The 144,179-nt window shown below is 37.9% G+C and overlaps 1 pseudogene; it reads left to right on the forward strand.

The window, feature by feature from the left end:
- Positions 1–41,014: 41,014 nt before the first annotated feature.
- Positions 41,015–94,207, forward strand: LOC123793558 (FACT complex subunit SSRP1-like; annotated as a pseudogene).
- The last annotated feature ends 49,972 nt before the right edge of the window (positions 94,208–144,179 follow it).

Genomic DNA, 144,179 nt, shown 5'->3' on the forward strand with positions numbered 1-144,179 from the left:
TCCCTCTAAAAGCTAAATGGTAACACATTTTTCATAGTTACTGTGTGCATTAAAATGGAACCTGGCATGAGGTGGTCCTCATTTTCTAGTAACAGTATATCTTGAGTTTAAACATATAGATCTTCTATATTGTCTTTTGGGGAAATTTTAGTTCAACTAAAAATAAATGTCAAATCTAACAATTTTTAAATTTGTAGTGAAATCAAGGCAGCAAGCAGATAAGAATTGAGATAGAATTTGACATTGTAAAGTAAAAAAAAATTTAAATGTATTTAAGCCATGATTTTATTTTTTTAAAGATTTTATTTATTTATTTGAGAGCAAGAGCGTGTACATGGTTGGAGGGGGAAGGAAGGAGAGGGACAGAGGGAGAGGGAGAAACAGATTCTCTGCTGAGCAGGGAGCCTAATGAGGGGCTCAATCCCAGGACACGGAGATCCTAACGTGAGTGGAAGCCAAACACTTAACCGACTGAGTCACCCAGGAGCCCGTAAGCCATGATTTCATTCATTTTTCACATAGAGGTCAATCCAAATGAGCACCTATTTATTTTTTTTAGAGTTTATTTTTTCCAATATTTATAAAATTATGAAATACTTATTTGCAAGAACCACTTCAGGAATTTTTTTTCAACCTTAGGAAACATAAAATCAACAGATCATTTTAATTTCCTAAGTGAAGTGAAGCCAAAAAGTTATCAAGTATTACTTATTTCCTTGATGTCACCTAAAAGGTCTATGAAAGCCGAGTATAATGAAGCCTAATACTTACTCCAAAGTTCATTCTTTGACATGAAACCCCTATATATGCTATCCCATCTCATTTTTTTTTTAATCTAAGACTTTCATGGACATATATGAATGGCAGAGCTTTGGACACATGCCAGCTCCCTAGCAGCATGGCAGGCTGGTTAAAATAGTTCCTGGTTTCCACTTTGGTGTCTCAGATCCATAAATTAGAAAGCACTCTAACAGAGAGTGTTAAAATTACAGATTATGACACTACACGCTATAGCTGGTAATCAAATCATGCCGTCACATGCCAAAAGGAATCTTTTGTAAGGGTAAAAAATACAAATGTGAATATCTCAACTCTTTATTTTAAATATAATCAGACTTAGCACAGTGAATTATCTAAAAATAGAAATCAACAGAAGGAACCTCAGTGCATTAATCATTGAAGGTTATTTCCCCTGTTTCATCTTTAAAACCCCTATATGTGATAACCATGTCACATCTAGTTTTTATAAATTGAGTGACTCTCAAAAATCCATTTTAGTGGGTATATTTCACGTAGTGAGCATTTTGATAGCCATTAACCGCTTTTAGGTCTTTCAGAGATTTTTAATTATGACAGGATGGGTAGGCATGCAATGTAACACCAAAAACCAGCCATAGATTACCTAGATGACATTGTACTTAAGAAGCTGAGGAGTTTGGAGCTGAGCACTTTAGCTGATAAAGCACTCATTTTTCACCTCTCAGACCTCGGTTCCAGTTGTCTCTGATTCTTTAAGCAAAATTAATTTTGTTATGTCAACCGTGCTACCATTAGTTGGTAATCCAAGAGGCAATAGATGACATGCATATTTCATCCTTCGTTAGATTCATGGTGTTTCTGAACATGGGCTGAACACAAAAAGCAAACACTTCAGACATGCTTAGAGACCCGCTGACTTTAGCTTTAGCTCAGAAATTGTAAAAGTTTGGTAAATTGTTAACAGTTCTGAGCAGAACCAGTGAGACACTTGAGGTGATGATCCCAATTTCTATAAAGGAAAAAGTATTGACAGATTTTACTAGTGTGCCATGTTTACTGGATTCAGAATTAATTTGTGTTTCTATTATTAACTTTGTGAGGATATGAATTACTTTTGGAGTTCTTGTATTCTCTGTTTGCCTCCCCTTCAGGCCTGTGGAGTCCCTTGGGTTAAAGATGAAATGCCTAGGGCAGTGCTTAGCGTAGAATGTATGCTTAAAACACAGGGTGGGGGAGAGCCATCCAGCTGAACCCACTAGGAACATTATCACAGAAATGTTTAGGAATTAATGATCACACTCCAAGATACAGGAATTAAAACCCTGGAAAGATGACAGAAGAAGGCTTCAAGGAGTACCTGAGATAGACAAGCAACTCATGCAGACATAAGAATTAAGCAGACGTCGGAGCTTCGTCCTAGGCTACCAATTCAGTTGAAGGGAGAGAGTGTACTACACTTTTAGGTGAGTGCTTTTAGGTCCTATTCAAATATCCTCCAACTCATCCTTGGGAAAACTTATTGCAAGTTCTTTGAGGGGGAGGAACCAGGAAACTAAAGGAATAAGATCACCCTTCCCGGAGTCTTGAAGAACTAGTCGTACCATAATCAGGGAGGGAGAACTCAGCTGTGAAGCACGTTCGCACTTCAATAACAAACCATAAGAGCAGAAGAAAGCCCATGATCCGCCATAGTTACATACTTTACACGGCCAGCCTTGAGGGATGAGATGGCATTCCCAACCACAGGCCCCACACTTGGGCTTGATAGGGAGACCGTGTCACTCACCAAGAGGGTCTAGACTGGTTGATTGGTAACCTTAGCAATCATCATGGCCAACAAGTGGTGAACGAAGAGAAGCTCCCTGGGCGGCAGGATAAAGGAGTTAATTACCTCCACAGAGAATGTGTGAGCCACTAGGATTGCATCTGGGAATGGGATGGCCTTTGGGGGCACAGTCCAATGAAGCTTCTGGCTTCACACCTGAAGACTGGCTATTTTACTATCATAGAAGATTTGTTAACACTACAATTTTACACAAATTTACTCACACTACGGTTTAGACATACAGAAAAAAAATGTAGTTAATTTATTTTGTCTGTAACTAGTCTCTCGGGGGTCCTTAATGAGAATTGAGATACAGAGAAAAGTTATTTTTTTCCTATTTCCCTTTCAAATTTCTGAAGAAAGATTGCTCTTTAGACTGCCCTGAGCTGCTCTGAAACATGACCACGTCAAAATAGATCTGGTGGCTCCCCGTAGACAGGCAGAGGGAAGCCTGGATGTTCAGCTTCCTTGGGCTGCTCTAGATTCTACCTAAGAAATGGCCTGGATGGCACTCAGAAGTTTCTACAGGTTCCCAAGTGGACGACCTGTCAATCAAGGGTCTGTTCTTGAACCCGCTTGAAGAAAAGGTGACATGACTCCACAGAAAAAGTCAGGAGTGAAGAAGTCCGTAGCGGAGCGCCTAGCCAAGAGCTCGGAGGGGACTGTGGAATGCATCTGGCTCTTGAATATGCTTGAATATTTTCTTGGCCACACCTTTCTTGTCATGGAAGGAACTGGCTGCTGTCATGTTGCCACCATACCCCAGTCTTAGACCTCATTAGAAAAGAGAGAGAATTGTCCTTCAGTGTTTTCTGGCAACATTTAAACAATTATATTATGATGATACATAATGAACATAAGTGTTATCTCTGAGGAGCCCCCCAAATAACCTACCTGTTCAATAATTAAAATTTTGAAATAAAAAAAATTGCATCGCACTGGAGCCAAACATGTTCTTTTTATCTTCTCTGCATCCACAAGAAGTCTCAACCTACTAGTAATGCAAGCATTTGCATTATGAAAGTTGCTTTTCAAACATGATTCAAGGTGTGAAGAGCCATGGTCAGAATGTGATGTGAGCTGTTTCATCTAAACTAATTTCCATAAAAATCTCGTGGGATAAGCTCTGTTCAAATGTTAAAGTCAATTTTTATCATCGTATCTGATTGAAAGGGGGAAGGCATCCTTAGGGACAATGCGATACAATAGTGTTTTAGAATTTAAAAACCTCATAGTATTAGTAATTCTCATCACTTTGTGTCTTAAAATAGGTATAGTATTACACGTGGGGACATAATTAGCATCTGGTCATAAGCAGAGCGGGGAATAACATGAACTTGGCCCTAGCCCTGCTTACCAAGAGGTTAGGTAAATAAGACAAATGAGGAAGGGCCTCATCTCTTCTAAACTTTTCGGATAACTGTTGTCAAATCTAGTTAACTGAAAAATATGAAGTCGGGAGATAAAGGTTTTGGAGAGAAGAGTGGTGTGTCCCAAATACAGAACATTATGTGTTGGATTGATTCTAAGTGGTAACTTTTGGAAAGTCAAAAAGAAGAAATGAAAAAAAGATGTTTAATTCTTGAAAATTTTCTCTGTCATATTTGAGACCATGGGTATTTTCTTACCAAAAGAAAAGAGGAAACTAGTAAAAGCCACTCTGCTGAAGAGTATAATTCCTCTAAATCATAGCATCTGTATTTTGAACTCTTTTTAGTATGCTGTTCACAAAATAATTAATAACCTAGAACTGTAACAGGTTGTGGACTCTGGCAGCAGAAAAGCCCTACAATGACTTTTTGAGCATTTCTCGATTGTTTACATTATGTTTTCCTATCTATCGTGTTCCCCTGTTGGCTCAAATTAGGTGACAGAGGATATTTGATTGTTAGATTTCTGCCCTAAGGTTAATGAGTAATGTTTGTGATCTGAAACAGGTATATTACATTGACAGTGTCAGGAATGCCGCCCGCTGTGCAAAAAAAGGTGTCAAAATGCCAATAACCAAGTGTGTGGTGAAGGTCATAGGGACTATATCTGGCCACTTGGTGGGCAGATCATAAACTCTTAATAAGTGGCACTTGGGCTGGGAAAGCCTCATAATTTGTCCACACATGTCTTTTCTTCTGTACTACCACACCCCATCAATTCACAGCCCACAGCTTTAAACATTTTCACAAGCAAATCTCAAGTATGTCTTTCTAACTCCACTGTAACTAGGTTGTAGAGAGACATCTCCTTTGCTTTCAAAAGTCTGTCTTAGACCTCCAATGCAGCTCATCCATTTTCATCTTTAAAAAAAAATAAATTATACATATGAATTGCATATCTCTAAAATGACATGCCCTTTCGATCATCTAAATCATGTGGTCATATATAAATCTTCTGATTGCCACAGCGTAAACCTCTGAATCATGACGGCATTCAGAACCAGTTCATAGAATTTCTAAACCAGCTATCCTGTTAGCAGCTAGAAAGATTAACCCATTTGTCTAGTTATGGAATGGATTTTAAATTTTGGATTTTTTTTCCAAGTTAATATTTATGATTATTTATAAGAGTATCTCTTTCTCGGGCACCTGGGTGGCTCAGTTGGTCAAGCATCTAATTCTTGATTTCAGCTCACGTCATGCTCTCAGGATTTGAGATCCAGTCCCGAGCCAGGCTCTGTGCTCTGTGTGCAACCTTCTTAAGATTCTCTCTCTGCATCTCCCCCCATTCCCCCCCCCATTCCCTCTCTAAGAAAATAAAATAAAATAAAGTGCAAAGGAGAGCTTAAAAAAAGGACATTTCTTTCTCTCATTCAGTTTTCATTGTTTACTATGTGCTAGACAGAATTCTAGGATTGGACGTATTAGTAAAGAAAACAGACATATGTGGGAACTTTGTTTTTGCATAATTCACTAATAGATCTTGGTTAATTTCGTATGTGGATGATTTCCATATCAGTACAATTCAGTGCAGTCAGGAGCATTTACAGTTAGACACTGTGATCTTTGTGTGAGAGGACAGCCATAGCAATTCATTGCATTATTCTTTTTTTAAAATTATTATTTTTTTTTTTTTAAAGATTTTATTTATTCATTCGACAGAGAGAGAGACAGCCAGTGAGAGAGGGAACACAAGCAGGGCGAGTGGGAGAGGAAGAAGCAGGCTCATAGCGGAGGAGCCTGATGTGGGGCTCGATCCCATAACGCCGGGATCACGCCCTGAGCTGAAGGCAGACGCTTAACCGCTGTGCCACCCAGGCGCCCCTTAAAATTATTTTTTATTTAAATTCCAGTTAGACAAACTGATTTTTACCAGAGGGGAGGTGGGCAGGGGGTGGGTTAAATGGCTGTTGGGGGTTAAAGAGGGCACTTGTTGTGATGAGCACTGGGTGTTGTATGTTCCCTGGTTTCTGATGTAAAGTTCGATGATTCATTAGTTGCGTATAACACCCAGTGCACCATGCAATACGTGCCCTCCTTACTACCCATCACCAGTCTATCGCATTCCCCCACCCCCTTCCCCTCTGAAGCCCTCAGTTTGTTTCTCAGAGTCTACAGTCTCTCATGGTTCATTCCCCCTTCTGATTACCCCTCTTTCTTTATCCCTTTCTTCCCCTACCGATCTTCCTAGTTCTTATGTTCCATAGATGAGAGAAATCATATGATAATTGTCTTTCTCTGCTTGACATTTCACTTAGCATTATCTCCTCCAGTGCCGTCCATGTTGCTGCAAATGTTGAGAACTCGTTCTTTCTGATAGCTGAGTAATATTCCATTGTATTTATGGACCACATCTTCTTAATCCGGTCATCTGTTGAAGGGCATCTCGGCTCCTTCCACGATTTAGCTATTGTGGACAATGCTGCTATGAACATTGGGGTGCATATGGCCCTTCTCTTCACTACGTCTGTATCTTTGGGGTAAATACCCAGGAGTGTCACTGCACCATTCTTATACAGCAGTTTGCATAGTGTTTCTTTACTCAGAAGTCAAAGAGAATAGTCCTTCCTTCTTTTCTCCACTCTATCACCTACTAGTCAAATACTTAATCTGCCCACCACATCTTAGATAGCTATGATTCAGAACATCTGTGATCCATATCTGGGACAATGTTAGGGGAAAAAGTCATGACATATCCTTGTAAACTCCCAATGTTCTACTTTTTCTGACTCTGGCTTTCATTTTACTTCCATCAATGCTGTCATTAGCTTTATTTTTAATTCCCAGGGAGAAAAATAAAAGAGATGGGGAAAGGACCCATATGTGTTGTGGTACTTGCATTTTTAGATGGAGCTTTTTCCAGTTGTCCCATTGAGCTCATGTTATGGATGGCTCCTACTGGTAGCAGAATACAGCCATGGAAAATGTAAGGTTTCCATGTTGGATGCTTTGCAGTCTTATAATATTCCTCATTGTTGGAATTATGTTTGTGTCATAATACATGAAAGAGTAGAATCAGAGGTTAGAAGGCATTTATACTCAAGTCTTCTCCCTCTATGATGGAAGAACTTTTTTTTACTTTAAGACTCATAAACTTTGATGAATGTTCTTTGCTGATAATGTGCTTTCCCCAGAAATACGATGCTATATCTTGGATGTAAATTCTCACGCATATTGTACAAAAGAGTTTGAATCATATTCCTCCCCTCTCCCTTCAGAGATTTTCTTTGCTGTTGGTTATGTGGGATGTCGAGGGAGTTGTTAATCTTTTCATGCAAATCTATGGGAATGTGGTTTCTTTAAAGACAACCACGTTGTAAGAAATGTAGTTCTACTTTTTTACAGAAAATTTAATTAGTTCAGTCTTTAAATAATAATTATTCATCTTTGTAGAAAAAAGTTTATTTTTTCTTCAAAACAAAGATCATGTATGATACAAGCTAACACATATTGATTAGGGGAATACACTCTAAATAAATGACTTAACTATCACCTCTTTGCATAGTTTTGGTAAAGCATACTAGAAATAAAATAATTTCAAGCTAGGTCATGAAATTGCCTAAAGAACTAGAAGAAAGCCTGGGAAAGCATAATGCTCTTATTATTGTGTGTGTGACTTAGAATCCAATAACAACAGTTACTAAAACCACATAATCAAAGAGATGTGTTTGATGAGTGAATATCTTATTTTGGACTTCCTAGAGCTAAATCAAATAGATTTAGGACCTTTAATAGCTTTTGCATATGAATATAAATCTAATATAAACAGGTTTAAAATATTCTCAGATGGTGCTCATGGAAGTAATTGCCACGGTTTGCCTTATTTTCTATTGCTGGTTTTTGCTCTTCAGTTTTCACCTTGACTACAATTTTAAATTAGCTATCTCAGTGAAAATGAAATCCCCTATCGACTGAAATCTGTGAATTTGCAGCATAGGAAACTGAGATACTAATGTAGTAAAAATGGATGATGACATTTTTTAAAATTGTGGCACATAATTTATTTCCCCATTACAGTTTCTGTCTCTTAAAGGAATGATGACTCAAAGAGTGGTTTAGTTAACTAAAACAGATTACTAAGTTAGTATAAACTCAATCAGTGGGAAATCTGGCAGCCAGCACAGTTATTTATGATGTGCCAGATGCAAAATCATGTTCCTACTTTGAAGTTTTGGTAACAAGGCATATTGGAAATTCCAGAAAGAAAAAAAGAAGCTCTTCTAAAGTATTTGAACGTGCATATAGCTTTACAATTGTTTCTGTAAAAAGGTTTCATGGTTTGATATATATACTTATACAGGATTGCTTGGAAAGCAATTTATAAAATTAAATAATTATACATTTTAACTTAAGTGCAAAGCGACTGAGAAAGGGCAATCATTGCATTGTAAGAAACAGATTTTTAAATATTATTTTAAGGCATATCAAAATGAATAGATTCTTATCTAACTTTTTTGACTCATCTATAGGTATCTTAAAATTGTCTTCTTTTTCTCTTTTACACTTTGTGCTTATTCCAACTATTTTTTTCATCACTGAATTGTGGAAATATTTCTATGACGCTACCAAATTACTGAGACCACCAGTTTTCTGTGTAAAGGCCAATTGTGAAAGTCAACTTTTTTGATTTGATAATAATGTGAAAAAGTGGAAAATATAAATTCATGTTATCTTTGGGTGCACTTATAGTAGGAGATAAACGCTGTTAACATGTTTGTGTAGTCCTTAAAAATTTTATCATACTTCATTGTTCTGTTCAGGTGGTATCTGTGCCTGAGTTTCATTATTATATGGATAACATTTATTTCCAATGAAGCAGAAACTGATTTTAACTGTTATAACTGGGTATTTAAATTTCTAAATTAGAAACACTTTAAAATGGTTCTACGAATATAATGTCTACTCTAGAGGTACTACTGCAGAGGCACTACAGCTGGGTATAAAAGAAGTAGCAAACAAAAACTATACATTCAATTCTATTCAACAGGTACTTACTAAGTCTCTATCATTCATCAAAAACTATTCTAAATGGAGAATGCAAAAAAAAAAAAAAAGGCAAGTGGTACCTGTTATCAAAGACCTTACAATTTGTTAAATAATGTATGCTCCCATGAATAATGTTTATGACAATTCAATGTTGAATGCAGTTGAGAGGATGGTGTATTAAAACTTCAGAAAAGAGAATTAGTATTCAGTACCATTTGGGAAAGTCTTCATGGTCAAGGAGGGACTTAACCTGCACAGAGTAAGAACATTTCAGTTAGCAAAATGAACAAAGACACTATGACCAGGCCAGGAAGAACCTGTTTAGTAAGTTGATGTGAAGAGCTCCTTGCTTGACTAAGAAAGAAGTCTAGGGAAATCATGGGAAATGGGCACAAAAGGGAAATCAAGTTTTGATCAGATTTGGAGGACTTTAAATACTTTTATAATATGATAATTTCTATATTCTAGACCTAAGTGGTTGGTTTCTGTCCCATAAGCCTTGGGAGGCAGAAAAAGACCAGAGGAATGCAATGTTTTCAAAGAGTAATTGAACAGTTAACATTTAGGATATTATTAGGATGTTAGGGGAAAAGATAATAGAGGCAGAAAGACTAACATAATGCAAACATGTAGTTACTACCAGGACATAGGGGGAAAATGGTAGAAGTGGCGAATAAAAAGATGGATATTAAAGAGGTGTTCAAGGAATATTTATCCTCCAATTCAGTAAAATGATTTTTTTCTAGTCTTCAACTATTTTTTTTTAATTTTCTGAAGTTGTCCTAGATTAAAGATGGTTGCACATTTTTTCCTATACCTCTTATTGAGAAGTGGAGTTTAATTCCGCTACTTCTGATTTGGGCTGAGCTTGGTGAGACTTGCTTGAACAATAGAATGCAACACAGGTGAGACCTCTGGGACTATAGGTCATAAAGGACTTATAACTTCTGCTCAGGCCTCTTGGAACATTTGCCCTAGGAACCTGGCTAATGTAGGAGTGGCCAACATGAAGAGGTGCTGAGGTCCCAGACAATAGCCCCAACTGGGCTTTCAACCATCAGCCAGAACCAGTTGACTAGCCATAGAAGTGAACAGTTTGAAAGTGGATTCCCCAGCCCTGTTGAGCTGTCTCAGTCCCATGAGGAACAAAGATGAGCTACACACAAAATTGTGAACAAAATAGAACTGTTTTAAGTGCCCAAGTTTGGTGTCATTTGTTATGAAGTAATAGGTAATCAGGATAGGAGTAAATAAAAGTATTTGAGTTCAACATAGAATCAACCAATCAAGATCAAATTACAGGCGATATTTTATTTCCAGTTATTATTCTTAAAGAAATACTAAATCCTTTCTGAGTAAGGGGATCAGATGAAATACAAATAATGGAAAAAGTCCTTACTGCCTTATAAAGGCCTTGAAGGAGGAAGAACCCTTTAATATCAGATTCCATAAACATGAAATAAAAATATATTCAAAATTCCATGACACTGAAATCCATGAGTGTTCTTTCTTCTTTCTTTTCTCAATAAAATTGATTAAATGATTATAATTTGTCATTCTCTATTGATACTATTTAAGAGCTATTTTTTCCTTTGATATACAGCATGAGATATGTAAAATTTAAATTTGTTCAGTTTACCTAATGACATCAAACCATTTTGAAACTCACATTTAAAAAACTTGCTTTAAGTTGCTGCCTTATTAGAAACATAAATTAATTACTAAATCTGTGAGTTTAAGTTTTTCCAGAAACTTCTTGTAGATTATCAGTTTCTTTTTTTTTTTAAAGATTTCATGTATTTATTCGACAGAGATAGAGACAGCCAGCGAGAGAGGGAACACAAGCAGGGGGAGCGGGAGAGGAAGAAGCAGGTTCATAGCGGAGGAGCCTGATGTGGGGCTCGATCCCATAACGCCAGGATCACGCCCTGAGCCAAAGGCAGACGCTTAACCGCTCTGCCACCCAGGCGCCCTAGATTATCAGTTTCTATAAAGTGAAAAGACTTTATTTTATACTTTTATCATATGCCTGATAATCGGGAAGATGAATTCTACTCTCTCAACATGGAAACAAGACAAGGGGTAGCGCTCTTGGGAGAAATCAACCCTTATCTTAATGAACATTCATGGGGAATTCACAAATATTTAGGGGCATTAATAAGGTACTTGTTTCTTCTTATTTATTTTGCTTCTTTGCTTTCATAGAAAATAGGAATGGGAAAATATTTGTGCAGGAAAATGCTGAAAAAGCAAATCAACACTTTCTCTTTTATTTGGTTCAAATACTAATTAGGAAAGTGCCAAAAGAAATACGAATTAAAAATTTTAACTCCAAGAAATGCTTCAAAACATAAAAGCCAAATATAAACATGTTTTCCAGCATTAAGGCAGAGAGGGAAGAAATACAATGTATACATTTATCTCTTTAAGTCATTGGAAAAGAAGGAGACAAATATACACTTTCAGAATTAATAAGAAAAGTACTAGGCACATTTAAACAAATTTTGCTTTCTTTTAAGTTATTCTGTAGTCAAGTATTCATTAACATCACAAAGCTTCTATGTGTGGCTGTTTAGATGGTTTGAAGAATACAGTAGGGTGCTGTTTTAACCTAGAACAAAACTGACTTTAGGACCAATGGTGGACAGAAGCGAAAAGGGCATCAATCAGACTGTTGATGAAAATTATAGGTCCTCAAGGAGAGTCTTAGGGCTTCAAGCAAGGTATTGTGAGGGTGTACAAAAAAGCAAAACATAACTCAAAGTTGGAGAAAAGTGAACCTAGTTTTGTATGTAGTGAGAGAAAGTTTGGCAACACTATTACCTGTGATAATTTGAACAATAGAAAATATACCTAATGAATTTGTAAATCTGTCTAAGAAATTTCCAGGCAGTTTGTTGAAGGCACCACCCAACCTCCCTGCCTGTGATAAAATGTGAGAGGAGAAAGATAAGAAACACAAAAGACTATTTCTAAAATTAGAGTAGGAAAAACTGGTCTCATAATGGAACTATTACCCCATGTGAAATGGTTTCCACACTGAGCTATACTCCCATAACCTTATTTTAAACAGATTTATCCAGGAAGTTCAATATCACAGGCATCCAATAAGAGAATTGTTCTAAAATATTTTCAAATAGTGGGGCACCTGGGTGGTTAAGCATTTGCCTTCGGCTCAGGTCATGATCTCCGGGTCCTGGGATTGAGCCCCACATCGAGCTCCCTGCTCACTGGGGAGCCTGCTTCTCTCTCTCTCTCCCTCCCTCTGCCCCTCCCCACTGCTGTGTTTTCTCTTTCTCTCAAATAAATAAATAAAATCTTAAAAAAAAAGATTTTCAGAAAGCAACCCATTTTTCCAAGTGCACTATCGTGATGTATAAGGGTGTATGTCTGTGATGAAGGTCCGTAAGTCTGTGAATAATCAGTCAGAGGGGCTTGGGCCCCAAATAAAAGGGAACGTCTCTTTTTGGATGATCACAGTGGCATTAGGAACTCTGGCTGGTCATTCAGAAGTTGGGACAGCTCTAGGTTCTTTACCTGTGTTGTCATCTACAATTGCTTTAAGCAGTATATTGAAGGAAATGTTTATATGTAATAATTCTGTTATTTTTCCTTTTCAATAGTTGGCATCTTTAGGAAATAAAACATTTAAGCTTTAGAAATACCATTTATCATGACACAAATATTTCAGGTAATCGATATTGAACAAAAACAAAACATTTGCTACCATGATTTTACATTCTGACCACATGTTTAATTATTAAATAAAACAAGAAGGAAAAGATAGCCCATATATACTGAGCTTGAAATGCTCATGCAGCATGCTTCCACGAGCAGTGGAAGTTAGGGGAAATGCTTGCTGTGATGTAGGAATGAAAGCAATGACTCAAAAGTGGAGTCTTTGAAAACCTGGATGCTGTTATTTTGTTCCCATGTCCAAGCTGACCATAAAGATAGCCCTGCTCCTGCCCCCCAGTCCTATGCCATGGAACCAAGTCTAGGGAGAGGGAAGCCATCCTGAGAGTGTTACAGGGCAGCATGCCCACGTGGAGATTTCTAAGAGCCAGAAGCTGGCAATGTTTCATGTGGAAAAGGATTCTGTCACCTGGAACTGTTCTAGGTAGCAATGGTGAAATGATAAATAAAATTTGACCTGAATATCTGATTTGGTCAGAATCTATAGGTGGTAGTCACTGAGGAAAACAAACTGTGAGTGAGCCTCAGGGTAGACAAGCTTGTGTGTAGCTCACAGGGAAGTTTTGCACGATTCTAAGACCACTCTGTGTGTGACAAGTGTGATATTAAACATATAACGTAAAAATATAAATATGACACGAGAGCATAGAAACATAAACAATTTAACCCGAGAGTGTGTGGTATTTAGAGTATCACAGAAAACTGAGAGGAGAAGGTGATATTTAAGGTGGTTTTGAAAAGCAGGTAGTATTTTTAGGAGAAAAGGTAGGGAAAAGATACTCCAGGCTATGGAACAACATAAGCAAAGAAATGGAGGCATGAAAATACACGACAGATTCAAGGAATTATGAGCATTCTGATATGGCTACAGTGAGAGATGACTGTTGCCTTTGGAAGCGATTAGTAAGTACCCTAAATGCCATGCTACTGAGTTTGGACTTGTACCTCATAGGCAATGAAAAGTCCTAGAAGTATTTTAAGCAAGAATATGGCATAATCAGATCTATGTTTGAGAAAAAACAAACTGCATCTTCCAATGTGGTAGTGACAAGCCACACGCAGAAAGTTAAAGAAAATTAAAAATTCAGTTCCTGAGTTGTCGTAGTCACATTTCAAGTGCTCGGTCACACAGGGACAATGCAGACAGAGAACCTTTCTATTAAGTTTTATTGGACAGTGCTGGGAAAGAGAAGGCATCGAGTGTTGGAATAGACCAATGACATCAAGCATCAGAGGAAGGGAAATCACTTAAAGGGCTATTTTCACAGTCACCCAAGGAGAGAATAGGGACTTGATGTAAGAAGAGTGGCACTGGGAATGCAAATTGAATGGATGCAGGCAAAATCAAGATATGCCTTGAGGGACCTGGGTGGCTCAGTCATTTAAGTGGCTGGCTCTTGATTTCAGCTCAGGTCATGATCTCAAGGTCCTGGGATTGAGCCCTGCATCAGGCTGCTTGATCAGCAAGGAGTCTGCTTGAGGATTCTCTCTCTCCCTCTCCCTCTGCCTCTCCCTGCTCACATGCTGTTTTTCTACAGTAAATAAATAAATCTTAAAAAAAAAAAAAAGATATTCCTAACAGGTGACTGGAAGCTAATTGTGAAATTGAATTCCTATGCCCACGCTTCTGAGAGGAACTATTTAAGAAACAGATACAAGATTTGGTACCAAAATACTAGCTAATTTACTAGAATAGCAGATTGGAGAATGTGACTTGAATCAGAGGCCACATCCAGGTGTCTTAATACTTTAACCCTAAATCTAGATTATGGAGCCTCTATGGAAGAAAGAATTTGCCACTCTAAGGGAGTGTGGTAACCAACCTCCGTGATGGTCCCCTTAGCTTCTGGTATGGAGAGTTGTTCAGTCCCTTCTTCTTTAAATAGAGTCGAGTTGTGTAACCAATAAAATATTATGAAATGACAGGGTAACTTCTAACTTGACATCATGGACATTGAAGCATTCACTTCCCTCTCTATTGGATTAATCATTCTGGAAACCAGCCATACAGCAAGGACGCTTAAATAGCCCTATGGAGTAGCCCACATGGAGAGGAACTGAGGTCTCCACCAACGACAACTACTCACTTGCCAGGCATGTGTAAGCTTCCTTAGAAACAGATGCTCCAGCCCCACTCAAGCCTTCAGATGCTGCAGCCCTAGCTGACGCCTTGACTGCAGCCTCGTGAGAAACCTAGAACAGGACATGAGCCAGACACCTCGCTGATCCGTCCTTGGAATTCTGACCCCACAGAAACTGCATAATATTATAAATGTGTATTATTTTAACCAGCCAAGTTTTTAGGTAATTTTCATGCACCAATAAACATAGGGAGTTGTTCTTTATGAAGTTGATCCTTCATTCAAGGATATAAAGAAACAAGACACACATGTATATGACTCTTGAACATATTCATTCTACACAGTCAAGATATATAAGCAGATGAAAACCACGGTCTTACTACTCACATCTCCTCTCATTAAGGCCCTGGGGGAGGAGTTTTGCAAATATCAATCTAAAAGAAATCCCATTTGGAAGAATGAGACCAGCTTCCCAAACACCAGTGCCTGGTTGTAGAACATAAAGTAGAAGAATGAGGCTAAAATGACTTTGGACATAGCCGACACTTAGCTACAAAATGGGCTTTGCTATAGAATTTCTATGGCTTCTACCTTTTCACGTTCAAGGAAAGACTGTGGAAGAGGTATGGAAGACAATTTAGGAACTTCACAAGCTGACTCTACTTTCACTGGACAGTGATTACTTCTGCTTATGTGTTTGGGTACTAGTATTTTATATTTCGATGCATTGTATCTGCTACAGATATACTATCTTTATTATTTCATTTAAAACATTCTAATTTAGTGTTCTAACTCCTTGAGAAACACTGTCACAACTTTCTTCCTCTTACCAGAACGGATGCTTATTTTAATTAGTTTTCATATAAACTGAATGCCAAAAGTAGGTTGGAAGTCGACATATATCATTAGAATAGAATATAAGTAATAAAAAATGTATGTCCTAAAAATCTCAAGTGGAGTATTGTAAACCAAAAACTTTTAATAGTCACCATTCATTAAACACCTATGTCAGATGTTTTTCCTCAAAGTGGCGTCATTGAGTTGTCTGAAAGAAAATGTGATTTTGTTTTCCTGTTACAATTATAATCTAAAAAATTACTGTAGTATATACTGGATTGTGTATATGACCACGTTATATCTGAGTATGGCCCCTCAAGTTCAGTTCTCATGTTTGTTCATGTGTTAACAATCCCTTTTATAGTTATAGAAAAATTATTTAATAATTGTAATCCTAGAGTAGACAGAAAAATAACAAGTCAAACCCTATCAAATAAACAAAAACCCTATATTGTGACATTAGGTGCCATTTCTAGGCTATGAAGGGACATATTGGGCAGATCCTGTTTGCCCAATTTACAACAATTATTGGAAGTAAGTATAGGGGAAAATGAAGAGTAAAAAATGTTTCTGTCTGGAATCCAGAAATAATTGGTTTAAATATCCACTTACTATTGATTTCAATCGCACTCAATTTTACCCTAACTTCAGGTAAACAATATACTTTTACAGAATTATCAAGAAGTACCTTGTTAATTTTGAGTCTGAATGTTTCACTTTGTGGTTGTTTTTGTAAGCGACAAATAGGATACTATCATTTTAAACATGAAATAATGTGCCTATAGAGCCGGCCTTTTAAACATTAGTGGTAATAATAGGCTCAAACAGTAGGGAAACACAAGAAAACACAATTTCTTTATTTATCAAATCTTATGTAAGTTATTTGCTATATGTAAACTTTCGGGATTAGCAAATTTTAAAAATTTAGTCATTCGACTTTTCCCTAATATTTTCAACTTGCCAATTCTTTCTTTCACTTAAGACTCACATCCTAATGGACTCAATTCTCTAAGCACAGGTTTCAAAAGCATGGGAAACTTGCATATATTACATAATATGTTTGTTCATGACACACTGTGTCACTGCAGTACTATTTTTCCTCTTGCCTGTACCAGTAGTAAAAGATGCAATAGAGTAATCAGCAAATATACGACTTCGTATCAACTAAAAGCACTCTACAGAAGAGGAGAGACTCTAAGGCAACAGACTTCCTACGGCAGTACTTTCCTAAGTGTACTAAGGTAATTAGCCTCAATAGGAGATAATTTTGGTTCACAGGGGTTGCTGTTGTTCTAAGTCTTCCTGGGAAATTTGGATTTTCCATTGATAGCAGTTTTAACATGTCACACTGGAGCCAGAGTGAATTAAAGTGAAGAGCTACACAGTCTAAACAAACATTCCTTCCCATTATCAGAAGCCTGACAACATAATAGCATAAACTATAGTCATGTGGTCACATTCACAAGTAATACAAGAACAATTAAAAATCAAAGAAATGCTACCCTTCCTAAACCAGACTTGAACTGGGGGTAAGCATGTTTAAAATGACCACTTTTCCTCCCCTCCCCCATAAGTTTTATAGTATGTTTTACATTGAAAAAAAAATATGGTGGTCTTTACTCGAATCATTCTCATGATTAGTCTACGTTGACGTTTTATAAAATTAAGGCAGAACATGGTAATATGGCAATACAATTTCAGGTATTTATACCTAGAAAATACTTTAGATTTTTTTAGTAATTTTTTTTTTATTTTACCAGAAGTCCACCATTATGCAAATGAATTTAGAGCTGTAATTCTACTACATTTTCCATTTTCCCCAAGGATGTTACTAAAATTTGGTTTTATTTACTATGAAGACCCTTTAAGCATATAATGGGTAATGTAGTTTACATGTTAAAAATGAAATATTTTTCCATGTAAATTTTCTTGTTTTTCTAAATAAGAGATTAAAAAAAAACAACTCCTAAAAATATATTTCAGTAGTCTCCAAAGAGAAAATATTTTGTCGATAATTTTGGTATTCTAATATTCCTTCACTACTTTTAGATGAGGGTTACACAACTAATACAAGCTTGTCAGAAATAGTTTTGGCCACAGAATGTGTTCTAAAACAAACATATTTTTTCATTGTTGCTTAAGAGGGGTTGTATTCATTATATTAAAAAAAAATCTTTTAGACTTAGACTCTGATGGCAGATGATCTCACCTGCACACGCTTGGAGTTTCACAACCACACAATCCTGCACTTTCCAAGACCCTCATTGTCAAGTACTCTGTTTCCCGAAGTATATCCAGATTTGTCCAACCTCATTATTTTTATTCAGAAAACAAAATCAACTGCCATGATATTAAAACATCTTCAAATGAGGCTTTGTCATTTCTTCTGTAGCTTTTTCCAAGTAGGGGTTTGGCAAACAACTCACTTTATACTCAACTTGCCTTGGAAAAACAACCAAATATTGTTCTGAATTCAGGGATTGACGGTCAAGTGATAAGTGAGCAGGAAATACCAAGAAGCACCAAAATGAATAACGGTAAGAATTCAATTCCACATGTTTTTAAATACCTACTGTTTACTAAAAATTGTGCTAGGTACTGTAGGGGTTATTATAATCAGAAATATGCAGCTCTATCCTCAGCGAACAGACCAGCAGTGGGGAGATAAACTACAGGAAAATAATTATTACATAAGACACATTGTGAAATGTTAGAAGAAAAAGAGAACAAAAAAGATACAAGTTTTGGAAAATATCCCCAGTTCAGTGATTCCCAAGCCAGGCCATACATGAGAAGCACCTAGAAAGATCTAGATTAATACTTTCCTTGACTCAATGAATAAGAATTTCTTGGGGTTGGGGGTGTGGGTGGGGGTTGGGAGAGTAGAAACTAGAAATACATATTTTTAAAAATTTCTCCGAATAATCTTGAAGCACAATCATATTTAGAAACATTAATCCACAGTATCATAGGAACACTGTGGGATTTTACGTAACTCTATCTTTAGCCCTCCTTATTATTTTCTGCTTGGGGCTCATTCACGGGGAACTGACTCTTTCATACTAACTTCCACTTGCAAAATTCAAAACATCCCCCATGTAGTCCCACCCATCTCCAATCTCTTCGTTTACTTAGGAACCTTTCATAATTTCATATAAAATTTGTTGACATGTGCTTCCATTTTTTAATGAATTCTTAGTGATTTGTTCATGATTTTATTTTGAATGGGCTATGATTTAAGGTCATTGTGAAAATTTGTTCTTATAGTTAAATACATACACATATTTATCTATACAAATCTACATATAACACAGATTCATACACACATCTATGTATGTATACTAAGATTATACATACATACATGTTTATACATTTCCCCACATCACATAGTCTTGTACCTTGTAGTGGTGGTAGTGGTAAGTGGCTTAGTGATAGAAAATTTTGGAAAACATTAGCAAAATACTTTTCACAAGCATGAAGTTTATTTTCTTCCATTACAATATTTGTTAAAGTTCAAAGTTTATTTGATTTCTTTTTAATTGTTCAGAATTTAATATTTCTTCTAAGCTGAGAAAACTTGTGTAAGTATTAATAAAGCAAGGAAGCAAAGTTCCCACGAAAGCGTAATTATAAAATATTTTTTCATTAACACATACATATGGCCAAAGCCCAATACCAATTCATGAAAAATGGCATTATTTCAAATCTGTAAGGTCATTTGACAAATAGGTATAAAAGGCTATGAAATGTTTGTGACAGCACTACGGAGTTCAACCAGCCGGATTTGGAGTGAGATAAAGGAACTTTAACCAAGAGCTCCCTGTGGGAAATAATAAATTTCTCTCCTTCTTGGGAGAAAAACAACAACATCAACAACAGAAGTTCCATGAAGCAGATGAATGGGGGAAGGGAAGAACAGACTGAAATTCTGGCACTGTGTTCTTTCCAGTGAGAGCCATTGTGCCAAGGCTATTAAATTCTTCCTGGCTAAAAAGACTCAAGCTTAATCATACCATGCTTCCAGACCATGCAGATTTCTGATCCAAAACAATTTTATTTCCAGCCCATAACACAATGAAAAATACCTCTGGGTCAAGGCAAAAGAAAAAAATAAAGATGCAATGGGTATCACATTCTGTAAAAATTCCCCAGTAGAGGAAGATGTCAGTAGAAAGCTGGGACGTTAAAATAGTCCAAATGGTCCCTTGAGTGTTGCTAAAATCTATAATACAGCTTTCAGTTTCTGATAGTCACCCCTGGAGTAATGACATGAACAACGAAGTAAACAATAGTCTTAGGCTCATCTCATTTTATTTTAGCCATTATTTTAGGTTTTTAACCTAAATATTGTGTATATAGGAAAAATTATGTTACTTTATGCATGGGCTGACTTTATTTATTTATTTATTTATTTCCCCAGAAATTTTCCCAGAAAATGATGGCCAACTCAGGAAAGGTATTTACAGATTTAATAATTATTCAATCCACAAGTATTTACTGAATATGGACTTTAACTAACCTCAAAACAAGGTCTACAGGAGGAAAGGAGCAGGCCTAGGTGGCGGTCTTGGACTTTGAGAGAAGCCTGTTCAGTGAAAGAAGGCAAAGAATGCACCTGAAACAAGATTAATAGACATAGAAGGAGGTGATTCTAAGTGGCCAGAAACATGAGCTGTCCCTGTGTTGCCTCTTGACATCCAGCCTTGACTTTGTTATGAATTGGGTGGAGCCAATTGTAGAGAAGACAAAGATGGGAAACGTAGCAAACAGCACCATCACTTCTTTGGATTAGACTGAAACTATTCCAAATTTTAATCACACACACACACACACACACACATAAAAAACCCTTTATACTCAGTTTTACAAAAGTAAGATCATCTGGTCGTTTGAAATCGGCTTGGGCATAAAAGGAGAGAGGCAGTATGCTATTTGTATATGTTTGACAGATTCTTGTATTTTAAAATCACTACAATCATAAAGGAATTCTAGCAGAATGATTCATATGAAGTGGGCTAAGTAATAAAATCACTGCCATTAGAACTTGAATGAGTTTCTCTCTAGAAATTCCTAATGTGGGGAGTAATTTTAATTTGACACTCTGCCCATTAAATGACTTCCATTAAACTGTGAACTCCTTGAGAAAAAAAGAATATCTCTTCTTAGTTTTGTACAATACTTAATGCACTCAGAGAGTTAGGTGGTTTTTTTTTTTTTTTTTTTGATTGTTTGTTTTTAAGAGAGTTTAGTTTTTAAAAAGTATTAGTTAGGGATACCTGGGTGGCTCAGTCAGTTAGGTGTCTGCCTTCAGCTTAGGTCATGGTCCCAGGGTCTTGGGATCGAGCCCCACATTGGGCTCCCTGCTCAACAGGGAGCCTGCTTCTCCCTCTGCCTGCCCCTCTGTCTACTTGTGCTCTCTCTCTGTTAAATAAATAAATAAAATCTTTTTAAAAATTTTTAAAAATTTTGTTAAAAAATAAAATAAAAAGCATTAGTTAGGCTAATAAAAAATTATTTTTAAAAGGTACGCCTAACAGCCATCTTCAATGCACCATGCCCAAAATTATATTCTTGATCTTGCCCAAACTGTTCTTCCTTCCCATAGTTAGCTACATCTCAGTAAATGGCAATTTCTTCCTATCTGAGCTCGGGCCCAAATCTTTGTAGCTATCCTGGACTCCTTTCCTTCTCCCACATTTGCATCTGATCCATCAGCAAATCCTATCAGCTCCTATTAGGGCAGAGGCTAAGCTGCTCTAATAAGGAGACCACAAAATAGAGGCTTAAGACCTCAGAAGTTAGTTCTTTGTTGGATAAGAACTTCAGAAAGTAGCTCTTCAGGTCTCCAGGGCAGTGGCGGATCTGTCTGCCTCAATGCATTAAGGTGCTCGAGTCATTGTCATGTCCGGAAAGAATGGAGGAAAGAGGAGAAGCAAATGCAAAGCAACCGTCTTTAGGAAGAGAGCTGGGAGCTGACTTATAGCACCTCCACTTAACATCCCACTGATGAGAACCTAGTCCCATGGACACTCTGCTACAAGCTTGGACGTGTAGTTTCTAGCTGGGCATCCTTATGTCCAGGAAGGAGAGAAAAGATGCAGGAGGACGGCCAGTGAGTGTTCTCTGCCACAAATTTGTATTTGCAAAATATATTTGGTCTCCAGTTACTTAACATCTCCACCTCTAAACACGACTGCGCTGCTGGAAGCCCCAAATTCATCACCCGTAACTATTGTTACTGCTTCTGCGCTGGCCTCTCAATCTGTTCACATTCAGTCAATGATGGTGTTAAAACTCACATTGGACCGGGGCATTCTTCTGCTCTCACTCGCAATAACTTCCCACCTCACTCTCAGTAAAAGCACATGGGTTGGTTCTGCTGTTTCTAGAGCTCAGCTCTTACTCATACGGTGGGCCACCTGGCTCCAAACAGAGCCTGCGTGCTCCTGCCTCGGTCCAGCACTTTCTTCCTCCAGCTCTCCCTGAAGGTCACCTCCCATCTTTATGTTGCTTCAAAAGGACCCCATCCTGGCAACGCCTTGCCTGGACACCCTGTTTAAAATTGCATCTCTGCTCCCACCTTAATACCCTTACCACCCTCCTTTCCTGTTTTATCTTTGTTCTCAGCACCTTCTCTCCTTTTTTTTTTAAGTTTTATTATGTTATGTTAGTCACCATAGAGTAATGTCCTCAGAACCTTCTAGCATATTATGTATTTTACTCAATGTTGTTGATTCTCCTGGCTCCTTCCTTTCCTCCCCACCTCCAGAAGGTAAGCTCCAGGACAGTAGGTGTTTTTGTCTGTTTTGTTCTCTGAACCTTGTATAGCGTCTGGACTATAGTAAATGCTCAATAAATACTTTTGAGTGAATTATAGGGAAAAATAAATGTATAACCTCAGGCATCGGACTTCCCCTTTAAAACATCACCTCGTAAATACTTAAAGGATATAAGGAATCAATCTTATAATAATCATGCTGTGAAGCTCTACAACTAGGAGCTAAACATTGAATGAGCTGTGGAAGGAAACAGAGACCTGAAGTTGGGAGATTTTATGTTTATTGCCATTCTGAGACTAACCTATTTGTGAAATTAAACAACTGATTTCCTTCCTATTTGCCCTGGTTTTCTTGGCTCAGTGAAATATGCTTCAGATTTACAGGGATTTAGAAACTTAAATATGTGAAAAATTCAATGCAATATCTCAAAAGTATTTGCATATAATTATCTTTAAGTTTATAACCTTTGTTAAAGTGAAAGAGTACCAAAGAATTTGGTAATTTCAAACAGTATATCTGTAACAGTATGGGTAATTTGTACAGATCAGTCTTTTTCTATTTTGTGTTTATCTCTCGGGTTATAGTGAACCCCAAGGATGCCCTGAATATGTTTAATAAAGTAATCATAGTAATAGTAATTGAGAACTTTGGGATTTGACTTGATTATTTTTACGTGTTATATTAAATCCTTATAGAAGCCCTTTGAGGTAGGTACTTACAGAGACATGCAGGATATGATTATACCTGACCTTAACAATTAAAATAATAATAAAATATGTATAATTTGATAACTTAAAAAATTTCAATTTTGACACTAACGCACAATTAACAAAAAAGTGTAAATATAAAATAAGTATATTTTTGAGATGAGTATTTACTTACATGAGGTACTCCACTTTCCTTCCATAATCTGTTATTTTCTCAAGTTCGACCAATAAAGAATGTCCAAGTAGATGTAAAATGCGAAAAGTAATAGCTGTTAAAATCGTTTCCCCTTTTACACTATGATAAAGATGCAATGTGTGGCAGAGGTCACTAACTCAAAACTAAACAAATTTCCAACTAACTCAAATTGCTCTAGTTTTCTTTCCTAAATTAGAAAGAAAGAAAAAAAAAAGAATATGAGTTTGTCTGCACATTAACTACACAAAACCTCATAAATAAGGTTTTTTTCGTATGTAATTTATAAGAGTGACAGACTTAGAAAAAGCAGCCGATCATGAATTAAATGACAGTGTGTGGAATGATCAAGGAAACAACCCAGATTCCTGCTAATTTAGTTTCAGGAGATGATAATAATGTTTTTTATCTCCAACTTGGCTCAAGTTTGGGGAAAAAAAATTTTCCCCAGGAAATTTTAGCCCAGCTGCAGCAATTGATGTTTACTGACTGTACCCTCATTTCTCAAGTTTCGCTACTTAATACACGTTCTCTCATTCACACGCATTCGAATGGTTGTTCAGAATTGAATCAACAACTTTGATGGAGTTAATATCTCTGCCGGCCTTTCACAAAATGCCCTTGTTACTCCAGAAGATGGACAAGAACCAGAATAGACTTACCCAGTTTCCTAGCTACTGCAATTGAGACAATCAAAAACAGTGTTTGACTCTCCCCTTTTCTTAAGACGCCACAGAGGGAGCACAAATTTCAAAAAGGACACAATACAAGTCTTCAGGAATAGAATTTATCATATTCTAAAAAAAAAAAAAAACCTTTTAAAAATGACATCTCAAACCTCCTATTATTTTATGGACAAGCCTGGACACACTCACAAAACTTTTGATTGCTACAGAATTCTCAACGATGGTGGCCATAATAAAATTCTTGACAGTATTATTCTTAACACAAACAACAGATAACTTCACATTCATTGAAATGAAAATGTAAAAGCTTTCTGGATGTTAAAAAAATAATTTAATGGCTTTTTGCAAGTCTTCTCTGTTAAATTTATATTGATTATGGAAGTTTTAGTATGAACATTACTTTCATTAAGTTTTTTAATGGTAGCTAAGATAAGTATGGCTAAAAAAATTCCAGAGTGTTCTTGGGTTTAAAGGGTCACTTCCTTAATAGATTGGAGTTGTGTCAAATCTACTTTAAAATGAGATGGTACATATAAAAACACTTTGAAAAGTTAAAAGCATCATATAAATGCAAGACCTTTCATAGATTGAGACCTTATTTTGGAAGCACTTAACTATAATTACAAACGCTGATAAATGAAAAAATAAGGCACCAAAATGCTTTCATTGCCTTTTCCCCAGTGCAAGTACATTTGCTAATGAGGAGAAATCCATGTCATACATTAATGTGGCAAGACCATTTAAATACCAAACCTGTAACAAGTATTCAAATCTGAGTTCTCCTTTGAACTGAATCCCGAATGAATGCTCCCCACCACACACACACTTTTGGCCCTGTATCAATAGAAGTTTGTTTCAATAATTTTTTAAAAATTATGGTATTTTAATGAACATAACGATAAAAATTATGTCTTTCAAAAATGATTCACTTTTCCAAAGCGACTTTGAAAACCAATAATCTTCTCCTGACTTACTGTCCTCCTCAAAGGGCAGGGATGGTTCCTTTTACTTCTCTACTTCAACAGCAAAAGTAATGTTCAAAAATGTACCATCCATGGAGTATTAAGAATCAACATCATACCAAAAAATTAGTATGTCCTCAGGTTGTGCCTGTGAAGCTCTGAGATAGCGCTATCTCCCTCTACTGGCTAAATTAGCGTCCAGTTTCTGAGTTCCGGTGACCTAGAGACTGATGCCCCTTCCCCCAAACAAGGAAGAAAACCAAAGAGAGCGGCTCTGGCTGTGTGCTAGGCTTCCAGAAGCAGCCCTGTGCTAAACAAGGCTGGGAATTTTCTTTCCATCTGAAGGAAGGAAAAAGAAAGAGAAAGAAAGAAGAAAGGAAGAAAGGAAGAAAGAAAGAGAGAGAGAGAAAGAAAGAAAGAAAGAAAGAAAGAAAGAAAGAAAAGAAAAGAAAAGAAAAGAAAAGTGATTACCATGAATAAAGACACACTGATTAAAAAAAAAAAAAAAGGAAGTATTTTTCTTAAAATTTTTTTTAAAAAAGTACCAGGACTATTCTTGAAGATTAAATGCAAATGCAGTGTTCTATGGGCACAGTGTGACTTTTCACAGGCTAAATAAAAAAGAAGCCATTTGTAGAATACAGTCACAGCAAATCTCATGGATGAGAACGTGTGGACGTTAGGAATACATATCCGATATTTGCCTTCTTGATAAATGGCTCATTAGGGCACTACTACTAGAAGTCGGGAAAGGCAGGACCTGGCTTTAGGTATTTTAAGTGGCATTTCATGTTTTCTTTCAGTTCAGAGGGTTAAACAGGTAAGTGGTTTCACATGTTGGTCCTTCCTAAAAATTGAGGACAGAAATGATGAGCTGGTCACTTTTTTAAAGGTGGAAAAAAACCGAGGTAGAATCCACGATCTCTGGAGACACAGCCCCGCCGTAAGTGGAACCTTCTGACGACGGGGGCCGCGGGAGTCAGCAGCTGGGTTCTGTCACCCTGACTGGGGCGGCCTTGTTAGTGTAGCGTGACCCCTGGAGCGCTCGCACAGATAATACCGGCACCTCTCTCCACTCTAATCTCCTCCCCGTCTGAGCAATTCAGCAGGAGATAGGGGCAGTAAGGCCATATTATTCCAAACAACATTTAGCTGAATGGTAGCTGAAGATTGTGACAGCAAAAGACAAATTCTCCCAGTCAAATACGTTCCTTCCCAGAAAAGTTTCCTGTTTTCATACTTGTGAGACACAGAAATGTCATTAAAATGGAACCCAAATGGAAATCCCACACCATCCTTAGCTGAACCTAGGAAAGCTGAAAGTTCAGTCAGAATTTTCTGGAAGCCTCTTATGCTACAACAGGCTATTCTAAACACCACCAAATGTCCAGATAGAGACCAGTGCATCCCTTCATGGGTTTGCATGTTTGGTTGGTTGATGCGTACGGATACCCTGTTCGTGCATGGCCTATTTAAATACTTGGTGGCCTGCAGTCATTCTTCCTGGGATGAGACAGTGTTACGAGCACATAACCAGGGTCAAAACTCTAAATGCCAGGGGTTGAGTGCTACTTTTCCTATTAGTGATACAACCTGCCCTACATTGAGACACCAGTGAACGTGTTTCTCACAGTCCGAGTTAGCAAAAGTTAAAAACGTCCTTAAATTCGGAGAGCTCATTCTCAGGGCTGTAGTTGTACCCTAGCCTTCTTTTATATTTCTAAGTGGGAACTGAAACAAATCACTATCTAATGTATGGAAGGCGAATTAGGAGCCCTCCCTGTGGTTGCTTTTTCTCTTTCTGTTGTTTTTCCTTTCAAAATATACAGCAACAGGATTTCGCTCTGATGTTCTAATAATCCAATTTGGGTTTTAAATTCTGGCAATAGGACTTATGGGAAAAAAAAATAAACTATCTCTCCGGTAATCGGCAATGTCTGGTGTTCTGAAATAAGGTCAGATAGTGATCAGAGATGATTCTTTCCTGTGACGGGGCACTGTGTTTTGGGAAAGGCTGATTATTCTTTTAGTTTGGCCTGCGTAAAACATGACCTGACTCGTATGCTAACATTGGTTTGAATGCTACAGCCGGTGTCTCTCACACCTTTGAGGCTCATGATAGCGATTTATTATGAATGATGCTAACCATTTAAAGAATCTCCTTTCAGGAAAGTGTGCATATTACGCACTTCCGAAGAGGTTAATATATCAATAAAGAGCTATTTTCTCTATCATTCTTTTAAACAACATCATTCTTTTGAACAGACTTGTTTAATAATGAGGAGTAGATTTCCCTTACTGAATAGTATGTTATATAGCATTGGAATTCATACTTCATCTGAGAAAACTAGATTTTCCACATGTCAACTGAAATAGGTTTGTGTGACCTTGTTCTGTTGGTCAAAAAAAGTAAGCTCGCTCCTGTGCGTGTGAAAGAGGGGGCAGTAGAGATGGTCATTCACTCTTGCACACTAAAGCGAATCATTTGTTGAATCTGCCCTATAAATCTTAATAGATTATGAAACATGACCAATTAACCCATTCTCATCAGAACGATTTGATCAGTTTATTAACAGCTATATCTTTGTCATTTTTGTCACAGTAACGAAAGGGGGAATTTTATTAATCATAAACACACTCACTCTTTCATCCTAACTAGGAGCATATCATCTTACAACTGGAACTTGGTCTTTTTCAAGTCGATCCCTTTATTTTACCGAGTCAGACACAGAACCAAAGAGGTGAGATAATAATCCTTTGAGTTCACCAAACTGATTATCATGGGAGCTCATGATCCATCCAGGTCTGCTGAATGAGTCTGCCCTTTCTACCTCGATCTGTTATACTTGACGATTTTAAGCTATTTGTGATAAGTCAGCAAATAAATGGATAAATAGAAATACAAACCTCTTTTTATAGTTAAAACACATCCGAATAAAATTATAGAAGGAGTCGGATTTTTAAAAACAGGCAAAAGAGGCAATCTGTGCAGGGCACTGAGCTGTAGAAATTACTGGAATAAATAAGAAATGTGATGCCAGGAAACTAGGGTTTCTGCAGAACGCTTTGTACATAACTGATAAACAGTAACTTGGTCCTGCTCTTGGTGAAAATGAAAACATTCTTTGCCCATACCAACCTATCTGAGTATTTTATTTTGGCTTTGATTCACGAGTTGCCAGGGAGTGCCAGGGACACTTTGCTATAATTCGGAAACAAGTATACAAGGCTCTACTGAAAGCTGATTTATTATATTATTGAAATAATCATTTAAAATTTAAGTTGTTTAATATACTTTCAGAGAAATTGTCTATTTCAGAACATCAAAGATGCAAATTGAAAAACGAAAAATGGAGATGAATAAGAAGATTTTACAGACACCAAAGTCACCAGAAAACAAACAATTATGTTATTTGGAATTAACTGCATAATTATATTTATTCCAATAGTGAGTGATGAAGAAATTTAAATAAAAGATAATTTCCAGAATCTTAAAATGTTATCTTTTTAATGGGGAGGAAAACCCCATGTATGTTATCAATAGCAACAGTAACAAAAACTGCTTAGAATTAAACATAACACGAAATATCCTAATCCTACATAGAGAAAACCATAAAACACTACTGAAGGCAAAATATTCTTGAAGATATGAAAGACATTCCTTGTTCTAGGACTGGATGTCTCAAAATACTGAGATGCCAGTTCTCTATTAGTTAACTTGTAAATTTGATGTGATCCTGATAAAAACACCGATGGCCTTTTGTCTTTTAACAGAGCTAGATAAGTTTGTGTTTAAGTTCATGTGAAACAATAAAAATGGAATGCTAGCTAGAAAAACCAAAAGGAAGAGGGAGGCCTATGAGATAATAGAACATACTACAAAGCACCTGTAATTGAAACAGTACGACACTGGTATATGCCTAGATAGATACCCAATAGAACAGAATAGAAAATCCAGAAATAATCTTCTATACACAGAAACCTGGTATATGATAAATAAGTTGCTCTCTAATCACTGAGGCAAGGGTTGTTTTGTTTTTAATAAATATATTGGAACAACTGGATAGCCATTTTAGGAAAAATAAAACTAGATCCAATTTCTTGCATCATAGATGAGAATAAACCCCAAATCGATCAGAGAACTCCAAGTAAACATGACATACATACAGGCATTAGACAAGAAAGTGGGTAAATTCTTCTCTAACCTGAGTAAAAGGAATTTCTAATTATGAATAAAAGTCCAGATGCAATAAAAGAATGTTAAGTTGTATTACATAAATTAAAAAGTTATATGGCAAAAAACCAAAAACCAAAAAAAAACCCCAGAAACCAACAGAAAAACAGACAAAAAAGCCCCACACAAAATGCAAATATTATAAACAACACTTGAAAGACAAATGATGAATTGGAGAAAATATTTATAAAAACAGTATAGAGAGGGTTAATTTCCCTGATATTCAAAGAAATTATAAAAATTGAAGAATCTTATAGAAAAAAAATCCAACAACATGAACAGACTGGTCACAAAAGACATAAAAATTACCCTTAAACATAGGAAAGATATCCATCCACCTTAAGTTAGAGAAACAACTAAATTACAGAGAAAACCTATTTCCTACCCATCGGGTTTACAAAAGAAAAAAAAATCAAAGCTTGACAATACATTCTTCTGATGATGATATTGAGAAACTGACATTTTCATACAATGCTGGGGGAATGAAAAATGGTATAATCCTTCTAGAATGAAATTTGCCAATAACTAACAAAACTACTCGGTCATTTAATATTGTAGGAGTTTACCAAAAAGATATACTCTAACCATATGAAGAAGAAAAATATATAGACATGCAAGATTATTCACTATGGGGACACCTGGGTGCCTCAGTCAGTTAATCATCTGCCTTTGGCTCAGGTCATGATCCCAGGGTCCTGGGATCAAGCCCTGCACTGGGCTCCCTGCTCGGCAGGGAGCCTGCTTCTGCCTCTCCCTCTGCCATTCCCCCTGCTTATGCTCTCTCACTCTCCATGTCTCTCAAATAATTAATTAATTAATTAATTAAATATTTTTTAAAAAATTAAAGATTATTCACTACAGCAATTGAAATTACAAAAATATTGGAAATTATCTAAATGTCTAAGCATAAGAATGGGTTCAGTTAATCATATCACAAATACTCAATGCAGCACTATGCAGTTGTTTAAAAAATGGATTTAAAAGTAATGATTTCTAGGAGACACTGTGAAGTGAAAAGTGCAAATGCAAAATAACATGTATGTACACTACTTTTTGTGTAAGAATGAGGGGAAAGTAAAAAAACACTCACACACACACACATATGTATATCTTATCTTTACATTAAAGAAAACATGCACACACAGAATGGGTAAACCAGCAAAAAATGAAGTTGATTACCTACAACGTGTGGGGGAAAACAAGAGGGGCCACAGAAAGAAGTGACACTTTTCTGAGTTTTTGTAAATTTTGACTCTCTGAAAGTATGTTAATGTTAGTAATCAAAAAGTAAAATTGAATCATCAAGAATGAGAAGGCAGTTCTTATATTAAAGCAAAAAGAAGTAAATGAACTAGATAGAGTGTATTTCAAACGACTCAATCGTCACACTGAAGGAAGGTAGAGAACTAAGCTAAGGGAGGTCTCCTGCCTCTAGTAGATTACTGAGTATTACCTGGTAAATGTGGAGACAGTAATAGAGCTGGAAAATCATCATTTTGCAGCCAACATATTATAAAGACTGGTTCAGGCAAAAATCACTCAGGGGAGCTCAATCATGAGGGGATTTTGATGAGGAGCGGCACATTTGCATGGACCTGAAAATGTATCCCACAGATTGCTATTACTTAGGGAAAATAGGAATACCTGTACAATGGAGAAACCAGACAACACCCTGAGAGGGTGATCAAAATTAACACCACCAGTGAGAGGGAGATGGACACAGTGTCCTGAGAAGGCGACCGCTTCTTCTGTGTAATATTTCAGTGGAGGCCACGTATATGTAACTTCAGTCTAATCACAAAACACAGTGGACAAATGAACACGGGGGAGCATTCTATTTTTCAAAATGGGGGATTGTTCTTCAAAAATGGCGATGTCATCGAAAGACAAAGAAAAGCTGAGGAGATCTCCCAGATCAAAAGAAGTTTCAGCAATATGATGACTAAATGTCATACTTGATCCCGGAGTGGATCCAGTACGGGAGGAAAAATTATGTTATAGAGGACATTATTAGGTCAATTGATGGATTTGGAATACAGCAGCTCAATGTGTTGAAGTTGATAGAGTACGTGGTTATATAACTAAATATTCTTATTCTTAAGAAATACATCCTAAGGCATTCTGTATGTGATTCTTTTTTTGCAATTCTTCTTCAAGTTTGTTATTATTTACAAATGAAAAGTTCTTTTTTAAATAGCTTGTAGATAACACATATAATAATACCTAATTTGGGTATAAAGATACAAACATTTTAACTCACATAAAATCCATTTATTATCCCCAATATGTAGCAAATGTTAGTTTGAGGGATACCAAATGTTGGCCTGGCTGGCGTTGCCCTAGATATTAGTGGACTTGTGAAGTAAGCTAAGTCTCTCTTGATATTGTTTGTGTCTCCTGAAAATTAGAACTCAAAACCAACCAACAGAAACAAACTTCTGGACTACTTCTGACCCATAAGAAAAACCCACTTGGGTATTGTAAAGAAAACGTTAATATCCCTGAAAAAGCAATAAAGTCATCTTAGAACCCTTAATAGTCAGTGAGTGAAAATATAGAGAGTTAGACCTGATATTCACAGTTTTAGGACAGCACAGTTCAAAAATGTTTAGAGAAAAAAATGTTTGACCCCAAAATGGGAATCCCTGGAAGGGAGTCCAAAATGTTTGAGAAGCTATGATGACCTCATAAAGGCAATCTTCACTGATGAAGAGTAAAAGGAGAGACACAAGTAGGATAAGATTGCAATGTGTAATCATTTATGAACTCAAAAAAATGAAAATAAACATAAAGGGAAAGAAAAATAAAGACAAGTAGCTGCATAAGAAAGAACGAGTGAAATAGGGTGGTGAGGACATGTAAAACTAATGTCAGGAAGACTAATGTCCCTGATGAAGGGAGGCTTGCTCACCCTTCCCCAACAATGGTAAATAAAACAAATTTTTTTCCTGAAGCTATATTGAAGCAAAAAATAAAGGAATAGAGAACACTTATCTTAGCTTGACTGGTCATGAATGAGACATTGCCTGAGCTGAATTTTATAAGAAAAGTTCAAGAAATAAGAATCAAGAGGATTTCTATGTAGAGGGATTGCCACAAGCCATGCCACAAAGGTATGGAGTTGAGAAGGAACCGTAAGGGCTCTGTTGGAAGGTGCAGAGGATGAGGTCAGAAAACTCAGGTAGGAACCAGGTTATGCCTGATGCACCACACCATGGATTTCAGATTTTTGTCCTACAACTGGGAGATGGGGACCATTGCAAGTTTCTATTATTATTAGCATTTACAATTATGGGATTTATCCAAGCATCATTTTAGCCACTTCCCACAAACTTTGATTTGTTACATTTCCATTATCATTTTGCTCAAAACGTTTTTGGATTTACTTTATGATATTTTCATTGACTCATGAATCATTTAGAAGTGTGTCGATTTGTAAAATATTGTGGGTCTTTCTTGATAATGATTTATTATTCCTTTTTAATTGAATTCCTCTGAGGTCAGAGAACATTCTCTGCAAATTTTACCTCTTAAAATCAATTTGAGAATTATTTTGCTGCCCAGGATATGATCTAACTTGGTGAATGTTCCGTGTTCATTTGAAAAAGCTGTGTAGTCCTTTGTTATTAAGGATAGCACTCTGTCATTGTCAGCTTGGTTAAGGTGGTTACAAGGTCATTCTGATCTCCAGCTTCGCTGTTTTTATAGCGTTGTACTATCAACTACTAAGAGATGGATGTCAGAATTTCCCGTTTTAATTGTGGACTTGACTATTTCTCTCTTCATTTCTGTGAGTTTCTGCTTCACGTATTGTGAAACTCTGTTGTATGATTGTACTATCTTTGTAATATATTGACCCTTTAGTCATCCTGAAGTGTGTCCTTTCCTGCTAGCAATCTCCTTGTCTTGAAGTCTGAGAGAAGAGCAAGCTCACAGATTCACCCAGTGCAGTTTGTCCATCTAGCTCGAGTCCTCCCTCATCGCTGCTCTTTCCCAAGCCCCCCTCAGTGATCCCCACACGTGTGCAGTTGCAGCCATCCAGGGATATGGAGAGTTTATGTTTAGATTCTGTGAGCCATCCCTGCTGCAACTTTCTTACTGCTAGGATTTCTCTCCTAAATCTCCAGCTGCTTTGCCAACCTTGAACTCGGTCTTTCTGCCAGCTAGGGACTAGGATATAGCCCACAAGACCATAAGTAAGAACTTAGATATTGTTCTAAATGGGATGGGATGCATTGGAGCTTTTGAACGAGGGGGTGTGAGATGATGTGAATTTTATGTTAATGGTATTACTCTTACTGCTGTAGGGAGAGTATGTCGTAGAGCAGCAAGAAGGAACTTTGAGAGACTGGACAGGGCGTGATTGCAGTAGTCCAGACATGTACGCTAAGCTTCATTGTCTACTGACTATCTGCAGAAATAAACACACACTCTGGGAAATTGAAAGTATCATTTTTCACAAAGAATCAATCTTCATAACTGTCTACATTGCTGGGTGTGTTAGGGCCTGATTCACTATATGTTGGCTTGTGAATAGTAAGCAAATGAATAGTTCTTTTAAGGAAGAAAGAAACAGCTGACATCATCATAATTCACTTAACAAATACTAATTGAGGGACTGCCAAGGGAAGGCAGGCTCTAACTTAAGGCAGGGGACATACTGGCAAAGTCTCTGGCTTCGGAGAGGTGATAGTCTAGAAGGGGAGATGATAATAAAGAAAGAAGCTAACGGACATGGATTTGGGCAGGTAGCAATACATGTTTGAACAGTGACCTACATGAAGGGAAAGAGGGAGCCATGTCCAAATCCAGCAACAGCGATGTCAAGATGGGAGAGCACTTTGGTGTTCTAGAACTGCAAGGAGGTCAGTGTTCTGGGATTTAGAAAGATGACGTCTGAGACACAGCCAGTGCCAGGTACTGTCAGGCCTCATGTGCCATAGTAAGGACCTTGGATTTTATTCTAAGCATGACCTGTAGTTATTGGAGCAGGGAACTGATTTATTTTTTTTTCCAAGTATCACAAACTATTCCAACAATCCTTCTTGATCAATTCCCTTTTGGAGAAACATTTTCATGACAGTCTTGCATTTCAGGACATCTTGCAGGCAGAAATACTGGCTTCTATGGTTATCGATTATCTTTGTAAGGATGTTTGAAGGAACAGCCTTGGATATAGAGATAGTGCCTTCCTCCAGAGCATATATTCCCTAAGCATGGATTCCTCCTTCTGACATAACCCGATGCCTGAATCACCTGGCCCTCTTCGAGTCACCCTGTGAGAATTGGGGCTTGGAAAATAAGACGAAACATTGATTCTCTGGCTACTGCTATTGCTGTGAGTAATAAGTCCTTTGTCTCCTACTCAAGAGAATTGTGTATTTTTCCAGCATCCGTGAAGCTGTGGCAAACTGACTTATTAGCTTGTGAATAGCATAAACTCACATCCTTCACAATTTTCAACAGTTTGCGCAATGAGAATAGAACACTGACAGATATATCACTCTGTAGAAAAGAAAGGATTAGAGCCTCTCAGGCCAATTAATAGGAATGGAGGAGAGTCTGGGAATCAGTAGTGAACTTGACCAAATTGTATAGTGAACTTGGCAATAAACGGTGTCCTCATCATTGCTTGTGAATGAGGAGGAACTGGGGAGGCAGCTGCTGGTCGAGTACAAGGAAGTAGTTTTCCAGACAGAATCCAAGTGGTTCCATGTTTGTTAACTCTCCTTCATCAGGGATGAGGGGAAAGGAAGATGGAGGTCATCCTCTTTGATCTGGCAGTCAGCCAAGGTCTGCCCTAGTGTAAAAACTAGTACTGAGATTCATCTCGGGTAGTATCCACACACCAGCAGACAACAGTTACAGCGATACTCACTCACATTTAGTGTGAGAGGAAGAAAACCCTCAGCCAATATGGGCAGAAGCCAGGCAAATCTTAGAATGTTGGCTGGTTCACCTGGGAGACAAGGGGTGGTGTTAGGTAAATACCCAGGGAAGAATGGCAACGGGCCATCTTACAGCTCGACCCCTTTGGCGTTCTACCATGTCAACCTTACATACCTTCAGAAAGGACAGTAAAAGATCTCAAGGAGTTTTATTTGTTTGTTTGAGTCCTAGCTGCTATAAGAGAGCTTTGGTCCCCTAGGTGAAACTTCCCAGAAAAGCCAAACACCAGTGGGAAGTCATAGACGAGGCATCTGCTAACATTTGGGTTCACTGTGGCTGTGAATTTTTTTTTTTTGTAAGACATCCATGAAACATCTATTGAAGTATAACTTTATGGCAAACCCTTCAAAATGGAGTAGCTGTGAAATATATCTCTAGATAGCTGAATCAGTCTCTAAGTAACAGATTCCTACTAATCGGACCATGAGGCCCCCACCCTTCCTTTTCTCAAAAGCCACGTCTTTGTCAATATCCCATCCGCATTGCCAAAACCAAGACTTTGTGCTAAATCATTTCTTAGAGATCCTAGGAATAGACCAGTTAAATGCTGGGGGGCATCTGACAAAAATTATGATTCTGGTTTTGAAAGACTTCATCCAGAGTCTTTCATAGAGAAATTTGCTAACAGAGCAAAACTTTTTTTGAAGTTAGTCCTAGTTTATTATTATGCAGCCATATTACCTTATATTGTCCAGTACACTATGGTGGGGTAGGAGGAAATCCAGTGTTTATGCTTGATTTCTTCTCCTTTTATTCACCCCCCACCCCCAACTGAGGTAATATATGTATTTGGACAATTCTTAATATAAGAGAAGACGTTTGATCTGATGCTGGAGTCTGGAGCCTTTTGGTTCCTGTGATACAAAACAGGTAAAAGTACTTCAGGTCCACTGCTGCCCACCGTTTCTAGAATGGTCCATGGAGAGGTGGTGGTCTGCCACTTTGGTAAAGCTTGGGGTGAAGACATCTAACCAAATGGATTCCTGAGAAGGTCCAGCTATTTTAAGCAATTCTTATTAAATACTACTTCTGATATCTTGCCCACTTATTTTCCAGAGTCAAGGGAAGAACTTTTTAATGCTAGTGATGCCAACTTCTTCTCTTCCATATTAGCTGAACTGTTGTACTCTTGTAAAATCAGGAAGACAATCATCCTCTAAGATTGAAATTTCCTAAGATTTGCCATAGCCCATCAGCTCCCTCTATGCTGTCCTCTTAGTAAGAAGCAGGTTTATAACTTACATTCTTCCACTTGCTCACTTTCCACTATCAGGCAGCTCTCCAGACAAAGCTAAATGGGTTCAGAAGAAACAAATAACTATGATGTTCCCCATAGGCCTAGTGAGTACCAGTGATAACCAGAAAATGAAAAATAGTAAACATTTCAGAGTAATCCACAGCTTTAAGGATAGAAATGAAGTAGAAATTGCTAGAACAGATAGATACCATTGAAATAGGAAAAAAAAAAACATAGCAGAAATGTAATTACAGAAACAGGAAAGAACTAAAAATAATTCATTGATATCTGAAGAGAAAATTATACAAAAGGAGAAGAGAAGTCGTAGAATAACAAAGATTTTTTTTGTGAGCAAAAATTATGATGTGTTTAATTTAAAAATCCCATAAAGGCAGTGAAAATGGAATAAATACTGATGAAAAAACCCCATTAATAGTATAGTAAATGAACTGGAAATTATTCTAAAATAGAGAGTAAAAAGACAAAGAGTGGTAATTTGGAAATTTAAAAAAAAGTAAACTTTTTTTTTTTAAGATTTTATTTATTTATTTGACAGAGAGAGAGACAGCCAGCGAGAGAGGGAACACAAGCAGGGGGAGTGGAAGAGGAAGAAGCAGGCTCCCAGCGGAGGAGCCTGATGTGGGGCTCGATCCCAAGACCCTGGGATCAGGCCCTGGGCCAAAGGCAGATGCTTAACAACTGAGCCACCCAGGTGTCCCCAAAAAGTAAACTTAATAGAAGATACACCGAGGAGATCAAATGACCCACTAATAAAACTTTCAAAAACAGACAAAGAAACAGATGAAGAAAGAGAAACAAAGAAATAATAAGAAAATGTATCTCTGAGTTGAGTTTTCAGATTAAGGGTCCTGATTATCAGCCCAGGGTAACAACAACGAAAACATTCTCCATAACCTGGAAAATTCTCGGCCCTGAAAGGACAAAGAGCAAATCTCGCAAGCTTCCAAACAGAGAAAAGAGTTTACCAATAATTTATCAGAATAGAAAGAGATTTTTCCTCTGTAACTCAGGAAGCTGCAACAGAGTAAAACCATATTTTTGGTTTTCTAAAGCAAAAAGACTGGGATCCTATAGGCAGCAAGATATAATTCAGGGGTGAGGGAGAGAATTTAAAACTTATCTTGCAGAAATTGAGTAATTAAGTAGACAAAGAACACACAAGCACGTAAAGAATCTAAAGAATATAAATTAATGTATGAACTGGCTACAGAATAAAAACTGAGAATAGTCATGTTTTTCTTATGTCCGTGGAGTACTTTTAAAATCTGCTATGCGCTTCATCACAAAGAAAATCTCTGCAGGTTCCAATAGTGTGTATTTTATGGTAAATCTGAACTAAAGTAAAATAAAGCAAAACATTTGATTTCTTAGTTATTTAGAGATAAGTAAAAATAAGAATATCGCATGTCAAAACCTGTAGGGTCCAGCTGATGGAGCAGAGTCAAGGGAAGATTTCACTTTTAAGTAAGATTTAAAAGATTTCACTATTAAGTAAGAAAGCTTTAAAACAAATGGAATAGCCATTCAATTTAAGAAAGAGGAAAAATACAAGAGCTGGAAATTAATAAAGATGAAAGCAGAAATTACTAATTTAGGAAACAATAGTAATAGTTAACATTTCTAGAGCATTTGCCATATACCAATTACTGAATAAGTGCTTTGTAAGCATTGTCTCATTTAATCTTCATAATAACTCTAAGCGATCATTTTCTTCATGAAAAATAACAGTCGTGGATCTTTATGGGGCAAATAATTACATCAGACTCTATAAAGAAATAACGAATTACAATTGCCATAGATGTCTTTTAAAGAACTCTTCCAGCCTTTGATGAGTTTAGAAAATAAAAGGTCAACACTGCCCGCAAAACCAAACCAAACAAAAAACAAAACACAGAAAATGTGAACAATAAGATGAAGTGGAATACACATATATTTATACTTTTCTTATACAAACATGGAATATGTTTGGAATTAATAAATACAACCCATCTATTCGGACCCCAGTGAAAATGAAACATGAAAAAGCTAAACCTTGTACAGGTCACTATCTAGAAAGCATAGATCAAGGAATAAACACGTATTTCCAAAGAGTAAAATTGGGGGAGTTGAAGATTATATCCTCATCTAAAATTACATATGTTGGGGGTGCTTGGGTGGCTCACTCGGTTAAGTGTCTGCCTTCAGCTCAGGTCATGACCTCAGGGTCCTGGGATCAAGCCCCACTTGGGGCTCTCTGCTCAGTGGGGAGTTTGCTTCTCCCTCTTCCTGTGTGCTCTCTCTCACTCTTGCTCCCTCTCAAGTAAATAAATAAGATCTTATAAAATCTTAAAATAAAATAAAATAAAATAAAATTACATTTGTTAAGAAAATAGCAAATAAGGATCTTTTTTCAAAAAAAGGAGGCCAAATCTATAAATGAAAGCATATTAACAGCCTGAAACATTTTGAATAATCAAACAAGAGAGAATGAAAATAAATAAACTAATTATTCATGTCAAGAAGTTCTAATATGCAAAAACGATGGAAAACTAGCAAGGAAAGACTTTTAGTCTTTAGTAAAACAATTATTTTAAAGTGGGCAAGAGTTGTTAAGGCTTTTTGACGTTACTTTTAATTTCTCTTTTCTATTCTAACTCGTTCTAAGTCGAGTTTTTTTTTTTTTAAGATTTTATTTATTTATTCAACAGAGATAGAGACAGCCAGCGAGAGAGGGAACACAAGCAGGGGGAGTGGGAGAGGAAGAAGCAGGCTCATAGAGGAGGAGCCTGATGTGGGGCTCGATCCCACAATGCCGGGACCACGCCCTGAGCCGAAGGCAGACGTCCAACCGCTATGCCACCCAGGCGCCCCTGTCGAGTTTTTATCATAACAGTATTTATTTCTCAGTGTTGATTCTGCTCTTAACTGCCTCTAAATTTGATGCAGTGATGGAATTTCTTAATGTTCTTTCCCAATCTCATTCAGCTACCTTTCTATGCCTGCCACCCATCTCAGTGTCCTTTCTTATCATCTGCAGTGGATACTGTTGTACCCTGGGCCCAACCTTTCCCATGAATTGCCTACCTCTTCATGAAGTTGCATTAGGACTTTGCGCCAGACCCAAGGTGGGGAAAGTCAGTGCTTTTCGCTTTGTGAACAAGAGAAAGCTAGAGAAGGAAACACAAGTCAGGCTCTCTCTGGCTATGTGGACCTGTAAAATGATGCTTTTGGTAGCTTTCACTGCCACATGACCTGGTCTGTAGGAAGAGAATGAAGGTTGTAGAATGCAGCAGGTGCATGGGGTGGGGCAAAATTAAGAGAGACTAGAAGCCTCTGCAGGGCTTGTTTGGGTCCTGCTGGCTGCTCGTTTTCAGCCCAGCTCTGTGTCAACGAGCTGTCCCAGCATCTCTCGAGCAACTCTGTTCTTGGCTACTTGGATCCGAAAAAGTCCTTATTTCACACATTGCCTTATCTCACCTTGCTTATTTTATATTTCCAGTTATTATTTTCCACTGGCTGTTGAAAATACAGAGTAGATTCTTTAAATGCCTAGTTCTGCTTCCTTTAGTCTATCTTTCCACAAGCATGCTATTCCTGTGCTCTGTGCCTCGAGTACCCTATGCTCCACCTTTATATTAATAATCCCCATAGAGGTGCTTTTTTTTTCTTTTGTAGTAATTCATCCTTGAAGAAACACAAGTCCATCCAGCTGTGGGTGGATTCTCTTGTATTCTTTTTAGCTTTGGTGTTATTTGATGTATGTATCCCTTAAGTCAATTATCTGAAGGTTTATAGCCCTTTCTCCATGTGACTCTGCGCCTGGACATCTTACTGCGAACAGTAGAGTTCATCCCTGGTTATTGTGAAGCAGCCTCACATCTCTCTTGCCAGAATCAGCAAATAAAGACCCGTAATCCCTACATGAGCCACTTTCAGCTCTTTCAAGCTTAGCTTGCTCCTGCAACTGGTTTCATATCTAGGAATGTCAAGTGCCACTCCCTACCCAGCCTGCCTTCTGCTCCAGTGCCTTGCTGGCAATCTTTTATCCTCCTTCAGGCCTGGGGGATAAAGGTTCATGTCAGGCTATGCTTGTTTGCAACACAATGATACACTTTGCCAGAACCACTGCTTCTATGTGTCAGAGACCACAGATGATTAAAAAAAAAAATAGTAGTTCTAAATATAAAGATTGCATAGTCTAGAAAATGTAGAGTGTTAGAAAAGTGTAGAACTTGCATAAAGAGAATAAATGACCCTGCGGAGCATTAATCTGCAGGTCCCTGAGTATGTCAGGGTCCGTATTTTTAAGAGATGTAATCTTAAGAGGGATTAGAAATCGATTGAGGAAACTGGCTAGAAGCTGTAGGGTAAATGATGGTAAAGGCCCCCCTTTGTTTGTGACGCAGGCACTCTCTACTGCTGCCATTCTCTCTACTTATGCTTTTGGTAGGTCATCATAAAATCCAAACAAATCACAAAATTAGAGAAGCAAAATGTAAATGTATTAAGGGATTGTTAACTAAAAGTGAAATAAGAATAGCATAAGACAATATGACACGATTTAACATTGTTTCAAGGAATCATATTAAACATAAGAGAATTTAACTACAATGCAAAACATAAAAAATTTTTAACATTTTTAAGATTAACAGCATGAACCTTGCTCCCATCACTACCTCAGCACCAGATAAATGGCATTCTCAAAGGGTTTCCATTTACAGAGGAGTGGGGAGACTTCGAGAACCAAAAGAACTGGTGAGAAGTGGGAAACCATGAGCATTTCTAGACTCAAAAGCAGCAGGGTGTTTCCAAATGGTTTTGCCAGAGTCAGTGAGGGCCACTGCCAAAAGGAGGGTCCACTTAAGGTACAGGAATTGTGAGGTAAGATAATGAAGGGCCTCTCTCCTCCCACCACCCAATCTTTATCCTGGGCCTCCCAGGGCACAAAACAGGGCTGAGAAGAGCAGAGAATGAATCTGGACAGAAATACCAACCTGAAAGAAAAGGAAGTTAAGGATAGAAAACATAACAAAAATAAAAACGTGAAGGCAAAGGGGGGAAACGTTGATAAATTAAAAATGTTAAAGCCCAGGGTACCTGGGTGGCTCAGACAGTTAAGCGTCTGACTCTTGATTTTGGCTCAGGTCAGGACCTCAGGGTCGTGAGACTGACCCCTGCATGGGCTCCTTGCTTAGGAGGGAATATGCTTGAGATTCTCTCTTCCCTCTGCCTCTCCCTTCCCCTCCACACTCTCTCTCTCCCTCTAAAATAAAAATAAATAAATCTTAAAAGAAAAAGTTAAAGATCATTAAATGAAAACAAAAAGAGTATAGTCCTGGTGAAGTCAGATTAAGCAGAGTTAGGAACTAGAAGTCTGAGTAAAAAATGAAAAATTAGTCGAGTAAGTAAGACACGAGGCAAAATAATTCATTTTATAAAATGAAACAAAGGAAGGAAGTTCAAATGTTAGAAAGAGGTGATGAAATCAGAATGCAACAATAAAAATGAAATCAGCAAAAATAAAAGCAACAATATATGTGAAGAAGTAACCTAGCTATGAACAGTATTAGAATTACTTTTATTATTTTTATTTTATACTTTATGCAATTTCAGAGTTTTGAAATAATAAGTGTGCTTTATTTTTATAATTAAAGGGGAAACTAGATTTAGGAAATAAAAAACACATAAAACCCAGTCCAGTCAGCCAAATATTCAGAGGGCTAGATCAATTAAAAGAATATATTATAGATAGAAAAACTGTTCATAATTAAGTAATTTGCTAAAACCATGTTAAAAGTTAGGGAGGAAATAAATTTCTTCTACTGTGTTGTGCCCTCTCCCTCCTGGCTGTGTTTTATTTTGTTTATTTTTAAAGATTTATTTATTTATTTGAGAGAGAAAGAGAGCACACGCATGCGGGGGGCTGGAGGCAGAGGGAGAGAGGAAATCTTCAAGCACACTCCTCCCTGAGCGCGGAGCCCCGTGCAGGGCTGGATCCCAGGACCCTGAGATCATGACCTGAGCAGAAATCAGGAGTCCGACGCTTAACCTACTGAGCCAACAAGGTGCCCCTTGGCTGCATTTTAAACTCAATCACCACAGATCCCCCTCTCGGGTTTTTGCCACAATTATTTTATTGCTTCCCTTCTCAGGTAGAGAAGAGGCAAAGATCTCTCTATCTTTTATTATATGACTGTTCAAATGATTTGGAGAAGCAGACACAATACATTTGGTATCTAAGCCCCTATATAATATCTTAACTATCAAAAACATATATGAGTGCCATTGTATTGCTTTCCCAAGGCAACCAATTGTGTGATACAAGCATGAAAAGGACAGCGTAAGCCTGAAAGACATCACGCGTATGCTGGCTTCACCACCAGTGAAGCCAGTACCTACAGCAGTGTTTCTAGGCCCCACAGGTGCCCCAGTTCCCACCATCTGGGGATTCTTATCCTTCTCCCCTCACCCTCGTTGTCCACCATGGGAGACATGTCTGTTGAGAATCACTGCATTTTTTTTTTAACCCAAAATGATTTTTTCAAGTCTCACTTTCAAGCTACACACTATAGGTTTGTATTACAAAATCAAGAGCTTTTTTTCTTCCTTCCAATACAATAGACACTGACTCAATATTTTTAGAGACTACACTAGTCCCGCTGCACCAAGGGTACCGAAAATTCTCTGATGGTGTCCTCTCTTCCTAGCTTTTGCCTGCGCAATCACAGCTACTGTTGCCAAGCTGACACTGATCACCCAGAAAGTAGCCAAAAACGCTTATGTGACTCTCAGACTGGTTTGTGTCTTTAAAAAATCTGGAAGAAATTTCTTCTCAGCCCTTATGTTTTCTCCTTTGTATGATAAGGTTGTGTTATCTCCAAGTGTGCTTCTTTGTTTCACGTTCTGGATTTTCAAGGATTTAATCACCAAATGGGTTTGGTCATCATACATCTTGGTGGGTAAGCCCATGTTCAGGAAAACTACTCCATGCTTAAGATGGACACTGTAAGGACAAAAGGAAAGTGCTGCCCATCCCGGGCTCTCCTGTCACTGTCACCTCCACCAAAGTGCCTGGGAGAATCCACACTCACTGTCTTTTTGTGTATGGAAGCAAAGATGACTTCCATTGCCCTGTATTTCTGCTCCTGACATTTGACATTAAGAGAAAGTCCAGACATCAAACAGAGATATAAAGGGAAGCTGAAGCTGAAAATGGATAAATAAAGTAAGCCCTGAATAATGGGAGTTGTTGATGGCACTATAATTGGTCCTTGCAACTTTATAGAACAGATGGGATTCCTAAAAGATCTTAAGAAAAGATAGCTGGAGGGTGGCATATATTATATAACTGTCATATTCTGAACTGAAGGAGAGTTCTGGGGAGAAATAACTAAATTAGGAGCATGTAAAACAAATGTGTTTATTGTTATCTATTATTTATGGCTCTCTGGATAGCGGGTAGTTCATTTGACTATACTTCTGCCTAAACCAATTTAAATTAATCTAGCTGGTAGATTGAATAATGCTGTATCAACTGCTTTGCTGCAATCAAGATATATTGCATATACTCAGCTCTCTTAATCTAGTAACCATATTTGCCAATGTTGATGGATAATTGCCTTTAAGTGCATCCCTGCCCTCTCTGCTTTTAGGTCTGGTTGATAGGACCATTACTGGAAGTGGTATGTTCCCAGAGCCATTTTGAGAATGCAATTTGCCTTAACTCTCCCATCAATAATATCAGGATAATCTGAGGGTTCTAAAGGCTATTAGCTTTCTCTAATGGTCTTTGACTCCCTTAAATAATGATCAAAAAGGGTCCAACAGACAAGAAGAGACAAACTTCAACTTTCAACTCCCTAATATTTTCTCCCCTTCAGCGTGAATGTTCACTGCAGTTCGTAAGCATATAGTTCTGAAGGCAAAGAATACCTCTGTGAGGATTTGTGTGTTGTATCAATGAATACAGCCTAGTCAAACCTGTAATTTGCAAAATTGTAACTGTAGTGAGTTTGTCTGTTTCCATTTATACTTTGATAGGACATTGCTATGGCATATCAGGAAGCTATGAAGAAACAATGTTAGTGAAAGTCTGGCTTTGTAGACCTGTATTAACAACTAAACTAAAAACATTTCAATGATGCATGAAATTTCGTCTTTTTCACCAGCAGGACAGGATCAGAATTCTGAGCTGTTTACACCTTCTTTTTCTTCTCAAACAGTTGGTAGATACTGTAATTGGCTTTAAAAATCTCAGTTTGCATATGCCTCTATTCCGGCCAGGAAATTTTTTCTATTAGCGTTTGTCACAGACTGCTTATTCCTTTAATGTTCAACGTCAGAGGTGTGATTTTCTGAAGTTAGCTTAAATGTCGTCTTCACTTTTTATCATTAGGTTTCTGAAAACTCCTCTGATCATGGTTCTGATAACTGCTATGGTAGACGTGAAGGCAATCACACTCCCCACGAGGGCAAACACTGCAAGGGGCCTTTCAGGTGTGGTTATGACTAACTCTGGGTCACCTGCAGTTCCCTCCTGTGATCAGTGATCCCAAATGTTGCCGTAGCATTTAGTTCTGGGTGTGTTGTTCTAGATAACAGAAGAAAGGCTGCCTGTTTTAGATCACAGAGAAAACCAGGCATTTCCAAGAATTGTAGTTCTTTTCAGCTGAAAAATAATAGAGACCCACAAAACGTTGGGGGGTAAACATTAGGAAGATAATCTCTAAATGATGACACCTCAAACCTCGACTGCCAAGGGAAGGACAAAATGTAAACCCACAAACAAAAAATAATATGCTTCTATATGTTAGAGCTCATCAAACAAGACTTGATTTACGACTCTGTTCTATCTTGAATTGACACCAATGTGTACCTCTGGTTCATCCATACATAATAGAATATATTTATATGTGTTTGGACCAAAATCAAAATGAGATCAGCTATGGGAAAGCACTTCATGCTTTACAATACATTTAAAATATAAGATTTATTATGTACAGATTTAGGTAGACCTAAGAAGCAAGATGTTTCTTCAGCACTATTACATTGAATTATCCATTTCGAAGTACCTTATCTGATTCCTTCCTGACATTTCCAACTAGTCATTTGATCATCTATACTTTCCCAACCCAAATCCTTCCATAAGTGGAAAACTGTAAATCATAAAATATTTAACAGAGAACTTAAGATGACCATCTCAAATCTTCTCTGGTTTTCAGATACATGTGCTAGGCAATATTTCAAAAGGCATCAATATGTATAACTGCTCTATGAAAATCCATGCATACATGCATACACACATATGTATCCATCTATCCCTACACACGCTTATATATAAATTTAAAAGACAAAATTAGGGGCAGGCTTTGTACCGTGGCCAGTTTTTAGATCTTGCCAAAAAAGTTCATTGTTGTTTTAAGAAACAAAGATGTTTTGCATTAACTTCAAAGTGCTTTAACTCACAATCATATTTGAATATATAAACTCGCAATCATATTTTAACATATAAAATACAAATAAATTCAACTGTATGCTCTTTGAGGGTAGGGATTAGGCCTTTTGTTTCTTGAGTAATTTTACCACAGATCTTAGGGTGCTGCTAAGTCCAAAGTGGCTATTTAATAAACATTTATGCTGTATGGTTGGCTGAAAAATATCTTTCAAATATATTCCAAAAATAGGATTCTACGTTTGATTCTATGTTTGGTCTTTACCACTAATGATATTGAGAGATCTATACAGAACACAGGCCCAGAAAAAGCTTGATAAAAGGTCACATCAAGACACAAAACCTGCAGGAACCATCCAACCATCTATAGCACGAAGAAATTGGAATGATGGAGAATTACCGTCTCTTTCTCATGAGAGACTTAGGTTATGAAGTGATACCTGTTTATCAAGGTCATGCTTGTTTTGTGTCAAATGCAGCACGCAGAGAGATTTACTCTTGTCTACTACTGCCAGACCGTGAGTAGTGTATGATGACAAATCAACTACACCAGGGTCTGAAGTAACAAGACACTTTTGTCAAGTAGATCTTATGAGTTTGGAATGTTCCAAATACCGAGCCATGAAATAATCCAGTAAATGCTCTAGTTAGACTCAGGTCAGCAGATTTTTCTAAAGTGACTCTTATGTGCTTAGCATTTTGATAAAGACTCCTGAGAAGATTCCGTCCCTAGGGATTTCCTCTTGCTGGGGAGGACAGAATTAAATATTTTTTTAAAAAGCCAACTGAGATAACAAAACAATCATATAAATAAAATAGATGCTACAGATTATCAGTGCTGGAGGAATACAGATGGTGTAATCGACTGGGTTCACAGACGGGTTTTCGAGGGGAGCTGGTCTTGGGAAGTGAGCAGAACTCGGACTGGTAGGGAGGATGGCAAAGCCTTGAGAGGAGGATGGCTCAGATAGATGTGTAAAGATCAAGCCTCGCATCTAAGGGCAGCACTGCAGAGTGCTTCCTGGTTTCCACTCAGAGTCTGTCCCTGTGTTGCCCATATGGGCTTTTTTTTTTTTTTTTTTAAGATTGTATTTATTTGTCAGAGAGAGAGAGAGTGCACAAGCAGGGGGAGCAGCAGGCAGAGGGAGAAGCAGACTTCCTGCTGAGCAAGGAGCCCGATGTGGGGCTCCATCCCTGAACCCCGGGATCATGACTGGAGCCAAAGGCAGATGCTTACCCAATCGAGCCACCCAGGTGCCCTACCCAAATGTGCTTTATCTCAATTTTCTCATCTGTAAAATGAAGGAAGGAATAGTGTGTGTGTGTGTGTGTGTGTGTGTGTGTGTGTGTGCAATTCGTATATAATTTTATTATCAAATATTATTTTATAATTTTATGGGTTCTGGATCTCTTATCTCTTTAAGAAGTTTAATTAGGTACACTTTTTATTAATACTTTCTTCTTTCTCCTCCATGACATCTGTTTCCTCTAGGCTTCTTTTTATCAGTTTGTGTTTGGTGATTTCTGGCTCTTTCTTTTTCATGTTAGAGATTGTCCTCAAATATCTGGTAAGTCTGGTTGCCTATGTTTAGAATGAACCTTTACTCATGAAGAAGAGCAAAGAGTCTACGCTTCTCTCATAATCCTAATAGATACCAGTGACTAATACATGTTTATAACTAAAAGCATTCCTTTTCCATCCCCTAGCATTACAGTGCGGTCTCCTTGCACAGTATGTTGCTTCTTTCTATACATCATGCAATAAAATCTTTGCAGAGTAACTACAATGTCCAAGACACCCATTTCAGCAACATGTGAAACAGAAACAAGTATTCTATTTTTTTGTCAAGTTCTCATTTAAATTCCAGTTACAGACAGTGTAATATTAGTTGCAGGTGTAGGATTTAGTTATCCATCACTTACATACAACACCCAGTGCTCAGCACAGCAAGCACCTTCCTTAATCCCCATCACCCACTTAACCCATCCCCCGCCCACATCCCTCCAGCAGCCCTCAGTCAGAAACAAATATTTAAAAATGTTAACAATAAACACGACCTCTCTCCTGAAGAGAGGAGGCAACATACTAGTTGGAGAAATGGGACATTAGAAAAATACTTACCAGTAGAGGGGCTCCTGGTGGCTCAGTTGGTTAGGCACCTGACTCTTGATTTCGGCTCAGGTCATGATCTCAGGGTCCTGGGATTGAGCCGTGAAATGGGCTCCATGCTTAGCGGGGGGGGGGGGGGGTCTGCTTGAGGTTCTCTCTCCGTCTCCCTCTGCCCCTCCTCCTACTCACACTCTCTCTCTCCCTCTCTCTCAATAAAATAAATAAAAAATCTTTAAAAAAAGATTTACCAGTAAAGTATGACAGAAATGGAGTGGAAATTATTATAAGGCAGCAAATGAGAGGGGCCACAGGCTGAGCAAACAATAAGGGTGTGGCAATTCTAATCTTTATAGCATGGTAATTAAATCTTCTGTCCACGGAGTCAGAAAGATCTAGATCCTGACTGCTACTTACTAGCTGTGCAGCCTCGCTCCAAGTACCTCCAAGTACCAGGTACCTCCAACTCAAAGAAGCTCCAAGTGCCTCATTCTTAAAATAAGTATCAGTGTATTACCTCATTTGTTCAGTCATATTCAAGTCCTTACTGTATCCCAGACTCTGGGATACAATGATTATGACACTTATAGTCTCCACTGTCATTAAACAAGAAGCAAGGAGTCAAACTATGGCAAGTATTCTAAAAAGGAGATAAGAGAATGCAACAAACAAATGTAAAACAAAAACCTTCCTGAAGAAGCGGTCTTTTTTTTTTTTTTTAATTTTTTTTTATTATATGTTAGTCACCGTACAGTACATCCCTGGTTTCTGATGTAAAGTTCGATGATTCATTAGTTGCGTATAACACCCAGTGCACCATGCAATATGTGCCCTCCTTACTACCCATCACCAGCCTATCCCATTCCCCCACCCCTCTCCCCTCTGAAGCCCTCAGTTTGTTTCTCATAGTCCATAGTCTCTCATGTTTCATTCCCCCTTCTGATTACCCCCCCCTTCTTTATCCCTTTCTTCCCCTACCGATCTTCCTACTTCTTATGTTCCATAGATGAGAGAAATCATATGATAAGCGGTCTTTTAAAGGAAACCTGAAGTGGGTCAGAATAGCTGGAAGGCCTGCAATCAAGGGGGCAGGGGGCGGTCACATCCTCGAGGATGGAACAGAACCGCAAGAGACTATGGACTCTGGGAAACAAACTGAGGGCTTCAGAGGGGAGGGGGGTGGGGGACTGGGATAGGCCAGTGATGGGTATTAAGGAGGCATGTATTGCATGGAGCACTGGGTGTTATACGCAAATAATGAATCATGGAACACCACATCAAAAACTAAGGATGTACTGTATGGTGACTAACGTAACATAATAAAAAATTATTATTAAAAAAAAAAAGAATCCTGATGGCTGGAGCAAAGACAGCCTGGGGTGGGGCAGAAGAGGAGGCCAAGGACTTCGCCAGAGGACGGGCAACCCACAATCAGGAGGTTAGACTCTAACCTAAGCATAATTAGAATCTATTGAAGGATTTTAAGAATACTTCATTTAAGGAAGTGTTACAAGAACTACATGAGAAATTGCATGTAAAATTTCTCAACTTCCTTCCTTCTTTCCTCCCTCCCTCCCTCCCTCCCTCCCTCCCTCCCTCCCTCCCTCCCTCCCTTCTGTCATTTCCTTTTTTAATTTTTTTTCATTTTTCTTTTTCTTTCTTTCTTTCTTTCTTTCTTTCTTTCTTTCTTTCTTTCTTCTTTTTTTTTTTTCAAATGAAAGGCTCTTTCTGCTTCATGGACAGTGGTACTAAGTTACATCTCACTCATTATATAAGGAGGTGTGGTGTTAAGAAACTTAAAATCATCCAGTAGCTTATTTCCGATTCCTTCTGTGAATGCTTAGCAGGCCATATAGCAGCATTTCCCAGACCGTAGTCCTGATGACCCACCCATTCTTTCAATTCTGATGGGAGTAAGTTTAAGAGATTATTTTAAAACAAACATGTAATTTTAAAGAAATCTATAAGACAACCCCCATTTCCATCCACCTTTGAAATACTATTCATTCTTCTCTGATAAAGGGAGGCCTTGGTGGGAAAGTTTTACAAGCTCGGATGGTATAAACTCTTAATAAGTGTCCAAGTCATTATTATTCAAAGAAAGGACAGAGAGAAGATTGAGAAAGGCCTTGAGGTCCAGTGGCGATTGAATCAGGCTTTCTAGAGAGGGTGGGGTAGATGAATGGAGAGAGGAGAAATGTGTTCAAGGCAGAGGACATCGTGAAAGAAAATGCACAATGGACCAATCTGCATCGGACAGGCTCAGGGGCTGAGATGCGTAGAGAATACAACAAATCCAGAGAGAAAGGTGGAATTATGTTACAGAGTGATAAATAACTCCGGGGAGGGGGGAGCATGATTTTGATTCAACAACCTTCTTCATTTTCTAAGGTACAAAACAAACGTTTACAAAATTTTGAGTATGAGAGTCTCAGAGATAACAATTAAAATCACTAAGTAGTGTAAATACATTTCCTCTTATATATACTGATAAAGAAAAGAACCCACGGATACTAACGAATGCTGCTGTATGCTGAACAAGCTTCCTTTCAACCAAATGGAGAAAACAAATCTGGGGTCAGATCCCTTCAAATGAAAATGCATGACTGTGAGCTTCATAAAGCAGGAAGGGAAAGAGGACATTAAGTAATACACTACATTGTATTGCACTGTATAGTGCATTAATTCATATCATATACAAAATAAATCGAACAGCTATGCAGTGGTTTGTTCATTTACAAAGTATTAAGTCAGCCTGAAAAAAACCTCATATAATCATGAAACTAAAAAAAATGGTACATCAAAAAAAAAAAAGAAAGAAAATAATTTACAAACAAAAAGAAGCAAAAACAAACAAACAAAAAGCCTATATTTTCTGTGATTTATTTCTACTAAATGAAGTGAACTACTGAGTCATGGTAAAGACTTTTGTACCCAGAGCCTTTAAGTGACTAAGGAACACCATGGACAGTGATCTTAAGCCCTACCTCCGCCCCTCACAATTTATTTGAGTACTTCAATTGTGTTCCTCAATTTTATAATGCAATAAAAACAGTATCTAGATGGCTTTTTAAATAAACGGTACTAAAGAAAAATTCAAAACTTTTTAACAAATCTGTTAAAAGAAAATTAGTGGTGATCTATTAACAGAAAAGTAGTTTAATAAATTAGTTTAATAGACTTAACAAAACCAAAACAAAGGAAGTTCAGTGTTGGAGTGTCATCTGCCCATTTTTATTCTGGCTTCAAATCAACCATGATAATTTTTTTTAAAACATTGGAAGAATTTTTTTGTAACTATATAAGTTGCCAGATAAAATGTTTCCCATATCACTGCTAAAATACTAGAAAAGGAGCGGCTGTACCATAAATAATTTGTGACTGTCTTTGCTTATATACATTCTGATTTAGATCTTCCCCTATTTTTGATAAATGTTCTGAATTTCTGTATGTGAAGTTTTAGGAGAAAGCATTTGTCTTGTACTATCCTTAGTTTATACATCTTTGGGAAAAAAAGTCAAAAGAAAGACAACAGAGCTATTTTTAGGAGGTTGTCCTACATTTTTATTGCCTTTTAATAAAAGAGATCCTTGGGTTTTGAGGAGGAGAAGATAAATAGTAGGGAGTGTGAAATTTAAAAGAACATATATCTTGACTATAAATTCCATAATATGAATACAATCCCCTTTGTTTAGATCTCTCAATTTTTCTCTGAGCAATGTATAGCCCATTTGAGAATCATTCACATGTTTAAGGAATATTTACATAGCAAAATTTTGTTTTGGTGGAAGACGTGATAAAGACATGAGAATCTTCTAGAATGTAAAGAGGAAAAATAACCAAATGAATAGGGCTAAAAAAAACAACCCAAGCTTTAAAAATATCCAATCATATTCAGATTGAGACAGCACACAAAATGGTGAGCACATCCATCCTGCTTCTTCCTCTCCCACTCCTCCTGCTTGTGTTCCCTCTCTCGCTGGCTGTCTCTATCTCTGTCAAATAAATAAATAAAATCTTTAAAAAAAAATTCTTAGTATTGTACCACAAATAACATCACAGCAACTGCAAATAATAATAGCTTTACCTCCTCCTTTCCAAGATTTTATACCTCTAAATTTCTTCTCTTGTCTAATTTATAGATTAATCTCTTTCTGACAATGTTAAATTGTAGCAGTGATAGTGGACATTCATTTTTGTCCTTACTTCGGTGAGAATCCCTATAGTATTTCCACATTTAGTATGACTTTGGCTTTTTTGATATATATCCATATATCTTTACATAGACAGAAAATCAAATTAAGAAAGAAAGTACAAAATGGTTACTGTATTGTTGAGTACGTTTAACAAAAATGAATGTTTGTCAAATGCCTTCTCTGAATCCAGGTAGGTGATCATATAACCTAGACGGATATTGAACCGGAGGCATATGGACTTTTTGTGCACTATCTGCTCAATTTTGTATAAACCTAAAAACTTCTGTAAACAAATTAAGTCTATCAATTTCAAAAATTAATTTGTATATATACGTCAAGTAAGGGTGACATAAGTTTCAAGATACAGTGTCAATTGAGAATGATCAAGAAGACAAGAAGATATTTAGAAATAGAAGACTCATTAGCCTTTACCCTAGACAATCTCTACCGAATCACAAAGCTTCAGTATACATTTCCTTCTCTAGAAATTTAATATCATTTTGATCTAGCCCCACTGAATCTTTGCTATCTAGACCATGGCATGTAATCAGTACTCTTAAATGAATGAAAACATTGAAAAATGAATAAATGCCAGGCTCCAAGTTTATTTCATTTCCAGTTTGGGGAACTTAAGAATCCCAGAAGGTGGTATGTTGCTCCTTGGACAGCTTTGTTGTTTCTCATTCTGCTCTGAGTTTATAATGGGGTTGGTGTAACTTGCTTTTACTCTACTTCTTATTTTCTCTGCCTGGATCCCTCATTTGAGTCCTAGTCCAGTTACTTTCCTTGGACTCTACCTTTTTCATGGCAATCTTCCTGAACACGAGAGTCTTGTCCTGAAACTTCATTTTCTATTCCTGGACTCCTGCTTTCTTCTCTCATATCTACCTACCTGTAACCCCTTGTGTCTCACCTGTCACAGACTCCTCTGGTGTCATATGTTACCAACCAATGAAGGCATCTGTTTCAGGCACATCTTTTCTATTTTGTCAGATTCACCTGGCTTTCCAAGAATGGCTGTTGATTCCTACTGTGCCCAAAGGGTTCCACTGCCTGAAATCTACAAGAAGTACTCCCCGTGTCTGGAGATTCTTCCATCACTTGTGGATTCACAGGAAATGCTACACAGCAGAACTTTCTGAGAAGCTGCCAAAGCATCTAGGATTATAGGACCAGAGGTTTGAGGTAGTTACCATACCATAGGGCAAATTTTAACCAATATGAAACAGAAGAAGCAGCTTAGAAGATAAATTCTCTCTTCTCTCCAAAAGATTGCTCTAAAGCACAGATTTCCCTATACCTGCATTTGGAGCAGTCTTCTATGGAAATTCCTGCTGAGATACTGGCTGGGTTTCGTTGTGATCCAGAAGAAAGCATGGCTAGAGCAGTAATATGCGTCTTTCAGTTATTGCCCATCCATTTGCTTCACTTCCCTTATTCTTCACTCTCACTTCCCCTGAGGTTTTACCTTCTAATGAAAGCATCAGTACTTGATGCATACTATGGACTGAATGTTTTTCATAACCACCAATGTGATAGTATTTGTAGATGGGGCCTTTGGATGGTAATCAGGGTTAGATAAGGTCATGAAAATGGGACCCTCATGATAGGATTAGTGTCTTTTCATGAAGAGATATCAGAGAGGACACAGTGAGAAGGCAGCCATTCACAAGATAAGAAGAGAGTCCTCACCAGAACCTGGCACCCTAACCTTGGGCTTCCAGGCTCCAGAACTAAAAGAAAATGAATTTCTGTTGTTTAAACCACACAATATATGGTATTTTGTTTGGCAGTCTTAGCTACTACAATGCTTAAACCAAGCTCCATTTTCTAGGGAAACTGAGCTGAAGCAGCAGCCATCACTTTGTGAATATCAGATGCCCATATTACCTACTGCCTATTTACCTGAGCCTTGGTCCATGCTCCTAGTGTTCTGCTCTGTTCAATAGAGCTCCTTCATTTCCATTATCAAAGGGGCCATCTTGGATATTATAGCTTGCAGTGGCATGTGCATCTGGTCTCTGAAACCCAGCTCTTATGTTTTAACTCAGTAGATAGTCTTCAGTCCAGTTCTGCTAGCTTAACAAGACAAAAACCAGCATAGACCTGGGAAGGAGCTCTATTGACTCACATCCAGAGCTTCCAACACTCACCAGTCTGTCTGGCCTATATAAAGAATCATTTATGAAAGGAAGTACTTGTTCCTCTTTTGTATGTCTCGTGCCCTTTGACTCTGACTAACATCCCTGAAGCTAGACCATACACACTCTATCCTGGGAGTAAACGCTACTACCCATTACCACCATGCTACTCCTCACGTGGGTATTGATCACAAACTTCCTTCCACAGCCTTGGTGGCACACTGCATAAGTTCTGCCTATTTAGCATAACAGGCTGTTAAATGGGATTATTTCTGTCTCTGTTTTGGTGTAAAGCCCCAAATCTGAGAATAATGGGGCCCACATTCTAAAGCAAAGTTTAGGCCATATAAGCTACACTTGAAAGAATTACCCTAGTTCTTCCAATCTTTGCCCCTTACTCAACTTCAGAGTATAGAATTTTGAGGCTGAAAATTTTGATAGTATGATGTGTCTTGGAGAAGTGTGTCAGTATTCTAGGCTTCCAAGGAGGGAATTCAAGGGTCAGAGAGGGTTTTAAGACCATCACTCTGACCTTGACTGGTGTAGAACTCTCACCAGGAGAAATGTGAAGATGAGAGTCTGGCTGATGTAATGCCTCCGAGAAAGGATCACGTTGGGAAGTAACTGCTTTTAACTGACATTTATGGAACAGATGCAGATTCTGCAACAATAAACTAGCCTGGGGATGTATTTAACAATTATTCCACTCAAGGAGATCACTTTGGAAGACCAATTTGATCTAATAAATGAATGGCCCACAAGAAACCAAGTGGCAGAATGAATTCTCATAAAGCCAGAGAAGAGACATCAGGCATAAGGAGAGCTTCGGTAACAGATCTCCAGTGGGGACAACCATAAGAGAGTCAGTTCTAAATATCCTCTTACAGGAGGGGGCACCTATGCCTGATCACATACGTATGATAGCCATTATGAAGCGGCATTAGCAAGTGGGGAAAGAAATGGGTGAGGAAGAGGACAAATTCTTTTACCTGCTGAAATCCTGAGCTGCCAGAAAGGAGAAATTTAAGGTGGCTAAGAGTTCAGAGTTTTGATATTACCTAGTACTGGACCAGTCTTCCGATTTTCAAAGAGTGCCCAGAAGTTAAGAAATCAGGCCTGAGAATCATCACAGGTATAGGGAAAAATAAGTTGTGAAACTGATTTGAAAGAACAATGGGAGAAAATGAAGCAGGTTACCGGTTAGTCTTCCAAAATCCAATTTGTTCAATACATCAGTAAGAAATAGACTTTTTTCAAGTCTTTTATGTATCTACATTTTAACAAAACTGGAACAAGACTCCTCAGTGTTTAATGAAGACAGAATTGGTATTTTGTTCAGAATAACTTATTTACAGTATTGGCTCATGTTATTACAGAACTTTTAGCATTCAACATTCTTCCACATTAAAGATCAATCAAGTTCCCCAGTGATTTTGACAAATGTTTCCTAAGATTGGTACCTCCACAAACTGAGAGATACTTACTTCGGGTAAATGAGCTAATGTTGACAACCTGGGTATCTTCAAATGACGTGGTTAATTTCCAGTAAGGTATAGCAAAATGTGAACCTTGGATGGAAAATTCTACATTCCCCTTCCAGTTAAGATCTTAAACATTTAATAACTTATATCTCAGTAGCAATAAAAGAAGAATCCATTGAATCTGATCAAGTCCCTTGGGATGCACTATAGCCCTTGAAATGAAACCTAAAATCCAACTGCTAATCTAGAAAAAATTCCATGTTAGAAAATTTAAGCAGTAGAATCTAGAATAAATTCCATGTTGGAAAATTTATGGCTCTGCCTCAAGGCCGACCCAAACATAATACACTACAAAGGTTTATGATCCCAAAATGTTATCTGTAATAACACGGTGAAAACGAAATCCAAGATAGTTATAAGCTGTGCACACTAGCAAGGTCTGCTTTATGAAAGATCATAATTGCTGCAGATATTACCAAAGAATTTTGAATCTATAAATAGGAGATAGTGTCTGAAACACAATTCTGTATGACATTAAGAATTTACGATGAGATGTCTGGCAGGTGGGACCTGCAAATGTAGCATGGTCAAGGGGGGAAGATTAGATGAATGAAGAGAGGGAGGGGGTGGTAGAACCAGTAACTATACATCAAAGAATTGGTTACCTCTCCCCAAAGGACTTGAGAGATGACCTGCCATCATTTACCAAGCAATTAAGACTCTGAAAACAAAGAGGAAGATCAGCATTAGCTATACTGGAAATTAAAATGGAGACAGCCTGAAGGGAGTAAAACCACAGATACAAGTATGCTATGCAAAAAAGTTCTTGAACCAAAAAACTCAATGGTGAGTAGGCTTTTGAAGGCAGACATTGCAAAGTACACATTAGCCCCCAACATTCCCTCAAAATAGCAGGTTTATGACGGTTACTAGAATAAATAAATAGATGCAACAGCGACCGTAAAATAAGTGGACCAAGGGGAATAGCCTTGTAAATTGGAGCTTTGTCTATAATAAACACACTATGGTTGAATGTATGGAGGCTTATTTTACAAAGTAGAGAGGTGAATTAATTACACTGAATGCAACATTTAAACAACTATTACACAAATAATATGGCAATAAGAAAATCTTAAACAAATGTTCCTTTAAAAGTTCCCATGGTTTATTACTTGCTAGAAGAGCATAAAGAAACAGCCTTCACTATGCTTAGCTTACTCTTGTCCCATTACAAAAAACAACTCTGGAAAAATAACCGTGAAAACATGATTTTACACTAAAATTTTAAATAATGAAATGGGCCACCTCTTTCATTCCAAAACTGAGGGTGTAAGAACATAGCAGGCTAGCTGAACCAAAAATGAAGAAAGGGTGTAAATATTAGTCAGTTGTTGCTTTTTGCCTTTCCCTGTGGACTTCGTACACGTGGCCCCTGGATTCTTCTTGCTTGGCCTGTAAGGATGATTATAACAGTGTGCTGAATCTCACTGACATGTCTCTAAGCAGGCTGATCACTCCTAAGGCTTGTTAATGTTACTGTATCTTGGCTGTGATAAATAATGTTGCAATAAACATAGGGGTGCATATATCTTTTCAAATTAGTGCTTTCATTTTCTTTGGGTGGAATTACTGGATCATATGGCAATTCTATTTTCAATATTTTAAGAAACCTCCAAACTACTTCAATAATTTTTTTAAATGTTAAGAATGAGGAAAAAAGAATTGCTAATGCGAATTAAGCACTGCCAAACATTCAGCAGAATTCTAAGCACCTCACATGTATTAATTTATTAAATTCTCAAATGACTTCTATGAGAGTGATACTATTAGCCACACTTGACAAATGAGAGTTGAGAAAACTGAGCTACCAAGAGATTAAAATAACTTGTCCAAGGGTGTGTGGCTAGAAGTAGGAGGGAGAGTCAACTCTTAAACCCATGAGACTCTTCACTCCCAAGGAAAACAACTAACTGGTGATGTGCTTGGGTGTCTAGTCAAATAAGACATACATTTAATAAATGTTTCTTTAATACATAAGAATGAGCTTAGAAGCTCGGCTTGGGGAAAATCATTAAGGAATGAAGACCCTCAGAGGTTGAAGAGTGCTGGCTTGGAGAAGAGGGATGCAATGTACAGAATAAATGGGAGGCTCCTAGCTGTGTGGGAGGATGTGGTAATGTTCCTTCTCATCAGATATGTGAAGTCTGACACTTCCTTGCTTCTGGCCAGGAGGTACAACAGAGAGAGAGAAAGAGTATTGAAAATGGAAAATACATTTTGGGATAATCACTTGGAGGCATAATATTATATAGATTAATTAAAACAAATAAATCTCTGTCAGCTAAAAAAATCAAAGTGAAAAAATACTCTTAACATTTCTCATTAGAAATAATATTTTTGAAACAAGAAGCCCATCCTCAAGCATTATCTCTGTGCTATGCTTTCATGCAGTTGTGGCACATACAAGCCTTTTGATGGCCTCCATATTTTTTTTTCATCTCTGATAACTTTGGAAATTACTAAAGAAGGTAGCAATCCTTAATTTCTCATTTTATGATCCTGTAAATCTCGCCTTCATTCATCTTATGAAATTGTATTGATAAAAAAAATTCCATCTGCAATCCTATTAAGACCTTTGAAATCTTTTTCTGTTGACTCCTCAGTTTTCAAATTTACCAAATGTAGCATTTGTTTATATTAGATGCCTTAAATACAGATATTAGTATGCCTATTAATATTGTAAAGATACACCAGAGAAGAAATCTGTACAACCCAAAATTGTTTACCGACAGAAAAAATAAATAGGTAAAACAGTAGGTTGATCAACCAGTATTTTGTTGACCGTTTGCTAAATGGACAATTTTATGAGTAGTTATCAAACATTTTCTATATGTTAGGTATAGAGTGGAATACAAGATTATAGAAGGCACAGTGGCCCATGCTCTCCTGGAAAGGTCTACAATAAGCACACAGTCACCACAGCAGGTGGGATATGGCAAATACCACAGGAACGGTATAAAACAAGTCAGAGAACAAGGGAGGAAGTCATTTGCGCTGGTAGACAAAAAGAAATGAAGGCAATCTGGGGCAAAGGAAATAAAACTAAGAAATGGAAGAAGCAGAAGAGTAAATTTTCCAGATTGGCTGAACTACAGATCATTATTTGGAGAAAAAGGAAGCATAAAGAAAAATGTAAGCTGGATCAAGGTGATGAAGGGGCTCGAAGGCCAGTCTAGAGCTATTTGTTATTACATAGACAAAACATGTGTTTGACTGATCTTTCCATCCAGATACTTGGCATTATCCCAGCATTTGACTTGGAATTTTAAGATTAAAAAAAAAAAATCAAGAAAACATAACCCTTGGGTGAAGGTCAAGGAATATCTGAATTTGACGCTGGAATTTTTTTTTCCCCAAGGGGAGAAGTCTTACTACTATTCCTTGAGGCTTAAAAAGAGGCCAAGGTTAAGAAAATAATTTATTTTTAAAAAGCCAAAAAATCAGAAGGACTGTAACATAAAATGTGTTCACTCCAATTCTAATTTATATAACTTTATGGACATTAATATTTCAATGGCCTGTAAAGTGCTATAGTACCCTTACCCACACACAGCCAAGATGCAATGACATTTCATTGGTTATTCCTAAATCAGTATTTTAAATGGTAACTGCACCTTGATGTCCACTGAACTTCCCTTGAGATTCAAGACTCTTTATTTATTAGTGCAGGCACTTACATCTGTAAGCTGGAAAGTCGTGGGTTTGATCATAAATTTGGGAGTCATGAATTTGTAGGCAGTCTAAGAGTTCAATCATAAATTTGGGAGTCATGAATTTGGCATTGGTTTCAGTCTTACCAAAATGTATCTTCCTAACTCTAATCCAGTGACATCACTGTGGCCTTCAAATCTTAATCCCCAAGCAGGCGCAACTCCAACTATAAACACTGGGAGGTTTTCACATTTTAAACTGTAAACCCCACATAACCAAGAGTTTGGTTGGGACTTTAAGTGTATAGAAAACTCAGATTTTAATCCCTATAAAACAAAAATAAAAATTCTTCAAACATATTTTAGCAAAAAGAAATTTTTTAAAGTACTTTAGATCTTTTATCTTTCTTGAGTGGGTCACGAGTTAAGGACAATCTGTCACCATAATTCTGAACTACTTGATCTTGGTATGCTTTTTTGGTCTAGTTTTAATGTTTCTCAAACCCAATTTCTCTTGTCTTCCTTAAAATGGACTAATCTCCAATCATCATGGAAATAAGTCAAGTAAATGAAAAATCATAAATTACATGGAGACTCACTAATTCAGTCAGTTTATTTGAAAACAAATGCCTGGGGCTTCAAAGAGAGGCAACTGCCTCAGCTCCAATTCATCCTATACGTCGGCCAATTTAACTTGCCAAGGAAATGATAGATGACTTAACAAAGTGAGTGGTCATTGTGACATTCTGTTCCATCCACAGACGTGTTGGGGGTGGGAACGAGGTGGGGGTCAGAGAAGGACAGAAAAAGTCTGGAGCATTAATTCTAAATCATGGTTTTTATGAAACACTCAAGTTAGTTACATTTTGCCCCCTAAGGAAGTATCATAAAACAACCCCAACATTTCCAAAGTTGAAAGCTTTCAATTCAATTCTCTGTTAATTATACATACTACAAAGCACCTTAAGGAAGTTGCAAATCCCCAAGGGCTATGAAATATAAGATTAGATATGTGCCAATCAGAAAATAATTGAAACTCCCTTATAATTTGTTACATTATTGAAAACAAAAACCATAAGTTATCAACAAGAACAACAACAACAAATGAATTCAAGACGTAAGTGACATTTATCTTACAGGCATATTGTGGTTTCTAGGTGTAAATTACATCCATCGTATCTATATTACAACTAGTCATGTGAGATGTGAGGGTAGATATTATCGTTTCATTTATCAAAAAAAGAAAAACTGAAGATTGGAAAGATTTAGTGATATATATTCAAGGCCACACAGCCGATAAATAGAAGAAAACAGAGATCCATAATTAATCCAACTTTCCACTATCATTCACCAACTATTAAAATGGAAGTGAGGAAAAGTATAGGAAAAAAAGAGTTATAAATATATTGTGGACTCTTAGGTAATATTCATTCATTTACTCATTTAAAAATAATTTCATATATTAATCCGTCCCACACTTTCTTATCAACTAGTGAATAAGGCAAGATAAAAAATAAAATATAGTCTTAGAAGAAACAGGTTGTCGAACATAAAATTTTTAGAGTGGCAACTAGTTAGATGAAACTGGTGTGTTCTCATGACTTTGCCTCCATACCACTTGTAGAGTTGCTGAATTCATCTTTCCTTATCACCTTTTAAAAGTTTTTCTGAAGATATCTGCGATGAGAACTCTAAAACAAATTCTGTCTTGATAAAGGTTCATTATAAGGAAATTTTCTACCAATTCTTACCTCAATACCAAGTGGTTTATTTGAAATATAGTAATGTGCTATTGGGCCAAATTGCTTTTTAAAAAATTAATAAGTGCATTATGGTGAATTGATAATAGTGGAATCAAGTTGGAATTTTAACTCTTTTTTTTAAGTCTCAAATTTTGGATGGCTATAGTATAGATTGACAAGTATAGACTTAGCCTAAGAGGTAATTTGGAAAAAGATTCCTGAATTCTTGTATTGATGTACAGGAAGTAGAAAGCAAATGTCAAATATAAATGTAAAACAGGACAGAATAAACTATTACAGCAGACCACGAAAGTGGTTCAGTTCAAACGGGCTTGTCTGGGAATTTTGTGCTCTCCAGATGGGTCAATTTGATACATGCACTTATATACATCCTACAAGAGTCAACCAAAGTCTCTTATAACTGGAATGTATCACAAGCTGACAGCTTATGAAATACCGAAGTATTGAAATACAAGCACAGTGTGATGAAAATTAGAATAACATACAAAAATCAACTTTAATTAGTTGTGCATTAATTGGATCCAAATTAGTTGTATACTCACAAGTAGAAGCATTCGGATGGATGATGCAGACATCCGTTCGAGTGCGGGCAAAGGCAGAGAGATAATTTCATTTCCAGCTGCTTTAGGAAGGAAACAGAGAAAATATGGCAAATATGATAGACTAATTAAATAAATTAGACATTTGTAATTACTGTACAAAGAATTTCCATGTTATTTTGGGCAAAGTCATTAGAAAACAAAGCAAAAATTTAAAAAAAAATAAGACAATGGATTTTCTAAATAAATATATAAATCAAAGTCTTGGAAACAAATAGAAAAAAATAAAGTGGAATAAATATAAAATAATGGAAGATTAAGCTCTATAAAATTTTATTTTGAAGCAGAACCTCCTTATCTGCTGGTGGCAACAATAACATCAGCCTACATAAAACCAGAAAGATTGCTGAAGGGGATGGCCACCTTTGGCTAAACTGCAGACAATCAGGTAAATTATCAGGAAAACCTGCTGCTCCTTTGCCTCCTCGCTCCCTTCCATCCTGCTATCTTCAGGGAAAAAAAAATGTACAATTGTCACAGCACATGCACCAGAAGTGTGTTCTACTGGTACGACTTTTGTGTCCTTCTGTTTCTGGTCATTGTACGTTGAATTTACACCCTGACCCACAGAGCTGGATAAAATCCATTTTGTTAAGTCCCTTCATGTTTAGGGATCCTAAATAAACTACCTTCAACAGACTATTCCTGTGCCTGTGTCCAGATTTAAAGCCATGTAACACCTGGACTTTGTGAGCTTAACCTGCTGTGACAAATAAAAATAAATAAGAAAGTTTCCCGTAGTTGACAACCCAGGTGGAAGTTTTACTACAATTTCCATCAGTCATGGGGGCAGGCTTCGAGTGAAATAAACTGTATTTACACACAAGTTTGCTCCGAGAAGTGGCTGTATTATAGCTTTACACAACCTCTGAAACTTGCAGGGAGATCCACAGATATACGTAAACTGAAAATAATTCCCCTTGTCCACTTGAAATTTTTATTTATCTGTTTACATGCATCTCTTCTGTATCTAAGTAACTTGGACCAAGTGGGTTTTGCCCTAATTCAAGGGGAAAAAAATCTGGGGACTCTATGTTGAATGACATAGATGCTTTGGAGGAAAAAAAGCCAAGTATTACACATACTCTCTCAGCTCTATGTCTCACACTGGTTCTGTGACTTAAGTTTTCCTTTTATTCTGCTTTACCAGACTGATGGAGTAGGGGAAATGTGACAACACCTTGGAAAACACTGTATGAAGACAAAAATAAACAAACCCCCACACGACAACAATATAAGAAAAAACACTGGTTAAAGAACTCAAGGATTTGAATCAAAATCTCAAACGTATTTGTTTTTAATGAGACAAATTTTTCCTAAACGTATGGTATAAAAATCCAAGATAGGTAAAAAAAAAACAAGATTTCTGAGCGAAGACTTGGGGTAAGATATAAAAATGTATTATAAAGCTACCATATTTAATAAAGTGTGGTGATGTGGACACAAAAATAAAATCAGGCTAGAGTTCTAAGAAACAGAAAACCCTGCAGGAAATAAAAATGCTGTCTATAATAATATAATTGAAAGCAATTGGAAAAGAATGACTTAACCATTAAAATAATGAACTGAGATTTTCAGGAAAAAATAAGGTTCTATCTCTACGTAGCTCTACCGCACACAACAACAGGGTTTAAGCCATGTGGATGGTTTAACACTCTTCATATTTAAGAAGGAAAAAAACTTTAAAAGACCAAAAAGAAAATATAAATGAGTATTTGTCTGACCTTGAAGTGTAGAAGAACTTGAGCTAAGAAAAATATCATAAAGGCAAAAGCAGAATGTTTTCACAACAAAAGCAGAAACATCTGAAGCAGAAAAGCACAAACCAAAAGAAAATGACAAATCAGAAAAGCACGACAACACACATGGGAGATGAGCGGACACAGTCCTAATGAAGAACCAGGAATAAACGAAAAGGTGAACACACGAATGAGATTATACACAAAAGACAGGAACAGACAAAAAGAGAAATAGAAGTCGTCATTCAACATACAAAGTAAGGTTTTATTTCACTTTTAAGCTGAGAAATATAGATTTCTCACTTTCTCTTTGGAAAATCTAAAAAATAAATAATACCCAGTGTTGTCTGGGTAAAGCACACACTTGTGTATCTTGCAGCCGGGAGTGTATGCTAAGGCATTTTGAAAAAATAAGTTGCCAATATGAATCAAGATCCTTAAAAAGGTCTATGCATCTTGGTTCAGCAATGTTGTATCTGGGGATTAATAGTATGGAATTAATTTGGACATACACACTAAGATTTATGTATAAGGATAGTCATAACCGCTTTATTTATAATAGGAAAAATAACTTAAAAACTCCATAAAAAAGATGAGCTGAATAAATTACAATACATACATTAAATGCAATAGCCTATAGCCATAATAAATCCTATCTTCAAAGACTACTTAGTGACTTGCAAATTCTCATAAGAAAATCAGGATACAAAACGCTGTATATACTTTGATTCAAATTGTGTTGTACACAGACACAAATACCAACACAGAAAAGTACTATACTGAACTGTAAGAAAATATTAACATGGGTTAAGTACCAACCTTGGATTTTAGTTGATTTAAATTTTCTTCTTCACATGTTTCTGCATTTTTTCCAAAATGCCTACAACAAATGCATATAGCTTTTCTAATCAAAAGACAAAAATAATATAAAATCCTGTGTTTGACCACAGCTTAGTCCACTATGTGAACTCGGCCAGGTCACTTTACCTTCTTTTTTGAGCTTCATTTACAACCCACCATCCCAGCTATACTTTTCAGAGATAGATAGGGTGTTTAACAGCTTAGAAATAATAATAAAAAGATTACACATATTTAACATTGTTTGTTGCTTCCCAAAATAAGAGGACATTTATTACTCATCTCTGGTGCCTTCCCAAAAAATGGTTTGGGTTTTATAGTCAACAGAATTATTCTGGAAGGTGTATCGAGCTACAGTTCCTCACTATAGTTGCTGATGGCAAAATGTTTACATCATCCACCAATTAATAAGCTAAAACCGAGCAGAAAGACTATTATAGTGTTGGCATGGAAAAGAAATCTTTCTACTGTGTTCTAGATATTTTTGTTAATGTGGAATACAAGTGTTTTATTAAGGAAAAGTTCAAGAAGATTTTGGCATTGCTTCCATTGATGCGTTGTTTCTGAAAGGCCGGATCACAATCGATCCTGGTTTTTAGTCAGGAGGCAGGGCATACTAATGTCTAACAGAGAGGGCCGCGATTGGTCTTGATATGTGCTAGTCCCTCATAGTTCTTTGCCAATTTCTAGCCAATGTGAAAGTTAAAATTATTACGTCGGTCATAAGAAAAGGGCCAAATAGGTGGCTGGGTGCATGAGGTATACCAGCTGCATGGAAACAGACAGAGCAAGGGGAGGACTGCTGTGTTTCAGAAGATGGGCACTTGCCTTTCGCTGGAAGAAGAGTACCATCACCGGCAAGAACAGAACATACCAATATTTTACTCGACTGAGTCTCAGTCACCTTGACAAGGAGTCATATGCTGAAAATTATAAAATGTACCCTTTCATTATCCTGTTCCAGTGTGGTTTCTTTCGTAATACTGAGGGGAAAATAGTAATCTCGATGGTCATGTTTTTAATCTACCACGAATCCTCTTACATTTGAGATCAGAGCGTCTACTACAGGGTAGGAAAAAAATCAAAGGCAGAGGAATTTCTGATATTTACATTTTTTCAGTATTGAATTATAGAAGCTAAGTTTCTGAGGTTTTGAGGATTCACCAAGCTTCAATTTCACAGAGCCGTTAGAAATGTTAAAAGCTCACCTTTGTTGACTATCAAAGCTATATTCTATCTTTCATAAAAATTGGTGAGATGTTTTGCATGGAAGAGGAAAGAATAAGCCACTTCACCTTCATCATCCTTTGTGAGAAGCCTATTATTTAGCCAGTAACCAACAACAGCAGGGATTTCTAATAGTAGTAACTCCTGGTGGTAGTTACAGTCTGAATCCTACTCTGATGCTCTGGTCCGAGTTGGTCATCCTTGTTTCTAGAAAGATTAAGTAAGCCGTGCTTTGTTAGTATGACATCAACCTCAAAACACATTCTTTGATGGAGAAATTTGAAAGAACAGAAATAAGTGTCACGTTCTATGGTTCCAGATAATAGCCTTCTCCCCCTTTAAATCACCGTATTTATTCATGTCTTCTGGAAGGTGAGTGAGACAAAGCTTCCCTGGGGAGCCATCAAGGCCATCAGAGTACCAGGGTATTTTCAACAAAAGCAACAGGAAGAGCACTGCATGGCCTCCTCCTCCTGTTTTAGTGAAGGAAAACAAATTCTCCTCTGGGGGTTACCCACACGCTCCTTCTCCCAGCCCCAGCTTGAAGACTTAAGAATAATACCTATTTGCACAGTTATATACAGTATGTGTAAAATTTTAGGTTACTGTGCACTCAGCTTTCTCTAAGAGTGTAAGCATGTTTATTTTGCAGACATCTGTGCCTTTTCTTACGTGCAGGTAAAGGTGGCAGAGGCTCGCGGAAGCGCCCACCATTTGTATCTGGACGCACCTCAAGAGTCTTGGTGTCAAGTAGGGGCAAGTTCAGAACTAATTTGCTAAAGCACTTTAATTAGCACATTCAATAATAATGAACAGATTTTTTTTATTATTTATCATTATTGAGTTTACGAAATCATCAGTCATGTTGGAAAGAACATGGGCCTTGAAGCCAGTATTACCTTGATTTAATCTCAGCTCTAATTTACAGGCTCTGTGATGAGATGCATATTACTTAGTCATTCTGACCCTCAAGTGTCTTCATCAGTAAATAGCCACATTTTGGGGGCAAGAATCAAATGTAATACAGTATGATAGAGTGGTGCATACAAACTATACACTCAATAAGGGAGGGTGGGGTTTTAAATACTTGGTTAAAATACACCAGAAAATACAAAGCAGAATATACTTCCTGTCCATTGAAGATTTGTTCCCTTCTTATCCAAAACATTGAGTATGCAGTGATTTTTAAGAAAAGTTGTTTGAATGTTCAAATTTTAAGTAATAATTGAAATAAAGAATTGGCACTTTTTTCCCTCGTTTTTCTTACTTGAAGGCTGACGTTCAATTACTTAGTTTTTATTCCTTTAACATCTCTCTTTGCCTCTAGCCTGCAAGTGTCAGGAGGTTAGGGACCAGATCGGTCTCCTCTTCATTGTTTTCCCGGTCCCAACGCACAGTAGGCATTCAATAGGTCGTGTTGATGGAAAGAACTTTTCAAAAACTAATGAACCTCCTTTAAGAGAGTGAGTGATGAACGTGACGAACATACCGCCAGTCGCGCTGACCTCCCCAATTCACTAAGAGCTCAGTAGAAGACAGTGGAGCTACATACAGGTTGGGAGACAGTCCTCCATACCATCTGACCTCTGCTCAGTCCACTAAATCCTTATGATCCTGGGTACAAAATAATATTTCAAATTAACTTCATTTTGCACTTCCAGATGACTTTGTTACTTGATTCCAGAGTTGGGAAAAGAATAAACAAATGTTCTTGTCTACAGAAGTCACGGAAGAGGCCCAGTATCTACCCCCTTATTGTTTGGCTGCCCTGAAGTTCCCTGTAATGAGCCCAAGAGACCTATCAGTGACGTCTCACGAAAGAACAGGTCCGATCTCCCCGCTCTACTGAAACGTTAGGCAGCCAGCGAGTGGGAAACCGGGGCAGGGGAGGTTTAGCTTTATATTTTACTATCTGCCACTTCTTTTGAACAGCATGGGTGGTGCTGGGGCCTCTGGCACTGTTCCCAGAAGCGCTGCCCCTGCCAAGCAGAATTTGCACCTTCACAAGTGCTGATTGGCTGTGATAGAAAGGTATGGTCCCCTTTTGGAAGCAGCTTTCTGGGAAAGATATTATACTTTCAGTCCAGGGAGGACCCAAAGAGAGAGGACTATTTGTCTGGTACTAGGAGGCAGCAGATCATCCAATTCTTTCCTCATTCCATCTGTTCATTCTACCATTGATATTTCGAAGACTTAAGTTGCCTAGACACAGATCGTAGAAAAATTAGAAAATAGGAAAGAAATAAAGTTTCTCTTTTTTTCTTTCTCTCTTTTTTTCTTTTTTACAGAGTATTATAAAAAGTTTGTTTTCCTGGCTAAGAGCAGCACATGTACAAAGCTTTCTTCGTTAGGGTTTGCTATTTAAACCATCAGCTCATTCTGCAAGAACATCAAACATGTGTCTACCAGATGCTGGGGAACAGCGCGGTCCTAAGGATCTGACTCAAGTGAACAATAATCCGTGGACAGCGGGTGTGAACCTGAGCTGGGCCAACACCTCATCAGACCGAATGGCTAATTGATTTCAAAATTAGACTTGGTATTTCTGAACAATAATCTTAAAAGGCAGCAATAAAATACATCAGGATCCTTTGAGCCAGCCAAGCTTTCATCCAAATGGCTTATTGCAAAGAGCTGGCACACCTGAACTTCGGCACAGCCCAATAAATCCCAACACAGCAAATGGAAACCACATTTGGCACTGGAGGCTTGTCAGGAAAAGTTTGTATTCATGAGGAAACATGATTTTTTATTTTGAAAATAATTTTTGGGTTAGTGGCAGGAAGCAATTCATTGAATGCGTTTTCCTTTGACACCTGTGATTTATGCAATAAAATATGCATACTAGGTATCTGAAGGCTTTGGGGTGTCACCTAATCTTTGGAACACCAGGAGCAGCCAGGGCGCAGCAAGGGTTATAGTAGTTCCATTAGTGATAACTTAATCGCATGTGTAGGCCTACCCCTTTGAACTCTGAATAGCTGTTTTGTGGCATCGGGGTCCAGAAGGGTTTAAATCTGACTGCACCGCAGTGACAATAAATTATACCAACTATTTTAGAAATGCTTGGAATCTTATCTTGCCTTCAGAGTGAGCAAACTAAGATTACAATCCCCGGTTGAAAATATGGCATAAATTCTGAGAACAAACACTTAAGATTTACACGACGGCAATGGTGAATTTCAGTACTCTTCTCCAGCGACATTTTATTAGAAATCCTACAGATACATATCGAAAGGCCTTATTTAAAAAAAGAAAAAAAAGAAAAGGAAAGGAGGCAAACAATAGGGTACATCTGACTGGGTAAAGTGGATTTGAGAATTGGTGGCTTGCGTAATCCCTGTAAAAATGAGATTCTTATTTTAACTCTCTGGCTATTTTAGGAGAAACACTTTTGGCATTTTCTTTACACGTATTATCCAAATAATTGACTCAATTTTTAGAATTAAATTTTATGTAAAAGCTTTGCTCAACTGGATGTTTTTGTTGAGTCTTTTCACTTCCTTGCTAGACTCTATCCAAAGATAACAAAATATTTCATAGAGGGAGGAGGGAAAAGAAAAAAAAAATTAAGGAAAGGAAATGGACGCACTAGTATGGGTCTAACCCAGAACTCATGCGGCGAAGAATTTTCTAGAGAATCAGGAGGGCAGGGAGTGACCCTGGAGACCTTATCTGCAATTGAAAGTATTTTTCCTTCTTTGGGTTCTCCCTTTTTCAGGGCAATATCTCTCTGGCTGGTCAAAAAGCTGACCACCTAAGAGCAATTGTGATTATGATTTTTTTTCACGAAGAAGTGACTCCCAGCCTACAGCCTGTACTGAGCTCAGTAGGAAGTGACTGCCCCTTGGGAATTCATGGTTAGAGAGCTGAAGAAAGAAGTCACATGTGAGTCCTATCCTCCACTCCTCCGTTAATTCTCTTGATGATCTTGGACACATCTTCCTCTCTGGCCTTCAGTTCACTCATTTTTAAATGATGAGAATCGAACCAGATGATGTCTAAGGACTATTTCAGTTCTAAAATATTATAAAGCCATAAAATAGCTGCTTCAAAGTTGGTATAAACAAGCTTGGTGCATGCACTGCTTGAAAGAAAACGTTAGAAAGAAATATTTAGGCTGTGATATTTAATGAACTGGATTAGGACACATGCAATGGTTTTAGAAATTTGGTTTATAGCCACATTTTTCAGCATAATGAGATAGAGAACTAATCGACAAAAACTTTAATGAGAAATGCTATTTGAAGTGGAAATGATTTTTTAGCTGGAACTAAGTAGATGGAAAAATCACTCATTAACTCCACTAGCACAGGGCTAAAGCAAAATTTTCCAAAATAAAATTAGTTTCTGAGAGCACATCTCTCAAATCACATTCTTCATTTATCTAGTTAGCCAGCATACTCTGAGTGATTCTTTTATAAAGACAAATGAATACTCAAGATATACAAATACTCCAGAGAATTACTAATGCAGAGTGTTGAATTCTGGAGAGTTTTAGATATTGTGAAGATTAACTACTTGGTATTCTGTTTATGTATTTTGTCAGTATACAATAAAAGAGTAAAGCATGTATTTAGTTTCAAATGGTGGAATCTTAGAAGTTGGAATCCAAAATAGTGCTTAAATTACAAAAACACTTTTATGGTCTATGTTCAAACCCAAAATTCTTAGGGTTTTCCATTTTAATGTATATTTAGCAATTAAAATTTATGTTAATATGACGTTGTGTTATCTATACCTTTAGATAATTTTATCTGGAATCTGGTTTTTTTTTTTTTTTTTTCTGAGAGAGAGAGAAACAGAGCTCATGTGTGATTGGGGATGGAGGGGGGGAAGGGCAGAGGGAGAGAGAATCTTAAGCAGGCTCGATCTCACCCTGAGATCATGACCTGAGCCAAAAGCAAGAGTCACCCAGGTGCCCCATCTGGAATCTCAAGTAATACATTTTAGAGGGTACCTATTTTTATTTCGTTCAATATGCCTTTGGTCTCACTTAAGTAATTTTTTAATTTTTGTGAAATGACGATAATAATGACAATAATATTTAACAAATGTATTCTAGTCTGCCAAGTGTTTTAAATGCAGTGACTCATTTAAATTTCACAATAAACTTGCAAGGTGGGTACTATTATATCTGTTTTACTTATGAAGAAAGCAATTGTAAAAAGGTTAAGTAACTTGTCCTACATAGCACAGTAACTTTTTACTGGCCATTGCCCACCAGCTCTGATTTCTACAATAAGCACCATTACGACTGCAATGAGTGTCATCACATTCATTTATTCCTTTATTCCACAAATACTCATTGGTGGCCTGCTAAATGGCAATCACTACTCTAGGTATAGAGGACAGCAGCATATTTACATTTTAGGGTTGGGGATGGGCAAATAAATGAGTAAATATATAAATAAACGAGATTATTTCGGTTAGAGGATTAAGTACCAAGGGCCACCACGTCTAGCCACACGAGTTGTGACTCTAAGTATTGTGAAGAAAATAAAGCAGGATGGTCCAATGGGGAGTGACCAGGAGTGATTTTAAATTAAGTAGTCAGGGAAGGCTGCTTGGAGGAGGTAGCATTGGAGCTGAGATTTAAATGACAAAAAGCAACCAGCCTTGGGGAGATCCTGGGCAGGGGCACCATGCAGAGTGAACAACTGGTATGAAAACTTTGAGGCAGGAACAAGTTTTCTGAGGATAAGAAACATATAGGCGGGCAGTGGGGCTGGAGCCCGGTAAGCAGGGAAGGGGAGGGAAGACGACTAGGGGGTGGGAAGTGGACTAGACCCCATGTGGCCTTTTAGCCATAGTAAGGAGCATAAAATGCATTACTAGAATACTAATGTAAACCTTCCTGTTAAACTGTTGTCATTAGCATTTATAGAGGTAAAGCAGAAGCTTGAGAACTTTTCTGACTCTTGGAATGCTTGGAGATTTTAGGGGCAAAAAAAAGAAAAACTATAGACCATCTCCCTGGAAACACACACTCACACACACAGCTATCTGCACGCCATTTCAGGAGGTATCTGGATTCATGCTTCCCCAGGAGCTTATATGTGGGCCCATGAACTTCGGGTTCAGAGAAATCACAAACACGATTTAACAGTGAACTAAAATGAATTGTAGTCATTAAATAATAAGTATAATCCACACTTAAGTGGACAGTTTTCCCCCAAAAAATTATATAATCCAGTCCAGACTGTAAGCCACACTACCCCACACAAGGCTAAGTTTCCAGTTTCAACCTCAAAGGTAGATTTTTTTAATTTTAACAGACCCCCAATCTCCTTTTTACAATTCTTCCATGCAAAAGCCAAATTCTAAAAGCCAAGAACAATAGTTTCATAAATCAATTACCAGAAAAATTTCACCTCACCGATGTGAGGTTATTTTTGATTTGTCTTTACTCGTACGACTCCTATGTTTCGTGGCAGAGATAATAATGTATTGCATTAAAAAACGATGCCTTAGTCTTCATGGTTATGGTGATGAGAGATGGATGATATAGACAGGTAGGTAGGTAGGTAGATATGTAAGTACATAGATATTTAGATAGTTACATAGATCCCTACATCCCCTCCAAAAAAATATAAGAATGCTGCAACACAGGAGGCCTTGGGCCTCAGAGGTAAGGAAACATGGACCCGTGTAAGTTTTCTTCCTTCTGAAATGTTTCTTGATATGTTCGAGATCCCAAACATAAGTCAGCATCCAGGGCTCTAACCAGCTGGTGTTCTGACGGGTTTGAGATGACAGCCTAGCATTTCCTCTCCGAGCAGACCACCTCGGGAATACGAAGGCTACAGGACACCGTGAACATTCTCCCTCAGCGTATAAAACACACCTGTACCAAATTAATTTGTGCTTATCCAGTGTGAAGTTCACAGGGTCCCTCAGCCTTTCTTACCTATGAAGGGTGGTCTATTGACTTAGCTGCTGTGCAAAACAAGCCCAGGCAGGGAGCCCCAGCCTCTCGAGGGGCTTTTCCAGGAATTATTCCTAACATATTCCCAAGCTTGGTTCTTCTTTTGTTTTCTCCATTCTTATTTAACGTTTATTTATATAGTGTAGCTTTGTATTTTCAAGGCATTTTGACCACCATTTAATTGCTAATCCATCCCACATTGTTGTAAAGTCGGCATTATTCTCCTCATGCTGGGGAGAGACCCAGAAACGGGTTAAGTAATTTTCTCAAGGAATCCGAATGTGAGTCAGTGATTAGGCTTCAATTAGAACTCAGTTTCATATGCGCAATGTTCTTTTCTCAGGTCTCTGGGGCACCATGTTATTATCCGGGAAACGTTCCCAAAGACCAAACTAATTATCCCTAGCTATGATGCTTCTGCCTAAGAAATAAACACTTCTGGGGGCAGAAGAGGAGGAAAGAATTGTAAAGAAATAAATTTCCTAATTTTCCATAATGTATTAATGTATTGAATGTAATGAATGTATTACCTCTTCTTCAGTCTTTGTAAAGTCATCCCCCCGTATTTTAATATACTCTAACATGACGACTGAAAGCCTAAAACAATTATATTTTCAGAAAATAAAACAGTGAATTAAAACTATTAGAGTTGAACTTCTGTTGAGTACATTCACTTACTCATTTTACTTTGTGTGCTTAATTGAAAAGTTAAAGTTAATCTTTGCAAGTAATGGAAAACCAGAAAAGAACGCATATTTGATAAGTCTCTAGTGGAGATCTGTCAAAATTAAAATACTTTTTTAATTCAGTCCATTGTTGTTTTGAATATGAAAATCTGACAGATGGCTCAAGAAGGAAAGGAGGACACATTGGGAGGAATATTCTTCTCTAGTTTTCTCCAATTCTCTCTCTCCACTAGGTCATCTTGTGGACACCCCTTAATTATGTTTTTTCTTCCCCTGCTCCTTTTGGGATCCCCATAACTGACCTTCTCCATTTATATGCAAGTTGCATCCAGGTTTTTCTTAACCTATACCTCGACCCCTCAGGTCATTGTAGGATCTGCTATTGTCCACCAAAATTTCCCTCTGTATCTATGTCAGGTCTCTAGAAGTCCACTTTGACAACTCAGTTTTTTATTTTATTTTTACACTGCCTCACTTCCCATCAACGTCAGTGATAATTCTCTTGACTCTTTGGACCATCTCCTCTTTCAAATATGTTTTAAAGAAAAGTAACACATTTCTGCTTATAATGTGTTATAATTGCTCCCATTTTCTACCCCCCAGAAGCCCAATGGCTCCATCTTTCAGTGGAATTCCTCACGGCACCACCAACATAATTGCCCTGTGTTCATCATTCAGATCACATCAGAACCATCCTGAAAAACCTTTCAGTGGTTCTCAGGATTATAGCTCTCACAAATGAGCTATGTAAACCATGCTGCTTGTTCTTCAAATACCACACTTATATGTTCCCTGAAACAATTTAGGGTGTTCCTTTTTCTCCAATCATGGCCCAATTTGTTGGTCTCTAAGGGCTTGGAAGAATTCTTTCTGAACATTCCCTAGATTTCCACTTACACATGTAATAGCCTCTTCTGTTCCATCCCACACATTGTAATTTTCTTCCTTTAATCTTGAACTCTTCTCCTTTCACCAAGAAGTCTTTCCTTATTAACATTACATGCCCCAAATCTCTCCACTTACCAATTGTTTATTACTTCTGTTTTCATACTTTGGTTTTTTCAAATTCCTATTTGGTAAATTCTTCTTGTTATTCTCACATCTGTCTTGCCTTTGTCTCAAAGGACATAGTCTTTACAGCTAGTGAATCACAAACACGCAATGCCAATTCTACGCCATGCCCTTAATTATCTGCTGTCTATTTGCTTTAAAAGAGAGAGAGAGAGAGAGAGAGAGAGAGAGTGAAAAATTTAATGTACCTTTTTCTACCAGAAAGATATCTCTGGAGTTTTTTGTTTTTTTTTTCATTTCTGTTTATTTGTGTCGCCCATATGTTTTGTAGTAGAGCTGATGATGTGTTGAATTATAGGATGATGCCTCTTTCTCCACTGGTTATATAACTATATACAGTGTTACTATGTATAGGATAGAGAGAGGGAGAGAGGTGAGTGTATCTATCAGAGGTGAGTTGAGTGTAGAGTCAGTAGACCCCAGAGCCAGACTGCCTAGGGTTATATTCCACTTGAAACCTTAATTATTAACTCTGTGCACCCAATCAAGTTAACTGCTCTGTGCCTCAGTCCCCTCGCTGGTTACACAGAAATAATCATAGTGCTCACCTCTTAAGATGAATGTGAGGCTTTAACGAGAAACTGTACTTAAAGAAATTTTTAAATAATTTTATTTATTTATTTGAGGGAGAGAGAGAGAGAGTGAAAGAGAGCACGATCTGGGGGGAGAGAGAGAGAGAGAGGGAGAGTGAAAGGCAGACACCCTGCTGATTAGGTAGCCTGACGCAGGGCTCCATCTCAAGACCCTGAGATCATGACCCGAGCCGAAGGCAGATGCTTAACGGACTGAGCCACCAAGATGCCCCTGTACTTAAAAAACTTACTAGTGTCTGGCACAAAGTGAATACTCCATAAGATATAACATTATCACCTTTAAAATTAGATTGAGTTTCTCATGTGACTTTCAACATACTGGCTTGGTGGAAAGAGTGTAGAGAGCAGAGTGCAAAAGAACATACTACCAGCTTCAAAATAATTTGTAATATAAAATATTGAGTGTGGTTAGTGTTTAAAGTTACAAATTTAATTATAGTGTATCCTACTGAGAAATTTCATATTTTAGTCATTCACTTAGTAAAATATGCATTTATTTAAAGGAAATATACACACACAGATATAGGAATTTCTCTCTAGGTTCTCAATATTGAATAAATGCATATGGAAATATAAATGTTCTTCCCTGAACAGTGGAAAACCATTGAAATCTTGGTGGTGAGCAATTAGGAGGCTTGTAACCCCATGAGCTAAACTGTAGATGAAACAGAAGTTTTTAGGGAGAATCAGAGAAAGAGACAGTAACAAAGAGAACTCCTAGGGTGGAAACAAATCTCAAAGATTCTCTTCAAAGATCACACCCTCTTTACCAATCCAAATAGCAAATCCCATAATAGAGTTCTCATCCTGCTGGATTGTTAGCCCTAAAAATTCATTCACAGCAGTGTGTGTCTCTGTCCTCCAACAGACATTTACATGTCCAAAATTTCCCCAAATCTATAATCAGTAAAATGATAATAAATGAACCCACTAATATAACTCCCTAGTACCATTCTTGCACATAGAAAATCATCAAGTAATATTCAGTAAATTTAATTGACTAATGTTTTACTGTAAGTATAAAAGGAAAACCAACATGACCTGGTTCAAATTTGTGAAAATAATATAGCAACTTTGCAGGTATTTACATGATTAAGTAAAATAAGCCCTGTGAACATCTAACAAGTTTAGGAGTAATTTTGCTAGTTTCAGAGCTGAAATACAAGTTATTTTCTTAGTAAAGTCAGAAAAGATTACCAGTCAGAATTGCATAGTGAGTTGAGACTGTGAAGCATCTTCCACTCACTGGACACATGGCAACAGTAGAAATATAGAAACTAAAACTTGAAAGGATAAAATAGAACTCGAAAGCAAGATAATCATTTATAATGGATTAAAAAAGAGCCAAAGCACAAAGCTCTGAGTCATATTCAGGTCTGACCTAACTGCAGCAGTAAGTAGTAGCTGGGAAGGGACAGGGTCTAAAATGTGCTTGAAAACTGGGTTTCCTACTCTTGAGTAGAGGCCCAGATAAGCCACTCAGGGGCCACGACTAACTGGAAGATGTGGAACTAGGGAGAGCACGAGCCGGGGCGGGGGGGGGGGGGGGAGAAGAGGGAGAGGGAGAGGGAAAAGCAGACACCCTGCCGATCAGGGAACCTGATACGGGGCTTGATCTCAGGACCCTGAGATCTTGACCTGAGCCAAAGGCAGGTCCAAGATGACTTGGAAGATGTGGAACTAGGGAGGCACGTTTTAGGCCCTGTCCCCGGCCCCCAGCACCCTGCTAGGCAGGCATGGCCAAGAGAACCTGTCTCCTTCTCTGGAACAGTTCCCCGGCATAGAAGAGAATCCGGGGGCAGTCGGCTGAGGATACTGAGACTTCAGTGCTTCTGCCCGGGCTCACTTACAGGGAAATGTTCCATGCCAGGAGAAGCTAACTGAGAAGACCTGGGTCTAGCATCTGCGCTCAGAGCTCTCCTCACAGACCAGGGCAATCCCTCTGGCAGAAGTGGGCGACTGTCCCGGCTGCGGTGTGGCAGTAGTTTTGCTTAGGGGGAGAGAAGGATTAAAACAACAGAGCCCTACAACTCAACTCAAGGGTAACTGATTGTATTTGGAACTGGGTATGGGTCAGTTCACGGCTAAGGGTATTGTGGAAAAAAACTGAGATCTTGGTGCTGAGCAATTTCGGAGGAGTCTTGTAACCCCATGAGAGAAATAAACTAAATGGTAGATAAACCAGAAGCTTAGAAGGGAGAACCAGAGAAAGAGACAGTAACAAAGAGAACTCTAGGGTGGGAACAAATGTCAAAGTTTCTCTTCAAAGATCACCCCTCCTAAGAGGACCCAATTTAATGGGTCAGATTGTGGAGCCATTTATGCCCCAAGGCATTGTCAGAAACAATAAGGCGATCCGATCCGCCAGCCAGGAGGGGAAGCTAGAAGCAATTTGTGATTTTAAGAGAGGCAGTCAGCTAACAGAGAAGTCAGGGAAAAAGAGAACTGCAAAATCCTTTCTCTACTAAGGGTGCTTATACACACGGCAAGGCTGTGTCCACTGCAAAACGACATCAGAGGCTGCTCCCAGAAGGAGAGCTAGCCTTTACTAAAATAGTCCACCCAAGTCACCAAACGACCAACACGGAAACACTATATTATCTAAAATGTCCAGGTTTTAACCAAATACCGTGAGACGCAAAGAACCCGGTAGGCATTACCGACAGGGGAAAAAACAGGCAACAGAAACTACTCTGTATGATACTATAATGACAGATACGTATTAATAAACACTTCTCCAAACGCATAGAATGTGCAACACCAACAGTGAACCCTAAGGTAATCTATGGGTTCTAGGTGATTCTGTTGTGTCCATACAGGTTCATCAGTTAGAACACACGTACCGCACTGGGGCGCGAGGAGGCTAGTAATGGGCGAGGATATGCATGTGTCGGGGCAGGGAATATATGAGACTCTCTGTACTTTACTTCCAGTTTTGCTGTGAGCCTAAAAACGACTTTAAAAAATTAGTCTTTAAGTATGAAAAAAAAAGAATACATAACTTAGAAGGAATATAAAGGTTGGTAGTATTAATCAGCCAGATGTCAAGTTTTATAATAAAGCTACTGTAATTAAGACAACATGGAAATCGTGCAACTATAGACACGTATTGCCCAACGGAGAGCTTGTCTACAGAAACATGTTATGGAAACATGTTAATATTACAAAACAGTCTGGAAAAGACTGAAAGGAAAAATGTTTGATAATTTCTTATCTGTATGGTAACATAAAACAAAATTAGATCCTTACCTCATACTTCATATGAAACAAGTTCCAGATGGACAAAAAGTCTAAATATAAAAAACTAAGCAATGATATCTTGAGAGGAAAATTCTTAGAAAACATCATCATCTTGAGGTAGCAAAGAATTTTGAAATATACAAGAAAAAAAGTCATGAAGCAAAAGATTGTTAAATTTGACTAAATTGCACTATAAAATTCTTTTTCTAAACACACTAGAAATGAAAATATAGGATTTTATCTTTATGATTTTGGAACAGGGAGTGTGATATTGTGATATGAGAAATACATCTTTTGGTCTTTGTTCCCAGCTCCAGGTCAGAGCTTCTAAAACCCTTGTAATTTCCTGGAAAGACTACAGGAGCATCTTTTGTTATAATATTTGGGTTTTGTTACCAGTTCCTGAAATAGCTCAAGGGTGATAAAGGTGAAGGACTGTCTTCTGTTGTGTATCAAGCCCTGTTCAACCACACTTGAGTTTCTGTTAATGAGGTGACTTTTTAGAAGCTTCTAGGGATGGGGAGCTTGTTGCTAGGGGAACCAACCATATGATTAGAGGATTGGAACTTTGAGCCCCACCCTCAGTCTCTGGGGAAGAGGGGCTGGAAATGTACAGAATCACCAATGGCCAATGACGTAATTCATCTACCTATGTAATGAAGTCTCCACAACCCTAACCTAAGGAGTTCAGGGAGCTTCTGGGTTGGCAAACACATTGAAGTGCCTGGAGATTTGGCTGCACAAAGAGTTTTATGTTGTTGTGGAATGGTGTGTTGACTCCACACGCCTTTAGGAACCTGAATTTCTTCTGTCTTTCTCTCCAGCCATCTGTGGCACGTGGTTTTGTCTCTCATACCCCTCCCTTCCAGTCACAAGATGACCGTTTCACCTCTACATTACATTTCCTGTCCAGCCATGAAAAAGAGAGCAAAGTCAGTCGAATCTTTTGAAATAACTTTCTAAGAAACCCCACTCGAAGTTTCTATTGCATCCTCATTGGCTAGACCTGTGTTACATGGCATCGTATCGGCAAGAGAGACCCGGGAAGGTGATCTTGTAGCTGGGCATGCTCCCTTGAACAAAAGCGGAGTTCTGTCAGTAAGAGGAGGACAATGAACAGAATTGAATTGGGAGCCATTGTTTTATGCATTCCAAGAGGACCTTCATTTTGAGTCCTGTTTGCTTGACTAGAAATGATTTGGGGGCGACAATCTGATTGGAAATACATTTATTCGATTTGATTTGAGCCTCTGCGCACTGCTCTTATTAAAATGGCACGTCTGTTTGGGGTGTGGACGGAGGAGGAAGAAAGTAATAGATGGAGCTGGTGAATGTGGAGATTCTGGAGTCCCTGAGAGTCCTCAGGTGAACCACGGCTTCTAATAATTTTGCTTTTAACATCTCTGGGCACAAACGCTTCCAATCAAGTTTTCTTTGCTTGTGGATTAAATCAGGGAAGTGCAAAGATCACAACTCTGGTTAATAATGTGTTTTCATGACGGGGATTAACTGGATTTTGGCAGAATTGTGCTTTTCTCCTTCTAACTTTTTTTCCCTTCTCTTCTCATGGTCTTAGAGGAAGAAACTATTAGAACTAATGTTTTTTAAAAAGAAAACAATATTCCTCCCATGAGAGATCTTGCCTGAAGCAATCTCTTTTATACGGTGCTTCCTAAGGCAGTAAGTCCAGCCTTTTATAGACAGAGCACAACACAGGTGCGTTAGAGCCACACTAACGAGCAGCACACGCTTTTCGTTATGTTTTCATTCGTGGTGTCATCAGGGTCCAAGAAAGCAAAAATATTACAAATTTAAAGGGGGGAGGAAGATTCTGAGGCTCTTTTAAAAGTTAGGTATTCTGGGAATCATAAATAAAATCAAAACTTTGACTTATTACAGTGCACCCCACTTACAGCAAATCATTCACCGGTGAAAATTACATGGAGAAAGAATGTTTTAAAGTCTATAAGAAAGGGGGGATTAAAACAGGTTTTCTTGTGATGTCAATTCAGGCCAACCTTGACCAACCTCCATTCTCGAATCAAAGTTTGGCCCAGTACCTCGATCTTTATAGAAGTTCTGTTAACAATGGCTTTTAAACAGGGTAAAAACTGAAACCAGATTAATTGACTTGCCTCAAGTCTTAACTTCCCTGAAGACTGCAAACCAAGCCCTGGACTCCTTAAAACTCTAATTGGCTCATCTACAAAAGTCAACTTCAAATTTTATCTTGGTGTCATTTGGAAGGATCAGTCCTATTACAGTCAAAGGTGGTTATGATGGGGGGGCGCCTGGTTGGCTCAGTCGGTTAAGCATCTGCTTTCTGCTCCGGTCATGATCTTAGAGTCCCAGGATCGAGCCCTGAGCCAGGCTCCCTGCTCAGTGCAGAGCCTGCTTCTCCTTCTGCCCCTCACCTTGCTCGTGCTCTCTCTCACTCTCTGTCTTTGTCTCTCTCAAATAAATAAATAAAGTCTTTTTAAAAAGAGGTGGTTGTGAATCTTCAGAATCTCTCTGCAGCTACAAACAACATCTGGATTAATAAGAACCATTTTGGATAAGGACATATCTTGAGCTCCTAACTGTATTCATAAGAAATAATGAAGACACGTAATTCACAATCATTCCCTCTTCCATTGCACTAAAGTTTAAAATTGCCCTAGATGCTAATATGTGCAAAAAAGTTGAAGGACGCTTCCACTTTGATTTTTAGCCCCAACCATCAAGCAGTGAAGAGCAAGAGAGTAAAAGCACAGGGACGAGCCAAAGTATCAGCCTTTTATGGTTAATGTTATAGTGTATGGGGGTGAAAGATGTGGGAGAAAATAGAAGATTACATTTATACATTCTGGACTGTTTAGTCCCTTCCAATGGCCACTGATGACTCAGGAGTTGCGAAGCCCATCACTAGAGGGTGGGATGAGGTCAGAGAGACACTGGACCCCACCCAAAGCCTAGTTTGAGCCTTTCTAGAAAGGAAGGCAGGCCAGTCACATTCCAGTCAACTGGCAGATGACACCAGAGCCAAGCAGGGCAGGTGCAAGAACCAGGGTCCTGGAGCACAGTTAAGATTAGAGTTGACTGGAGTTGATGAGGACAAAAGGAAACTGAGAAACACATCTCCATTTGGGAGGGCTCAGTTCTTTGCGGTGGCTTCTTACAAAGGTATGTGCCCTTCCCTGCCCCCAAATATCATGCTACCTCTGGTATTTGAGGGGTAGCATTTGACAATATTTCATCAGGTTGTCATCTCCCCTGCACACACCTTTCTAGTTTTGACACATTTCACACAGTTGTCATACCCACTGTGCTCAGACAAGTCTGTGTGCTTCGGACAAACAGAGCTGTGCGAATACAAATGTCTGTAACTGATAAGGAATGAGGCATCTGGAAGATTTATTGCAGCTAAGACCAGAAAAGAACGCTGTCCCTTCTCTTCCCCTCCTTGGAAACGGATGCCTTTTCATATTTCCATCTAAACACTCCTTCCAATTTTTTTTTTTTTCTTTTTCCAAAGCCGAGGTAACTCTTCCAGGTGTCAAATCTGTCCCCTTCATCTTCTATGCAGAATGTCATCATGTCTGCCAATCTCTGCTTTTGAATTTATGTTTTCCTTTTCTCTAACACCACCTAGACTAGACCCTGGTCACATCAAACCCAGATTATTTTAATAGTTTCCTAATTTGATGGGCTGGTCCTAGCCTTCCCTCTCCCCTACCTATTTTCATTGTGGGACCCCTGTGCAGTCTCCTTACCTGTAATAATGAGTCTAAAACCCTCCTGTAACACTTAGGATCTGGGCCACCTTCATCCCACCACATTTCCCACCTACCTCTTCTTATCACTCATCTCCCTCTTTCCAGTTTGGCCATGTTTTCCCCCACTTCTTCTTCTTCTTCTTCTTTTTTTTTTTTTAAGATTTTATTTATTTATTTGACAGAGATAGAGACAGCCAGCGAGAGAGGGAACACAAGCAGGGGGAGTGGGAGAGGAAGAAGCAGGCTCATAGTGGAGGAGCCTGACGTGGGGCTCGATCACATAACGCCGGGATCACGCCCTGAGCCGAAGGCAGACGCTTAACCGCTGTGCCACACAGGCGCCCCTCCCCCACTTCTTCTAAACAATTCTCTGCTTACAATGACTTCTCCTTCCATTCCAGCTATCCAAATGCTACTTTTCCTTCCAAGTTCATGTCAAATTATCTCCATTAAGTCTCTCTGAAAAACTTGGTCCCTTTAAATTCCACAGCCCTAACTGTCCATACCACACATTTAGGAATCTAGAAGATTATGTTCTGGTTTGTGTTATTTAATTCTTGTTTTATAAGTTCAAGTTTGCCTCCTTACACTGCTCTTTAGGGCGATGACTTGTGATACATTTCTCCTAAATTAAGCTGTAGCCCCTTCAGGGGACATGCAAATATCACGCTCTGCATACAATGGTTGTTTAATATATATTCATAAAATTTGTCTGAAAACATGAAAAAAATTACATTAAGAAGGACTCTTGGAAAGTCAGCTTGGGATTGGAGAGGATTAAACATTTTATACACAAGAATTAGTTTGAAGACACACGCGAGGAATGAAATACTCTGCTCCCTCTGACCTTTGGACCAGCAACAATGCTGGCACATTATACTCTATTTTTTGGCCCTTCTACCACCGTTTCTGGGCTCCTTAATTGGCCTGCATTCCAAGTTCATCACTGGAATGTAAGACATCACCTACACATTTAAATAAATAGTTAACTCTGACCTCTTGCTTTTCCAAGTGAAACAGTGTTTCCAAAAGTGGGACCCCCCCCCCCACCTCTGCCACAGCCTTTGTAACTTGAGGAAAGTTCTGTGTAATCTCCTCACATCCCTGTGTTAAATTCACCTTCTCTTCCCCTGAAAATAATGCTAAAGCAAGACAGGGGTAAAAATCAGAGCCCAGGGGAAATAGAAGGATTAAGTAAATTTGATTTTAAACTGAGAAACAATTTTCATTCTAAATAACTTGCCTACATGGTACCTTCAGTTAAACAAAATAATATGATTTTTATTAAGCATCACAGAAGCAGAGAGCCTGGGTGAAGTTGCATCTAGCTGGGGATCTGCTCAGCATCAGATATCTGATTAGAAACACTATAACAAAGGTCGAGAATATATCCAGAATATGAAAATTGATTAAATCACAGAGTGACAATTCTCTTCAATTAGATCTTCCCTATTCCATCTTCAGGGACTATGGCAAAATTATTTAAAGTATGGAAACCATGTAAATTTTATAAAATCATCAAGGAAAGGAAAGTTGATTTTAGACCAGTAAAACAACACCGGGACTGGGATCAGGGGAAACTGAACTGACATGCATTATCTACCACCAGCAGTAGAATCTGGGAGTCATCAATTAATTTTGAATAAGAGCATCTCATTTTTATTCTTTTTTAACACATGTGGGTTAGAATTTCAATCATCAAACCATCATGGGTTGAAAATACCAAGCTGGCTGACCAAAGCTTTGTGTAGACCAGATTAGCATTCAATAACACGCTGACTAATCTCACTCGCCCTAAACATATTATTTTCAGATTTGACTTAAAGAGCCAAGTTACCACTTTATCTCCTTCTTTGTCCAAGCCAATCCCTTCCCTCCCTGCCTTTTACAGTGCCATCTTTTCTTCTTACTCAATATTATCAAACCAAACCACAAATCTAATTAAGCTGTCTTGATGCCAAAATCTCTGCTCCTGGAAAAATGCATCATGCAGCACATCTAGGTAAGTGAATTACAAAAGCATCCAGGCAGGTATCTGGTGAATGTCTCAGTTCATCCCTGCATAATAAACTATCTTCTCCTGCTCATTCATTTGTCAGTCACAGTAACTAAGGATTATTATTTGCTGAATGTACGTGACACCAGCAATTTGCAAAGTCTGTTGGCAAGAAAATCAGGTTAGAATGACAGAGTGAGAAATTAAGCAGAAGCCTGATGTAATTAGCTACAACAATCAGTGCTCTAATTTCTGATTTATTGTTTCCTGTTTTCCTGCTGCACTCCACTCTGTGTATATACTGTATGCGCTTCGTATGGGTCAAACAATTGCCTTATCAGTCCTGGCCAAGCGAGGGGTCAGAGTTAACAATATTTATTTAAACATGCAGGATGCTTCCCACTGCAATTAGGAAATAACTATTACTAATAGGTCCTTGGCACTACTTCCTCATTTATGCAGTTTTTTGGGGGGGAAAAAACAGAAACAGAAACAAGAAAGGCTTGGGATTCATGTCTTAAATATGCACGGGAGTCAGTTTCGCTCTCCTTGTAAAAGAATTTTCCTCACTTTCAAAAAATCTGTGATTCTAAATGAGCCAAACAAATCATTATTGTTACAGATGAATGTTCATACAAATATGGAAAAAAGTATCCTTCCTGATAAGTAAGGCAGTTTTATTTTCAAATCTCTGTTAAAACGTTGTTATTGACCTCCCTTTTGTAAACTCCATGGCGAATTTCTTTCCTTTCTGTCATTTAACCACAAACATAAGATGGAATCAGTCATTCTTTTCATACTTAAGAAAGCATTCTTTAAAATCGCAAGTAGGATCTACTTGGAAGAGGAAAATCATGAGCATTTTTAAATTCAAAATAGAATTTTTAAAAAGAAACCTCTAGAGTAAAACAATAAACTCCTATAAGATAAAAATACCACTGGACTGAACTCAAAATAATGTTTGCATTTCTGAAAAGATGACTATACCTCAAGTCCGTGTAAATTCAAATGAAATTTTTATCACTGGCCATGTAAAGAACAACTTTATAGGTCATTTTGAAAAACAAATGAACTGGGTATGATGAAATAAGTATTTTTGTTTTTATTCCTTTTAAAAAAATTTTTTTTAAGTAAATAAATAAATACTTTTTAAATGTTAATTCCAGTAAGTTAACACACAGTTATTTTAGTTCCAGCTGTACGGTATAGTGATTCAACAATTCCATATGTTTTTGTTCTTTTAATTTCAAAATTTTACATATCCAGTGCTCCCACAGCACGATAAACTTACAATAAGATGAAGCAGAATCTTTACAAGGCCTTCAGGAAGCCCTCGGCTGACTGCAAAGCAATATGGGAATTAGAAGAACAATGAGTATCGGGAGACCTAGATTTTTATCTAGGCCATTTCTTTCATTAACTAGTGGTCAAGTCATCTGCCCTCTCTAGATTTCATTTTCCTTAGAGATGAAATGAGAAGTTTAGACTTGATCTATAAATCCTTTTTTTAAAGATGTATTTATTTATTTTAGAGAGAGAATCTCATGCAGACTCCCCACTGAGCACAGAGCCTGACAAAGGAGGGGTGGGGGACTCGATCTCATGACCCTGAGATCATGACCTGAGCCAAAATCAAGAATTGAGGCTTAACCGACTGAGCCACCCTGGCGCTCTGATCTTTAAATCCTTTTCATAACAAAAATTAGTATAAATTAAACACTTATGCTCTGTGTCAGGCATTATACTAAATATTTTAGAAGCTCTTTTTTTTTTTGCTATTAGTACAACTAAATTAAAAACAAATCAAATTCAAATTAAATTAAAATCTAAAACATTATAATGGATAAAAGAGGGGCATGAGGAGAAAGATTGTCTATTATATTTGCCCATATATCTGCTCTTACATTGTTCTGCCCTTCCTGATGCTCCATGATTCCTTCATTTGTCATTTCCTCTTCATTTGAAGAACTTCCTTTAGCTGTTCTTGAAGGGTAGGTCTACTAGTGACAAATTCTTTGTGTTTCCATTCATGAGAGAATGTCTGGATTTCCTTCATTTTTGAAGGATAGTTCCCTTGGGTATACAATTCACTGTTGACAATTCTTTCCTTACATGTTGACAGACATTCCATGTTTTTTAATTCTCTGAATGGTCTATGAAGTAGGAACTCATTATCTCTGCTTTACAGATGAGAAAACTGAGACTGAAATTCAGTGACTTGCCTGAGGTTATTCAGCTAGAATGAGACCCAGGGATCATTCCAAACCAGGTTAATTAGAGCTCAGGGGCTTAACCTTTGAGTTCTTTAGCCTTATGTCTTAAGCTCCTAACATAGTAAGATTCTAACCAAACATACATACGGATCCATGGAAATCAGCACTATACTATATCTTAAACCAAAACAGAAATCCACACAGTTCTGCTCAAATAAGATTGAATACCTTTATGTGTGAGCGTCCAATTGTACTTGTATCTAAGAACAGCTCCATGAAAATGCCAATAAGGAGCATGAAATCAACCACTAAATAGTTGCTGAGCACCTACTATGTTCTTAATTCAGAATTCGATCCTATAGAAAGGTATAGACATCTAAAATGCATCCTTTTCCCCCAAGATATTATTGATTCCGTTGGAATTATAATCCATGTTATACATTTGTTTACAATAAAATTTGAGGTGCACACAAAAAGTGCCGAAGTATTTCAACTCTCAGAGCAAGAACAGTCAGAGAATATTCATGGATGAGGTAAATGAATATAATCTGAATTAATGGCAGTGGGAAAGAAGAGCTTTACTGGAAAAAAAATGGCAAAAAGATGTTGGGTAAGGGATTGAATAGAGACAGGAGTGTTTAAGAAAGTCTACAGTGTTCAGGGCTGAGTGGTGAGGACTAAGTAGACAGAGTCCCGTGGTATTTAGAGGAACACCTATGAGGATCTCCTGATCAAGGCTGACCTTCAAAGACATGTCTTGAAGGGGATGTCTGAGTTAACATTTGAGAGATAAGTGGGGGGTAACCAAGTGAGGAACCAAAGTAAGAGTATGCTGAGGCACAAGATAAGCATGCTTGAGGTGAGATATCCCACTGCATGCTGGGGGTTCTGAAAGAAGTTTGGAACAGGTAAAGTACGCAGTGCTGGAGTATGTGATGGAAAAATAACACTAGTTCAGTCTTAAAGAGTCTGTTATATCTTCATCTGAAGATAATAGGGAAAAACAAAGGGAACTCGGGTTGCTTCCAGTATTTTGGCTATTGTAAATAATGCTGTAATAAACATAGGGGTGCATAGATCTTTTCAAATCAGTGTTTTCGTTTTCTTTGGGCAAATGCCCAGTAGTGGAATTATTGGATCATATAGTATTCTATTTTTAAATTTTTGAGGAACTTTCATACTGTTTTCCATGCTGGCTGCACCGATTTGCATTCCTGCCAACAGTGCACAAGTGTTTCTTTTTCTCCATATCCTCATCAGAGAAACACAAATACCACATGATTTCACCCATATGTGGAATTGCAGAAACAAGACAAGTGAATAAACAAAAAAAGAAGACAAACAAACAAACAAACAAAAAATCCAGACTATTAAATACAGGGAACAAGCTGACAGTTGCCAAAGAAGAGGTGGGTGGGAGGATGAGTGAAAAACATAAAGGAGATTAAGAGTACACGTATCCTGATGAGCCCTGAGTATTGTATAGAATTGTGTAATTATCATATTGTATATCTGAAACTAATAAAACACTATATGTTAATTATATTTCAATAAAAAAAGAAAGAGAAAGAAGGAAAAATAATAGAGAACAATAAAAGAATAACATGATCGGACTTGAATCTGGGAAAGCCAGATATTCAGTGTAGATGATTGTATCATCTGCAAAGTTAATTTTATTTCTGACTTCCCAATCTGTATTCCTTTTATTTTCCTTTCTCGTTTTATTGCCTTAGTTAGAACTTCCAACATGATAGTTGAAAAGGAGTAGTAATAGGAGATATCCTTGCCTTGTTCTTGGTCTCAGTGGGAAAGTTTCAAGTTTCTCATCATTAAGTATGTTAACTGTAGAGGTCTTTTTGGTTTTTTTGGGGGGGGGGTGTTTGTTGTAGCTATTCCTTATCAAGTTGCAGAAATTCTCATGTGTTCCTAACTTATTAAGATATTTATCAAGAATGGGTGTTGGATTTTGTCAAATGCTTTTTCTGCACCTATTGATATGATCATGTGATTTTTTTCTTTTTCAGCCTGTTAATGCAATGGATTACATTAATTGATTTTTGAATGTTGAATCAGCTTTGTATATCTGGGATAAATCTCACTTGGTTATGGTATGTAATTCTTTTTATACATTGTTGGATTTTATTTGCTAATATTTTATTGAGGATTTTTGCATCTACGCTTAAAAGGAAATTAATCTACAACTTTCTTTTTTCATAATGTCTTTGTCTGTTTTGGTAGTAGAGTAATGCTAGCATCACAAAATGAGTTAGGAAGTATTCTCTCTGCTTCTGTCCTCTGAAAGAGATCCTAAATAATTGGTATATTTTCTTCCTTAAATGTTAGGTGGAATTCAAAAGTGAATCCATCTGGGCCCCAGCTTTCTGTTTGGGGAGGTTATTTGTTATTGAGTCAAAATCTTTAATAAATACAGGCTTATTCAGTTTTTCCATTTTTTCTTGTGTGAATTTTGGCATTGTATGTCTTTCAAGGAATTGGCCCATTTCATCTAGATTATCAGTTTTATGGGCATAGAGTTAATTCATAGTATTCCTTGATTATCCATTTTTTAGAAATCACATAGAAAGCACAAGCACCAAAATCAAAATAAACAAGTGGGATCATATCAAACTAAAAAGCTTCTGCACAGCAAAAGGAACCATCAACAACAGAGTGAAAAGACAACCAATGGAATAGGTAAAACATATTTGCAAATCATATATCTGTTAAGGGGTTAATATCCAAAATATACAAAGAACTCATACAACTGTGTAGCAAAATTAATAACAACAGTAATAATCCAATTCAAAAAGGGTACAGGACCTAATAGATATTTTTCCAAAGAAGATATGTGAATAGCCAACAGGTATATGAAAAGATATTGAACAGCACTAGTCATTAGGGAAATGCAAATTAAAACCACAAGGAGATATCACCACCTGCCTGTTAGAATGGCCATCATCCAAAAGACAAGAGAGAACAAATGCTGGTGTGGTTGTGGAGAAAAGGAAACCCCTTTGCATTGTTGACGGGATTGTAAGTTGACACAGTCATGATGGAAAAACAGTATGGAGGATACTCAAAAAATTAAAAATAAAACTGCCATATGATCCAACAATTCTACTTCCAAGGATGCAAAGGAAACCAAAACATAAATTTGAAAAGATATCTGAACCCCAGTGTTCATAGCAGCATTATTTACAATACCCAAGACATGGTACTAAGGTAAGTGTCCATCAATGAGGGAACTTGGTAAAGAACTTGTGTGTGTGTGTGTGTGTGTGTGTGTGTGTGTAATGGGATATTATTCAGCCATGAGAAATGAGAAAATCCTACAATCTGCAACAACATGGATTGGCTTTAAGAGCATTATGCTAAATGAAATAGGTCAGGGAAAGATAAATACTGTGTGATCTCACTTACATGTGAGAACAATCTAAAAACAAAATAAAACAATTCAAAAAACACCAAACTCATAAAAAAAAATAAAACAATTCAAAAAACACCAAACTCATAAAAAAAAAAAAAAAAAAAAAAAAAAAAAGGACATCAGATTTGTGGTTCCCAGAAGCAGGGAGTGGAGGGTGGAGGATCTGGAGGAATGTAGTCGAAATATACAAACTTCCAGTGATGAGACAAATAAGTACTGGGGATGTAATATACAACATGATGACTAATACAGCAGGATGACATATAGGAGAGCTGTTAATGCGGTAGATTCTAAGGGTTCTCATCACAGGAGAATTTCTTTTGTTTTTATTGCATCTATATGAAATGATGGTTGTTAACTAAACTTCTTGCATTAATCATTTCACAATATATATAAATCAAACCATCATGCTGTACACCTCAAACATATACAGTGATGTTTGTCAAATTGTTTCTCAATTAAACTGTTAAAAATGCAGTCACTATTATTATTTTGAACAAACTGTTATCTGTTATATCAATTAAGAATAAGAAAATTAAAAGTTTTAAACTTTATCTTCACTATTTCTTCTTCAGTGCTCTTCCCTTCTTTATGTAGATCTGAGTTTCTGACCTATATTATTTCCCTTCTCTGTAAAGAACTTCTTTTAACATTTCTTGCAAGGCAACTCTACTGGCAGCAAATTCCCTCAATTTTTGTTTGTGTGAGAACGGCTTTAGTTCTCGCTCCCTTTTGAAGAATAATTTTTCAGGGTACAAAATTCTAGTTGGTGTTTTTTTTCTCTTGACACTAAGTATTCCACCGCACTCTCTTCTCACCTGAACGGTTTTTAAGAAGTCAGATGTAATTCTCATTTTGTTCTATAGGTAGGGTGTGTCTTTGCACTCTTCCAGGATTTTTTTCTTTATCTTTGATTTTCTATAGTTTAAAAAGTTATATGCCTGGTGTAGGGTTTTTTGTTTTTTGTGGTTTTTTTGACATTTATCCTGTGTGATGTTCTTTGAACTTTTCTGGACCTATGGTTTGCTGTCTGGCATTAACTTGGGGAAATTCTCAGTCACTACTGTTTTAAATATTTATTTGTTCTTTCTGTTTTTCTTCTCCTTGCGGAATCCCCATTACACATATGTCACACCTTTTATAGTTGTCCCTCAGTCTTTAATATTCTGTTCTCTTCCTTCCAGTCTTTGTCTCATTACTTTTCAGTTTGGGGGTTTTCTATGGACATATCCTCAAGCTGAGAGATTCTTTCTTCAGGCCTTTCCAGTCTACTATTAAGCCTTTTAAAAGTATTCTTCATTTCTGTTACAGTAGGTTTTTTTGGGTTTTTGTTTTTGTGTTTGGTCTTTATCTCTAGCATTTCTCCTTGGGTCTTTTTAGGATTTCCATCTCTCTAATTACAATTGCCATTTGTCCTTGTATGCTGTCTACTTCATCCCTTAGAGCCCTCAGCATAAGAATCATCATTGTTTTAAATTCCTGGTATGATAAATCCAATATCTCTGCCATGTCTGGTTCTGACACTTGCTCCATCTTTTCAAATTGTGGTGGGGGGGTTCCTTTTGGTACGTCATGTAATTTTTCTTAATAGTCACACATGATGTACTTGGTAAAAGGAACTGCTACAAATAGGTCTTTAGGAATGTGGTGGTGAGATGTGGGGAAGAGAAAGTGTTCTATAGTCTAATGATTAGGTTCCAATCTTTTAATAAACCAATACCTCCGGACTATGAAGTTCACGATGTTTCTTAGTTTTTTCCTCCCTCCTCGGTGGTAAAGGACAGCTAGAGTGGGTTGGAGTTGGTTATTTCCCTTCCTCCGCATGAAAGGCTAGAGTGACTGGAGTTGGTTTTCCCTTCCTTTAAGGCAGTTAGGCTCCTATAATACGTGGTTCACATGACAATTCCCACACATGAGGTCTCTGCTCCAGTAAGCTGAGACTGTCTATAGGCACCTGTCTCTCCAATCTTGAGGGTCTTGGTGTGCCTTATGTTCTCATTTCTCCTTTGGATCCTAGAAGAGTTGTTGATTTTTCTGTCTGTTCACCATTTTACTTGTTATTAGGATTAAGTGGCAACTTCCAAGCTCTTTATGTGTGAAACCAGAAACAGGAAGCCCCTAGTTTTTTTTATGTGAGTGATAGGGTAAACATGGTGTCATTTATAGAAACAATATTTATCATTAGTGAGGTATTGTTGATGTTTATACAGACACAGCTGTGACATAAACCTATACATGGCCCATACCAAGCTGTACTATGAAAGGCATACATTCCTTAATTCTTTCATTTATTCCACAAATATTTACTAAGTGCAAAATGGTCTCTATGCTGTATTGAGAAAACAGTGGGAAACACGTAAGACAAATCTTCATTCTTATGGCAGGAACTCTGGAGTTCAAGGTATCTATCAGGAGGTGAAAGGCCCCATGAATGATAATTGGCTGAGGTTGAGCCACCTGGGTGCAATCTTTAAGAACAGCAAGACAGGCATAATGGACAGCATCCAGGCTGGAGTGCTAATGGAAGTCACCTCATGCAGTGTAGTTCTGGATCATAGACTTAAATTTCTCACAAAGAACAGCCACGTCTACAAGTATGATGGCTTGTAAGAATCCAGATTTAAGAAACTCTGATTCCTTCACAACCTACTATTGCCTTGAGTTAATAGAGAAGGTCCTATGTATGAAGGGCTAAAACTGAGGGACAGTGAAGTTTGGTGGACTGCTGTTTTCCTTTGACATTGGTAACCAGCTGCTTTTTGAAATACCCTTCAGCAACATGTCCCAGGACACCACAGGCAAGAATGAGGAGACACCAGAATTCCACCAGAATGTTGATGCCAGTCTCTCTCATGGAGGTGCACTTCTATGTGTCTCCCACCCTAGAGGATGATGTGGACCTGGTTGAGGCCTTTGCTGAGTACATGCTAAGATGTCCAAAATCCTGGAGGCCTGGAGATGCACTTTCCAGAAGCTGCAATATCTGACTTCTTGGGGTTGTGAGAACATTTGGATCCACCCCAACTTTCTGCAGCTGCACAGCAAGACCTTTGACTGTAAGATCCCCTTTACCAAGATACTTAATCTCTTTTTGCTACCCAACAAGGATCAACACCAGATATTCATTGTGATCAGCCTGGATCTGCCCATCAGGCAAGACCAAACCTATTGCCACTTCCTGATCTTCCTTTTCTCCAAGAACAAGGACATTTTCTTTTCTTTTCTTAAGATTAATTTATTTATTTTTAGAGAGAAAAAGAGCACGAGACAGAGCAAGTGCAGGGAGGGGCAGAGAGAGAGGGGGAGAGAGAGAGAGAAGATCCTCAGACTCCCCACTGAGTGCAGAGCCTGATGTGGGGCTTGATCTCACAACCCTGAGATCATGACCTGAGCTGAACGGAAGAGACCAACGCTTAACAGACTCAGTCACCTAGGCACCCCAAGGACATTTTCTTGACTCCCATGATGAATGAGAAAGAGATGGAGAAGCACTTTGATGGACAGATCACCAAGAATGTGCCAAGATCCCTCAAAGAGATGATTAATTGGGTTATGAAAACACTAATGAACAACTTCCAAAGGCACTCAGGGGCCTGGTGCATCACCTGTTCCTATAAGGCAGGATCAAAACACTGCTGGAGCAATGTTTTATCTAGGCTTACAAGCCACCTATGCACATCTGCTCTGACGAGATCTCCTTTGTCTGTTCTGCCTGTGGCCTCGCCTCTTGCTCCTTTGACTTTGATACTAAGACCAAGCAGGGCACTCAGTACACCATCAGAAGCATCAAAAGGCAAGTGTATGGGAAATTGATTTTGTTAATGCAAAAGGTTCAACATCAAAAATGAAATATTGAAAGAGAAGATAAATCAGAACTACAATAAATAGGTCCCTTACTGTGACAAAGATGAGCATAATGCCCCCTGGAACTGATAAAGGATGCCTACTCAGAGAATGCCATCAACAACAGAGATGACTCAGGAGAAGGAACCAGTAAGACAGTCAACTCAGGTGAAGAGGAGGAAGAAATGGCAGAGACGTTTGACAGCAATGCCTTGGCCGGTTCCTTCAGTAATGAGGATGACAGTGACTGGAATGAAAAGAAGAGGAAACACCTCAAAAAGACCAAGGTTCGTAAGTTGCAAGAAGCCTGTGGAGATAGCGAAGAGCAAAGAGCTCTATGACCCAAGGGGCATATTTATGCACAGATGCTCCGGCTCAGTGCTGGCTGAGGAAAGACCATGTCAGAGCACCGTAACATCGGTATTACAGAGCTTTCCAAGAAGGTAAACAAGACCTGGAAGGGAACGTCCAAGGAGAAGAAAGAGGAATGACATTGCAAGGTTGAGGATACTAGGAAGGAATATGAAAATGCCATGAAAGAATATAAAAGAGTCCACAGTGAGTCTTCTAAGAGAGACAAGTCAAAGAAAAAGAAAAGTAAAGATGGGAAAGAAATCAATACTTTCCAGGGGCTCATTTTCCAAGTCATTCTCAAGGCAGCTAAATGAGGGCTTCAAGGAAATAGTCCGTGTCCTGTGATGACAACCTTTTAGGAAAGAACAAGAGAAAAAGAAGAAGGAGGAGGAGAAGAGGAGAAGGCAGGAGAAGGACTCTAAAGAAGAAAAACTAGCCAGTACTTCCCCAGCTCGGAGGACTGCGTAACAGGATGCTGTAAGCAGAGAGAGGAAAATGTTCCCTCCTTGCTTTTGTCCCGTCGCACCTTAGTCTCCCCATCCATGTTTTGGTACCAGCTTCTCCTCATGTGAAATGTCATCCTTGGGGTATGTGCCATCCAAACAAGTTCTGATGATATGCCCTTCACCGGGCAGCAAGAGAGGTGTCCTACCTGCTGCTTCACGTGGATGACTCTTTATAACTTGGGGAGAGATTGGGTGGGAGGCAGGTCAATGCAGGGTCAAAATTCTCCTAATTTCCCAGCATTAAGAATATGTTCAATTTGCTGCAGCAGGAGTCATGTGAGGTCAGGGCTGTAACTTCTAACCAGGGCCTATTTCTACTTTTATTTTGTATTTCTGGTCTGTAAAAATCAACATTTAATAAAAGGAAATGACCTTTGGGGGAAGGAGAAGGAAGCAGTGAAAAATTATGCCAAATACTACTGGTTGGTAGAGAAAGGCAGATAATGACAAATGAAGATTAATTAATGATGACCTTGACAAAAGCAGATTCGTGAGCTTTGAGGCCACACATCTAGGGATTTAATATCAGGCTCCACCACTTAAGAGCTTATGACTTTGGGGAAGAAACTGAGCCTTACCATTTTCTTCTTGGCAATCTTGTTATAGTGCTACAGTCAGATTGGTCTGGTGACTAACAAAATAACATATGGGAAAGCTCTCATGACTCAAAAAATAAAGTCTTTCTTTTTATTCCTCTTTTCCCAAGTCAAAAATTGAAAATATTGCTAATTAACTAGTTTTGTTAAGCCAAATAAGGTCCATGCATTGGAATTTAGAGAATAGATGCTTACATTTCTGAAGCTACTCTTCCACTCACAAATTTAAGACAGCAAAGTTTAAATTTTGTAATGGGAGTAGTCATGAATTACTAAATGGGCACATAATAGCTAATAATTCTGATAAATGCTTTAAATTTCTAACACAAAGAAAATAAGGAAAACATGTTTCTTACACGAAGAACTAATTTTTTTTTCTGAAATAAAAGCAAAATGAAAGAAGGGGTCGTGACAATAGAAGTATTAATAAAATTAAAGGCATATTAACTTAAATTAAAATGGTAATGATGTCCCAGTAGGAATGAATAAATTCTTTTCAGACTGAAGAAACAATTTCATGCAGGATTTGCGGCAAAAGAAATGCTATCCATGTAATGGAATCTATCATTTTGCAATTAATTTAACATTTTGTCTGGGTTAAGGCTTAATTACTGCACAAATATTCTTAAGGCAACATGAATTTCTGTCAAGACATTGAAACAGTGAAAACATTTCAGGAATGTTTGGAAAATACCTGGGAATCTCTGTAATACTTTCCTAATTGTAAGAATGAAATTGAAAGCAGTGCATTTCTCTGAAATTCTTTAATTTTAATGTTGTCCGATATGTCGATCTTTTTCTGAACAATTAGTGTCTTTTGTGTCCTATTAAAACATTTAGTGGATTTTAAAGTTCATTTATTCATTCATTTATTCAACAACATTACTTCTGTGCCCCTCTGGGTCAAAAATAGGACACACAAATGAACATGATAAATCACAGTTCCTACAGAGTTCCTTGTACAATTATGGAAGGGTGAGAGGTGTGGAAAAGACACTTAACACAGTTAATAAGTATACATTAAGAACTAGTGTGATTTAAATGTTATAGCACAAACATATGAAATCCCAGGGGAGCAAAAAAAGTAGATTAATTCACACCGTTAGGGGACAGGCCTTATTTCAGAATTTAAAATCTATATATTTCCAATACATTTAAAGGCTGTGGAAACAGTATGTTCAGTCTTATTCCGGGATGGACCCAAGTCTGGCTTTATTAGCTATATAAATTACAGCTTATTAGCTATATAAATTCAAGGAATTATTAAACAATCTGATTTTCAGTTTACCATCAATAAAATAAGCATGATAATGCCTGCCTGATGGGATAATTAAAAGTTTAATGAGACTACTTATTAAGGGACTGACCTATAATAGTCTTTCAATAAATGCTAATTCCCTTCACCTCTACTTTATCCTAAATTATTAAGGCCATCTCAGTTTAGGTGAATTATCAATTGATACCAGAAAGCTGAATAAATGTCCATAGTCCCTCCAAAGTTTAAAATTGTAGTTTTTTTTTTAAAGATTTTATTTATTTATTTGAGAGAGAGACAGCCAGCGAGAGAGGGAACACAGGCAGAGGGAGTGGGAGAGGAAGAAGCAGGCTCCCAGCAGAGGAGCCTGATGTGGGGCTTGATCCCAGAACCCCGGGATCACGCCCTGAGCCGAAGGCAGACGCTTAACGACTGAGCCACCCAGGCGCCCCTAAAATTGTAGTAGTTGAGAAAATGTTAGTGTATCAGAGAATTCTAGGGCTCCTCAGTAATTAAAAAATACTACTCTTAAAAAGCTGGGCTTAGAGCCAGTGAGATTAAGGATTAAATCTCAATCTTCCTTACAGTCTATAGATGTGGTCACCTGCTGAAGTTCTGGTCAATGGTGGGTGAACGGAAGGGTTGTGGGCAACTCTCAGACCCCTCCTTACTACCTAGTATTCTTGCCAAATGCCCCACATATGTACTTGATCCCATTCCCCTTGCCTTCATCCATTTTTTAAAAGAATCTTCTTGGGTGCCTGTGTGGCTCAGTCGGTTAAGTGCCTGCCTTCAGCTCAAATCATGATCCAGAGTCCTGGGATCAAGTCACTCATCAGGCTCCCTGTTCAGCGGGGAGCCTGCTTCTCCCTCTCCCTCTGTCCCTCTGCCCTGCTCTTGCTCTCTCAAATAAATACATAAAATCTTTAAAATAAAATAAAAGAACCTTCTCTTACCTCTCTTACCGTGCCAGCTAGCATTTCATTTCTTTGCTCCCCTTTGCTGAAAAGTTTTTAGAAAACATGTCAAAACTCACCGTTCCCAATATTTTTCTCTTTTCTCAAAATGATTCTTCTCAACCACTCCACTGATTGCCAGGTTGCTCACTCAAGTTATCATTTCTTGGTCCTTATCTAGAGTAGTCAGGAGTATTTGACCCAGCTCATGCCTCCCTCGTCTTTGATGTTTTTTCCTTACTTGTTCTCTTGATTTTCTTTCTTCCTCATATAGAATTCCTTCTCAATCTTCTTTGTACTTTCCTCTTTTCCATGATGCCTTAATGTTGGAGTTCTCCAGGACTCATATCTTAGTCCCTTTCTCCTCCCTTTACATTCTCTTGCTGATATCATCAAGCACCATGCATTTGTCTTTTTGTTTTGTTTTTTAGAAAGAGAAAACTCGGGGTGCCTGGGTGGCGCAGTCGTTGAGCGTCTGCCTTTGGCTTAGGGCGTGATCCCGGCGTTCTGGGATCGAGCCCCGCATCAGGCTCCTCCACGGGGAGCCTGCTTCTTCCTCTTCCACTCCCCCTGCTTGTGTTCCCTCTCTTACTGGCTGTCTCTCTGTCAAATAAATAAATAAAATCTTTAAAAAGAGAGAGAGAGTGAGAAAACCCTTGAGAGGGGTGGGGGGAAAGGGCAGAGGGAGAGGGAGAAAGAGAATCTCAAGCAGGCTCCACGCTCAGCATGAAGCCTGACTTGGGGCTTGATCTCAAGACCCTGAGATCATGACCTGAGCTGAAATAGAGTAGGATGCTTAACCGACTGAGCCATGCAGGCGCCCCAAGCACCATGCCTTAGAATACCATCCGTATATTCACATACCTCTTGTTTCTGATTTCAGAAAGTGTTCAATGGTTCACCATTTAGTGTAATATTTACTATCTATTTTTTGTAATTATCCCTGATGGGACTAATGAAGTTTCCATCTCATTTCTAGTTTTCTAATATCTCTTTTTATGAATGGATGTTGAATTGTGACAAACGCTTTTCTGCATCTGCCATTATGATCATATTTTTTCTTTATTCTGTCAATGTGCTAATAAATATTGCTTTATCAAAATTAAGCTAGCTTTATGAAACAAGTTGGAAAATATTCCCTCTCTGTTTTTATTTTTGTTAGAATTTGTTAATATTGGTATTATGTCTTTCTTAAATGCTTGGTGGTACTCACTACTCACAACTAGTCTTGGAAATTTTTTGTAAGGAAGCTTTTAATTATGGACTCAATTTCCATAACTGATATAGGACTCTTCATATTTTTTAATTCTTTGTTTTAGTTTTGATAGGCTATGATCTTCCAGGAAGTAGTCCATTTCACCCAAATTTTAGAATTTATTGCAATAGAAATGTTTGTCCTCTTATGGCCATTATAATATTTATAGGATATGTGGTGATCATACCAACATTAGTAATTCTTTTTTTTTCCTTTAGCAATCTTTCCAGATGTTTATCCAGTTTATTTTCTTTTCAAAAAGAAATTATTTCATGGATTGCTGCTCTTTTGATTGTTTTCTGTCTTCAACTTTCTTTATGTTTAACTTGTTATTCTTTACACAACATCTTGAGACAGATACTTGAAATAATTTATTATTTGTGTTTTTTTCCAATATATAAATTGAGAGCTATAAATTTCTGTCTCATTTCCCCACAAGGTAATCCCGTATCATATCTTCATTACTATTCAATTTAAAATATTTTCTAGTTTCCATTAGTTTTTATTTTTGGACTCACATATTTTTTATAATTATATTGGGGATTATGTTAGAAATTTTCCAGTGAATCTCTATTTTTATGATCAATTTTGGTAAATGTTATGGTTACATTTGAAAATATATATATTCTGCAGTTCTTGCATGAAGTATTCTGTATATTTAATTAGATCCAGTAAGTTAAGTGTTTTTATATTCTTACTGATTTTTTTCCTGCTTCTTTTATCAATGACTGAGAGATGCGTGTTAAAATTTCCTCAAATGGTTGTGGATATTCTGTTGACCTTTTAGTTATGTCAACTTTTTCTTTGTGTGTTGTCAAGCTGTGTATTAAGTACATACAAATTTAAAATCCTTTTTTTTCCTTAAGATTTTATTTATTTATTTGACAGAGATAGAGACAGCCAGCGAGAGAGGGAACACATGCAGGGGGAGTGGGAGAGGAAGAAGCAGGCTCCCAGGGGAGGAGCCTGATGTGGGGCTCGATCCCAGAACGCTGGGATCACGCCCTGAGCCGAAAGCAGATGCTTAGCGACTGAACCACCCAGGCGCCCCCAAATTTAAAATTCTTAAAGTACTTTGCTGGATTGAACTTTTATCATTACGCAATGTCCTTCTTTATCTCTAGTTATGTTTCTTGCCTGAAACCAAGGTTGGTATCAGTTTAGAAGCACCAGCTGTCTTCTGGTTAGTTTGCACTGTGTGTGATTCTTCCTCCTTTTGCTTTCAATCCTTTGTCATTTTTATACTCAAGGTATATCTCCTGTCAGTAGCACATAGGTGGCTTTTTAAAAGAATTTGATCTATTTGTCTTTTAATGAGAGTCTTTATTATGTTATATTTCATATAAGTCTGGATGTATTGATATTTCAATCAACTATCTTACCATTTGCTTTCTTTTACTCCCTGCCTGCCTTACATTCCATCTCCTCCTCTCTTTCTTCCTAGACGATTAATCAAATGTTTTAGATCCTCTTAGGTCTCATTTTGTTTCTTCTCAATGATAAGTTACTCATTTTAGTGTTTAGTTTGGAGTTATAACATGCCTTTTTGACTTCTTAACATCTGATATAAATTAGTAACTTCACCACCTTCCAGACATTACAAACACATCAGAATAGTATAATTCCAATTACCCATCTTTCTCATGTAATTATTAATATATATTTTAATTTTACATAGATCTCAAATCCAAAAGACAATTTCTGCAATTTTCATTTAGAGATAGTAAGGTATTTACCCTTTATTGTGCTTCTTTCCCCTTTCATGCAGCTACATACTTCCATCAACATCATTTCACTTCTGCTTGAAAAAATCCTCTCATGGGGCGCCTGGGTAGCGCAGTCGTTAAGCGTCTGCCTTCGGCTCAGGGCATGATCCCGGCATTCTGGGATCGAGTCCCATATCGGGCTCCTCCGCTGGGAGCCTGCTTCTTCCTCTCCCACTTCCCTGCTGTGTTCTGTCTTTAAAAAAAAAAAAAAAAAGAAAGAAAAAATCCTCTCAAATTATTGCTGCTTCAGTAGTTACCAGTACCTACAAACAATTATTTTCACATTTTGTTCAGATTTTCTAATTATTCTTGGTAAGTGTATTGGTCTGAAATTAGGTAGTCTGTTATTGCTGGAAGCAAAAAGTCTCCCTGGATATCTCCATCTCAAACCTCTCTTCCAGATTCTTTCCCAGGTTCATATATTCAAATGCCTACTCGACATCTCCACATGGGTGTCTAACGACTCAAATCTTGGCCTTCCCCTGACACTCCCACCCCATCGCAACAAACCCTCACTTAATCTACTGTCTTACTTGATAATATTGTCAGCCTTTTATTTGGTCAACCTCAAGTCTTTGGAATAATTTTTCATTCTTCTTTTTTCCCTCAGACCTCATAGTCAATCTTTTGGAAATTATGTTGGCTCTATCTTCAAGATTTATCCAGAAACCAACTATATCCATCTGTACTGTTACAACTCTAATGTGAATCACTATTATATCTCACCCGGATTATCACAAAAATCTCCTAATAGGTCTCTCTGAGTCTACCCCTGACCCTCAACAATCTGGCCTCAAGAGTACAACTATAATGATCTTTTTGATAGTTAAATCAGATCATGTCATTTCTCAATTCATACCTTCCATTTAAATAATGAGAGATCTTACTACAATTTGCAAGGTCCTACTTGATTGTCCTCTCCTTGCCTATCTGACCTCATCTACCATTTTCACTGTACTCTACCACACTGGTCTCTTTGCTGTCCCCAAAACATAGAAGGCATTCTCATATCAGAGTTCCCACTCTAGCCCTTTCTTCTTCCTACAGAGCTCTTCCCTTACATATCCCATTGGCTAACGTTCACCCTTTCAGGTCATTTCTCAAATTCCACCTTTTCAATGAAATAAGGCCTACCATGACCAATGTATTTAAAACTGCAACTTGTCTGACTTCTGAGTGGCCCCCTTCATTCCCCCTTATTCTGCTCTATAGCTTTTCTTTCTTTCCATTGAATTTTTTAATCTTTTAACATAATATATGATTTGCTTATTTTATAGTTTATCTTTATTTATCTTCAACTGCTTGCATAAATGTTCCAAAAAGAAAGGAGTCTGTGTGTTTTTCATTAACAGTTAGAACAATGTCTGGCATATAACAGGCTCTCTATACATATTGGTTGAATGATAAGTGAGTGAATGAATACATACCTTCCTCCGTCTACACATTCTCATTCAGAAGATAAGTGAGACACTTGCCTATCTTGAACCATGAGAATCTATACCATATCCTCGTGTGTTCATGTTTTGTGCCAGCTGCAACAAGTGACCACAAACTTGGTAATTAAAGCAAGACAAATGTATTCTCTCACAGTTCTGGATGTCAGAAGTCCAAACTCAGTATCACTGGGCCCAAGTCAGAGTGTCTGAAGCCGTGCTCCTTCCAGAGGCTCTGGGGGGGAGGGGGGACTTGTTCCCTGAAATCAATTTTTAGGATGGAGTTCCTAGACTATGGCCACATTACTCTAATTTCTAAAACCAGAGTCTTCAAATCTCTCTCTGCTCTGTTTTTGCATTAGCTTCCCCTCTAACGCGTGTCAAACCCCCCTCTGCCCTCACTTATAAGGACACAAGTGATGGCTTTTAGGACCCACGTGAGTCCTCCAACATGTCTCTCCATCTCAAAATCCTTTGCTTATTCACATCTGCAAGAGTCTTTTCCCAAATAAGATAACAAATAACTTTTCAGGGATTAGGATGTGATATTTTGGGAGCCATTATCAGCTTCCTACACCTACAGATGGTAGTGTAGTGAGGATATTTTCCTTAGAGCTTCATGGAGAAGAGTTGTCCTATTAGCCCCAGAATCCTTACTTTGGGATATTAGGTTAAAGAGAAATAAACCTATTTTAAGCCACTGTGATTTGGGGCTTTGTTAAGTTCAACCGAATCGAATCCTACCTGATAAAAGCTGGTGAATCATTGTTAATATTTTTTAATTGAAATATTACATTTACCTAAGGTGAAGTAACACAGACTAACCCCAAGGTCATGTTTCTTTACTTTAGATTGGAATTGTATTGACTCTGGGCAACATTGCCTATTTCACATTGATCAGAAACTCTGATATGAAATTTAAGAAAACATTACAACTTGATAATGAAGTACGGCATAATTTTTAAAAACCTTGAAATGCTTAGAGCATATAAAAAGTAATATAAAGAAGTCTTATTTTAGAACTCTTTAGAACTACTGCTCCATATGAAAGCACATTAAACAGCTGAAGAGTTATCTTCCTTACCCTAGACACTTTCTCAAGAAGCCTAATAAGGAGCAAATGACAACAGTCTAGACTGAGTCACGAAGACATCAGTGTTCAAAGAAAAGTATGTTCTAAACAAATACCGTATTTGGTAAGTGCCAATAAATGGTAACAGAAAACCTGAGTTTTAAAATAAAAAACTGCCTCTTTAGCCTAATTGTAAAAGCTGATTTTTATTTTGACATGTTTGTCAAATAATGCATTAAGAAAATATTGGGCAATTCTAATTCTGCAAAAATAATCCCCAACAATCTTTCACCAGATATCCTCCAGGGAAAGGTATTATTGAGGAGTATAGGCCAAAAATGCTTTAAGAGATTAGCCCTGTGAAAGACAGTTCAGAAGGCTGTGGAATTCTAGTGGACATCTGTGTTTGGTCATATTTGGTCATTGCCCACATGTCTCATTAGTAACGCTGTCGGGGAAAACATCTCAGGCCAAAATCAAGTTCATTACCTGACAGAGTTATGTACCAAATGTTATCATCTTATAATTAAACTACATTGGTTCCCAACTGCTGCCCAAATACTCATATAAACCATACATTTCATTAAGATACCCCAAATTTTATGTTGTGGATTTTTCTATAAATTATCATCAGTTGGCTTATTCAGTAATGAATGAATGAATTACTTAATTCCGTAATTAACCACTATCCACTCAGCTGCCCAAATCCATTTTTCCAGTTTTCCTTTCCACATCCAGTGAGAGAGTAATTCCCAGTTATTTAAGATCTTCATTCCTGTATTACCCCATTACAACCACTCAGATCAACTCTAGAACTATTATTTCCCATCCAGCTTGCATTAAGCTCCTAAATGACCTCCACACATTTATCAAGTCCTTTCTAGCACATTCTCCCCCAGAGGGACCTCTGAAAAGTTAAATACATGCTTCTGGTGAAGACCATTGGGTGACCCACCAGATTCACTAAGATAAAACAGTGGAGCCATTAAGAACTTGGGCCCTGGATCCAAAAAACATGGATTCCAGTCCTTGCTCTACCACTACCTAGCTCTGTGATTCTAGGAAGTACTTCATGTCTCTGGTTCTCAAGTTCACACCCTGCAAAATAATGAATATAACAGTACTGTTGCATTAGCGTGTTTGTAGGGATTAAAAGAAATGATGCTTGTAAAGTCCTTAGTCCAATGGCTGGTACACACTAAACACTTCAAAAAAATAAGCTATGTCTCTAGTCTTGTGTTCTCTACAGTTATAAGAAAGTGCTGGTAATTCTCTGAAGGTATCATTTTGTCTGGTTTCTGTCTTTATACATGCTGCTTCCTTTTCCTGGAATCCAAAGTCCTTTCCCTACAACCTCAATACCGCTTTCCCTAATTGATTTCCACTTGTATCCTTAAAAATTAGTGAGATTGGGGGCACCTTCATGGGTCAGTGGGTTAAGCATGTGACTCTTGATTTTGGCTCAGGTCATGATCTCAGGGTCTTGAAATCGAGTCCCATGTGGGGCTCCGTGATAGGCAGGAGTCTGCTTGTCTCTCTGTTCCCGCCCCCCCAGTCACACTCTCTCTCTCAAATAAATAAATAAAATATTAAAAAAAAAAATTAGTGAGATTTAATGTCCTTCTGGAAGCTTTTCCTCACCCACACTCACCCTGGTCTAGGCTGAGTCTATGTCCTCACAGAGCAGTTCATACTGTGCGACCTGATGTGCCATATCACAATTGCTTGTCTAGATGTCTCTATCCCCGCATGGATTATAAGAACTACAGCTATTCCTCTCTGTATCCTAATTGGTTCATATGGGACCTGTATAATCAAGTCTTATGGATAGTGACCGACAGAAGATACCAAGTGAACAGAAGTGGCAGAAATAAGGGTTCTATAAAGTTGAATGAACCTGAGGGTAAAGGAGTCATCAAAAGGATCCCAATTGTCTGGTGGATGATCATATGCAAATATTTAAGACTGGATTTTTTTTTTCACAGAATAAATTCCAAACTAATCAGATCCAAATGTAGATCCAAGTAATAGAAAAAAAAAAACGTGGGTAAGCTCCTTTATAGCCTAAGAAGCAACAAAAGGGAAAGAATGATAATTTTGAACACACACACAGGTGTTGCATGATAAAAATAAAAACATAAACAAATCAAAAACCATAATATGTTTTCAAAAACCCTACTTATATCATAGACAAAGATTTACTATTCCTAAGATGTGTTTTAAAAATTGATAAGTAAATGGGGTGCCTGGATGGCTCTGTCAGTTAAGCGTCTGCCTTCAGCTCAGGTCATGATCCCAGGGTCCTGGGATTCAGCCCCGTGTCAGGTTCCCTGCTGAGCAGGGAGCCTGCTTCTCCCTCTCCCTCTGCCTGCCACTCTGCCTACTTGTGCTCTCTCTTTCTCTCCCTCTGTCAAATAAATAAAATAAAATAAAATAAAATAAAATAAAATAAAATAAAATAAAATAAAATAAAATAAAATAAATAATGGATGAGTAAGATGAAAGAATAGAGCATTTCTCCTATCTGAAGGATTTTCAGATGTAAGGATATGATGTTTAAGGCATTGATTTTTAAAAATTTAAAAAAATTTTCCCACAAACATTGGGGGATAAATAAGATTGACAAAATGGTAACTAGTGAAGCTAGATAATGGGTACATGGAGATTCATTCTACTGTTCTCCCTATTTTTTATGTGTAAAAATTTCCATAGTAAAAAAGCTTTTTGACGTGCTTGGAAGAAAGAAGATTTAAGCATTTGAAGGTTTAGGCTAATTGAGTTCCAGTGTTTGTTTATCAGTATTAGAATTTCTAAGAAGAGTCCTTATCAATGTTTTATTCTTCACGTTGGTTTGAAATTACTGTATTCTAGGTCCTTTAAAAGGCTAGCAATTTTATCTAGGATGTTTTGTTTCATGAAGGGTTATCTGTGTTTGGGCAGATGTCTTCTGAATTGGACACTGAGCCTCCTAAATCTCAGCCTGTGTTAGATGTACCAGAACGGTTCTCGGCCATTTCACACATATCAGGCTGGCCTTCTGGCACTCACCTAAACCAAGACCTTCGTAGGACCCTGGCAGGCCAGGCCCACACCGTTGACTTTCTTAGAGCCAATGCTGTTTCCTAGATGGGGACTCAGTGATGGGTTTCAAAATTTTTGCTAGAATGGCAAAAAAATGTCTTCAAAGGCTTAGAGGTTTATTTAAAACCTCCAATAAAAAGAAAAGTGACTTACCAAAGAGAAATATAAAACAATTAACAAATGACCCTACATTTCTGTAGTTATATATAAATATATAATTAAATAAATATATCTTTATCTTTTCATCTCCTTTCTCCACAACTGTCATTGAAGCTTTCTGACCATTTCTCTGCGTCCTGTTGTTGCTCAGTAAAGTCTGCTCTGCACTTGACTGCAAAATTAATTTCTAAGAACTTTATCATTGTATCTCTTTTTTGAAAAACTTTTCATAGCTTATCAATGTCTGTGGATTAAAATTCACACTCAGAAGTTCATGGCTTTCCACTCCAGGCAAACTTACCTTATCAACCTCTGGGCCTTTTCTCACCTGACTCTTCATTCAAGAAGCCTTGTGGCACATCTTAGATTATTACATTCTTGTTTAGTTTTATGATTTTATTCTTTCTAGTTCCACCTTACACTAAACTTCTTAAACAGTACAAACCACATCTTTTTTTTTTAAGATTTATTAATTTTTTGGGGAGAGAGAGAGAAAGCCGAGCAGAGGGGTGAGCAGAGGGAGAGAAAGAATCGCAAGCAGGCTCCTCCCTGAGAGTGGAGCCCCTGGTTGGGCCCCACCCCAGGACCCTGAGATCATGAACTGAACAGAAATCAAGGTCAGAAGCTCAACCAACTGAGCCACTCAGGCACCCCTAGAAACCACATCTTAAAGTTATTCTTCTCCCTAGAATTCTTTACACATTGTTATAACATGTAGTAAACAGATTTTTAAAAGGTTTGCTCATTCGATTCAGTTTAGCACTCTATTCAGGTGCCAAAGATAAGGAAACTAAAGAGAACCTGTTAGGTTTCTTCTCCTGGGTTTCTACACTCAGCCTCCCACAGGTCTGAGACTACAGATGGACTGTAATTCAAAGGAGCCCACAGGTTTGTGAGTGCATTGTAAAATCTCCGCACAGCCACTGAGCACATTGCATGACTCATTTTCAGAAAAGTTACATTTTCATATTTACGTAATTTCTTTGAGAAGTCTAAAAAGTTATTTTCATTGATTTTATAAATAAACAAGAGTAACAATTGTTTATCAGATGAGTCATAAGTTCCTGATGGGACACGACGTCTTGAAATTTACGGATGTGTGAAAGAAAATGTTTTCATGAACTTATAATCGCTTATTTCTCTTGTAACATCAGATGCGACCTTTGCTAGAAAGTTATAATCAATTTGGGAAGTTAAACTCTCACTCATTCTCCCTGCATTTTTCTTTTAAAATTTTGCGAAGTTTCTCATAATAATGATTATACCCTAAAAACTGAAATCACTTTAAAAGGTATACTTAGGATATGTATCTGAATCTATCAATCTATCTGTGTACCTATTCTTCCATCTACTCTCTCTGTTTCCCTACCCACCCACCTCTCACCTAGGCTCACCTTCAGAAAATATAACACTGGGAATAAAAGTGTTGTTCAATCTAAATCACAAAGCAAGATTAAGCGTGAGGATACTCTGATGCTTCTCATCTAATATCCACACTCAGCCAGACGCACCACAATAAAAACTAAATTCTAGGGGCACCTGGGTAGGTCAGTGGATTAAGCATCCTTTCGGCTCAAGGTCATGATTTCAGGGTCATGAGATGGAGCCCCACCTTGGCTTCTTTCTCAGTGCAAAGTACAGAGTCTGCTTAAGATTCGCTCTCCCTCTGCCCTTCCCCTCACCCCCCACCATCACTTTCTCTCTCTCTCTCTCAAATAAATACATAAATCTTTTTTTAAAAAAAACCTAGGGGCACCTGGGTGGCGCAGTATTTAAGCGTCTGCCTTAGGCTCAGGGCGTGATCCCAGCGTTCTGGGATCGAACCCCACATCAGGCTTCTGCGCTATGAGCCTGCTTCTTCCTCTCCCGCTCCCCCTGCTTGTGTTCCCTCTCTTGCTGGCTGTCTCTGTCAAATAAATAAATAAAATCTTAAAAAAAAAAAACTAAATTCTTTATTATAAACAAACGAACCTGCTCTAAGCATGATCTGTTAATATCCCAGGGGGGTTATTTTCTTAAACATTAAACTATATCCTATTAATGGCTACATTTATGAAAAGAAATCAAAGTGAAAGACACCACTTTGCTTCTTTAAGTGTATCAGACTCCACATATTGTTGCCCCAATGGCCACTTGCTGATTTTTCCCAGGGCCATTCAAGAAGGCAGAGTCACTGCAAGACATTATCACTCGGTTGCTGCTAGCAAATGTGTGGTACAAACAGCATTTTAGTTTGACCCTTGATTTTATAATTTAATACCAATATTACTTACGTTATTAGTTTTACTGGTAAATCAGGAGCAAGTTGTTGGAGTCCAGCTGTGACCCCAGGGCAGGAACTTTTTGCCTGCTGTCACCTTCTGACAGTTTGGGCTGTTAATTACCTCAATCAACTAGCCCACAAGCACCTCTCTGTCTGCCAGCTGGCAGACTCGACTTCAGAAACTGGCAGCTTGGGAAGATTTAAAACCTGTAAAAAGGGCTGCTATGTAAACAGTTTATTGTATAATATTTGATGACCACAGTAGACCCGCATCAGTAATCAAAGGTAGGGTCTGCTCTTGTGCCTTCATAGGTTAGCAAAGAAGAAAGTTAAAAACAAAACAAAACAAACAAAACAAAAAAACAACCCAGCTCTCATTTTTACCTTTTTTATCCAGCGGAATGAAACTAGGGATTGTGGCTCTGGAGGCATTATGTCAGTGCCGTGGAGGAAAGTCCGTCACTTAGCTCTACTGAAATAAGTGTAGAACCAAAGAAAAGGAAAAGCAAGCAAGCAGTAATGTTTATTTGGCAGAAATCACAGTAAGCTGGAAGGGCTTAAAGCTCTCTACCGGGTAAGGACGCTGTGTGCACACGCACCCGGAAACGCAATCAGTACCCACGACACGTGTGTAAATGCTGGACGTGCTGTAGGACGGACTGAGTCCGCCTGCTGCTCTATTCTGACCCAAACGCCCTTCCTTACATTCAAAGACATTTAAGATACGTTTTTCAGAACCATGCTCCGACTTCTGAGATTGGATCTTATATTTCACAATCTCCCTTCCAAATGCCATAGAAAAAATGTTTAGCTATTAATTTGATTAGACTATCACATGATACGTCAAAATGCTAAATGAGCTTTAATTCTAAAGAGTCTATTCGAACATTAAAATTCAGAGACATCTGGCTTTTGTTGATTTGCTGGCTCGTTTCATAAGCCAAGTGGCTGAAGTTCAAATCATGATCAAAGTCTAAATTTTTTATTTGCTTTAAAGGAATAAGAAGAGGGGTACCTGGGCACCTCAGTTTGTTAAGCGTCCAACTCTTGATCTCCACTCAGGTCCTGAGCTCAGAGTCGTGAGTTCGCACTCCACCCTGGGCTCCATGCCCACCATGGAGCCTACTAAATAAATACATACATACATAAACATATAAAGGAATAAGAAAAAGTGTAATACACTGTGATAAAATAACTAATTTTCAGAAAAGAAATAAAGCCAAATTCGAATCTATCTGCCTTTGATTCATTTCTTTGAGGCCTTTCTTCATGTATCTTTCCAGAAGAAAATGGAGAAGTAGTAAATTTCTTGGTCTCTTCCTTGGAAACTCTCTTCATACAAATCGTCAGACCTATTTAGAATTAATTACGCACACACACACACACACACACACTATCTGAACATTTTGCAGGTAAGAATTATAAACTTATCTGTATTACAAAAAACCTGAAAACCCCATGTCTGAGTAAGAGTAGTCCCTGCAGGTTTGTAATCGGCCTTGCCTTCCAGAAAAGCAAAACTTCCGTCTGCTTCTCTCTTTCACTCTTTTCAACCTCTCTGCAGTATGTTCCGTTGTTGATAATATTGATTGCTAACTACATGCCACACGAAGAAGCACTTGAAGGGTATTATTTCTCCTTCATACTTTGCAACAGCCTTATGAGAGAAGTCATAAGATTGCCTTCACCGTCCAGATAAAGGTGCTATAACTCGCTCAGTCTTGCAACGGACAAATGTCAAAGTAGAGATTCAGTAGGAAATCTTTCTGACTCCTGGCTCTAGCCCCTCTGGGCTCTGCTACACCACCTGTCAGGCAGCAACGTTTCCGGGAAATGCTTTCTTGAAAGACGATCACATCTCTGGGCTTTCTTGTCTCTCCTCCCTCTTTTGCCAGAACGTCACCAGCTTTCTCTTTTTTTCTCTACGTATGTGGAGTATTGCCTCTGTTCCCAGGGCTTCTTCCCACCCACTGTCCTCATTTATTTCAGTGGCTTTGGCTTCTACTACTACGCATGTGGCTCCATCATCTTCATCAATTTTCTTGGGTTCTAGAACCTCCTCTTTGCAGAAAAACTGCCCTTTCACTTGTCACTGTGTCTTGGGTAACGGCATTATTGTCCAACCAAACTCAGGATTACCCATTGTCTCTTCATGTACCAACGATCCAAGTGAAAAAGTTCTTAAGAACCCTACTTTTGAAAAAAAAAAAAATCTCTTTTTTTCTTACACTTGTAGCATGGCCAAGTTTGAGTCCCTGTTATTACTTGCTAGAGTAGTATTTCAGCAGTATCCTAACTGCTTTCATTGCCTCTCGTCTCCACGTTCTCGAATCAGTCCCACATTGTGCCACCAGAAACATCTTTTAAATCACAGAATAGTTCTTAGAACTCACCTTTCCAAAAACCTTCGATAGCTTCTCAATGTACACAGACTAATATCCAAGCTCCTCTGTTTAGTAAACCCCTTGGCTTAGTTCTGGCTTATCTTAATCCAGCTTCACTTCTACTTCAATACCCAAGATATACACTCTGCCATTCCCTAACCGTGCCCTGCCCTTGTCTCCTCCTGATTATGTTTGTGCTGGCCTTTCTCTGTGGGCTGCTGCTGCTGCTTTCATCTTAACCCCTCTCGAGCCACATCTGGTTTTCCCCTATGAAACTCCTCATGGTCCCACTATGATTCCCACTAAATGATTCATCCACCTCTCCATTTACTGAAGAAATATTTATTGAATATTTACCGTGTGCCTGATAAGAAATATTTACTGAATATTTACCATGTGCCTGACACTGTGCTCACATCTAGAATCTTAAAAATACAAGGCAGTTTCCCTTTTCTCAAGGAGTCTCTAACAGTCTGTGGGGGAAGACAAACAAGTAAATAAGCAATTGAAATGAGGTACAGTTTTCATGAAAGACACAAACTACCAAATCTCACTCAATTAAAAAATAACCTTAAGGAGCATCTGAGTGGCTCAGTTGGTTAAGCATCTGCCTTTGGCTCAAGTCATGATCCCAGGGTCCTGGGATTGAGCCCCACATTGGGCTCCCTGCTCAGTGGGGAGTCTGCTTCTCCCTCTCCCTCTGTCTCCTAGCTCTCGCTCTCAATCTCTACCTCAAATAAATAAATAAAATCTTTAAAAAAAATAACCTTGAAAGTGCCATGATTATTTAAAGAAGAAGGGGGAAAAGGAGGAGGAAGGAGAAAGGAGGGAGGAGGGAGGAATAAAAATAGGAATAGGAAGAAGAAGAAGAAGAAGAAGAAGAAGAAGAAGAAGAAGAAGAAGAAGAAGAAGAAGAAGAAGAAGAAGAAGAAGAAGAAGAAAAAGAAGAAGAAGAAGAAGAAGAAGGAGGAGAAGAGGAAGAAGGGAAGGTGGAGAAGAAGAAGAAGGGGAGGTGGAGGAAGAAGAAGGGGAGGTGGAGGAAGAAGGAGAAGAAGGATGATGATGATGATGATTCACTAGTAATTCCACTAAACATTTAAGGAAGAAATGATACTGATTATTCACAAATTCTTCCAGGAAATAAAGATTCCACCATGACACTACTGTTACGCATACTAACAACCTAATATCTCAATACAGCAGAAGATAAATCATTTGCAGTTCAAGGGAGACATCCACTAATATTAAAACCAGACAAAAACCCTATGAAAAAGAAAACTGGAGACCAATGTCTTTCATTCATATAGATGTCTTTGATTTCTGTGGGTTTGCCACCTTTATAAGGCCTCATGTCACTCCGCTGCATTCTCTGCATCCAGCTGCAAGACAAGAGGAAACAGAGAGTGTGGGGATCACAAGATCAGTTACCAGGCACCAGGTCTCAAAGTCTATATGGCTTCTGCTTGCATCTGTTGACCAACACTCAGTACCCTGGCCCCATCTAAAGGCGGGGAAGGCTGCATACTCAGGAAGAAAAGGAAACAGACGAGCACGTACAATTGTCTCTGACACGGTGATCCTGAAAACAACATATACTTCATCGTTTTCCTTTGGTATTCACATGTATTTTAGCTGCCTCAAAGTTTTTGGAGCAAGGTGAAGTATGAATTAATTGATTATACTTTTCTTATCATTAAATCATAACTAATATAATAACAAAGATGTTTTCTATGCCCCAAACTTTCCATGTACCTATTATAATTATGGAAGGAGCACAATAAACTTCTACTGTGATGATTGAAAAATGCTAAAGAACTGATTCAGCAAATTGAATGAAACTCAGGATCTTTCCATGTCTGCATCCATGAGTATAAATGAAATGAAATTATAGCTCTCTGCATCTATGTTTCTAAATAAATTCAAACAAAAATGTCTGCAGTATGGTACAGGCTATTGTGTTTTTGTTTTTGTTTTTTAATTTCTACTTCTTACCTAGGACAAAAGAAGTACAGCTGTTCTTTGGCTTATGATGGGGTTATATCCTGATAAACCTATCAGAAGTTCAAAATAATCATTAGTCCAAAATATATTTAAGACACCTACCCTATCAAACATCATTAACTTAGCTTAGTCTACTTTAGATGAGCTCAGAACACTGACCTTAGCCCACAAAGCCATCTAACAAAGCCTATTTAATATTACAGTACTGAGTATATCACGTAATTGATCGAATATTGTACTGAGAGTGACAAACAGAATGATTGTATGGGTAGAGAATGGTTGTGAATGGATCCGTTATTGACCCTTGTGATCGTGTGGCTGACTGGGAGCCGTGGCTCACTGCACTGCCCCACATCACGTGGAGAATGGCATCGCCTATCCCTAACCCAGGAAGAGATCAAAATTCAAATTCTGAAGTATTTTTTTTACTGAATGTTATCATTTTCTCACCATCGTAAACTTGAAAAATCATAAGTCAAATCCTAAGTCAGAGACCAGCTGTGCATATTAACTATCTCATTATATCATGGAGTGGTGGAAAGAGAAGTGGATTATGAAGTAGGAATCCCAGGTTCTAGGTCTGGCCCCATTAATATCTGTGGTCTTAACAAGCAGCTCAAGTCTCTGGATTTTGTCAGTAAAGTGAAAGATGTGGATGAGATTATCTCCAAAGTACTTTCCATTTCTAGTGTTCTGAGAGTCTTTACAAAGCCATAAACTCAAGCTCGCTTGCTCCCTTTGGAGTCAAAGGGGCTTATCACTCAAGGACTGAATGTTTTGGTGGCAGAAGCTCAACTGGAATGAAAAGAGAAAGGAAGGGAGACAGAGAGAAACCCAATTGAATCAAAATGTCTCTTTGCCTTAGGAACTTGTAATGTACAATTAATTCTATCTGGGGAAAATTATAATTATTTGTATTCTTCCCATAAGAGGTTGGTTTTGGGGGGGCTCAGTAAGTCAGTAGTCATTGCCATAGACGATACCCTTATTCACCTGCACTTATGTATTGTGGGTCAGGTTCTAACCGTCCAGTAGCTAAGACTATCAAATGAATATTAAAAATACTGAAATTTCCTGGTTTGCATTTAATTAATTTCTAAGGCGTAACCACAAATAAGATGATGTAGACCTCAGAAGAGACCACATGAAATAGAAATAACACAGAAACAGAAGCTTGAAAATCTGTATTCTATTTTCTACTGTGCTCCAAATTATTTTCGTGATGTTGGCAAGTCACTTAAGATCTTTAGACACCAGTTTCTTTATAAAAGAAAGAAATGTTTGGGTTTGCGGGATGTTAGGATGCCTGGCAATCGAGAAATCCCTTTAATATAAGAAAAATAAGATCCAAATTGAGAAATACAAATAGTCATATATTACTAAAATCCTATCTCAGATAAATCCTGTAGAAAGACTCATAAGCAACATTTCCCTCAACAACTGGCCTTCTGGCTTACCTTGGACCTACCGCTATTACCGCCATTGTTAGGAGAGAAAGCAAAAGGACAAGTTCATATTCTGTTTAGAAGATAAAAGAATGAGTTAAGGTCCTATGTCACAGGTCTCAAAACCCACAAGGTCTAAAGGTGGAATAAGTAAAAAATAAGCAGACATGTAACTTAGAGCAATGGAAAGGTGAGCAATTTTTCACATTTTTCTTTTCAGCATATCAGTGAAATGAGAGAGGCAAATGCTTCTGTGGGAAATTTAATTTCAGTTTCAAGCCTCAAATTAAAACCTGCCAAGCTTCATATAGTAGGTTTCTTCTAAAGAAAGTAGGAAGAGCATTTACACACTGAAAAATGATTCGAAATAAACGGAAATATATTTTCTAGCAAAAATTAATTCTACTTTTAGAACTTAAGATGCAAGAAAAATTTTTAAAAGAGATTTTATTCTCAGAAGTATTGTCATAGTAGGAAATTTCTCTAGAGCCACATTAAATATCTTCTGAATGCTATAGTAGTAACTTAATTTCTCTTTAACTTCATTTTGCTGTTGGATCTCACCTACCAAACATCTTGCCTACCCTCCAAAGTACTTTCCATTTCTAGTGTCTGAGAGTCTTTACAAAGCCATAAACTCAAGCTCGCTTGCTCCCTTTGGAGTCAAAGGGGCTTATCACTCAAGGACTGAATGTTTTGGTGGCTCAGTTGTTTAATTACAGTACTTTTCATTCTTCTGATGGTTACTTTAGACTATCTCTTTAGAACTGTGGGATAACTTAGATTTTATCCTTGAGAGAACAATTCTGCTCTTAGGAAAACAAACACTGTTGTTTAACTACTCAGGTCTTAGGACAATCATAAGAATTTAGATTCATAAAACCAAATAAACAAATGTGGTTTTTGCCTTACTGACCACATAATGAGCACCAAGCTGCTTTTGCTTTGAACAAATATGGACTGTCATTTTCAATTTCTTCCCATTGTATAACGTAACAAAACATTTCACGAATAGCCAGGAAGGAAATCAGACTCACGAGCATTCTCAAGATAGTTATTTATAAGTGCTTGTGCATATTCACACACACACACACACACACACACACACACACACACACACACACAGCCTGTCTTAGAAATGAAAAACATGGCCTAATAGTTTCTGCAAAAAAATACCTTATTAACCCTTGGGCAAAGCATCACGGGAACATGTAGGAGCAGAAATCTTGAACAGGATGGGCCCGTTAAACTATCCATCATTCTGATATTAGAAACAACTCCTAGTTTTTCATAGGTTGCCTACAGTGTTTAAAATGATAGAAGTTCTGAGTACATAAACAAGTTAGAAAGATTTCAAAAATAATTACTCAGATGTCATTTTACAATTCCCTTTGCCGTAAATATCTAAAATAATAATTTTTAAAATTATGCCTTCCTTTGTCTGTTTTTTGCACCTTTCCGTGAATTCTTATGTTTCTCTGAATCATCAATACCTCTCTTTTTAATTAAATGAATGAAAATTTTAAATACAGAAAAAAGAGAGAAGCTAGAAGGTTAGAGAGAAGAAATGAAAGAAAAAGATAGACCTTTAACATTTAGAAAGTAATGAGAAAACATCTCCTCCAGATTCTATCGCTCAAGACTTTCAAAATTGACAGTTGGAGACTGAAGCTTCTAAGAATTGAGTCGTATTTTGAAAACTTCACATACTCACTATTTATTTCTTTGTTTGAGAAAGAGAGAGAGAGTGAACACGGTGGGGGAGGGAGGGCAAAGAAGAGGGAAAGAGAGAATCTTAAGCAGTCTCCATGCTCAGCATGGAGCCAGATACAGGGCTCGATCTTACAACCCTGAGAGCATGACCTGAGCCGAAATCAAGAGTCTGACGCTTAACAGACTGAGCCACCCGGGCGTCCCCGTTACATACTCTTTAATTCACTAACTATACCACAGGGAAACAAAATTCAACAGGAATTTTAAAGCTCTCTTGGATGTCATAGACACCCCCACACACTGTGCGTATTCCGGGAGGAAGTTTGCCAAAGATTTGCAAGGAGAGGTGTTTGTCCATTCTGGGCAAATCACCCATTGACATTTAGAAGACTTTAAAATATGCCATGATAGATTTCACAAGGAGCCTTTGTAGGGCTTGCTTTTTTCACCTACCTGTACTAATACTGTAACTGGCAATCCTCAGTCATGTAGAGGCAGACATTATCCTTACACCTGAGAGAGAATAAACTGGAATCTGAATTAAACTTGCATGTGCCTCTTGTCAGAAGTGTTCTGGTACATGTTTAACGACAGGCCCTCTAGAAGAAAAAAAGGTGTATGTGCATGTTTATTGTTTATGATAAATTTCATTGATATAAAGACTGTGTAGCGAACAAATTACAAATAGTAATAATGTTGCAAAAACTTTTTTTTTTCAAATTTCATATAGCTGATTGGTGCTCACAGTAGCTTTTGCTGATTTTTGCCAAAATCTTAAATCCACAATTGATCTCTGGTTATAATTGATGAATGAATATAGTTCCAGCATGAACATTGGTTAATATTTTTTATTTACCTTAACCAAAAAGATAAAGGTAAAAATCCTGTAGAAATAATTTGGATGTTTGCTCATTACCAATAACATGGGCATTTCCTTTGTTGCATCTCATAATCGTTTGCAAATACCAGAAGAATGTGTCATGAAATTTTGCACTGGTCGCAGTATAATACCTACAGATAAAATGCACTTTTCAATGAGATTTGCATTATTAACACTTCCTCCATCATTTTTGGAAGTCTAGGCCATCAAAGGAAAAAAAAAACAATAAATAAAGCCATGATTCAGAGTGTTTGCCAGTTTCTGTGGTTTGAGTGCTTTCACAAGCTTGGAATTCAAGCTACTACCATGCGTCTCTGAGGCAGCGTCGGAAGAAATCTACCGGAGCACTCCATTATATGGCATTTCCACTGTGCAGATACAATGGGCATGAGTTATGTCAAGAGCAGAGATGCTAGTACAATACAGTGAACTAATTGGGAAGTAATAAATTTTGAGTATTTACTGCCTCTGTTTTTAACATAATTTATTTAATTATAAGTTTATTTAACCCAATTTTTAATAATGGCTATGTTTAACAACCGCCTCACAAAATTCTTCAATGTCTAACAATCTGCTCTTGTGAGCCAGTGTGAGCAGACTCCCTCACCCCACTACCCCCTGTTCAAAATGGCCGGGAGATTGAATACTAGCATTTTGCCACAGTTTCGTGAATCTAAATTGTTTCCTAGGTACAAGATTGCTGGAAGTACCAGATGAGAACTTCTTTTTAACTTCATGTAAGAATATGCCATTTAGTAAATAAGTCCTAAATTTGGCAAGTGCTTTGAAAGTTAATCTGTGAACACTATAAACTCCTTATACCTCTGTATATTTACACACCACGGAAGAACAATAGAGGATTTATGCAGGTTTACATCTTATATAGGTTTAAAGGTTTTCTGTTTCTTTGTTTCCATAACAATTACAGTGGTCAGAACAGAAGTAGCAGACAGATAGTCTGCTTAGTCTCATTGAAAATACTCAGAACAAAATTTATTTATGGTATAAAACGCCAGCGCCTATAAAATTACCAATGCCCCATCTTCGAGAATGTAAGCAAGATACTGGGATTTGTAGATCAGAGTCTGGCCGAAGTTCCGTTAAGTGATCTTGAACACTGTCAGAAAGTTAAGTTAAAGATACTTACAAACAAGGTCATATAATTAGGTGTGAATCAAGTTGTATACTTGAAAAACAATGAGACAGTGCAACATAGTAGAGAAGGAGCAGGAGGAGAGAGGGTGGAAGTTAAAGTGGACTTGGGGCTAAATTCCAGTCAAGCCACTTAACTAACCATGTAACTTTGGAAAATTACTTAACTAGTCTAAGCTTCCGTTTCCTCAAAAATAACCTAGAGATTACAATACTTAGTTTACAAAGCTATCAGGATCATGTAAGAGAGTATATATGCATTACCTGGCACGTAATAGTAGGTCAATAAGTAACAGCATTATGAAAACATACTCCCTTCTGTGTGTAGCCAAACAAGTGGAGAAAAAGGTAGGAACCCGTCTGAGGAAAAATATTTGTAATGCACTCAAACAGACTTCATTCAAAACAAAGCAGACAGTGATTTGTATTAGCCCCAGAGGCTACCTCAGTCCCCAAATATCTAAAAACCATCATTGGACTTCTTTGGGTCAAGCCACACAAACTGAATCTGAGACTCGGAAGCTCTATTTGCTCACCACCAAGTACAGGGTCTTCAGAAGTACTGAAAATCCTCTGCTGTCTGTTACAACACAACATTCAATAAAGAAAAGAGAGCTATCAAATATCTGTGATTTTGTCACTGAGTCAATTCAAAAGGCACAATCTAGGAATAGTGACCTTAGAAAATTCTAGAAACTTCTAGAAAATGCATATTCTTTTTTTTTTTTTTTAAGATTTTATCTATTTATTTGACAGAGAGAGACAGCCAGCAAGAGAGGGAACACAAGCAGGGGGAGTGGGAGAGGAAGAAGCAGGCTCCCAGCGGAGGGGCCTGATGCGGGGCTTGATCCCAGAACGCTGGGATCACACCCTGAGCCAAAGGCAGACGCTTAACGACTGCACCACCCAGGCGCCCCAGAAAATGCATATTCTACCTAAAACTGATTTCCTTAGCCTTCAGTACCAATAACTCATTAGAATGAATTAACTTTTCACTTAGTGTTCCAGAGAGAAGAGGGGGCCAGGAACAGGTAACTGACGGAGGGTGTGGAGAAAGAGCTACCCTTACCTGGACAGCTACTATCTGGGAGGGCCGTCCCAGCAGCAGGAGGCCGTGATGCACTTGGGTCTATCACAGCCACGGGCTAGTGGTGTGGAGAAAGAAAAAAAAGGGAGCTGTGTAAACAAAATTATTTTATTTTGCAGTTTTGCATGAAAACGGTACTTGGCACAATTATAAAAGCACTATTTTTTGAGTCACAAAGAATATTTTCTTGGATATTCTCCTTAATATAGAAATGTCAACAAGTTGGTAAGTATTTTTTACTTGGCCTCTTCTTTAGTGGCAGAAAGCCATCTTTTGAGGTAGCTAGCTACCAGGAAGAAGTGCATCAACTGAGTTAAAAGTAACTCTTCTATGTACTTGTAGGTCTTTAGAAAAAAAAAAAATGTATGAACTAGAATCCCTGAAATAGCAGATAAAGAAAATAGCAGCCAGACAGAAAATTAAAGTCTGAAAGCAAAAGCTGTAGCAGTTCCAGAATGTCTACAGAGGAGAGGCTTGGGGTAGTCATCAGGTTGGAAGGGAAATTAGAGGACTTTCCTTAACACAGCATTCGCTTAGCAAGCACACAGCTTTTACTTACAGAATATATTTATTTAGGGCAACCTGACACCAGGAATGGGAGGGAACCCTAATGGAGATTATGAGGGAACTAAATTGAAAAAAAGAAGAAAGAAAGAAAGAAAGAAAGAAAGAAAGAAAGAAAGAAAGAAAGAAAGAAAGAAAGAAAGAAAGGAAGGAAGGAAAAGATGAGGGAGGAAGGAAGGAAGGAAGGAAGGAAGGAAGGAAGGAAGGAAGGAAAAGAAAGAATCACACATTTCTTTGCCCATATACCTGCAGTCACTAAAATGGAAAGAGAAGACAAATCTAAAATTATAACTTAGCTGAAAAACATTATCCAAGTTTTTTAATTATGAGAAGTTAATTTAATCAATAATCAACCGATATTTATTGATTGCCTCCAGCGTGCTTGATACTGGGTAGGAAAAAGGTATGTCTCCTGATCTCTCATTGCATGAAGGCAGCAGGGAAGATGGACATTGGGCAACAAAGTGATGTCACTGGTCTTATAAAAGGGAGATGATGGAGATTCGATCTGGTATAGGGTCAGGGAATGTTCCCTGAGGAGGTGACATTTCAAGGAGGAGTTTCCTGGGCAAAAACTGAGAGGTATGTGGTAAAAGAGGGACAGAAGGATGACAGGGACTGGAAAAACTCCTAGCAGAGAGAGCCGAATGTGGGAAGTCAGGAGTAGAACCTTCGTAATCTGAGCAATTTAAGAAATCTGTCTGGAGCAAAGAGAGTGTATCAGCCAGGGTCCAGAAAGAAAGCAGAAACCAGCTGGTTATTCTAACATAGAGAACTGGGAACCACTTCACAAGTGTTGGACAAGGAGAGATAGAAACTGCAGAGAGCAGGGACCCCTAAAGCTGGGAGAAGAAAAAGGGAGAGGGCAGGGTAACCGGAACCTGGAAACTCTGAGGAGAGGTCAGAGCTGGAATCCAGGTCTCACAGGAAGGGACTGGCCGGCAGATCCTAATTATACCAGAGAGGACGCACTGAGACTGGTTCTGGGGGTACGGGGGAAAGCCTCGAGGCTGGAACCCACTGCTTCAAGAGTGAAGAGCTATTGGTGCATAATCGAGAAAAAACAAAAAGGAGCAGGTCTTCTCTTCTCCAATCTCTCTCTAGCACCTCCTATTGGCCAAAGTTAAATATCAATCTACCTTTTCCATGAGGTCTCCAGGTGTGAATGATCCAACTGAACTTTGAAATGGAATTGGTCCCTCTGTTCTCTTAACACTTGGTTTACATCCGTATTTTCATAGTCAAAGAGTACTATTGCGCTAAAATATAATATGGTGGGTGGGAGGATGGATGAAATAGATAAAGCAGATTAAGGGTTACAAACTTCCAGTTACAAAATAAGTAAGTCACAGAGATGAAAAGTAGAGCACAGGGAATATAGTCAATAAGATTATACAGTAAGATGATAAAAACATTGGTGACAGTGCATGACTACACTTATCATGGTGAGCACTGAGTATTTTGTAGAATCGTTGAATCATTATGTTGTATACCTGAAACTAATGTAACATTGTGTATTCATCATCCTTCAATAATATGTGTGTACATATATATACATATATACATATATATATATATATATATATATATAATCAAGTTATTTTATTCTCCACTGTTTTACTTCTCATTTAATCCCTTCAGTTCCCACCCTGAGTCCGCAAGATTTCACTCTGACCAAAACCTGTTGAAAATTTGTGCTGCTTACTAAGGATGCTCTCTTTTTTCACCATGTCGGCAAAGGGGCACTACTCAGGGTATCTCACTGTCCACGATTGCTTTGGGGAGAAGAGTATAGGCTCTTCTCTCAGGGAAAGCAAGGAAAGCAAAAAATGAAGCTGAGCGTTTTGCTCTTCTGCTATTGTAAAAGGTGGACGCTAAGAACAGCTTCAATCTCTTTGATCTCAAAAGCAATGGAACTTGGAAGAACAAATCAAGAGGTGGGATTTACCCTGTTCTCTTAATCACAATTGCATGACATTTCTAACTAGTCCTAAAGGAGGATGAGAAGGTCAGATTTCTGCAAACGTTGTACATGGGTGAAATAACGGATACAGTTTTAAAACATTTTTAAGTATTGAAGTCGTTATGCTGTAATAAAATTACAAACATCAGGTAATTTGCAAGAATCTTGCTTGACCTTTTTATTTTTCTCCCCAAATCACCTTACAAAATGTGAACTCCAATAATTTGTCAAATAGTGACAACCTCCAGGATCTCTCCTTTTATTTTTCTTGGGCTCCTAAGTCTCTCTCATAGATACTACAGCATTAGTTGGAAAAGGCAGGGGCAGGAAAAAAAAAAAGCAAAGTTTGCTTCATCATTTTAAAACATCAGAGCTAAAATATATTATGTACATAAATACAAACCCAGAGTTTCCAAAATGGATATAATTTGCACGGCTCGATGTTTGATATCTAGATATATTTGTAACATCTCAAAAGCACTCTGTGCTGATTTTTTTAGACAGATTTTACAGAACCCAGCTTAAGTTAACAGAAGTTGTAAATTATGTCTAAGTGGACTTTATAAACAAAAGTTAAAGTTGAGCATGCAAGGGAATATTGAAAAGTTTGCATAATGCTGTCAACATCTACAGTGCCAATGTTCATCCTTTCTTTTATTATTAGCTGAACTTTTTTCTATATACATGGATATATGTCTAACTAAGTATGTGTGTACAGATTTATGTTTTCAAATGAAACAAAGCTGTGCAGTTACTATTGTAGGGGTCGACTGGTCTCTGCAAGCACGTGCTTCCTCGAGCCTATTAAAGTACAGTACCCACATTTCCCTCTTGTAGCTTTGTGAGTGTGATCCGACCTGAGCTTGTGTTTCTGGGAAAGCGCCTGGAGAATACCAATTTAATTTAGAAACTGCTCAGCTTAAGTGTTTGGTAGGGTTTGACAGCACTGCATCAGGTCATCAGATATATTTTCAGAGATACCACAAAGAAAGTTGGAAATGTCACCAAAAAGTTTACGTTAAATGTATTTTTCCTGCCGAGGAATTGATTTTAGACATCATTTAAATTTATAACACGTGCCAGATTCCAGTGTTTTGCTACATGACGGCCTTTAGTTGCTTGTTCTCTGCTTTCAAATTCTTTTAGTGCCGGTATGGGCTTTTGCTGGAATTGCCAACATTGTTACTCCGTTGTATACTATTAAGCTAACGGCCGAATTGGAAATTCTTATGTAATAAAGATGAACAGCTATTTCTCTCACTGGTTGAACTACGGTAATGTTGTACAAACAATATCTGTGGACTTGTTCTTTCTCTTCCACATGGGCTTTTTCATTCCTGTTACACGGAGCTTTAAAAACAAAAAAAGTACGAAATTTTGTAGTTGGACTTGCCCTGTAACGTCCTTGAGAAAAAAGTTATCGAACAATGTATCCTTCCCCACTCACCGCCCCCATCCAAACACCATGCATCGCCTCAAGTTTTATTGAACACACCCAATGTATCTTAAAGAGTATCATACCTTGTCCCTGAAATTAACGGGGGGGGGGGGGGGGGGGGCAGACAGTGCGGAGAATATTCCAGGCTAGGTGAAATCTGTTCATCAGTAACACATTTAAAGGTAGTGCATTTCCAAGGATGATCAACTTTTTTTGGGATGATCCTTCGGGGAGAGGAAAAATAATTTCAAAATTGAACTCTTCCTCCTAAACCAGCCTGCCAGCTTGCTTCTCTGCCTGCCTTTTTATTGAATCTGTACTTTGAATTTCAGTGGCCCGTTAAATTCTTCCTGCTTTTTAGAGTTTCTTTGAAAATATCTTGTGAAGAGTGAAGGAAAAAAATCTTCACCCACAGCCTCGCAAATCTCGTGGATTCTCTAAACAAGAGCAGAGCTGTCCTCGGGTTTTGTTTTGTTTTGTTTGTTTGGTTTGGTTTCTGAAGGAAGGGTAGAACACGAACACATGGCAACAGTGAGATCCCACAGATCAATCTCTGAGTTCTTTTATCTAGTAAACATTCTAATGATCAACTTCAAAGACAAGACGGGAAGAAGCTTCCTTGTCTGCAGTGCCAGAAGGAGAGGCGAAGCTCTTTACCACTCATATGGGAGATATGAGGAACCTTTGAATGGATCATTGCTTTTTATGAGTAGTAATGAGGTGAGAAGTATTCTGGTGTGTGGCACAGGCCTTCATTAAAAAGCGTGAAACAGAATGGCTTACGGTTAAAGGGGGTAATTTGTTCTAACATACTTGCTAAATTGTGCTGTAACCATGCCAGTTAACAGCACTATATTTTCCATAGGATTCCCGAATGCATTTGTGTCCAATTATTCTGCCCATACCAAGTTCAGGGATTTTTCCAATCGCTTATGTTAACTACTTGACAATGCTCGCTCCTTCAGTGGAAAGTAGATTGAGTCCCACCGTTCAAGAAGGGTGAAAGAATCCAGAGATGTTCTCATTCTCCCTTCCGAAGCCAAGGGGTTCTTGTAAAATCAAATTTAAATGAATGCCATTGGCCTAAAAGGTAGTCTCAGAAGTAAGGGCCAGGGTAACAACCACAGAGCTTGAAGTTTGAAAATATGCATGATAATAAAGATAGTCCATAAGAAAGCAAATCGGATCTGGTAGTTTCAAGTCCACCATTTAAAAAGAAAAAACCTTAAAAAGTAAGAGCAGTCATTTTGCTACATTTGTGCGGAAATTCTGCCCATAGGAGATCTTGAAGTTCTGCATCATACCAAGAAGATTACTTGTTCGGGCTCTTAACTGGGAACATTGGACTAAGATTTTATTCATTGGAAAAATCATTCTGCTTAGAGAAACACAAAATTCTTTTTTTTTTTCACATGACCAACTATCAAAAGTGAAAAAATATAGGAGAGAAATACAAAGTTTTGGACAGGACCTAGAATTGGGGTATGTCATATGGGAAAACGGTTTTATAAGTGACAACTTTTTAAGACAGACTTACTGAAAATGCTATAACGTTAGACTTCAAGGGGAAGAAAAAACTCCTTTGAATTTTCTAGAATTTTCTTAGGAGGTAGTAATCCAAATATTAATTGTTTCATAAAATATGCCCCAATTTTATAACTGACGATACAATTTTATTGGAACAGCAACGTATTAACTAAATGCAATTGATACGCCACCACGGACTAAAAGTGGAGACAATTTTTTTTTTTAAACAGGTTAAGAAGTAGAGTTTTTATTCAGGATACAATTTAGGCAATATATAATGGAGAAATATTTCCAACATCTGTTTTCAAAATGCTCAATGGAGACTTAAATTTAAGCACCAAAAGACTTTACAGTGAGACAGGAAGTATCAGTGTCTGTCCACTCAGTGGAATTTCTGAGACTGAGCAGTGGGGAGAAGAATTTCAGCTTTGTCACTTTCTACCCTTTTCATTATTATTATTTAGGTTTTGCATATTTGATATTTGATATTTGGGGAAAAGTATTTACAATCACTGTTTTGTACATTATTCTAGCTTCAAAAATAAATACTGCCAAACTTAATAGAAAGCAGGCAGTGGGCCTATAATAAATGTAATAAGCTCAGCCTCGCCTTTCTATTTCCTTTTATTGGGTTTTCAGGAAAGTCTATGAAGGAAATTCTAATTGCAGTTGCTCCTCAGAAATGCTCAGTCAGGTTCTTTTAGCCTGAAGGAGGGAACTGCTAGCCTTGGGCTATGTGGTAGAGTCAATGGTATTTTTTCAAGCAAAATTAAATATGTAGGAGTGAGTAATGAAAATTACATTTCACATGGCTTAATCCTCATCATTGTACAAGAAGTCAAATCAAATAAGGGCTGTGACTGCGTACAAAATAACGTCTCACTCTGTGCTAGATTCATTAACCTGGAACATGGCACTGAGAAAGTAACCAATCTTTTTATCACTGTCCCTGTAATTACTCTCAGTAATCAGAACTTCGCTTGTCCTCGTTTTAATACAAACATTCTGAGTTACTCGGGAACAACTAAGATAGAAAACCTGGGAACCAATACAGGAGAAAATGTGCATTAAAGGGACATTTACCATGCTTTAAGCTTTCTTCTGCATTGTCTGTCGTTTATATCTAACTGGAAAAACTGAGCCCTTCGGTCGGATACAATGAAGCAATACAAGGGCTAGGTGAATGCGGGGTGAAAGGAATACACTCATTGAGAGCGTTCTGAGCCAAGCTTGTCTAACTCCCTTGTGACATCATGGATCCCCATGACTGGGAATTCCAAGTGGCGTCATGATGTCAAATACTTGAGAAAAACAAGGATAAGGAGACTAAAATAGGCAATAAGTATTGGATGGAAAATACTTACGCAAATATGTTAAGACTAAATGTTATATTACATAATATACATATACATTACATACATTATGAAAACATTTTCTCTCTGGGGAGAAAAAAAGAGTTAAAATATTCCAAATGAAATATATAGCTACACTTGAGAAAAGTTTTCATTGGGAGACCACCAGTGTGCTTTCCTGAGAAAGTCGCAGCCATTTAACAAAATTGCCAAGTGCTCCAAACCTTCGGCAGGTGCGTAGAGACCAACAGGTGTAAAGAAATACACAAAGCTCTGGTCAGTAGGAACTACCTGGGCAGTTGAAAAGATGTTACAGCTCCATTCTGCTCGTGGGCATCTCTACTCGGGTATATTTCAATGCAGGAAAATGCATAGGAAAATTAAGAAAAACATCCAATTTCATTTTGCTTCACCGGATAGTGTCTGAACATCAGGGAGTAGAAAGGAAGAGGGGATAAATACACTTGGAACACTAGAATAAGCCAAAATTTTTAAGTAGTCAGCGTTAATCTTTTGCTTCTCTTTCTTTGGTTATATCCACTCATCTTTCCAAAGCCCCTACACGTGAGTCTTCGATGGACGCTAAATAAACTTAGGAATTTCTTCCATGACTCAGCATGCTCCAGGTGATATTCTGGCTTCCGCCAAATTTATCCCTGCCACATCAATGGTTACCGTACTTGGAATTTCTCCTCCATTACATCCATTCAATGACAATCTCTGGACTCCCACTCTTTCTTTATATAAAAATCCAAGGTCCAGCTCAAGTTACTTCCACACATAAACTGGACTCAGCAACTCCCACCCAGATGGTATCATCTGTATCTTATGGATTTGAAATAATTATATTTAATTTCTCAATTTGTTCTTTGTTTTCTTGAATTGTTCATAGATTGTTGCAGGTGTATTTATTGTTTCATAATAAACTCCTTAAGGATACAAATCACGTATATTATAGTATTTTTGTTTCACCAAGAGCAATATACAAATGAAAAATAATCCAAAAATAGAAAGGCCAGGGAAACACACCAGACCTATTACCTTCTTTCTTGTTGCATTATTTATATCTTTTGAGGTAATTCTCCTGCCCTACTGTCTACTTTCTAACGAATCTAGTAGTGGACATTACTGTCTATATAAGAAGAAACGAGATCAAATTGGCAAACAGTGGGAAGAGTTTTTGTGGTACTCCTTCCAATTTCTCCCTATATCACCTTGTTCGCTTGGGATTATGCAAAAAAGGATAGAACAAAAAAATGAAAGTAAAAATGACTCTGAAATTTAGGATATTTAAGATATTAGGAAAAGAGCGGGCAAAGGAGGGCAAAACATGCTTGCATTTTTGAAAGCCATTTTCTGTAAGGTCTTCAAATGCTGGATATGCTAATTCAGCATATTGAACCAGAATCCTGTTCTGGATTTCTGAAACATAAAGAAATTATGACTAGAGTGAATGCCAAAAAACAGCAAAGTAAAACCAATACACGTTTCTTACTAATTGAAAAACACTAAATGAACATAATGTGTTTGTTCACATTGAAATGGGTGAAAGTATAATGATTTTATACCTCACTGAACAGAATGCTTTTACTCTTTTAATCAGAGCAGCACCTTTCCACGTTGTCTTACAAGTCGTAAAATTATCTCTTATCGTATGATTTGCCATATTTTAGGTTACTGGTCAAAATCTCCTTTGAATTAGCAGTCATATATATGTGCCAGAGTATTTGTAATTGGCATCTCCATGGTAAGACCAATCCATTTATTTTCATATTTATGCTACCCGTAACTGGAGGAAGTTAAAGAAACTGATAAGTATTGTCTCAATATTCCCTTTGCTCAATTTCTATGGAGAAATGATGGAGGCTTCATTCCAGGTAACTGAGAAGTGCCATATTTAGGGACATTTAGCAAGACATGCTCAAGCTGTAAAGAAAATTCTAACTTAATTCCAAACACTGTTCTGTACCTTAAGAAGTAGAACCATAGAAAACAGCTGGCTCTCTGCCAAAAATTAAGAAGTGGGCTAGAAAGGCTTTCTCGATCCCTAGTTATTGAAATGAGAAAATTAAAATGAATGTTCCTTATGGTGTGGAGAAATCTCCAACATCCTTAGGCTAGTTCAAATAAGTCCAGTTCTCAAGTTAATATTTCTAATTAAAATAAATAACTGTGAAATGGCTTAAATTTTTTTTTTTTTTTGTCCAAATGCTTTCTGGCAATGGGGACAGGGTCATGCTAATGAGTTTCCTACTCTATGCCCCCCACAGCCTAGAAGCAGATTGAAAGCATTCATTTCCCTTGCAATTTTTCTTTCCCAATAACAACATGCTAAAATCCAAGCATTTATATTACATTATTACAATTTTTAAAAATTGCTGATGTAAAAAACCTTTCTCTAATTAGTGTCTTTGCAAAATTGAATACAGACAGATTTTAATCCTTCATTTACTGATTTTATTTTAATGCTATTACTCAGCATATGTTGGCTACATTAAACCATTACAGTAAAAATTAAAATGAAAGTCATATGATTTATCCCCCTTTAAAAGTGCTCAATCGGTCTAATAAAAGTCGAGTGCCAAATACCAGATGTCTGATTTAAAAGAAATTCTGAACAAAAAAGAAATACCCTCCCATTATTCCCTTAAGATATTTTGTTAAGATTAATGCTACCCAAGGAAAAACAACATTTATATATAAATAGAGTTGTATGGCTATATTTCACTTAAGTTAGAAGATGCAGGTAATAAAAATATATTAATATTGTTCTTGCTTGTCTTAAACCTTTGTCTTGATAAATAAATTTGTACTACTAGTGTACATAATCATCAAGTTAACTTGATATTTTAAAAAGAAAATGAGGTGGTTGGTTCAGTTTAGAATGCAGAAGCCCAGAATGGGAATACAAGATATAATCAAGATATAATCGAGTTTTGTTCATTATTTTTCCTTCAAATTTTAGTTCCTCTTCACTATTTAATTATCAGCATAATTTCTAGCCAAAATCCATTGCCTGGGAAAATAAATTGATGTTCTCAGTTCTATAGAAAGATGTTTTCAAAAGAAAGAGCTAAAAAGGGGCATTTCTTTTCAGGTTTTATTACACTTTAACTCAACCACTCCATATTCACCACTCCTCACACGGTTATGTCTCTCAACTCCAGATCTTTGCCCATATACTTTTGTTTCCAAAAACAACTTCGTTTCTCCATCAGCTCAGATCTATGCCTCAAAGACCATCTCCCCTAGCAATCCTCTTCTACATTTTTTTTTTCTGATTGCTCCTCCTTCCCACTGCCCTGATGACAATACTGTTATGGTAGTTACTGACTCTAAGTTCCCAAAATGTACGGGCTTTTTCTCCAGCACTTAGCAAGATGACATCCCCCAGTCTTCTTTTCTGAGCGGGATGGCCGTGTGATGGTAGGCTGGCCAGTGGGCTGTCAGCAGAAGTTATAATACCCTGCCGTGTGAGCCACTACGGTCCCTTCTGCTGGCTGGATTTATTTGCAAAATTCAGATTATGACACAAGCCACATACTGGAGGTAGCAGAGCTGGAGTCCCTGAAGACCCTACGAGTAGAGCCTGCTCTCCCTCCCACTCCAGCCCGCCACCCCCCCCCAACTGAATTTTTGTGTTTCTCCACTGAGATTTCTGGGCAGCCGATATTAACTAACACCACGAAAATGACAATCTTTCCATTCACTGAATATCCACAACATTCTGGGTTGTTCTTGTTACTGTCTATGTTCTCCTTGTATATCAGCGATATCTCTTCTTGCCTTTCCTCTTAAGGTCAGGAACCACCTTCCTTTTCAGTTTTTAGTCCTTGCATTATTAAGCAGTCTCTGGTACAAAGTAGATCCTTAATAAATTATCCTGTACCCATCAATCTGAGTTTATTAACCTACCCCAAACTAAAAGAATCTCTTGGTTCTTTCATTTTTTTTATTCATGTATGTGTTCTAAATATCTCTGGCATCCCTACCACATGTTGGTGCAATAGACAGCTTTGAGTTACCTGCCCAGCTCACACTGATTCTCCTTTCTCGAAGATTTAGAAAGGTCTGGAAGGAGTGCATCTCTAGCAGCCATAGTTACCCCCACATGAGCTTGTGGCCAATTTGACCGGAGTTTATGATGTCACTCAAGCTCAGCCAACTGCATTCTGTCCCTAAGAAGGTATCTGGGAAGTAGGCAGTCCTTTGTCATGACTAGAATTTTTTCATATATACTGCAAGCAGAGGGCAGGTATATAATCCCACATTGGCCTGAGAAGCCCAAAAAGCTAGTATATGGAGGAAAGAAGAGAAAAAAAAAAAAAAAAACCACTGAGAAAGAAGCATTGAATTCTGTAGGCTTTCTAAGGCTTCTTTCCAATTTTTTCTTAAGGCCAGGCTACATTCAACCACAGCTCTGTAGCCTTCTACCTCACCTGTTTTGCATAAGTTATCTCAGGATGATTCCCGCTACTTACGACAAGTATAGCTTTAGTTAATCTAACTAGACATCATGCTTCCCTCCAGAGATACAATGGTGAACAACGCATAGAGAGCTCTTACTCTTACAGTAAGGTCAGTAGGTGGTAATTCAGGAATATCGCTAAGAGAGCGAAGGGACTTACCCTTGCGATGCTCTTGGATGTTGATTGTCCTTCCTCTTGATGAATGAAATTTGCAGGTGATTTTCTTTTCTGTTACACATTGGACAAGAGTTTTTTATTACCCATGAGAATATTACTTTCTCCCATCCTGATTTTTTCCTCTCGTTATTTTGCCATTTGAGAGTGCTACAACAAGTATAAAATCAAACATCAGCAAAAGAAGCTAAACACATCAATGGTGGAAAGAGAATGATGGGAAGCTTTGGACTGGGATGATGGTGTTGATGAGACAAGGTGGAAAGGTGTAAGACATTTGGGAGGTGAGAGATGCAGAGTTTTCAGGGCTAATTACATACAGGTACAGCAGAAAGAAAAAAGAATAAAGATGGCGGGGTTCTGAGCAGGACCCCTTTGGGAAATTGTGCAAGACCAAGATGCTGGTTTAAGGGAAGGATGATATGTGACATATCGCGGCATTTCGGAGTCTCAACCCTCAATGTGTATCAGGATATTCTGGAGAGCTTTAAAAGGATACCAATGTCCCACCTCCAGCCCTAGAAATTATGACATAATTGGTCAGGAGTGAATTCTGCCATTAGCGGTGCATAAAAACCTCACCCCTCCCCAGTGATTTTCATGTGTTGATGGGGTTGAAAACAAACTTTTCCATGTCTGGGCCTTCCATAAAAATGCCTGTTTACTTATTTCTAAAAGGCGATTCCATTTAAAATAATAAAACATTGTGCTGAAAACTGGAAAGCTGTGACATTTGGTAAATGGAGTCGAACATTAAGGCAGAGGAGGAGGGGAGAATAAAAAAGAGATGAAGCAAAAAAAAAAAAAAAACAACCCTATAAAGTAATACGAAGGGTGGAAAGATAAACTTGAAAGGATATATTCTGTAAGTCCTGCTCTCGCTGTTCTCTTTACCTCACATGCTACAACTTCTAATGACTCAGAAAATCCAGGCAATGGCAAGGCTGACCTGTGAAGTAATTGAAATTTCACTGCAATCCTTTCTTCCTGCTCAATCCTCAGTCTTTCCAGTGCCTCTCAGACCATCTCGGGTTTGCCAATTCCTTCCATTTAAACAGATAGCCGCTCCTCAGGACTCTGACCTCAACTTGGCGATGTTCTCTGGGCTGGGAAGTAAGAATATCAGAAGCTAGGTAATTAGCCAAAGCATTGTTAATAGATTATTTTCTATTCAATAATTAGCTCCTAATAGACATTGAATGAACACGTAGCCACTTAAGAATCAACTAGAACTTTGTTCCTCTTCTTCCCCTCCAAGGGCAAAAAGAAAAAAAAGAGAGAGAGAGAGAGAGAGAGAGAGAAGAGACTTTTGTCCACCATTTATTAAACTGAGCATAAACAGGAACTGAAACCAAACCTAATTTCTCCTCCCATACAGAGTAGACAAAGCATGTAAGAGAAGCAAAACCATGTAATGAAAAAAGTGGAAAGTAATAGGTTTGATTTTGATGTTAAGTATTTTATAGATACTCCAAGCCAAATGTCATAGCAGTGAAAATGACAGAAGTCCTCAAAGAATGGATGAGGGGCGTGCGTGTTGGGGGCGGTGAGGGAAGGATTGCTTTTCAAAGTGTCAGGAAAAAACATACGATGCCACCTAGTGGTAGAAAACAAGCCGATTCCTTTTAATAGCACAAAGCAAGTTCGCTGTTTCATCAGAAAAAGCAAATGAATTCATTCATACAGCGGACTCTTGCTTGTGCAAATTACACAGTAGTTAACATTTAAATATAATGTCTGTGTTTTAATTTTTCTTCCACCAATGGCACTAAAAAATGTGGTGAAATTTAAAGAGTTCTGGAGTCAGAGTTAGGATAACTCCCATTTTTCTTTCTATCCAGGTCACTTAAGCATCCCAGACATCGTTTCTTCCACGAAGAGCGCAGGGTAGTTGAATCTAAACTGTTATCAGGCTCTTAAATGCCATGTTTCAAAGTAAGCAATAAGCCATATAATAAGGGTATTCTTATCTAATGCAGTTTCTTGTGATAAAGTCAGGTCACCATCTTTATTGACCGAATACTTAATTACGTGGCATGGTTTCCACACCCTCAACCCGATTCCAGTCACATTTTACAGGCTCTGCTCTTAATCCCAAGCCCTTCTTTATTGCTGCTTCTCATTATTTGATACCTACTGCAAATAGCCCCTCGGTTACAATTTTTAACCTCTGTGAATATCAGTGGTACATATTTGTAATCTATTTTTCTAACTTACATAAATGTTCACATATTCCCTTTTTCCCTTGGAAATCAGATAAACTATTCCTCAAAGAGGAAATGAGGTAGAGTTTGGGATTTTTGTAGCAATATTTCTCAGATATTAGGAGTATAATTTCCCCTTCCCCCCACTCTCACTAATAATATATTCCGAGGGTGACCCTGTTAATCAGAATTCAGAAAGGCATTAAAAGCCAGCACTTAATCTGAGTTCTTTGGAATATTTAATCTCCTAATAAACAGTCTGTTCTTGAAACCAGCAAACAAGAATGCTAAGATTTTTTTTTTAATTTCCAAAAAAAAAATTCTTAAAATATAACATTTTAATTGCCCCGATTGTTATGGAATATTTCTCCAAAGCAATGGCTTAAAAAGTATCGGAGTCATCTGTGCGAAGTCTTTTCATTTGGGAGTCTGACTTTCTCTAGACCAGAGCCTTGCCCCTCACCCCAGCCCCAACTGATAGCAGGAATCGTAAATAGCTCTCTAAAGAGCATAAGTGGGGACGCCTGGGTGGCTCGACAGTTAAGCATCTGCCTTGGCTCAGGTCATGATCCCAGGGTCCTGGGATCGAGTTTGCGGTGGAGTCCTGCATGGGGCTTCTTGCTCAGCCGGGTGCCTCTGCTTCTCCCCCTGCTTGTGCACTCATTCTCTCTCTCTGACAAATAAATAAATAAAATATTAAAAAATAAATAAATAAAAATAAATAAAGAGCGTAAGTGGTTGATGCAAGAACATGCTTATATGACCTAAAAAGCCAGTCTTTGGATTACACTCTAGCCTCATTGTGTCCTCACTATTGACAACAGAGTGTCACGGGTGAAATTATGCAGGGAAGGAAATTAGTATTTCTCCTCCAAACTGGAGAATAGAAAACAAAAAGGACAGACATAGAAAGGAGACAGGATATACATGAGCCCTCCAAGCACACAGAGGGTCTGGCAAGTAGATTTATGGTGAATATGGCCAGCATTCCCCTGATGCAAACTCATAAGATAGAAATAATTTTCTCAAATATGCTTATCACTGTGTTTATTTATTTGCTCGGCTCTCTTTCTTAAACTTACACTGACATCCTTCAAGCCTCCTACCTCCTCCACAGATGTGCAAAGAAATGCATCCAAGCACTTTACTTTTTCCCCTAACACTGTATATCTCTATTCAAGCCTTTGGCTCCTTATAGTATATGTTTATTTGTCAGTCTATCTCACTAGATTGTCAATTATAGGAGACAGGAATCTTATCTTTGTTAAACTGAAGACCTACTACTATGATGGGCCTATAACAGGCGTTTTAAAAACCTTTATTGGATTGAACAGACCCTGTTAATTTAAACAGTGTGTTATTAACACTGGGACCAGCTGACTCTATCTCACTTCCTGTTTTTCATTTCTAAGGGGGATGTGCATTCCCAATAGCAGAGTTTCATAAATAAAGTACTCTTCTATTCTATTTAGAACTATTGAAAAGTATTGCTTGTTTTGATGCTCTTTTCAGAGTGTAGCCAGCAAAGATCTCTACCGACTTAAACATTTCTGATAACTGGGAACAATGAGGAAGTCTCTTCAGTGAGCTCAGAGACAAGAATCAGAGGAGTTTGTTGCCTCCATTTTCCAAATATTATGGGCTAGGGCAAAATTTTAATTTTTTTCCAAACACCTTATATCTTCCTCTCCTCACCCATAGTAAGATCTTTGAGCATACCATATTAGACATGGTAATATTTAGCCCGAGGAAAATGTTGTTTTATGGTTGATGATGTTTGCTGCACAATAGTTTACTCTGGAAAAATCCCAAAGAACAACCTAAGCTTCTTCTTCTGAAGGACCTATCCATTCCCATAAATAGAGCCAAGAATAAAAGTCGCCGAGGCTTTGATCTTGGCATGCTACTAAACAGAAGCCAGGAACTCAGAGCAAGGGAAGATGGGTAGAAAACACAGGAGAGATACCCCCATAGTCTTCGATTTGAAGCCAACCCTGACTGAACTAAAAAGTGTCATGGTGGAAAAACGCTGGGTGGCATTCTCCAGATCTCACACATCTTTATAGAAGGCTAACGTTAGGATGATTTTCCAGTAAAATCATCTTTCTGGGATTAGTGTATACCCACATCCTTCCAGATTTTGGAGAAAGTAATGGAGTGGCCACAGTCAGAGTGTTCTTGGGTTTCTAGACATGAATGAAGAAACAGTAATCACTTTGCTTATTAACGCATAGACAAGTTCGTAGCAAAGGGGGGTGGGACGAGGACTATCTAACCAGCAGCTAGTTGTCTGATACTCATTTTCACTTAGGGATGCACTGCTTTGTGAAATCTTAGCTGTTTAGGAGTAAGAGCACTTTCTGACTCCGCTACTGGACTGCCCACACCTTGAAGGCAATGCTATTTGCTGTTTTCACCTATCTCATCCTTCTCACTGTCGCCCACAAATAGTCATTTCTCCCCCAAATTCTCCACGTGAGAAAATCTTGAGTGGATTGTGTGTGAAATGCTGCTAATACTAGGAGGAGGCAAGGCAGGAGAGAAAGTAGATGTCCTGTTGAAATGTGGAAGTAATTAAAGAAGGGGTAAAGAACTAAATGTTTGTGCCTGATGATTTTAAATAATTATAATAGTCACTATTTACTGAGCTTTGATTGGGTGCAAATTATGATAGATTATCTTCAGGTATCAGCTAATTTCATTTTTACCAATGTCTTCCAATATTGGATATTACTTGCCCGGTTTTTCAGATGAAAAAATGGGAGATCAAAGAGATTGACTTGCTCAAGGTCACACTGCAAGTCGGTGATAGAGCCGGTGCTCAAACTCAGATCCATCGGAGCCCATGTTCCTGATTTCAACTCTTGCACCAGAAAGCCCTTCTCAGTCATGCCCAGACATTGTTTTGCCTGTTGGTTTATGGAAAAGTGGTTGTAGTTTTACTCAAGATGACTTAAGAATTGTTAAAAGAAAGTTGCACTATTCTAGATAATATAAAGAAGGTTATGATAAGGTCCCAACAAAATATTTTGAAGTCAAGGTTATCTTTTGCCATAGTTTTCACTTAAGGGTCAAGATTCTTTTTCCCTGTGGATCTGAATAGTCTGTGGCTCACTGTATAGCTCAATCTGGATGTCTCACAAGCCTCAAATTCAACTGGTCCAAAACAAAACACTCACTTTCCCATCCCAATCAAATGTCCTCTTCCTCCCCACCTTGGTCTTCACTGTGGTTGAAGGAACCAACGTGCCATCTGCCATGCCAGAAGCTTCAGAAACATTTTCAACTTCTGCGGATTGTGTTGAACACCTCACAAACCTGATTCTTTTTTTCCTTTCCGTTCTCTGGCCCCTCCTCAGCTCCATTTCCTGCTTCCCTTCTGTAATCATCTTTTCCATGTTAGGTTCCTTAGTTTTCAGGTCCTCTGTTCTCTTTTCCACCCTTTATATACTCTTCTTTAGTGATTTTCACTGATGCTTACTGCCTTATATGCCATCTGAAGATGGTAATAGAGTCTAAATCTATGTCCCCTACCCAGAACACACACACTCTCTGTTATTGTCCCTGACAGACACCTAACAATTAAATCTCTAAAGCAGAGTTTTATCTCCAACCCCAGGTTTTAAATGTTTAAATGCCCTCTTTCAACATTTAAATGGCACTGCCATTCTGGGGCACCTGGGTGGCTCAGTTGGTTAAGCATCTGGCTCTTGATTTTAGCTCAGGTCATGATCTAAAGCTCGTAGGATCCACCTGAGTAGAGTTCTGCACTGGGTGTGGAGGCCGCTTAAGATTCTCTCTCTCCCTCTCCCCCTCTCTTCCCCGGGTAAAAAAAAAAAAAAAAAAAAAAAAAATTTTTTTTTTTTAAATGGCATTGCCATTCACAAAGTTGATCAAATCAGGGATGTGGTACCATTTATAACTCTTCTTTTTGCTCCTCCCGTCCTGCCTACATCAAACCACTTATAAGTCCTGTTTACTCCATGTCCTCAACACTTCTTAAGTCCCTCCACTTAGCCCCATCCCTTCCGCCACTTCCCTAATTTGCCCTCCTCATCTCCTTTCACTCATGTGACGGCTCAGCACCGTAGATGCTTTTCCTGCAGGTTGTCAGTCTTCCAATCTCTTCCAAACGCTGTCCTTACAGCATTTTTTCAGGAACTAAATCCAACCTTTATTAACTTTAAACATTTCCATGTTTTCCATTTTGCCATTTGCAAGGACACAGATGGAGCTAGAGAGTGTAATGCTAAGCAAAATAAGTCAGTCAGGGAAAGACAAATACCATATGATTTCACTCATTGGTGGAATTTAAGAAACAAACAAGCAAAGGGAAAAAGAGAGAGAGAGAGAGAAATCAAGAAACAGACTCTTAACTATAGAGAACACACTGATGGTTACCAGAGGGGACGTAGGTGGGGGGATGGGTGAAATAGGTGATGGGGATTGAGGAGGGCACTTGTTGTGATGAGCACTGGGTGTTGTATGGAAGCATTGAATCACTACACTGTACACCTAATATTGTGCTGTGTGTTAAGTAACTGGAATTTAAATAAAAACCTGAAAAAAAATTTCCATGTTTTACCTTCGTTCTTGGGATAAAGCCCAAACTCTGTGACGTGGCTTTAAGACTCTTTGTGATTTTGATTTTATATATCTTTCCAGCCTCATTTCTAGACACTCCCTTCTTGAACTCTAAACCTCAGCTGTCTAGTTTTTGGAAGACCCATGCTCTTTCTCACCTCTGGGTCCATTTCTGTGTTCCATCAGGGACAGCATTTCCTTCCAGCAGCACTTTTTACCTTGAGAACTTCACTTCATCTTTAAACTTAACTACTACTGCCTCTAAGAAGCCTTTTGATAATCCTTTCCACTAAGTCCAGGAGAATTGTCATCTTCATGCATTCCCTTGTCCCCAGTACTTCCCCTAAAACAACTGATTTTATCATACTCTTTTGTATTCTTCAAAAATGTATGTTCAGCACCCAACAAAGTGTTAGGCATATAGAGGATTATCAGTAAATATGTGCTGGAAAATGAGTAAGCATGAACAAATGAATGAAAACCAGCACTAGATTATGTTCAGAGCTGCTTCACTCGTGGGGGGCGGGAGGGGTCATAGAGAGTGTGCTAAGGAAGAGAAAGGGCAGATGACTAATTGTACTATCCCATCCTGTGGATTCATGGCACACTTGAGGCTAACTTGTGACCTGGAATATGGTTGTGAATTTAAACTGATCACTAGCAGTTGTAACGCTTTGGATTCATGCCTCATAGAAAGGGCTGACCTTACGCCTAAACTCACTGTTAAGGAAATAAGGTTATTGGAGGAGCCACTGCAAAGGGGTTTTTGGAGTTCCAGTGGGAGCAGACAGATCAGAGGAGTCTGGAACAACCAATTCACACCAACAACCTCCATAGCTACACACACAATTTTAAAAGAAACCTCCCCCTACTGGCAGCCCTCCCTCCATTCTTTGCAGCCCACACGCTCTAGGAGACAGACTCAGCTGCCTCTGATTTCTGAGAAACCTCATGTCTCCCCCTCTGGAGATTCCAACTACTGAAGTGTTCCTAGGCTGCTTTGTACCGAGAGAGATCTCAGTACCCAGCGTCACTGGCCTGTCCCATCAAAATCTCTGCCTACAAGGCAAAAGGAATTGAAAAAGCTTTATTTGAAATGGCCCCAGCCTCATAGGGCCTGGGATCCTTTTCGCTAAGCATCACATTGAGAACATTAAGGTCAAGGGGCGCCTGGGTGGCTCAGTCGGTTAAGTGACTGCCTTCGACTCAGGTCATGATCCCAGGGTCCTGGGGTGGAGTCCCACATCCGGCTCCCTGCTCAGCAGAGAGCCTGTTTCTCCCTCTTCCTCTGCCAGCTGCTCCCCCTGCTTGTGCTCTCTCTCTTTCTCTCTGTCAAATCAATAAATAAAATCTTAAAAACAAAACAAAACAAAACATTAAGGTCAAATCCTCAGATCCTAAAGTTTAGTTCGTACAGGGACCAAGAGATCTCCCGCAATGTTGTCCCTCGGAAACTACACTAAGCTTTCATACTTCAAGTGCAACTCAGTCACAATGTCTTCCACTGCCATCAACAATTTGAGGTAAGATTGAATTCTCAGCAGAATGGAAAAGATTTCGAAACTAGGATGGGATTTGACCGGATGTCTGAACTTCCTGTTAGCACTAGAAAGTAAAGGCCTCACGCATTTGCATGATTGAAGATGGATTAAAATCAGTGAATTATACCTTTCAAGTTCAGGATGCCAGACATTTGAGCTTAATTCTGCTTCATGTTGTTCTACTCATCTATTTATCAAACAACAATTATCTAAAATGGATATTAGACTATCAAGCATGGAAGAAAGAAGGAGACATGAAAGACCTTCTAACGTTAACATAGACACGGAAACTGACCATTGGGAAAAATGAACTGAACATCAAATACTCTAGGAAATTTATTGAACAAAGCTTGGAATCGTCAAATGTAGCAATATCCGAAAGTATTCTAAATCAGTTATTTTATAGGCTCAAATTATTTAATTTTAGGTCAAAATTTTTAAAAGGTTTTGAAGCTTAAATGGTGATTACACAATATCATGCATTTCACAAGTTATTATTTCCTTCTTAACTGAGTTTTAGGATAGTTGTATGAAAGACCATGTATTTTATATTCATGAACTCTATCTGGACTAAAAGGAAATAATCATGCAAAAGCATGAGTTAAGAAATATTGTTTCCATTGGCCAAAGTTGGGACAATTTGAACAACAAAAAAGTAAATGAAACCAATTAATGCATATTGACTAGATATTTTAAGAAATAAGTTTGTTGTGGGTACCTTTGGAAGTAAGTAGGACACCAAACTTTCACTGTTAAGGGAAAACAATCGAGCATTTATGTTGACATTCTCGTATGAGCTGTATTTTGTCACTGTTTTACACAGGGAATTTTGGCTATAGATAGCATATTAGGTGAGGTACTTGTTACTGTTAATTTTATTCAGTGTGATTGGGCTTATGTGCGTATGTTTTGGTATGGAGGGTTAAAATGAGATAATGTTTGGGATTAAAAAAAAACACTGCAGTAAAAAAAATAAACAAATGAACAAAATCTTGACAACTGTTGACTCTAGGAAATGTATTCTGGGTGACTTATTGCATTATCCTCCTTTTGTCTTCGTTTGAAAAAACAAAACTTTTACAGAAGAAGTGTTGGCCTTCTGAAGTGTTGATTAATATATCAGTGTAATGGGTCTAAAATGTACCATGCCAGGTAAATACCACTTCCCACACACAGATGCTTTCAAATCTGTCCTCTCCTCTCCATTTTCATAGTGGATTTGCATTAGGTCTCGCCTCAGTGAATGAATTACCTTTCCAATTGCCCTTCCTAACTCAAGTCTCACAGTCCATGTAGTGTGCCATGGTCTCCAGGCAGGCATTAAGCAGAGGTTCTGAAGCAGCAATAAGGAAACATTCATGTCAGATCAGTCACACAATTAGAGGGAGTAAAGGCCAAATCAGTGAGAAAATATGCAGAAAAGATGAGAATCTAATGGAGACTCCAGTAGAGGGCTTTTTTGGGTTCATGAGATGGCAAGTCCAGGTGAGTATGGACCATTCGTAGCTATCATGACCTCTTTTCTGATGGATACTCTTCCCATTGGTCAGCTATGAGGTGCTCTTAGGCACCTACCATCTACCTCTGGCCTTCATCGTTTTAGTCTGTTTGAGCTAATATAATAGAATACCACAGACTGGGAGGGTTATACATAAAAGAAATTCATTTCCTACAGTTCTGGAGGCTGGAAAGTCCAAGATCAAAGCCCAGCAAATTCAGTGGTGGAGTTTGCTTCCTGTTTCATAGATGATCAACTTTTCACTGGGTCCTCATGTGGTGGAAGGGTCTGGGAGCTCTCTAGAGCTAAGGGCACTAATCCCACTCATGAGGGCTTCAGCCTCTTGACCTAATCATCTCTTGAAGGCTCCACCTTCAAATACTATCACACTGGGGATCAACATATTAATTTTAAGGAGACACGAACATTCAGAATATTAACACCTATCATGAATGTTGAGGGATACGGGGGAGATCTCCATTCTGTCCACAGTTGGTAGAAATGGAGAGGAGAGTGTATTTGCATAGATGGACCAACTGAAGCCATCGTCTGATGGGCCAGCAGTGTCACAATCCACCACCTCAAATGGCCACTGGAATGAATTGTCTTGCTTTTATGTGATTCTCAGCTTAGGAAGATTTTCTCAATTCATAAGCTTAATTTTCTCATTTTTCTTTAAATAAAATGTCTTCATGAAGAATGTGAACTTTGAGGTGGTTCTGGAAGGAATGAGTAGGATGGGGTTTAGGGGTTCATGTAGCATGGGAAAGTGCTTTCTCCCAAGTACAGAGAATAAAGAGCACAGAGGTGGAAGAGCATGGGGTTCCAAAAGACCTGCAGATAGTTCTGTGGGTCTGACATGCGGGGGACACTGATTGTTTAGTATGAGCCATTATGGGCATTAAGTTCCTTTTAGGAGGTACAAAGATGAACCAATTAAGTCATTCATACATAAATTCATACACGTGAGACAGGTACATATTGAATGTGTACTATGTGCCAGACGTTACCATAGAGCATAGAGTAAGACATGGTCCCGATTCTTTTACCTACTGCTGGGAAATTCAAGGGCACCGTTCGTTCGGCTGCTGCTTGGGGGCAGGAGGGTCCAAGCTACATGTTTTGACCTCATATCAGTATTGACAAGAGAGTTATTTTGGGGTCTTTTGCCACATCTTTATTATTACCTAGAAAACGGAATATAAGAGGTCCTCCAAAAATGATTCCTCAATTTAAAAAATTTTAAAAATTGTATATTTAATGGAAAAGTACATTTTTAATTCATCCGAACTTTGTATGAGAGGTAATGGGTATTCAAAAAAGAGAGGGGTGTATAGCAAATGGGAACAGAAATTAGCTCAAAATGTATTTTCTAAGTCTATTTGGACAAAATTAAATGGATAGACTATGGTAATTCAACATGAAAAGGTTCGCTGGAATTAAAGCCTAGTAAGATGGAAAAAAAGTAAAGCTCCCAAAGTAGAGCGTAGGTCATTTCTAAATTTGTGTTTTACAGCCAGAATGCAGTTTACCTGTGGATAATTCTTTATTATAGAATTCTGCCCATTTCAACTGTACCCCAAGTTTATTTACAGTGCATTTGATAGCAGAATCATAGTCATTCGAATTTTCTTTTCTTTCTTTCTTTTTTTCCCTCTTATTTCTCAAATCATAAGGACTGCTACTTTAGGACCTAGAGTCAGAAACAGATGATTGAAGTATTGTAGTGAACCTAAACAATCTGCTTGATTTTAACGTCATTAAATTTGAAGTGTGTTTCTTGTAAATGAATGTAGGGCAGTAATCTCTTTAAATTTCAAAGAGTAAATTTTTAGACGGGCTATTAGTAAATGTGCTATTATAGCAAGATTCCAAAGAAATAATGGGTGGGAAATGAGTCGTTAATTTAGAAGCAGGTCCCTGTGGCCTCAGGTACTGGAATCCTGCCTTTTGATGATATAGTGCAAAGACCAAAGAAATTATCCAAAGCTTTTTAAAAGACTTCAAGAACATGACAGCTAGAATCTATAGACCCTAATTCCATCTCAAAGACTTCTACATCCCTCAGGTTTTAGCTCAATCTGTTGGGAACTCTTTTCCCAATATCCTTGATGCAAACCAAATAGAAAATGGATTCTCATTTCTAATATTTGCTTTACAACCATTTTTGCTAAACCATTTGTCTTGTTTGAAGCAAGGACTGCCCCACTTCTCACAATCAAACGTTCCCAAGATAACTCTAAACAAGTTATTTATTAAAATGTGAAAGGGAGTAGTGCAAATCCTCTGATTATAGGATTCCCTGTCGTTGAAATATCTCAACTTTTAAAATTAAGAGTTAGAATACTTCATTTATTTGGTGGATATAATGAAAACCCATTACTTGGAGCCTACTGTGGATAGCATCTTACTAACTAAATGATACCTAAAGATAGCTACTTACAAGAGTTGCACAACTGTGTTATTATTAAATAGGTTACATAAAACATCAAATAATTGATCAATTTATTTTGAAAAAGTCAACCCAATTAAAGAAGATGAACAAAAACAATTGTTCTACTGTAAGAAAAACTTGTTGCTTTTTGCCCCTGAGACATATAGATACAGCCCTAGTTCAACAACAGAAAAAAACAGTACTCCAGAGATATGCAAATTATGCCAACTATTTTTTATTTTCCTCTTTTGGATAAAATTCTTACATGAATATGTAGCATATCATTTATTTACTTATTTATTTACTTACAGAATTTTCCTACCAGTAGTAAAACTAAAAAAAAAAAAAAACCATAAAATAATTAAGAATCTTTGAGGAAAATACATTTAATTATATCAAATAGTAAAAAAGCAAAAAAGGTCAAAGTCATTTCAGCTCTTGAGTCAACATGATAAAGTTTTATTTCATTAAATAATATGCACTCTATTATATGACAAGTAAAATAGGTTAAGTTAAATCTAAAAGTCAAAGGTACAGAGACACCTTTTTGTGCATTTACTAATGACAATTTAAAAAGAGCAAGTAGTATAACTTGCATGAAATTTTGTGGGTCTTTAATGCTTAGTAAAATGTGTTCCTCCATTCCTTCAATTAATAAGTCTCAAGATCGCAAATGAGCTAAATAATTATTTTTAAAACATTTCATTGAGATGTTCCCCAAGCATTTCAGCTGTGAGTGAGAAAAATATATATATAATAGGAGGGGAGTTTTATAAAAACAATAAAAGATGGATGTATTCTTTATTAGTGTTAATTAAAGACCAAAGGTTATAAGGAAAATGTAAAAAAAAAGTATGTATTTTCAAATCCTATGTGTGTTTACTTGTTTTTCAACATTCAAAGATCCCAGTATGACTTTAACTCCTGTATGATGCCTTTGGAATCTTTTTTGTTATTTAGTTTAAGAAACAGCTCATATCTTTAAAGCTCTGGAATGGTGTAAATCATTACAGTGGTTTCACATTTTCATGGGATCAAGGAAACAACAGTAAGCTCATAAAACAGATACCACTAATTATGCAGACGAGAAGTCATAAAGTTACTAGGAGAAGCATGTTTTATATTCATGGACACATCATTAAAAGTTTAAGACATGCTATCAAATTCTACATTTTAATACTATACCCAACAGCATTAAACCCTCCCAACAAGAAAATCAGATTGTTTAATGATCCTTTTTTGTCACACTGGTTTTATATGTCTGCAGTTGAAGCAGATGTGGAGTTTGCATTGCTCGACTTTTTTTTTTTAATCACTGAACAATTAAAGAATCATTTTATCCTTTATGTCTAGTATTTGTAAAAGATCTGAATCATCTTCTGACATATTTTTCTTAAATAAAGTGTATTTATTGTGGTAATAAGCTTTAATTCCAGATAGCATGTGTGGATTTTTTAAATAACGACTTGAGTTTTCTTCAGACCATACAAAACCATAAGGGGGCTTCATAATGATAAAATAGAAGCTATTTTATACTAATTTCTAAAATTTAAACTAAAACTCAGAAAATAAAATCAAATTCCGGAGGCACATGTGCAAACACAAAGTGGTGTCTGTCACTAAGAGAAATCACGGAGAAATCCAAGGATCATACAAAACGTTAACGTTAGAGACAGCGATTTTAATAG

This window comes from Ursus americanus, chromosome 13 (assembly GCF_024610735.1).
Source record: "Ursus americanus isolate L20-20 chromosome 13, mUrsAme1.1.p, whole genome shotgun sequence".
NCBI classification, from domain to species: Eukaryota; Metazoa; Chordata; class Mammalia; order Carnivora; family Ursidae; genus Ursus; species Ursus americanus.